Source organism: Chaetodon trifascialis, chromosome 18 (assembly GCF_039877785.1).
Source record: "Chaetodon trifascialis isolate fChaTrf1 chromosome 18, fChaTrf1.hap1, whole genome shotgun sequence".
In the NCBI taxonomy this organism is placed as follows: Eukaryota; Metazoa; Chordata; class Actinopteri; order Chaetodontiformes; family Chaetodontidae; genus Chaetodon; species Chaetodon trifascialis.
This window is the reverse complement of record NC_092073.1, coordinates 19,915,203-20,041,891: the sequence shown is the minus strand read 5'-3', so window position 1 is coordinate 20,041,891 and position 126,689 is coordinate 19,915,203. Positions and strand designations below refer to the sequence as shown.

The following is a 126,689-nucleotide window of genomic DNA, read 5'->3' as shown; positions in this document are numbered from 1 at the left end:
TCGTCAGCGCATTAGCTCCTGAAATGGAAGCCAGATTAGGGATGTTTAAAATCTGCCAAAAGTGACTGATAAATGGGGCAATTTATGGTAAAATAATAACTTTAAAAACAAATCACAAAAGGTTTTACACATCAAACTGGGTGTATATGACAGAGAGAGAAAGGGAGCCAATGAGTGAGATGTTAAACGAAGAGTCGGACAAAAAGCTCTAATCGTTGAGGGAAATCTCTTTTGTAACAGCGAACCAATTCGATTGATTCCAGCATGTGAGAGTGAGTCATGAATCAAACGGCTTTGTAAGAAATGGCGTCATATTGCTCACAGGTAGTGGCGGTGGCAGCATGAGCGTAGGATAGCTCCATAATTCAATGCAGATAGTAAAGTGGATTGTATAATGTTTCTTTTTTAAAAGAAGAACAACCTCTGTTGGCCATCAATCGACCATCTGTAGTTTCTACTTGTACCGATAAAGCTGCACTGCACCAATTAGACCCCCCACCCCAAATTTAAATAATAGAGATCTGTAGACAAGATGGTGTCATCAGCATAAAGGAGGCTGGAATTCACTGTGTCTGTGGCATAAATGGATGGAACTGGTCGGGCCTCAAAATCCATCTGTTTTGTGTGAAATGTTCAAAACAGTGCTCTGGAGAATAACCACTGCTCATCAAAGGCAATGAACGAACAGACTTTAGCCTTGCTCTGCTGTTTACTCTGTCACTGTGATGAGCAGAGTCCAGTCAACTTCATCAAGAATGTTATGTACCAGGTGTCAGATAATGCTTGACCAAATTTGTATTCTCTACAGCGATCAGAAGGATTAAAATGTCTATTAACACAATTGCTTCGCTTGCCATGTGGGACATTATCCAGCAGGAACAGGAGCATTCAAGACGCAGGAGAGCAAGACAGAAGAGCTCAATCCTGTTTTTAGTAGTCCCACAAATCTAATCCTTTAATATTAATCTAACACATCACAAACACAGCAAACACATTGGTGGCTGCAGGTTGTCTAATCAGACATCATGGCATTTTGCCAAACATAGCTCCAGTGCGTGCGCAAGCCTGGACACAAAAAGTGGAATATCTCAGCCGGCCCGATGAAAGAAAGCAGACATCGTATCCTCAGAACATCATGTGTTCCAGGTAAGTCAGACAAATGTCATTCCATAAATAAAAGAAGCGTGGGAAGACTGACTGCTGTGCACTTTGAGGATCAGGAAGACCTCATGGCTGACTACCAGCTGGTGCGACAGTCCATGGGGTCTACTGATTGGCACACTGCTTGTCAAACAGTGTGGCGTCTCAGCCTTCATGTTCCTGCAGACTACAGTCTGCAGACAAGTGAACACTGGAGTGGAAATGATCTCAGCCCTCTGCAAGGAGGTCATCAGACCGCCTGCTGCTTAAGTCCTGGATGACGTTGGCCAAGTATTTACAGAGCTGTCCAACAGCACACACTTCTCCAGGTATGTGAGCTCCATCGATGGCTGCCATGTCCACATCAAGACCCCCCAGGACCAGACCAGGATTACCTCAGCAGAAAGCTCTTCTCTCAGTGTGTGATGGAAACATGATGGAGTCCTGAATATCAGCAGCAGGCCCTGTATCCTCCCTCAAGTGAGACTTAAGTAACTTCCTGATCCATCACTATTCGCCAGTAACTACAAATGATTGATTATTGGTTTCCCACTGTCTGCACAGTTTATTGTGGGTCATGCTGGCTACCCCTGCATTGAAATACCTGTTGCCATCATCATGGGAGGTTGCAGAGCTGCTTCTACCACCATCGTGCTAAGGCCTGTTCCATTAAAGAGCGGGACATGTCTTTGGCATGTTGGAGGTCGCTGTTCTTCAGGGTTCTTGAGGTCGACCACACCTTTGCATCTTCAGCCAGCACCACCTGTGCATTGCTGCACATCACCCGTATCACCACAGCGGGACATCCTTGAGACCTTCAATGATTCAGGGGAAATTGGTGTAGTTCCAGCACGTCCAGTGAGGTGCTATCAAAGCGGACATGGCTGCGAGATCGACTGGCAGGGCTGCTCTCAGCTCTCGGCTATCGGCTCCACATGCACACCCTGTTGAGCTGCAGGAGCATGATTATTTATAGACCTTGTTGACATGAAAGCCTGGGAGACAGGACACCACACTTTATGATAAACTGTGCGCCTTGAAGTCCTTTTTGTTTTATTGATGTGTATTCATAAACTGTCTTTACATTTGATTTGTGTTACTCTGGAAAGGAAGAGACATTTGTTAAGTAAGTGGCTGAAATCACTGAAGCCTATTCAAATGTACTCTGTTTGCACTGCTCAGCTGCCTGAAAATGTCCTGCACACATAATGGAGAAGACAACACCCAACGCTAAATGCAGCAGGGCACAAAGGTTAAAACACAATGTAATCTGAATTTTAATAGAATTTCAGTAACAGATTGGACTGTTTCCCAATTTCCAACTTAACAGTTCAGTCAGGAGTAAGTAATAATGATGATAAATAAGTTATGAAATCATGCTTTCTAAGTAATTCTTGAAACAAATCCAAATAACATTCAGTGTTTCCTTTCCCAGCTTGGAAGCATCGGTCCTCCTTTTCCACTTCCTTCTTTAAAAAGGCAATTAAAGCCCCCCTGGAGGTATGTTGTCTCTTGGTGAGAGGTGGGTGGCTCATCATCCACCGGTGTGCTTGTGCTTGTGCCAAGCTGTGCAGAGACTCCTATTCCTCCAGCTCCCAGAAATGATGAGCCACAAGCACCAGAGGCCATGTCAGTCATGTCCTACATGAGTCCATCAGGACTGTGGACGCTTGTCTCATGCATCAGAGAAAACCTGTCCCCCATCTGTCCCCACCCTGTCGGTGGATTACTGAGCTCCTGGTGGATATCAAATGAGGGATTTATCAGTGAGGAGTAGACACACTCACACAATAAATGCACTCATAAAAACACAAAACCTTATATTTCATGTTCTCGTGACTTCTCTGCAGAGCATCATCATCATCCCTGCTATGATGCAGGCTTTATTCTCACATACACCATTTGACTCATGAGGGTGTCACACACAAACTGAGGGGCAAAGCCAAAGTGTGATCGCTTACAATAAGCGAGATACATACTAATTACAGCAAACGCTATATTTAGGATGCGGTGGACAATGGCCATAGCACGACGTTGCATTGATTATCACACAGAGTAGGTGCTTGCGCTGGTGAGCAAAACAGAATCAGACGTAAAACAGTGAACTCACCACCCTGTAACCTATCAGCCTCACTGTGTATTCATCTTTCCATATTAAATAAACATTTTTCAGACCTGTCAGTGAAGGGCAACCACACAAGCCATGAAGCACATTTAACTCCAATAACATGCAGAATGATCAGCCAGTGTGTGGTTTCCATCAGTGACTTCTTGAAATGGGCAGCTAACATGTGGCAGCCCGGACAGCTAATGTTTCCAACACAAGATAAAGAACAGAATTGAGCAAGAGCTATAATTATGCAATATTTTCTCCAAGCATGGCACAAAGAACAAAATAAAGACAAAGTACAAACAGGGTCAAGTGAGCACGATGTGTTCTTTTCATCAAATATGTTGCACATGTTGGGAGGGTGCAGACTTGTGTTATAACAAAACAGATTGTAGATGAAATAAACTTAACCGAATTGTTTGGGATCCTGATTTTCTTGCATTAAATATCATTTAATGAGTATGAGTATAAGTCCTCCAGGAGGGCTACTCTCGTATCCTCTGGGAGCTTTGGGACGACCTGCAAGATGGCCGACCAGAACAACTTTCGGTTTGAGGCTTGCGTCGCGAGGAAATATCAGATAAGAGATGTGGATGTACCCCGTGGATGTGGAGCGGGAGTATCCACTTCACTAACTCAAGTAACTCAATTTCCTTCTCTTCTTCAGCTGGCTGGTGGCAGTGTGCTGGGGAAAACACTTCATTTGGAGACTAGGTGCGTTAAGTGCACATGGGCGGCAGCTTTGAAAAAGATGCATTTAAACTGCTGTTTGGATCTGCTTACTCCACTCATTAGCATACAACTTTAAAACAACAAAACCTGCGCTGTGACGCATCACCACCTGGGCGAAGCTCTTGAGGGAACTGGCTTAATTGGTCAAATTACTCTTCCCACTGACTCTCTCCAGTGAGTCTACAACAACCTTTTCTCTGCAGCCTCCTGTTTTATTCCATACAAACACACCTGAGCAGCTGAACTTTTACTCATAAATGTTCTTCTTTTTACTTCATGCCCTGCTTTAGAAGCATTAAACCTGCATTACACTCGCAACGGTGTTTGCATGAAAAACTGGTGCAAATGATGTCCTGCTGACTCGCTTTAATGTCTATTTTTCTCTCATTTGAACAGGAAGTTGACCAACAGTCTTCCAAAATGCCCGACAGCCCAACACCTCCTGCAGCTGCTCCCAGCATGCAACAGGAGAGGAGCTAGTGAGGCACAAGTCTGCTGTGTTTTACCTCCCTCACCTCATATAACTCAGTGTTAGCGCTCACTGTTTATTCCTCGCCTCCCCGTGTGATCATTAGCAAATAGCACGCCTCATTGCTTCCTTTGCTTTTACCCACTCTTCCTCCTTTTCTGATAAGTATTCCCGCTGCCTCACATCCCCCCTTCTTTTATGCTCTCACTCTGTCCTGCTGCTAAGGCAATGTCCACCTGATAATGGCATTCATGTTTGTAAAACAACCTACGTTTTCAGGCTGTTTTCATAAAGACTTTTGTACACTTCAGAGCATCCAAACAATTGGAAAATGGCCGGAGTACAGTTAAAACGAATCAGCTGAACAGCGAGTGGACTGCCCTTGTCCAAAGGCACAAGGCGGCCGAAATCCCTGCCCTGATTAAGAGGGAGAAGGCGTCATTATTCAAACAGGTATTACAGCCAACACTGAGGAATTTGTTTTGTTCTGGGAGTTTGTTGTGTGACAGATGAAAAATTTAAATCATGCCTGCGTTCTCACCTGTGCACACCTGGACAGCCACTGTGCGAAGCGGCCCTGCTTGTCAGATTGTCAGTTTCAGGAATACACGGAGCTCTTGGGGTTTCATGTTTTTTGACACCTCATTTGAAGCACACTCACACACTGAATCTTGTTTTCTCCCTCTTATGGTCCACAAACAAGCCCGGGCTCCACAGCCAACATCAGGTGGGACAGAATGAGGCCTTCACACCTGTTTGGATATTTTGCAAAATGAATATTTTCCCCTGTGTTTGCATGCAAACTGCAAACGCCCTCTAAAGTGTAGATTTTCCAAACTCTGGTTTCTGTGTATGTATGTGACCATGAAAAACAGATCAATGTGTGTCAGCCCTGACAGGCTGTGTGCCACCGAGGTGTTAGATAAATAAATAATTAGCTACTATTGTCTGTGTGTAATAGTGCCAAAACATCTGGTTGATGTGGACTTTATCACTTCATATTTTGTAAAATGAAGGTTGTGTGGATAGAAACAGTTTTTTAACTGAGTGGGAAAATATCCATTGAAGAAAATATCTGTATACTTGAGGTCAAGGCCTGAGTCTCAGCTGGTTCAATCTCTGCACATCACCCTGTGTTTTAGTAAAGCCAAACTCCTGCTTTATTCATTCTCAATGACAAATGTTTCTAAGAGAAAACTGACAGTGCAAAGCAAGGATTTGACTGCAGCTCATAAACATTATCTGTTAACTATGCACAAATTAATTTATACGCTGCACTAAGATGTTGATCGAATCAAAGGTTAATGGCAAATTGGTATTGGAAATGGGTGAAAGCTCTGAGGTTGACTGACCGTCCCACCGTGTCACAATGTTTGTCAGACTACAACACCAATCTGATGCCAGTTGTAATCAAATGTGGCACTTGCTGAATGTCGTATTCTCTTTGCTTGGTTTGTGGGTTGTAGCTGCAGTCACATTGTGACAATCTGGACCTAAATTTTTCACTCTGTCAGAGTTTTGAAGCAGCGAAATCTCTAAACCACCATTTCTGTTTGTCTTGTCAGCTTCAGCGAGTTGCCTTCAGTGAGCATCACATTCGTCCTTCATACTGTCACTGCGTCTTTAACGCTGATGGGACTAAAAGCTGGTAAACATGTTATTTTTCTCTTACTGGCCTCTCATGCCTCTTTGTTGTCCTGGCTATGAGCCGCTCATCTGTAAACCCAGCTGTGAGCTAATATGGTTTTGCTATTAACAAGACTTTGAACTCACACACACACGCATATGCATATGACTGCACATTCATGCACTCATTATTAGGTTTGACTTTTTCTTCTTCGCTCTGAAAGAGTTCCCAAAGGAAATGTCAAAGGGCATGTTGTGTAATGAGAATATTCATCACAGCAAGTTACAGTTACAAACACACACACTCTGATCTCCACCTGAGCGCGTACAGGCACATGCAACAGCCATGTGAGACTTGTTTTCGTCCCGCCACGCGCTTCCATACATCATCTCTCACCTTTGTCCTCGCCTCCATTCTGCGGCTGATCACGACGATAAAGACAAACGCTGCAGCTCATCCTCGCCTCGTAAAAACATCCTCGCCGCCGTCCTTGACCTCTCTGGGTCCCGCCTGAATGGGGGCCGTTGCCTCTCTCTTCGCCCTTTGCTCTTCCTCTCTTTCTCTTGTTCCCTTGTGTAAGAGTGGCTGCACACAGCGTGGCCTGTAGATGGGAACATTGGAAACAAAAGATGGGCAAAATATAATGGGAAAGAGGCAATAAGGCTTCCAGGAAAACAAATATGTAAAGGAACAGAAATCAAAAGGGTCAGCACTGCTGCAAAATATGATGAAAAATAGGCAGGAAAGCTTCCAGCAGTGTGCGTTTTGTATGTTTGTGACTCATGTTGTTTACATTTTCATATAATTTAGGGCCACTGACGGAGCCTCTGCATAAAACTCTCACCGTATGGAAAACAGAATAATTGAGAGTGAGTTTATTGCTTGTTAGGTTCTTACCAACTGTGAACATCTTGGCAAACAACAACAATGAACAAGACAAGGCAAGCCGAGCTCAGCTGGACTGTGATGGATCCTGTGGGGAAAATTGTCAGAGACTAATTGTGCCTCTTCTCACAGCGGTTGTAGAAGATTCTTCCTCACCTCTCAAAGCTGGTGAAGAAAAGTTTTTGGCTTTGTCTTCTGCTGCAAAACAGCTGCTGTTCTTGTTGCTTGGCGTCTGGATTGGAGGGTTATCTCTATGGATGGCTTTGTGCAATCACGTCCACTGTGAAAATACTTGTAAACAAAAGCAGTTACCTGCTGCCAACTGTCAAAAAATAGTTTCCCATCAATTGCTGCAACACAATGATAGGGTAGGGAATGAGTCCTTGCCCCAAGTGAAGGAGTTCAAGTACCTCGGGGTCTTGTTCACGAGTGAGGGGACAATGGAACGTGAGATTGGTCGGAGAATCGGAGCAGTGGGGGCAGTATTGCGTTCGCTCTACCGCACCATTGTGACAAAAAGAGAGTTGAGCCAGAGGGCAAAGCTCTGGATCTACCGGTAAACCTTCGTTCCGACTCTCACCTGTGGTCATGAGGGTTGGATCATGACCGAAAGAAGTACAGTAGATTGTGGGTACAAGTGGCTGAAATGGGTTTCCTCAGGAGGGTGGCTGGCGTCTCTCTTAGAGATAGGGTGAGAAGCTCAGTCATCTGTGAGGGACTCGGAGTAGAGCCGCTGCTCCTTTGCATTGAAAGGAGCCAGTTGAGGTGGTTCGGGCATCTGGTAAGGATGACCCCTGGGCGCCTCCCCAGGGAGGTGTTCCAGGCACGTCCAGCTGGGAGGAGACCACGGGGAAGACCCAGGACTAGGTGGAGAGATTATATCTCCACACTGACCTGGGAACACCTCGGGATCCCCCAGTCAGAGCTGGTTGATGTGGTCCAGGAAAGGGAAGTTTGGGGTCCCCTGCTGAAGCTGTTGTCCCCGTGACCCAACCCTGGATAAGCAGTTGAAGATGAGATGAGAGAACAGTTGAAGAACAGTGTTTTTTACTGGAAAAGTGGAAATACATGAGCTTACAGGTCAGGGTAGCAAGTCCAAGTCAAGAATCTGCATGGGGATTGGGATTAGGGTGAGGTTTGATTTGGAGTTCCTGATGGGGTTTTGTTGCACTGACCTACAGATAAGGTTGCCAGATAAACCCCTAAAGGGGTTTGGCTAAAAAAGAGAGAGTCGGCGGGGGACTAAAACACGAATGCTTAAAAACAGTAAAATACTGTGGGTTGGTGTATATGTTGGGGCTTCCCACAATAGTCCTCCAAGACTGACTGACAGCCCATCTGTTTGTTTCTTATTTGGGCCTAAATCAGTTAAGTTAATAATAATAATGATAAATGAAAGGATAATAAGAAATAACTTTTCAATTCATATTGGATATAATGCTAAATACACTTCACACTCAAGCTAAAAAAGCAAAAGTGCTGCAGACCATCGGGCAGAACTCCAGATGTGACAAAGCCAGAGATCTAACAGCATCAATCATGACAGAAGATGCAGAACATTTCCCGTCATGGAGACAATGTTATCAGTGAGATCAAGCCAAAACAGTAAGTTATCTAATTTAATCATACATCTATGAGACATGGTAATAGATGGCCAGTAATTCGGGATAAAAATGTTTCATTACGGCCTTAAACATTGCTCAGTTTGCAGCCTCTTTAATGCCATTAGGAAGCCTTTTCCAGTCCAGGACAGCAGACTACCAGAGAGAACTTTTATCCATCTGGCTGCTGATTCTTAGCAGCTCTGCCTCTCTGACCTGCGGGAAGAAAGTTAAAAAGTAATTTGTGGCTGCACCACTTACAATTTGTGAACCTGACAGTTTTAACTGTGTCACTCTGGACTCCACAGGGAGCCACTTTAGCTGCCTGGACCAGGTCCTCCCTGTGTGCTCTCCTGGACGGAGACCTAACAGCACTCTGATCCATTTAGTTTTATCCAGCCTTTGTCGTTCCCGGCAAACTAGCTTCTCTGTTTCCCATTCAACTCACGACTTCTGCTGCTTCTCAATCAGCCACTTCCACTCAAGCTTCTCTGTCTGCGAGTTCAGCCGCAGTTGTTCCAAGATGGCTAATCCTCCTGTCCGACGCTTCCCCTCCTCAGACGGGAGATGTTTGGAAACACTGCGATTCTTTGTTAGAGTCGGTCATTCAAATGCTCAGAAAGATGACGAAATCCAGTCTGAGCACACCAAGCCAACTATTTACTGCTGAAACAAAGACAGCCAACTTATCCAAGCAAGTTTCTGCTGTGGATTTAAGTTGCTCGTCCAGGACGATGTTGTTTGTTGTCATCAACATGTCCGCCAGCTAAGACTGTGTCATTGCCGTCCTCCGACGCTGAGTAGGCTCATGACACCTGATTTGCTGAGTGGCTGCTTCCCCTCGTACAGTCTCTTTTTCTGAGCGGTCTTTAATATCGATTTTTTTGCTTTGCTTCGAGTCTGAACCTTTTGTCTTGTCGGGTGGGGAGTCAGTCATGTTGTTGTAAACAACAGCTCCCCTTGATTATCTTGTCCTTGGCTTAGGGGAACAGCAGCTCTCTAATCTCTGCCAAACCAGTTTCCAAAAACCTCCTCTTCAGTCAAACCTGCTTCACTTTCTTAATGTTCTGGGTCAAGACTTTTGTCAGTCCAGGTTTGTCCCTGAAGTGTTACAGAGACGTTACTCGGGTCCAACTTTTAAAGGCTGCTGTCCTGACTGTTGCATAAATTTACTCGGGGATCATGTGTACTTAAGTGAATTTCAGATTTCCTCTGCAGTGATGGGAGACAACCATCTCTGTGGCACATCTGAGTAAATGGGTATGACAGCTCATGAGAGGTTTCCCACAGGGCACTTAGAAGACAGTGATTGAGAAGCTTTAATGTCATGAGCGCCCAATCTACAGTATATGTGACAAAACCCTTGTCTTTCTGCAGCCGTGACTGGCACTTATGCTCAGCTGGAGCTACAATCTACATTTCAGCAACCTGAAGCACAGTGCCAAAGCTAGGCCGACTTAGGGCCGAGCCAGGCCTTAAGCCTCGTTGAAAACATTGTGAGGGACGTGGAAATAACTCGTGTCCCATCTGATGTGAGCAGAGCTTGAGAGAATCTGCATGAAGGAAAGCAGAAACTGCCAATATCTGCGGTAGATGATGATGAGTGATGATCGTACAGAGCAATGAATAAAGGCTCTGTCCTCTCATGTATGGAGACATTTGAGTTGTTGGTAAATTTGCAAATGAAAAAAAATGTTTGATTCCGGCTCAATATATCAGGATGATTCAATTCAATATTCTCCTCAGTTTGCACAAGAGAAAAATGGTGCAACCCTTTCAACTGTGGAGAGATGAGACATGAGACAGGCGCAGTTAGCGACTAGCATCTGCAGAGCCAGATGTTTCCCTCGTGAGCTGCTGGAGACCATGAACAGAATAAATACATAAATAAAAACCCTCCTCTCCACCACTGGATTGTCATGTAAAGCTGTCCTTGACTGTTGTTTCTATGCATTTAAGAATAAAACCTAATTACATTCACTGAGCTGCCTGAGTCAGACCATTACTTTGTGCATTGACATGAAATAGGGAGGCACCTGAAGCTTGGTGACGCGGTGCCGGCTTGTGAATGTGTCATTGCTATCGTTGGTTGTGGTCAGTTTTGTTGTTTGATGACGGGAATTCTTCTTCCTGAGGGGTGCTTAAACAAATCTGGATGTAAAACACTGGTCACATGAGTTTTTTATTGTTTTATTGGGGTGTGACCAAGCTTCAAAATGTGATTATTTTTATTAGCATAGAGGATCTTATAAAGTGAATCAAATCAACCTGAATTAAGCTGAAATCAAACAAAATTGAGGCCCGAAGGCTGTTTTCCCAGAAAAGATGAAATTATTGATAAGAAATAAAATAAAAATGCTGAACAAATTAAACAGTGAGGGACTTATTGTCCCTCTTACGTAAGGGTTTAAATAATAGGTTTGGTTTTTTTTGGTGATGATCTCCACTTTCTCCCTCCATCAACGGTTAAATGTGAAGGGCCTCAGGAGAAAGGAGGGGGAGGAGGAGGAGGAGGAGGAGCCATCTGTTGCCTTTAAACAGCTGCTGTTCAGATGTGCACACACACGCACGCACACACACAACCGAGGTTGATCCAGGTGGCACATGTTTCATCAAACAGTAAAGTTTGGAGAGTGTGCACACTAACATAATTCAGAGACACACACACTTACGTGTTCAGACAAATTTTTATTAGAATGGACTCTGTCACGCCGGGCAAATGGCTGCTCCACTTTCACGGGCCTTCACATTTAATTTTCAGAGTGCTCCATTACTTTGCTTTAATTAAATATGGGAGAGACACACAGAGGGAAGCGGAGCAAATGCTGCTCCTGTCCAGGACGAGACGGAAGCCTGTTTGGACAACAGTTATTCCCAATGTGGACTTGCACGATAACAAACACACACGCTTTTGTTTTGAACACACACACCTGGCAGTGTTTTAAAAGGTGATTAATATTTAATCAGACGTGCTGTTAGTGAGGGATGTGCCCCCTTTGAGCGGCGGTATGATGAATGAGCGCTCACGGCGAAGGATAGCAAGATAAACACCGGGGCATCGCCAAGACGACAGCGGGAGGCGGGGACATCTATCACACCAAGGTTGCCACGACAACCTGTCGCCGGTTTGTCGCCAAGCGACCGCTGCGCGCCGCTCGCCTCGGTGAGCCGCCCGCGGCCCTCGAGAAACACACGACGCAGGATCCAAGTAATCAGCAAGTTACACGACGACAAGAGGAGGAAACAAAAAAGGGAAACTTTTGAATGGGGACAAACACACACTCTGAAGGCCAGATGTCACACACACACACACACACACACACACACACACACACACACACACACACACACACACACACACACACTCTGCTCTCAAGCACTCTTTCTTGGTTTGTTTTTCAAGTCTCAACAACCAGATGATCCATCGCCTCACACGGGGAGCAGAAACAAATTTTCATTTGCATAATAATGTCTGCACGCGGATCGTATAATTGTTTCCAACATACCTAATATCTCCCAGTAATTAATAGTAATTTTCATGTAAATTTGGTATGAAATTAGTTCATGGTTTTTTGTCTCTGAGCGACCCTGTTTCACAACGATAAGACAACACCCCACCCCACGTCTCTTTCCGTCTCTCTGCAGTTTCCTCTTCCTTGTCCTTGTTAACAGTTTCTCTGTTTCCTCGGGGGAACAAGAGGAATGAGCTAGAAAGAGACAAGATCCTGTCTTCAGCAGGAAAAGCCCGCTCTGCAAAAAAAAGTTCTGTAATGTAGAGAAATGTGACATTATATTAAAAAGAATTGTAAAATAAGGAGACATAAGTGCAGTCAGCATGGGGTGTTTAGTTGCTGTTTGATGGGTTTCCAGGCCGGTGTGACTTTGCTGTCCTTTCTTTAATCCACTACTGTGAGGCCAGAACAGAGAGGAGCTTTCACACGGTCCTTTGGTGTGACGAGATGGCCAACGGACCAGAGGCGGCTACCTCAAAGTGAGAGCGGCACGTTAGCAGCACCCCCAGCTCTCCATCTGTGTCCACACATGATGTGTTCAGGCACAGTATTTGAGTGTACGTCGCTGTGTTTTGACAGTGCTTGCAGACCAATACTAAGTCTTACTTAAGATTGCATGGCGCAAGTGGAGCCATTACGAGGCCCGTGCAGACAGCTGACATGAGGTAAATAGAGGAGTTTGATTTGCATCAAACATGCATGAGATGATTAAGAAAAACACATGGCTGAAATGAAGATTATGCAGCATAAGGCCCGCAGCATGGTTCTCCTGCCTCAGAAATTATGCACAGTAATTGCAGCTGGTGCATGGACGGGTTGCTTCAAAGTTTAAAACATTGCGGTCCACACTGTGCAGCTCCTTGTAGATTGGCTCGTTTGTCTCTTGGACCCTCGAGCCACTCGTCTCCTGCCTCCTCAGGAATGCAGCAACAAGCAAAAACACTGACTGTCATTTAAACATTTTAGCAAAATTATGTCACATGCAGCTTTTCTTGCTTTAATTTCAAGAGTGGCCATTGTTTGTAATTCCCTTTGATTCCTCCACAGTGTCCCTCACAGTGTCAACAGCAACTTAATCGACCAGGCATGCACAGCCACAAAGGAAATGGACACTGGCCGGCTTGATGAGCCCTCCAGGTCTGACCACGGCTTGCCCTGCAGGCCGCAGTAGCACCAGAGTTTTGAATTGGATTCAAGCTGCAACAGGAGTCCAGCGTAGTGAACAGAGGAGTGCAGAGATGCAGGAAAACTTGGGCAACAGCACTGCGAACGAGCTGCAGAGGTCTGGTGGTGGAGTACACCAAGAGCTTTTCACTCATTTTGCTTTAACCCTAACCTTCGGCCTAAATAAGAGTATAGATACTGAAAATGTGAGTACAGATGACCTAAATATAAACTGCTCGAAGATGAACATGTTTATTGAGATAAAAATATAAACATTTAAAATATTCACTTTCTTTGATACTGTTATCCATATTTTTTTTTTTTAACTTTGACCAGGGTAAGGCTTCATACTGTGGCCCCATTGTGTTTTCCAGCAAATAAGGCCCAGATACAGTGGTCTATTTGCCAAAAAATATTCACAGGGAAATAGAAATCTTCTACTTCAGTTCGTTGAAACTTCTATGACTCAACAGCAGTAGCGTTTAAAGTGATTATGGGGATAAAACCAGGCATGTGATCCAAATGGTTCAAGAACAGCAATTTACTTCTGCCATGCCTTTGTTAGGCGTTTTAGGCTCATTTTACTGGAACGGTAAGACTTTAAAGAGACAGGCAGTGTTTAGACAGAGAGTGAATAGAGGTGCTGCAGCAGTGGACGGGATGAGAAAAATAAAGTTTAAAACATTTACACATTAGATGCCCAAATAAAGCCTGAAAATGAGCATAAGATGCACCAGTCAGCCTCTGTTTCCAAGGTCAAGATTGCAGGAAATTGCAGGAGAGATTGAAATGACTGACAGATTGAGGATTTCTTGCTGCTGACATCACCACAGTACTGTAAATGCTGGTGCACAGGCCTTGTAATGCAGATGTCCCTCCCCCTGAAGGAGCTCAGTCTGCCTGAAGTTGAAATTTAGTTGGTATGTCACTAATAGGTGGAGCATGCATCACTAAAGGCTATAAGCATGTTTTCTATAAAAATCAGATCACTGTGAAACACTATCTGGCTTTAGAAACTTCATACAAGCAATGAAACCTCAGACATTTTAAACCATTTTTTATTCATCAGATTTTAGGAGTTAAAAGTGCACCCACGGCCCTCGCAGAGGCAGCAGGAGGCAGAGCGTCCTGTGACAACCATGCAATCCACATAAAGATTAAATCTCTGAGATAAGGAAAACTATTAGTCTCCCTAAAATTGCGATGGCAGGAGCTTACATGCAGCTAAACTTCGGCGATGTCAACAGTTTCACTGCAACTAGTCCAAAGTATAAAAAAAGTGCTTGACTGCTGTCTCTGAAGTCTTTGACCAAGAGCAAAAGTGAAGTCATGCAGCAGGAAAGCTGACGAGTTGGGGGACAAGAAACGAAGAATACTGAATCCTATAAAAGTTTCCCTCAGATCCCCTCATATTAATATTGTGGACTCTTCCTCAGTCTAATCCTGGAGATATAGAGCCGATGTAAATGTGCCTGTGGAAAGCGCTGACTCTGAGCTCCTCTGACCTCCGTTTCTCTGACTGTGAGTCTACGTACAGTGATGATGCATGAGCCTCTCACATATCCATGAATGTTAAAGTAATACGCCAACACAACCAACAACACCATTACTAACTTTAGTCTTCTTTCTTTAGATATTGGACTTTTTTTTGTCTCATTCATCAAAGTGTCAAAGCAAAAAAGTATACAAGTGCGTATAAGAATAACATTAAAATGATTAAATAAACCCCTTTGGTCCCAGTGAAGTTTTTCTTGTTCCTCGAAACTTTCTTGAATTGAGTCTCAGAGGCACCAAAAACTTGACTCTAAAATTAAAATTTCAATAATGCTTTAGATCATAGCTCACATCATTGTGTAAATAATTTGTACCCAGGACGAATGATATTTCCAGCCATTCTCTAAAAAAAAAGGTCATTTAATACATATTTATCTACATAAATATCTTTATTTACATTAATGAAAATCAATCTGTATTTATATTTACAAGTAGCTGTTTCTTCATTTTGGCTATTTATCTTTATATTGAGGCCATTTACTTTATTTTTCACGTCAAATGGTGCTCAATATCCCCATTAGCACTGAAATCCTTGATTTTGAGGTGCCGGAGCTTGAAATAAGTCCCTGAAGTAGTCATATTGCCATTTTCAGCATTTCATTGGCTATTCTAAACGTCAGTCATCTATAAACGCAGCTTTGATTGGGTCAGCCTGATAAGAAACGGGAGAAGGAGGACTTCTGTACAACTCTTCTGATTTTTACTGGCTCTCATTTTGCTAGACTTCATGTGATTGGTCAAACTTGATTAGTCTACAGAGCGACCAGAGGCAGGACGGTGCCCGGAAGTAACGTAAACACAGAAAACAATTTGAGGCCAGCGCGGGGTTTGCTAATATGAAAGAAGAAAACATCTTTCTGTGGATTATTTTCATGTTTTTAGACTAAATATTTTACTACAGTGGACGTTTGGACCTTTGTGGATGTTACCAGACCGTTTTTTGTCGGAGTATTATCGATCCGTGGATCACTGAGAGACGAAATCGGTGAGTTGCCCGAATGTTGACCCAGTTTTAAAAATGTTTGTCAGCTGTCGGTGTTTACTGTGCCTCCTGTTGTGATTGTATCTTGAGACGTTTTGCATGGATGGAGAATCTCAGCTGTCTCACGGCGCATAATATGAGTAGAAAATGCAGCGTTTGTGTGAGTATGCGGGAAGAAAATTAAACGCTCTTTACTGTTCAAACGGTCCGTCCATGGGGTGAAGGAGTGTTTCCCAACAAATCTTTTAAATGAAGGACAAATTTAAACCAGTGGCCTCAACAGAAATGGCTTCATGTCCAAGGCCTGGTCTAGAAAACCAAAAACTTTATGAAAATGACCAAATTGGCAGAAAAGAGTTCAGTCTCATCTGCCTACACATTGTTCATCTAAGTCTTCATATCACTGCAATGATGATAAAGTTAACATAAACCTTTATGGATCCCCAGTGGAGAAGTTCAGCTGAGAATCTGATGCAAACATCTGTTCATTAACAGAATATTCTCTAATATAGTAAATTACGATATAGTATGGGATACGACATGTAGTATAAGGTGAAAGGTTATATAGTATTTAGTATAGTTTAGCTATATAGCACAGAATAGAATAAAATGTCAGATATGATATGGAATAGTATTGGTCTAGTATAACATAGTACAATGTAGATAATAAGATTTGGACAGTCATTGTTGTTATGAGACCAGTCCAGTTTTTTTGTTGATCTGGACCCAGAGGTACCCGTATGAGTCCACTGTCTGCAGTACTGCAATATACTACAATATATGTAGCACCTTTCATACACAAAATTATGTCTTATTTAAGTCTGATCAAAATGTGTAGGACTTAATTTTATTCATTTCTATTAATATATTTAATTTATTTATTTAGTCTGATCATTTTTCTGTGTTTGTGTGGTTGTAATACTCAATTCGGCCACAAGAGGCTGCGGTGCACCACTACCCCATCTTCTGAATGGGTCTGAAGGCGTTCATGTTTTCTTCCAGGCAGCTTGACGTTTCTTCCTGCGCTCTGAACTCGGGGTACAGATATTGTGTGAATTTCTTCTCCCACTTGTTTCTCAGGGCTTTCACAAAACAAGATGCAATGGCTTTTTTTTTTTTTTTTAATGAAAGTGACTGCAGGAAGTTAAAGTAAGATAATGAAAGATTTGACGACAGACTAACGAGAAACTGTCTTTGCTTAGCAGGAGGTCAAAGGGCATTTAGTCAAGTGTGACCTTTGTTGACCTTCCTCTGCTGATCAGAACAAGCTCATGGAACATCACTTCCTCTCTGACACGCAGATGATGCAGTGCAGCATCTGTACAACACATTCATTCATTCACATTCATGCCCACAGCTCGCCACGTATGGATGTGTGGTCACGACCCCGCGGTGTCACTTCTGAAGGCACTCGGTGCTCCTTTAGCGTCATTATTCAACATGCAGGGCTCTGCGGTCAAGTTAGCAATGCTAAATATGTGATGTCCAGTTAGGCTTTCAAAGTAAAACTCACTGAGATCAGTAACAAACATGGTTGATGTTGTGAAACGGCCGCATATTGATCAGGTTTAAAAAGCTATCGGTGAGGCTTAGTCCATCATCTGATGCAGTGAGAGTGAGAGCAGTCTGTCAGACGATGGTGACGTCCTCGGCTCCTGACCAAGCGTCCATATGTGACGATCTGGGTGAATGTGTTGCTCTGTGTGACATCTCTCTGACTCACAGAAGACCGAGAGGAGGGAGCGATGGTTCGATACCCGACCACTTATCCTTCACACCATGACGTCTTATAATCAGTGACGTGCGCTGGAATATTTCTGTACATCAAGACGCTGCCAAATCAGGCTTTTAACAGACGCCTGCTGCGCGCCTCTGTTTCTCACCGGTCTCCTCATCATCAGTCGCCCACTCACACTCGTCTTTTTTGTCTTTTTACCTCCTTTCCGCCACTGTCTCCTCTTTCACCTCTGTAAGATCACTTATTGGAGGAAGAGGAAAGGTGCCTGAACACAAGGTGACAGAAGTAACACCTTCTTACTTCAGGCGGTGCATCACGCCGACATCGCATCAAGGCTGGTTTCTCGCTGTCCATCTTGTGCAGCATCCAGTTTTTCTCAGATTTTAACACATGAAACTAAACTCTCATCCTACTTGAGTTCATCTATCTGAACTATGTCAAATCCGAGCAGGCCAAAGACCAACAAGCATCTACAGTTCACTTGTTTAGGATTGGCAGCTGGTGAGCTACAGACTTGAAAACATAAAAGAAGTGAGATGACAACAGAAGACATTTTGACAGGTCACAGTGGGAGACAAGTGGGAGACGCATAGCAGTAAATAATGAACTGAGTGATGGCTGCTTCAGTTTGAAGACCCTGGTACTGTAAATGCTGGCTTAGTAAAGTTTGCCAGAAACTTCTAACCATTTTTTATCTTTTTAAGTATTTCATCCTTCTTTCTAACCATGTGCCTTCATCTCTTTATGGGATACGAAACATACAGTGTCGCCTCTCTGATCGGCTGCGCTCGCTCTCTGTTTGTTTTCTGGTTGTCTTTTTGTTGTAATAACGTCTGAAGGAAGGAAACGTCCGGACAAGTTACGAGCCGGGGTTGGTCCAGGGGAGAGCGGAGCAACATAAACGATATGAAGAATATGGAGAGTCGATTTGTTTCGCATTTCAGGCTTTTATTGCCAAATATGGAAGCTTGAATGTAACATCAGGGACTATAATTTAATTCACTTCGTTTGAGAGCTTAACCTGTCACCAACATCCAGAGGAGCTGTGGCCCTGAACACATCGCTCGCAACACAGAGCACGCCCAGATAGACCCTGATTGGCTGCAGGTCAATGGCACGGGGTGGGGGAGGAACTAGGGCTGAGGAGCAACGCATATTAATACTTCTCACCTGTTACGTAGTTGACTTTTTTTCTCTAGGATGCTGAAGGAAAGGCTCACCACGCTCTGATTGACTGGCGAGTAGTTGTAGCCTTCGCTGGTTGTTTTGGTTAAGTTAAGGCACGGGGAGTGGTGGTTGGTTAGGGTTAGGTAAGAATATCAAGACAAGCCAATTAGAGGCAGAGTAGGGTTGGCTATTCCTTCGCCATCCTAGGAAAAAAATCTCTACACATTTACTATGGGGGAATGTGACACACCATCTACTGAGCTCATAGAAATGCGAAGGCTTTGATTCGTGTTTTATTGCATTTGAAATCGTTTTGTTTCCTTCACGTTGTTGCTGTCTGACCGAGATAAAGAGCAGCAGCCTCTCGACTCTGTGGACTGCAGATCAGTAGGCTGTGTGATGAGGAGTCAGAATCTGATAACCAGTAGCTTCGCTGTGCACTGGAGTTGTTGAAGAGCTGCCATAATTTGCACTCCTGCACATGTTTGCATGTGAATACTGCTTCACCTACAGTTCAAAAACAGTGCTGTGGGATGCATGTAAATGGCAATTTTTGTATATTTTTTAGCTGTTTTAATAAACAAGCTGTGAGCTTTACTACAGCCTCATGTGACTTTACACATGATATCAACAATAAGAAGTAATATTCAAGAAATGGGCTCTGGTGTCAGAAGCAATAAAAAAAGAGAAGCTTTAAATGGCATGACTGCATTTTTGTTATGTTGGAGAAATATACATACAGTCCATACAATATATAAATATGCTGCATTGAAAACAGGTACACATGTTACTAAAATATGACAAAATGCGCTTAGAAAAAGGCCTGATGGTTGTCATTTTCAAGTAAAAGCTTGTTTCTGTGTGCAGCTGAGGGAAATTAAGGCCACTGTTTTCAAATGTAAGGGAGGATTACACGTCCTGAGTGTAAGAAGTGCGTTTGTTTAACAGCTAATGACAGGACAGAGGTGTTAAGGATGTACAGTAATTAGCCGACAGTGTGATCTGTTGTCAGTCTTTGGCAAATAATCAGCTTTGACAGCGGTGACTGACGTCTGCCTCGTCCTCTCTTTAAACGTGCAGCCACAAGAGGGAGTGCTGCCTGACTCTGTGTGTGTGTGTGTGTGTGTGTGTGTGTGTGTGTGTGTGTGTGTGTGTGTGTGTGTGTCGGTAGGGGAGTATGACTTTGTCAGCAGCTGCAGGCAGACTGACTCGGATATATTTAGGAGTGGCCGTCTCTTTCCCTGTCACACAAACAGATGAGACTCACGCCGTCGTTCGCTCGCATGCGGTTCGTCCCAGGCCGCCGTCCCTCTCATGAGTTTGTCTTTCTTGTCTTTTGCCCTGCAGGAGTCCACAAACACAGAGGTACAGATGGAGGACCGCGATCTCTCTGTAAATCATGTATTTTATCTTTATTTTTTTAACTTATGCTCCACAAGCCCTGCTCTCTTTAATCCACTGACTACCATCAGAGCCACACACTTAATGTTTATATTGTACTTTATATGTCCAGAGGGAGTCACACAGTCTGCTGTAATTGGCTGTCTGATCTCCTCTGAGTGGGACTCTATGCTGCCCCTCAGTGTTTGACAGCAGACACAAGATGTAATATCAGGGTGTTTAAGGGTTCACAGGAAAACACCTTCCTCATTCGTCTGCCTGGTTTTTGCATTCAGAGATTAGATTGGCACTTTAATTTTGTTTTTGTTTGATTAAGTAATTACAAGTTTCATTTAGGGTCTTTTCGTTTTGCTGTTGTCCAGCCTTAAGCAAACATTGAACAAATATCTGAGCAACAGACGCTTTCATGGTTGAAATTTGTTGTTTGCCGTCTCTTCTCACTCGTTTAGCTTTGCTTATCTTACCGTGTTGGTTTTGAGGTTTCGACGTTTTATTCTGACTCAGTACGAGTGGAGTCAAAAGCCCGATGTTGAGGAGTAGAAGCAGGAAGTGGCATGAAACAGCGCAGCATCAGCACCGCCGTGGTTTCCTCATTCGTCATCAGTGTGAATGATTTTGTCTCCGTCCAGGAAGTAAAGTGTCTTCATTGTGTGTCGTTGCCGCACGGCTGCGCTCCTCCACACAAAGTGAGAGGATTAGCAACGCTCTGCGCGATGAGATGACGAACAAGGGATCGAGTACATCCGAGCAACACTGATTAAATTACACATGTGGGAAGTTTTAGTTACAGAAACAAAACCACAGAAATTACCGCTGAGCAGAAACACTACCTCTGACAGTCTCAGAAACAAAACCCCTTTGTCTTTTATTGTAATCTTATTTCTTTTCTGCGCTCTCAGTTAAGTCGTACCATCTTGTCAGCTGAAACCTCGACAGCATGTCTCTCCTGATCTCCTCATACTATTACTAAAAGCTCCTCAGTAGAGGTTTTTACTGATTTTACTCAGTTTCAGCAGCTCTCAAAGTGCATGTCGGTTCAATTTTGTAAAGACACTGAAGAAAAGTTGGAGCTATTTTCCAACTTTTTATCTTGGGCTGTTTTCGAAGGTCAGACTTGACATTTTTAAATGTCTATAACGGCCTCAAAGATTGGGCTGGCATTTCCAAAACTGTACAACCTCCATCTCAGATAATGAAATAGAAAGTTTACTTTCTAAAAATGTGTTTTTCTTCCTCCTCTTACTCGTCTTCATGTTTGTTTGTTTGTTTTTTTATCTCTGCAGTCTAGACTCAGCTTTTTTTTAACCCTTTTGCAGCAGCTTTGATTCATGATTTAGAGTAAATAAGAGGTTTAATGAACCGGCAGCGCCTTCATCCTGCGACAACACGTGCGATATGTTTATTAATTCTTGTCACTTATTTACCTTTTCATACTTCTCATGAATTATTCTAAAGTACTTGAAATCATGTTTGTCATACATAATTACATCTCGCATCTTTTGTATTCTTTTTTACGTGGTCACCCCTTGACATTCACCTTTTTTTTGTATCCATTTTTTCAAAGCTGTGTGTTATTTATTTATTTTTCTTTCTCTCCGTCCACTATAATATCATTCAGTTACATAAGACCCATCGGGGGCCGTCCTCCTCCTCGTCCCTGCCAGCTGGAGCTCCATTCAGGGCGCTCCTCTCTGAACAGGAGGCATGGGGAAGGAAGGCTGGGTCAACTTTTTCCTCTTTTTAACCAGGACCTCATTTAAATAAACTGTCAGTCCTGAGTACAGTGGCCTCCTCTGAGGGTCTGGGGGCAGTTTTTTTAAGGGATCAAGCCCACAATGGGCCCCCTCCATAAAGGTTCTGGGGGTGAGGGGAAGCTGGAGCAATCGTTCAAAGTAAAAATTAATGAAATAAATATTGAGAAAGTTCCAAAATAGTAACAGAAATTTGAGCAGAATAGTTTTTTCTTTCCTCTCCCATCGATCATCTCACGACCCCTCAGATTTATTTTGAGACCAATTTTATTTCGTGATTTTAAATCCCATAACAAGTACTTTTACTTTTGCCACTATAACATTTTAATTATAATACTTCTTTACTTTTACTTAAGATTTGAAATGAATGACTTTTACTTGTTAATGGAATACCTATACATGACATGAAATTCTTTTAAAGCATGAAGTTTTCTGTAGCTTTCGGAGCACTGCAGGAGCGTCCCCCCGGGACTTCTGAATGGCTGCTGCTGTTAATGTGTCTGAGAGGCTCTGGATCAATAAGTCAAGCCTCCCGTCCCTGCTGTGTGTATTTGTGTTTGGAGAGAGCCCGCACAGCATAAGATGAAGTCAGAGGAGGGTAAAGTGAGAGGGGTAGACAAACCTCCCATCCTGCTTCCAGTGTGGTTTGACTTTGCTGACAAGTCAACCTGAAAACCAGCTTGTTTCAGACGTCACCATATGAGGGCTTCAGTACTTTGTGTTTAAAGGTTCCTTACAGGATGAGTGTTAACTTTCTTCCCCTTTGTAATTCATGAATTGTCTAACTTTTTCAACAGACTTTTGGAAAGTTAGTCTTCGCTAATGAGTGAGAAGTTTTATTAAGGTGCTGCTCCACCCAAAAAGTGTCCTGGTGTATGAAAAACTCACCTCTGGAGGGCAGTTCTGCTGCAGTTGCAGCTTTGATTTTGACCTTTTTCCGTCGGCATAGCTCTAGGGATGGTAGTGTCGGTCCGTCCACCACTTTGGTCCAGACTGATGTATCTCGACAACTGTTGCATGGATCGCCATAACATTTTGTACACATTTATGCCCCCCCTTAAGATAAACTGTGGTCACTATGGTTGTCCATTAACATCTAGCACCATCATCAGGTCAAATTTCTCATCAGCCTCAAGTGTATGTTGTTTGCTGCTAATTAGCAAACATTAGCATGCTAACAAGCTAAGCTAAGATGATGATCACAGTAAATGTGAGCCGCTAGCTTGGCTACATACTCTTAGTTGTACTCTTATTGTACTCTTAGTACAATATGGAAGCGTAGAATCAAAGTACAACATTTAAAGAGTGGTGAGCCAACATCAATCTACATGTCAGAAAAAAAACATCCAAAACATATTTTTGCTTTGTCAGTTAATATGTTGACCTGTTATAATTGAGTCAAGTCAATCAAGTTGAGTTAAATGTCGAGATTCATCACATGAAATGCAAAAACAGCTTTCTAGAGCTTTTATTAGAACATTCAAAATGAAAAAAAAAATCTTTACATAATCCATCACTGACAAAAAGCAACAAATAAAAAAAGGTGAGATGCAAAGATACAGAAGCAAAGCTGAGCATTGAGAAGTCATTACACATTCGAGTGGTTTAAGGAGCTGGAAACTGGAAAGCAACAGGCCAGAGCAACAGGTCTAAAGCAGCGAAAGAGATGAAAACTGGAGCACCCTCTGCTTTCTGAACATGCTCCTGCAGTTGGAAGCTCTGTGCGGATGTACGTGCATGTACTCGCTCACTGGGTCCATGGATTTCTCTCGAGTCCCATATCGGGTCCACGTCGGACTTACTGTGCACTGTCTGAGGCAGTCAAGGGCTAAGCTAAAAGAAGGCACGGGAGTGTGTATTCATGTCCATCTGCATGCATGTGTGTGTTGGCATGATTATTTCTTGCGATAGTCATCTGCGTAGGCTCTGTGATCATCCTGCTCCGGGTACTGGTCTCCGTAGCGCCTCAGTATGTCCTGGAGGCTGGGCATACCCTGTGAGAATGGCTGGTAGGACATGTGAGGCTCCTCCTGGCCGCTCTGGTAGGGCTCTGCCTCATACTGGTCTTGTTCCTCCTGTTCCGGCTGTGGCTCACGCTCTGCTGCCCCCTGGTTGAGGTCCTCCTCAGCGTAATGCTCAGGCTGGGCTGCGGTGTGGGTCTGCTCAGGCTCATAGCGACGCAGACGGCAGTCAGGGTCGTGTTCAGGGTCACAGTGTGGGTTCGCAGGCTCCAGGACCCCATTTCGGGTGCCGTCAGGGTTCAGGTGGGGCTCGTAGGCTTCGGCAGGATAGGGGATGTGGCGGTGAATTCCAGAGCGTGGCTCACTGGGCTTCACAGGGTAGCATTCACGATCATAGCCAATGAAGCAGTCATAACCCTCCTTGGTTTTACCTGGGGGCCCTAGAGGATGACGCTCCTCCCGTGGAGGCTCTTCATAATTGGGAATGGAGAAGGGGAACTGCTGCCTGGGAGCGGGACGGCCATGGCGTTGCATGGCGGCCGCTTCCTCACGGATTGCAGAGAAAGGATCATTGGGGTTAGACTCTGGAGCCTCCATGCGTGGAGCATACGGGTCATTAACTTGAGCTTGGGCCATGAATCGGCGCACGATGGCAAATGGGTCACTAGCTGGAGGAGAAGCCGGGGCACTAGCCTGGTGATACATAGCATAGGGATCAATAACTCTGTTAGCATAAGCATCTCTAAACATGGCATATGGATTGTTCTGCTGAGCAGAAGGGGGGGCAGCACGAATAGCAGCAGCCTCTTCTTTTTCCTCATTGTTGTATGCCTCGGGGGGAGAAGCAAATCTGGTGGCGGTAAGAGGGTTGCAGCCTTCCTCAAAAAGAGGGTTGCAAGATCCAGGACCAGCAGGGGCAGGGGGGCTGGGGGCACGGGGCGCCTGGAGGAACACATAAGGGTAGAAACACCATAAGTCATGATAATCAAGGTGTAGATGCAAATGAAAACGTTAAAAATGAAGCAGCAGTTACACTGAATTTTAAAAAATCTATCACAATAATCGAACGTACCACAAGGGAGGCAGCATAGGCACAGAGGGGATCCCGGAGTGGATCACAGTTGGGGTATTGCATGTAGAGACCAGAGGGGGCTTTCTGCACCAGTTTGGGTTTGCAGGTGGGATCTTTCTTGGGATCACAGCCGAGGTGAGCATAGGAAGGCAGAGGTCCAGCAGAGGGTACGTGCCCGTATGCTGCTCTCAGGTGGTACTGCAGACACTCCACATCATCAGAGGAGCAGATACGCAGCAGCTCGGCCTTCTGCTCCTGAAGCACGTGAAACAGGCAGACATTGGACCGTGATCGCATGAAGTCTAGAGAAACTACTGTATCTTACAGTTTGAAGACACTTGTGGGCAGAATTTTATGTTTTTAACGCATTCTGGTAGTCCAAGTTTTGGATTTATGTCTTAAAAATCCATGAATCCACGTAAAAATGAGTGCAGTTAGGTGTTGTTTTTAGCCTTCATTCTCAGTACTCCCAAACTGGATCCATTGGATGAGGGACACTTGCAGTGTCTTCTTGGAAATTACCACAAGGGGGCACAAAAGAGCAATCCCATCCTACACATTGTGGATTTTACGTAAGACTCACGGCAGGTACAGATACGACACTCTGCAACAGCGTGAGGTTAGGTAAATTGTTGAACCTCAATGTACTAACTAGTTAATATACCAAAACACTGAAAATGTATACCTTAATATAAAGAGTAGTGTTTTGGTACATTGCATGCAAAGAACTATAAACATTTCATCATATCCTTCCAAAACAAGTGTGTTGTATAAAAGGTAAAAGATTAGATTGTAGTATAATATAAATGCTGTCTGTGAACATACCTTGGAAAGGAAAGGTACTGCAGATGGAGCGTAGTAGTAATACCCTGACTGCGGGTCCTTGGCTGGAGCAGCAGAGCGGACGTAAAGAGGGGCTGGGGCTTTCACTGGTGCCGGGGCGGGAGTGGCAGCCGGGAGCACCAGGGGAAGGTAGGGGTTCTTGCCCTGGACCAAAGCAGCATACAAGCAGTAGGGGTCCTTGGTGGGGTCACAGGTTTTCACAGGTGCAGGTTTGGGGGGTTCTGGTTTAGGTTTGGGCCTGCTGGTGGCGGAAGCCACACAGTTGGGGTCATCAGAATCGGCACAGGATTTGTAGATGTCCCCTAGGTGTCGCAAGTAGGCCTTGTAGGAACGACGTCCTTCAGCACGGTTCTTGTTCTGGAGGTAGGCCAGGTAGATTTTGTCCATCTCATGAACCTAAGAGGGGAGGAGGAGATTATTGGTGAGCTCATCAGAGTTCGGAAACAAACGCAAGTGCAAAGACTCTGAAGCGAATCCCTAATGAGACCCTATCCAAACAATACTCACTGGGGGTAACAGGAGATAAGCTGAGCCGAGCAGCTGTAGTCAGCAATATTGTAGTGAGTTGTAACTAATTCAAGTTAGGTTTTAGCAGCTGAAAGCAACAGCAGATGATAACTGAGAATACAGATGGACAGTGGAGAGGTGGATTTTTCTGCAGGGGTCGAGCAGACTTTAAATCTGCATTAATTGTTGTTTTTTTGCCACTTGGGGGCAGCACAGCAAGCTATAAACATATCATCTACATATTATCACGTTACAAAGTTGATATTGGTAGCATGTTAGCAAACAGTTTACAGATTCTGCAGACATGGAGCAACATTATTATTCATTCGGAGTCGAGTTTCTGTCCACCTCAACAATGCCTGGACAGTGTTTTAGCTCTGTTTTCGTCTCCACCAAGTCCATGATTTCGACTGGAAAGATCTGAGTTGATTAGCTGGCAGGAACAAGCGGTGCACTGAAATGACAGACGTTGTGGATTTCGCCTGTCAGGCTGCTTACAGGCTGCCCTGCCTTATTGGTGGAGGTGGTTGGGCCGTATGCAGTCTACAGACACTACTCAGGGTTGTGGAAAGAAGCAGTTGCTGTTTAAAGCTGAGCAGCTAGCATACAGTGGCTTTATCACCAAAAAACAGCTGTCTGATGGGTCTGGAAACGACACCAGTGAGAGCGATGAGGAAAAACAGTAAAGCTGTGGGCTGTAAAAACCTTGACAATTAGCTTAAAAATGCTAAAAGACTCTTGCAAGTTGAGTGATAATTCAGTGTGAGCTCTGTCATATCATAAATAATTATCTGACCCACTAATACAAAAACTTATGAAGTCTAATTACTGGAGGAAGCCACCAGCTCTAACTGCCACCTTTTGACAGAGAGTTTCTGTTTCACTCTTAAAAGACAGACTTCAGACTCTCACTGGATGAAATAGCAAACATAGTGAAAAGATTCACTTACTGCCTCCTGGTTACCGTTGTCAGTGAAGAACTTGTACCAGCTCCAGAAGTCAGAGTGCTGTTTGTACCAGCTGATGTTCCTGCGGTTGCGGATCAGCCTCCTGTGTAACTCTGCAGCAGTCGACCTCTCCTGGATGCTTTCCCCCGCTGAGGCCAGAAAAGAAGAGCGAAAAGAGGCTTCTGTGCTCAGTTGGGCATCAAATTCAAGGACTTTCTAATGACTTTTAAAGTTTATAATAAGATATTCAAGGCCTCAAACTTGTTATACGTGTGGGTTGGACATCATTAAGCTCTAATTGTTTTTAGTTGTCGAGGAAATTGCGGTTGTATCACATTAGATATCGATCATGGGGTTCAGTGTTGATGCTGCATTGAAGCGAGGTGACGTGCAGTGATGAATTTGTTGCTGTTTAATCAGAAAGTGCTTTCATGGACTCGTTTTTCAGCGCCTTTCATGGTCTCTCACCTCTGGCAAATTGGTGTTTGTTTCTAGAAAGCAGACAGTAGCAAAGTGTAAGTGTACGCTACGCTGAAAAATCACATATTTACCATCTCCTTTGGCCTTTTGCACAATCGGTCCAGCAGACAAGAATGCTAGAAAACAGAGAAAACACAAAACAGATGTAAAATCCAGAAGTTGCTGAGGTTAAGATTACGTCCTGGAAATCGCTTACTCTTCCTTTTCTGACTTTTTAATGTGTCTGTAATACATGAGTGATAATTTACGGCATTAAACCTCAAACACTTACAGGCAGATATTATTCGTTAAATGGGACAGGGGTAATTGGCTGTGCCTGAAGCGCTGGCGACTGCAGCTCTTTGTAGATTTTATAGTTGAGCCTGTAACATCAAACCCCTGCTGTGCTTTAAAAGAGCTGTGTGTGCACTTGTGCGTGTGTCTGTGTTTCATATGTGTGCGTATGTGCACTGTTTGACCCCATGCAGCTGAGGGAAACGGCGGATTCAGCTCTGCCCCTCGTTTCTTTCATCTCCACAGGGAAAAGGTGTTAATGCCTTACAGGAGGAGAGGAAGAGGAGGAGGAAGAGCGAACGAGAAGGGAACAGACTGCAGGTTTAAAAGAGAGATCCAGTGGGGATAATTCAGGGTTATGCGACGCGTGTCGGATGTGGAAAAGCATCAATCTCCTGATTAAGAAAAGAGTTTTGATAAGCTTTGATGGAGTAATCAGGAAGATGTGCGCCGCAGCGTGCAAGGTCACAGATGAACAAGCAAAGGCACGAATTTGAAGAGAAATCAAAGAAAGATGAAGCTGAAGGTGACCCAAGGTGATGAGGAGGAGGAGGAGGAGGAAGAGGAGGGTGGGCTAAATGATGCTGCCTCAGTGTATCCGCCGTATTGTTTTTTACAAGCCTGTAAAAAACTGGCTGGCACATCTGGAAACAGCAGAGCTTTAGGAGAGCAGAGGAGGAGGTGATGCTGACAGGTACTAATTTTTTACAGGAGCAGAAATGATGAAAGAACCTCCTCCTCCTCCTCCTCCTCCTCCTCCTCCTCCTCCTCCTCCTCCTCCTCCTCCTCTCTTTTCCCCTTTAACCATCTCACGGTGCAATTTCCAAAACCATTTTTAGGGGAAAGACGAGACCTTGCTCCTTTGTAAATATGCCAATCAGGTGGAGAGCGAGCAGGAAACAGGTGGCGGAGGAGCAGCCCCTCCTCGCGTCAAAGCCGAAAAGATGATGTATGAACGCCGCCGGCCACGTTATGATGAACATGAAGCACAGTTTGAGGTACAACCGCTCAATCGTGGCTTAAGTTTGTGTCATTGAAGTGCTGAAGGAAAGAAACCTTCAACTTTTTGCTATTTTACATGCAAACTAATATGATCCACTTATTCAGTATAAAATACTTGAACATAAACAGTCATAATAATAATATATATATAGTACTTTTACCGCTGATACTGTGAGTAAATTTTTTTTCCAATACGTTTGTACTTTATCTGCTGTGAGAGGCTTGCGGCTTTGAAACGGAGACAGAAGTTTGATTATGAGATGCGTTCTGTGGCATGAATGGCTCAATCAACATCATTCAAAATAACAACCGGTTCGCGATGATCACGGTACGTTTTCCTCCAGTATTTTGGGCTTGTACGTATGGATCTGAACGCAGCCTCTTATTCAGAAATCATTACGTGAGCTCACCGTTCAATGCCGACAAGATTACCTGAATTGTCCTGAAGCAAAAGCTCTAAATTAAAAGCACGAAGCTGACGTTTCTCTTCAGCGCGTCCCTGCATCATCAGCGCTTGAATGGTGCATACTTGACTCGTAGTACAGTGCGACAGTGCTAATTACTCACTTAACGGTTCATTTTCTGTCTGTCCAGTCAGCATTAAGAAGCCTTAAAGATGCTTTTCTGGTTTCTTCTGTTTTTGCTGATTTTGGAGGCAGGAAGTGTCAGAAACAAGCTGGCCATTTCTGTTCAGTGTGACCATCAGCCGTGATGACCAGCCCGGGAAATACATTTACTCAAAGGCTGTACTTCTCTACAAATTTGGGGTACTTGTACTTGAGTCTTTTCTTTTCATGCATATAAAATAGTTTTAATTGTTATAAATCAAAACTGAAAGAATGAGTCGAGTAATCATTTTTTGTATGATAATAAACTTAACTTGAACTCGGGTGGTAATTTTATAAATTAAATGATTAATTTAGAGCTGTTTCTTTTTCTTTTTTCCATTAACTGATTAAACAACCTAACAAATTAGCTCCATCTCTACAACAGAGACACTCCCATGGGCCTTTTTTCTGCATTATACTTTTACTTTTGAGGTCAATTTTGCTGATAATATTTATAAGCTTTAAACCCTAATGGAGTATTTACACCCTGTATTGCTACTTTTACTTGAGTGAAGGACCTGAGTACTTCTTCCCCTGCTGACACAGTTAATCATGAAAGCCGTGTGCACAGTAACTGTCTGGAGACGCGCTGTGTACTCACCAGGCAGCAGCGTCACCGCCAGCAGAGCTGCGATGAACACACCGGAGAAACTGCTTCTCCTCCCTCCAGCCATGACTTCGCCTCCTCCTCTCCTGCCAATGCCAAACACAGCGACATTCAGAGTGATGCTTTGCTCCCGTAACTCCATCACTAGCACATTTTTAGCTTGACATGAGCTTTTTGCTTCTCAGACCGAGAGCTCCAAGATGCACGAGTGGCCAGTAGTTACTTACAAACCCGGGGGAAGGTGTTGAGTTTCCACTCCAATCGCAGCCTGAGACTGCAGACCTGTGCTAGTTTTGACCCGGCGAGGCCGCTGAAGTGACCCCCACTGCTTGGATTTGGAGGCTTTATACTAACATGTTGCCACAAAGCCCCCCTGGCTGGGCGGAAGCTTCTGGTTTGTCATCGTAAAAACAGAACCAGGTGTTGCTCTGATGTCAAACTTGACTTCAGCCTGAACTTGGATCCCTGGTAAACACACAGAAGTGCAGAGTCACCTCAGAGTCTCTTACCTGTCGTTATCTTATCGTGGCTGTCCGCAGATCCAGATGTGGACTCGAGTGAAGCCTCGCGGCCCGGATGACTCAGTCCACCTGGGCTCAAACACTAAGTGTGTGTGTGTGTGTGGGTGTGATGGCGGTTCCTGGTGCACCCTGTCCCTGCAGCCCCTCTGACAGACTGCCCTGAAGAAGAGATCGGCCAAGGTTTTAAACCGAACACGCACGCAACAAGCGTTCATTAACGCTCACACAGAAAAACGCATGCATGGACCACCTGAGGGGGTCAAGGGCCACCTCAACAAGACGCCTGATTGGCTGAAAGTTGCTGAGAGATCGGACCAATCGGTGGCACCGTAATTAAAGGCAGGAAAGGAGAGGCGGTGGGAGGGCTTGAAGCAGAGATGGAGACGTTTTCTCGAGGTGTGTTTTTTTTAATTTAACCAAATTAACAGTCCTATGAGTCACATTTAAAGTTCGACATCAGCCTCTGGATGTTTGTTTCTGGGACGCAACGATCACTCCTGGTGAGGAAGAACAGAGGACAGAAAGGTACAGAGAGAAAACATCAGGAAATAATGAAGGGGGGGCTGAGGTGCCACATAAGCAACTTCTTAAAGACCCTCAATGAGGGCCAAACCACAGCTTCTGTTTGAACCTGAACACACACACACACACACGTAGGGACAGCTGGTCTACACATGAGGAATTTGATAATCTACAGTTTCCTCCTCAGTTTAACTGTGTTCAGGCATGCCAGCCTTTAGTGGCTCTGAAAAGCCCATGTAGCTGCAGAGTGTGATGCAACATCAGCACATGTGAGTGGAAACGCCCTCAGAGACCCTCAGCAGTTCCTCTCAGGAGGCGTTATTAGCTTATGAAGTTAGGGATAGTGCTTTTTTTTCCACACCAAAAGTGATTTAACCTCAAAATAAATCCTGGTTGATGAGGACAAAAGTAGAGTCCACAGCCACCATGCGAACCAAACTTCTTTATTTCCCTGTTTCATGCACACACAGGCACATTATTACAGTACAGTCAATGTGCTTTGTGTAACATTAGGACTGTTTTTTAAATTATATAGTTTGTCCCTTACTTTCAATTAAGGGAAATCTTAAAGCCTCTGAAAACTTAATGAGATGCTTGATGAGAAAATCTCATTGAACATTAAATATTTATGACTAAATAAGCAACAAAGTTATATACAGTATGAAAAGTTTAATGCTTGATACTGTACGGCCATCTGTCGTCACGTTTGATTCAAATGTTGGCTGATTCTGATTGGTGCATGGAAGCATGTGATATTACCAACTCAAAACCACTCAGAACAGAAATCTGAGGTGAAATAACCAAAATCTCTAAATCTCTATCAGCTAAAATCTCATTTTAGCTGATATTTCTGTGTTCATGCAGGAATCTGTCAGTTGAAAAAATGTCTTCAGGCCCTTTAAGTTCTGTGAGTACTACAGTATACAAATATATTTATTTATTCTGTCTGTTTAATCTGTAACACTACGTCAGAATTTATCTGCAGTTTCAGATTATTAATACAAAATACTAACAACAAACTGATTAATTAAAGGTGGCAAATAAATATAGAATAAAATATAGATACAGTAAAGTACAAGTACCTCAGAACTGTACTTGAGTAAATGTACTTTGAACTTGACTGAGCTCTGAGCTGTGTAAGTGTAATGTTGGGGCGTCCACATACTTTTGGCCATGACTATAACTTCTTTAAAGTGTCATCGCCTGTCCCGAGCAGCCGTCCTTCAGTCTCTGTGGTAAATCCTGAAGTATGTATACAGACCTGAGATCAGTTAATGCAGCTGTTCTCGACCTCAGCTCAGGGCAGAACCATGTATTATGGTCTTCTTTTTAAACCTACAAATGTAATTTTCCTAAAGGCCGACCTGGTGTGATCACTGCGGGCGGAGTCATCGTTGAGGAACTGGGAAGTCCCGGATGTTTTCGGGACATTTAGCCACCATCCAGATGAAGTACAGAACAGCACGTTCCCACAGTCCTCTGGCTTGAGCGGTCTGTGAGCTTCATGTTGAAAACATACACGTGAACGCGCAAATGAGCTGACGTTCTGGGTGAAATACACCTGAGACCAAATATTGTCCCAGTCAAGTTCAAGGCCCAGTGCCTCGAGGTCACACTTCCAGGAATCAATCAGCCGAGGAGGTTTGACATTTTTACAGATTAACTCATTAGAAATGGTGGACGCTAACCCGGCTGAGGATGCTCCGGGGTTAACCCACGAGAGGCCAAAGCTGACCCTCATGGGGGACTCCATGGCCACTGATTGATGATCTCAACTGCAGGTGCAGGAACCAGGAAAACCCAGAAAGAGAAGAACACTGGAGTCTATCATACAGAGCCCCCCAGAGGCTCAACTGTCCCTGAAATATGGACCCGAGTCCTGGAGTGATCTATGATTAAACCAAACTGGACAACAGTCACAGAGTTTTTGGATATTGGACCACATTTACACAGAAGTACACACTGATCTGGGTTTTACCCTGCACAACAGTGCATCACAGTATTGCCGTTTTGGTTTTTATTTGCCTTTTATTTGTTTGTAAAGCACTTTTCATGAAAAATGCTGTTTATTTATTCTAATTGTGATGCGCATGCATGGTGAAAGTGAGTTTCAAAAATCTAATACTTTCCTACTGATATGTTTTTAAGGCTACATGTGCAGTTTATGTGAATATGCCTCATCTCAAGGAAAATCATCAATGAATACGTTAAAATTTAAGCTGAGGCACATTAGAAGTGATTCTGACCTGAAAGTAAAGTCTCAGGGAAAAAGATGAAGCTGACAACATTTTACTGAACGAGAGCGCTTCATCTGCTCCGGATTTTTCAGCATTTCCACATTTTTGTGCAGCCCCTCTCCTGTCCCATCATGCCCCAACCGAACATTTAGCCGCCATGTTAACACTGTATCTCGTATATAATTAACGTTTGCCAACAGGTGTTTCTCGGAGCCTGCAAACCTACAATCCAGCCGGGAGCAGATTGAAACACGACGACGGCAAAACCATACTCATAATTTTCTCTACAGCTGGAATGTGAGGGATCCTCAGAATTCACAGACACCTGGTTCACCAAGACAGCTTTTTTTTTGTAAAAACAAAAAGACTTTATTTCAGTATGGCGGTGAGTGACACGTAGGAGGAGGGGGGCTGTACAAATAAGACAGAACTTGTCATCAGAATAAGCCCATTTTCATTTTCTTGTGTACACTATATTGCCAAAAGTATTGGCTCACCTGCCTTGACTCGCATATGTGGTGGAAAGTCTTGTGAGCTGAAGGAAGTTCACCAGGACACTTCAGATGTCTTATGCAGAAGCATTTATTACAAGTTTGATGCATCAAGGAGAAGTTGATGAGCAACACAATGTCCGCACGTGAACCAAGGTAGTGCCACACCAAACTCTGATGGGGTGTATTAATACCCTCAATGTCACATTTCTCCTTTCTACTCCCTATTACGGATATTCTAGACCTACCTTCTACATTAGTGGTACTCTATTGGATAGTCAAAACCAAACAACAGCTCCTACCACACTTACGTATACCCTGACCTCCAACCCTCTAACTGAGGACACTTTGAACTAATTCTTTAATGTGAACTCGAGCAATCCTCCTAGAGTTGGTCCGTTGTACATCTGTACAGTTTATCAAGAAGACCTTAGCTACCTCCGTAGTAAGAACAGGGAGAGACTTCCTATCTGCTGTCTGCTAGAATGGTCTCGAAATATTATGTTAACGTGTCTGTCTGAGGTCTCTGTCGTCCAACCCTGAGACCTTTGGGCTCCTAACTGTGCAGAAGGCCTGCGATAAAAAATTCCCTCACAGCATATGAACTTAAGTGACATGCCATTCTTAATCCATAGGGTTTAATATGATGTCGGTCCGCTCTCTTCTGGGAAGGCTTTCCACAAGGTTTAGGAGTGTGTTTATGGGAATTTTGGACCATCCTTCCAGAAGCGCATGTATGAGGTCACACGCTGATGTTGGACGAGAAGGCCTGGCTCTCCGTCTTCACTCTAATTCATTCCAAAGGTGTTTATCGGGTTGAGGTCAGGACTCTGTGCAGGCCAGTCAAGTTGATCCACACCAGACTCTTTCATCCTTGTCTTTATGGACCTTGCTTTGTGCACTGGTGCACAGTCGTGTTGGAACAGGAAGGGGCCATCCCCAAACTGTTCCCACACAGTTGGGAGCATGGAATTGTCCAAAATCTCTTGGTATCCTGAAGCATTCGGAGTTCCTTTCACTGGAACTAAGGGGCCAAGCCCAGCTCCTGAAAAACAACCCCACAGCAAAATCCCCCCTCAAAACTAAACTTAACACTTGGCACAATGCAATCAGACACTGGCAACTGCCAAACCCAGACTCGTCCATCAGATTGCCAGATGGTGAAGCGCGATTCGTTACTCCAGAGAAAGCATCTTCACTGCTCTAGAGTCCAGTGGCGGCGTGCTTCACACCGCTGCATCTGACGTTTTGCATTGCACTTGGTGACATAGGGCTTGGATGCAGCTGCTCGGCCATGGAAACCCATTACATGAAGCTCTCTACGCACTTTTCCTGAGCTAATCTGAAGGCCACCCGAAGTTTGGAGGTCTGTAGCGATTGACTCTGCAGAAAGTTGGTGACCTCCGTCATTTTATGAGGCCTACCGGAGCAAGGAAGTTTCACGACTGGACTTGTTGGACAGGTGCCATCCAATCACAGTACTACGCTGGAATTCACTGAGCTCCTGAGAGCGACCCATTCTGCGTCACTGGAGGTCATCGTCGTCAAACAGATCCTCAAATTCTGCAGGCGGAACAGGACGGAAAGAGACAAAACATGTGAAGAGGTTAGAATTAGTAGAGCTCCTGCACTCACAGTAATTTCTTTATTCCAGATTCAGTGTTGACTTACAGCTCTGTTATCAGCAAACAGACTGACCACAGAGCATTTCTGTATTCACCAAACCTGAGGACTCCAGCTGAACAATCACAAGCTCTGCTGATCGGAGCTGACATTTTACGGATTAATCAATCAATGGAGAAAATAATCAGTAAATAATCATGAAAATAATTGTTAGTTGCAGCCTCACTTATTGATTCCCAGTTCCAATGGTAAAAATCGAAGGTCACATATTTAGTTGTTAATTATGTTGTTACCTTTGCCTCTTTAGGACTCTGATGAATAACTATTTCCGGCCTCATTTTATGGCTTCAGAATGAGCTAAAAGTGGTTTCTGAGGGCTTCATTCATACATACTGTACCTACATAAATCTATATGCTGACAGTGACCCTGAGAAACTTTGTCTGTCCTGTCTCTGTGGTTTCCAGGAACAGGACATTCCTGTTTTGCCTAATAAGGGACAGAGTACGAGCCCTTTGGCTACCCATAACCTCCTGCAACTTTGAGCACAGCACGCAGCCCACTCCAGCATCAGGGAAGTCTTCTTACACGTACCTTATTTTCACCACGTGGTCTAAAAACAATTGCCCACGTGTCGCACTGTCCAGGTGACCTTTTAGCACGGCTTAACATCACATTGTCATGTCCACGTCAGGGCCAGAGGACGCCTCAGCCGCAGCTTACAGCTTCCTGAGCCACATTAAAGGGCAAAGGCTCTCTGACATCTAACTAAAATGATCACTTCAGCACACGACATGCGCATATGTGAACAGATGAGTGTTGAAAGCGTCAGAGTCCCATTAGCGCCACTGAATATTACATCACAAACCATTAAGCTGCTTCACTTTGGATGCACACTCTGTGTCACTCTAATTGTGTGTACAAGCTGCGTCTGCTTCAGGCATCGCAACACTTAGAGTGAATTCATGATTAGCATAAAGGGTCCTTACAAGAGTCAAATCCTCATTAGTGCCACGAGCTGGGACACGCCATACATGAGAATTCACAGAACTGTGTGTGTGTGTGTGTGTGCGTGTGTGTGTGTGTGTGTGTGTGCGTGTGTGTGTGTGTGTGTGTGTGTGTGTGTGTGTGTGTGTGTGTGTGTGTGTGTGTGTGTGTGTGTGTGTGTGTGTGTGTGTGTGTGTGTGTGTGTGTGTGTGCGTGCACGTGCGTGTGTGTGTGTGTGTGAGAAGCAGCTGACTGGCGAGGTGTCCTGCTGAGTTTCAGTCTGACAGCAGCTGTAAACTCACTTTACCATCCTCCTCTTCTCCTCTCTCTCTTTTTTTTCTTTTTAACAATCAGCTCTTTTCTTTCTAGGTCATGTGCTGCTGAGCCAAAATTGTTTTTGCCTGCAGCCAACGCTGCAAGACGGAAAACAGATTAGGTTAGTGTTTTAGGGCGTCCTCTGCGCGCCCGCTCGCACATAAACTGATGTTTACAGGAGAGCAACAGCATTTCTGAGCGATGCTTTGACAGGACGGAGTGGTTAAGGCAAAAAAGAAAGAAAGATTTGAAGTGCATTTGGGTTAATATGTTCCATAAAACACTTTCCCACTGATATGATGCTGCTGAGCTTTTGACTTTACTGTTTACATCTGTTTGAACAGTTCAGTCATGTGTTTCCGCTTAGCGTCGTTCAGTTTGACTTTAAAAGAAAGCTTAACATGGCCCAGTGATCAGGTTTCTCTAAGAGAAATGTGTGTGTTTGTATGTGAACCAGCTTTCTGTTGATCATTAAAGGGAACTCAGTTTTTACAGCCCTGATTCCAAGAAAGTTGGGACTCTGCGTAAAACATGAGCTCATGTATTAATATCCTTTATCCAATCATGTGTTCACAAAGAGATGAACCTCGCTCCATCCTTACTGAGCCTTTCCAGGATGCCCCTTTCATACCCAAACATGATACTCTCACCTGTTACCAATCAACTTGTTTACCTGTCAAATGTTCCAAACAGGTGTTTTTGGAGCGTTCCTCACCTTTCCCAGTCTTTTGTTGCTCCTGTGCCAACATTACCACCAAACCAGGAACATTCAGATAACTTAAATAAACGTGAACACAGCCGGTCTAAAATGTCTAAAATCCTGACTCTCTGCTGACAAATGAGGGTAATAAAGCAGCTTGTGACGAAGCACTACAAAGGTTTTACGTCTTCACCTCACACTTCTGTCAGATGTGACCTTTGAAAGAGACAAATGAGTATTTTGCAGCTTCTGTTGTTGCGTGCAGTTTTGATCGTTTCAGCTCCAGTTGTGACACAGAGCTTATCGCTGCGACAGGTTGTCATACTGGATAAAAGTGATAAAACATGATTATCAGTTTTGTGTGCAGCACTGCTGACATATTCGGCTACGACATTAAAAGAACAAATGACTTAAATGGTTCACATGTTCTGTAAAAGGACTGTGGCTTACCATTAAAGAAATCAGAGTGCACTGCTTTTTCATTGGCTGCCAGGTCCATTAGCAAACCGCTGCTGCCCCCTGCCTGTCAACACACAGCAGTGCAACCCGTGTTAACGCATTGGCAGATCTCACACACACACACACACACACACACACACACACACACACACACACACACAGTATATTAATGAAAACAGGCATAGAGAAGCCACTACCACCGTTGAATAATACAGCAGAGGAGTAGATACCCTTCAATCACACAGTTTTCTCTACATCAGACCACTGAAGGCCAGCTCAGCACGTAGAAACAAAACGTTTGATTTAAAATACAAAAAGTTCAGGATCGGATGAGGATTTCTGCAGAATATCTTTCTTATTTTTAGGTGTATATTTGTGGGGTTTGTGCACGGATCTGCAGGGCTAATGTTTCACACACAGACGTGTTGCACTGTTAAAAATCTGACATGCAGATCGCTTTAGGTACACTTTGATGCTAAAAACGTTTGTTCCTCAATAAAACTTTGGAGCAGAGTATTTCTACACTCTGCTGCAACTTTTACTAAAGTAAATGAGCTGACTACTACTTCAACTACCGAAAAGCAGTGGCGTAAATACGAGTTTAATATTAATAAGCAAACCTAATAGCATCATGATAACGCTGTTTAAAATGTCTAATGAAGGAAAACACGCTAACTGAATACTGAATAATTAATTAACTGTTTTACAATAAACATAGTGTATGAATAGATTTCAGACTATTCCACCTGAGTATTAATCTATTTTTTTTAAACCTCGCACAACTGTCACCGGAAGGCTGCACGTCCACTCTTTCATTTAGAGCATTAATGTTACTCTAACGTTACTGAGCTAGCTAGCATTAGCCAGCTAGCCAGTTTCTTTCAGCCATTGTTCGTATTTTCGCTTTAACTTGCCTCGTCCAGATCCACGTACGGTCCAGCTCCTTCGGGAAACATCTCATCCACCGCGGGCTTCATTGTGTTTTCAGTTTAGCAGCGCTGCTGTAGTTTAAAAGATGTTGTCTGTAGCTAGCCCGACCAGTTTGTTAGCACACAGAAACGAAACAAACTTGTGCAACACGGAAATGTGTCCGGCTTTCTCCTCGAGCTTTTTTATTTGGTCCGCTTTTTTACTTAAAACTGACATTTTAGTCATATTAGCCATGGAAATGTTGGAATTGGTCCTTTTACTCAAGTAAAATTACCAATAACGTTGTAACAATATAAAAATACTTAAAACTCCTACATTTAAACCCTTACTTAAGTAAAAGTGCAGTAAAATAAAGCCAGAATATCAGAATATCAAAAGTAAAAGTACTCATCCTGCAGTAAAACGTCCTCTGACTGATTTATTATTTTTCATGACATTATTAGACTGTTAATACCGATGCATCAGTGTGGAATTTTAACAGAATATTGTGTATTTCCTTTCAAACTACAAGGGTTCCTTCAAAGAAAGAGGACATCATTACGTATTTGGAAAATGTTTTATTCATGGCACATTACATGAAGGTGTTATTCAGTCCTACAAAAGGGCTACATGCTCTGCTTTCGTATTCTATATTAATGGCTACACTACAAACAGTGATATACTTGCTATGCTACGCCTTTTCTTCAGCTCATTTTACTTCTATAATAACTTCCTCATAATCTTTCTGTCAGAATAAAAAACGCATTGCTTTTTATTTCCGTAGGCTAACTCCTCAGCTCCCTCCTGGCTCCATCCAGCTCGCCTTTCAGTGTTCGTGCCCCGCGTTGGTCTCATATCCCAGGGTGTCTCCGAGGTGCTGGTGGGCGAAGAAGGCCCGGGCCATCTCGTTGATGTGGTTGTAGGCGCCGATGGATCTGAAGTATTCGATGTAGTTCCAGAAGTCAGAGGTGGAGTAAGGCCAGTAGGGAACAGCTGGTGGTTCATCGTACGGCACTAACGACACACAGCAGGTCAGAGATCAGCAGGAGACAACTTAAGACTGCCAACATGTTAGAAGGCAAAGAGAAAGCTGATTCATATTTGGATTTCATGTTGAATTAAACAGAAGAGGAAGTGCGACAGATAGAAAACTGTGATATCTGAGGTATTTGGTGTTGGTTGCAAAATATGAAGGCATCTAAAAGGAGAGAAGGAGCGTTATTTATATACAGTACCTCCTTCTGGGATGACTCTGGCCTCTGTGAGGAGGAGAGAGAGGAGGAGAAATTAACATTCCCAGGCATTCCTGGGCTTCCCAAGTACAAAGACGGGATTCAAGGGTGGAAAAGTGAGCTTTCTCCCAGAGGGCTGCAGGATACCTGCTCCCTCCTCAAATATTATTACTGAGCTTCTCACACACACACACACACACACACACAAATACACACAGACACACACACACACAAATACACACAGACACACAGCCGCCTTTGTTCACATGCAGTCACCAAAAACACATATTCTGTAGATGCAGCACCTTCACGTGTGGGAGAATCACTCATGATTGATATTTAATAAGAATTAGCGCATGCATGCATCAAACTGGCTTTCAGTACTTCACCGGTACACGTTTTTACTGCACAAACAGACCAAACTTCTGGTTCAGCATGCCAACTGTTCCCTGAAGCTGAAGCATAATTTACAGAGTGAAAACAGAGACTCACCGCTGAGCTGAGAGGCAACAAGGCAGAAGAGAACACTGAGCCAGACCAGCAGCTTCATCTTGCCCTCCTAAAAATAGAAATGCTCCAGGTTTTAACCCAATGCTCAGTCTATCATGCATCAAATATTGCAGAAACCTGGACACTTCACTCATTCCTAAAAACGCCACTCTTTCTCCTTGAAGTTCATCGTAACATTGAGAGTAAATCGATATCGAGGCGGCTGAGATGGAGGCAGATGTTTACCTGTAAGTGGCTTGTGAAGGCGTGCAGAGAGGTGCTGCTGTTCATCTGCTGGTCCACTGTGGTCTGTGGTGTGAGGGGCTCAGCAGAGGAAGAGTGGACCTCCACACACACACACACACACACACACACACACACAGACACACACACACACACACACACACACACACACACACACACACACACACACACAGCCAAGCCATGCCCAGATTAGACTGCGCTTACACAGAAGTCCTTCCTTGATATTTCCAGGTGGAATAAATCTCTGTTCACACATGCTGGCCCTCTCACTGCTGCTGTTAGCTGGATTAGCATTTAGCTGACAGTCATTTGTTAGTTTGTCAGTATCACATCACACGTCTTGATTTCAGAGGAAAGTTTCAGACAAACCCATTTTAATTCAGCTCCCTAACTTAGGGGTCCGGCCCTCCAAAGGGTCACAAAATAAATCTTCAGGGTTGTGATTTTATAAGCTCTTTGTTTTTTTGTGCAAAAATCTTCATTTGTAAAGTATTTCGTAACTAAAAACTGTCAAATAATTGTAGTAAAAATACATTTCCTTCTGAAACGTAGTGGAGTATTACTGTAGCACAAAGTAGCATGAAAAGAAAAGTCCAAAGCTCTGCAGATAAATGACCAAACAACAGTTTAATGAATACAGCTTTAATAAACAAACAACTCACCCTCATGGTTTTTTTTTTTTTTTGCCATCACCACAAATATACTTGTTAACATCACGTAAGACGTCCTAGAATGACGAATCCAACACATTCATAATGAAGAGTAGGTAAGTTCATTGAGCTTTGGTGTTGATGTAATGCAGGTACTGAGCAGTTACTACAGAATTAAAATATAAAAATATATTTTAAAAAGACCTTCAAGTGTTTTCTGTTGCACAGCAGATTGAACTACAACAACATCAGGATGGTGTTTGAATTAAATTCCACTAATAATTGAATAAGTGCATTTATTTTTTCTTCTACATTTATTTTTCAGCATCTTTAAAATGCAAAAAAAAGAAAAGGCAGCAACAGTGAGATGCAGAGTGGGTGGAAGTCACCACGAATCCCTAGTTATCCTTGCAGCCCGTCTGATCCGTCGGCTTCATCCTGAACAGGTCGATTCCTTCGCTGATCAGCAGCTCTTTGGCGTACCGCACGGTCTCTGGAGGCAGGAAGCGCGACCGGCCGAGGATCCAGGCATAGTCGATGTGGAACAAGCGCAGGATGTCCGTGCAAGAGTACACGACGGACAGGCTGGTGTAGTCCGTGGTCAGAATCCAGTAGGGGCTGTAGGGAGTAACTGGGAGCAAAAGCCAGAAAGACCAGAACAGATGATTCACAGACGGACAGACGGGCTCGTTGTCATTGACGTTACAAATCCAGTGAGGCCCCTGCATCATGTGTCAGCTGATGTAGCGTCATGCACAAAGTATTTGTCCTCAGATAAGCTCAGTGATGAGTGGAAAGTCTGCGAATGATGCGGTTACGTCTCCACAGCTTTAGAAGGAATCACATCATGATTTTACTAAGACGATTCGTTCAAAGACGCTTGACTTCCTCTCAGAGTAAATCAACGCTTTCAAAGATGGCAGAGGAGGAAGAGGATGGCAAAGATGACAAAAAGTAAGAAGAGCGTAAGGATGAAGAGTACTTACAATACGAGAAGCTGACTCCGAGTTTGGCAGGTTCTCTCGGGTCCTGAATCACCGCTGTCCCTTCGGCTATCCTCACCTTATCTTTACTGAGAAAGAAACAATCACGTTTTTACTTTATTAAGCTCATATGAAGGATGCGCCAAAGCAGAGCTACATGCTAAATATTCAAATGAGGAAGATAAGTGGAAAATGACCCGACCTCACCAGAAAACAAGGCGTAAGGTCGTCTGTGCATGTAGCTCATTATGATCCATGTTTATGGTTTTTGTTAGGTGGTGACCTCTAGTGGCTGTAAGAAGTCAGGTGATGTGGTATAAAGAGCAAGAAAGTCCACATGGAGAAGGTGGAGAGGATGGGTGGATCAAACAAACTGAGCCAGGAAACTGCAGTTTGTGTACTGTGTGAAAACAAAAGTCAACGATGATCCACTTTAAAGCACTTTAACTCAAACCGTGATATAAACCTACGAGTGGTTTTGGTGCCTGCGACCGTTTCATGCATTAACCACGTAAACGGTTAATGAGTGAGCTTTGAAGGTGCTGGTAGGCCGAGTTTGTTACCTTCAAACAGAGCCATGCTAGCCGTTTCCCCTTACTTTCCCCTGTTCTTTATGCTAAGCTAAGCTAACTGGCCTTAGCTTCGCATTTACTCACAGGCATCGACAGTACTCACTAGAACTGAGAGTTGAGCACCTGGATGGTGCCGTCTCCCCTCACGGCGTAGTTGGCCTCGATGCACTTTCCTCTCGCGAAGGAAGCCGGGAGCTTCTCGATCTCATACCACCTGCCCAGGTACTGTGAACAGACGGGCTCCGTCAGTTCTGCGTGGGTCAGGTGTGTTTGAATCAACGTTTTTATGTGTGTTTACCTGCTGCAGGTTGAAGTTGGGCTGCACCACCGGAGTAGGACAGGGACCCCAGTGATAGGTCTGTGCCGACACCAGAGGGAGCAGCAGGAGGACGAGGTAGACGGCAGGCATTGTTCCTTCAGGGGAGGAGGGAAGATTAAAGGAGCCGGACTTATAGAGGAGCTCACGTTCAGGAGCTGAGGAGCACCGCTTCTCAGAGGAGGAGGCGCTCAGAGCTTTTAGTGAGTACAGGTGGCAACATCAGGATGTATTAACACTCTCAACAAGTAAAAGTCCTGCATTTAAAACAGCATTAGCAACAAAATATACTTCATGTACTGGAAGTAAAAGTACACATTATGCAGAATGCTCCATTTCAGCCTGGTGAATTATTGATGCGTTCACGTGTACATATTTTACTTTATATGTTGCTGGGTAGATGAATTTCCCCCAAGGATCAATAAAGTTTTATTGATATAATATTGTCATTTATTGCAGCCTCATCTGTGTTTGAGGCCAGCAGCTCGAAGCTACATTAGCTGCTGTTAGCACAAAACGCATATCTTGAACTGAACTGTCAATGGTCAGGTTGCATTGTGGGAAATGTAGGCACCGAGTGTTGACAAGTGAGAAGAATGCATGGAACGAAAAAAGGTATCTCTGGTTCTGCTGCACTGATTTGGTTTGCAGTCCTGAATCCAGTCCAGCACCTTACTAAGACACACATGTTGGTTTTCACCTTAAATTTGTCCCTCATCAGCTGTTATGTCCAAAATAAGGGACAAGCGTAATGCAGTTCTGAATAAAGTCAGACGTAGGCCTGAATAGTGGAGAGACTGAATGTTTTATGCCAAAGCTTTAGACTAATTCCCCTGAAAGGTTCTAGAGAACAGAGCAGTCTGGAGGCGTTGTCTTGACCTTTCACACCTGAAAGTATTTAGATTTTTAGCTCCTGTTGTTCTCCAGACGAGTGAAACTCTGAAATAAGATCAGAGTGAGAAACACACTAGAAAACGTCTCTCATTGGACAGCTGAGATTATCAGCTTGTCTTTTGTCTCTTCTCTTTTGTCTCTTTGACATACGTTCACATGTCGCCACACCTGTTCTTCTGGTTTCACGTAAGAGCTTCATAACTGGCCAATAGGCTGCTTCGTTCAGCAGGTGAAACGACTTCATAACAATAACAAAATGCTTATTGTACATATATTTTATACATATTTAATAGTTTCTCATTTAATTTCAGTCTGAAGTTAAAGATGCAGCTGTGAAATATCACAGAAAAACACTAATTTAGGACCACAGAGGGTAAAAGTAAAACAAACTGCGGATGATAATCCGTTTCGATGGAGCGTTCATTGAAAACTGCTCATGTCGGGATAATTCCGCCGCGCATTGAACGTCTCTTACCTCAGGTGTGGAGGTGGCAGGTGGAGGTCAGACGCTGCAGCTGCTGCCGATGATGGTGATGAGGGTAAAGTGTCTCGAGCTCTCCGGACAGACCGTGTTTTCACCTTCACGTTACGTCACTCCGTCAGCACGAGGCTGCTCGTTAGGCGAAATTGTCATCACGCGCACATTCCCACGATGAGACAATGCGGACGCTGTGAGGCGGGAAATATTTCACTTCCCACAGTTTTTTTTATTTATTTATTTACTTCATCATCATTGCGGAGTTTCATCTGATCAAAGTTTTATCAGTTATGTCCCCCCCCCCCCCAAAGTTACTAAATTTGGGATTTTATAAATAATTCGCTGAAATTCAAGTTTATGTCTTTCTCTCGGTGATCTGACACGTAAAACTTTTCCACTCCAACGTTTTCCACTGTGCACAGCCCCACTTTTTCTTCTATTCTACTTTATCTTAATTTTACCTTTATTCTTTTATTCTCCGTACTTTTATTTGCTGGACTTTATATAATTGTTTTCATTTAGTTTTTCTATTGTAAAGCGGATATTTTGGATGTGATATAAATTAATTTTTGTTTTTTTTCTTGTAGTGAATTGCTGTACACCGGTCTTCTTCTTGACACCAGCAGATGGCGCCAAAGTAAGAAAAACACTTCTTCACCAACAATAGTAGCTTTAGATTATTGATATGTTTATTTATGTTTTACTTTTTATTCAAGTCTGCGCTGACTTAATCTGTCACTGGGCAAACAGCCTCTTAGAAATGATATTATATATATTTTTTCTCATCTTTAGCTGATCAGTCATGTTTTCTGTGAATGTCATCTCCCAGCAGGATGAGCTGTAATTTAACCTCTCTGTAGATAATTCAAGTCAGCGTCAGAAGCAGCTTCCAGTGTAAATCTCAGCGCCGCTCTCACACGGAGGCTTCAAATCAAACATCCATCTGCTCTCGTTTAGCTTCGTCCCTCTGATGTCGACCTCAGTTGACTTTTCTTCTCTTGGAGGTGCAAAATCCTGTCAGCAGACTATGAACCAGATATAAAACCTGGTTACAATCGAGCCATTTTAGCCTCACGCTGATTAGAAACAGCATCTCGGATCTCCTGGAAGGTAAACACACAGGTGTTTACTCAAACTAACTCTCCATGAGTCCCTTATTTTACGTTACTTATGTGGGAAAATGTTATTCTATATAGCGGTAATTTATTCATTTTTAAGAAATCACACCAAAATTTGCCAAATGTATGATCCTTTATATCATTTACCTGGAATTCTGCATTATTTATTGCCCCAAAACCTTCAAAATAGACACAGATTGGATGGATTTGCTGTTTTTCAAAGGGATCGATGCCACAAAGTGTTACTCAAGTAGCCATGACACAATTAAATTACTTCACCTTAAAACGTGTATTATACTACACTAAAAGCACTATTTACATAAGCACATCATGCTGCACTCAACAGGCTCCTTTCACTAAATCAATGTGAGAGTTTCAGCAAACATAGAAAGCATAAACATAAATACGAAGGCAATTTGGCAAAGATCAAGACGTCTTTTTATTCTTTCCAAATGTTTGGGGGGTATAAAGCAAGGACACCAAACAGACACGAGGATCTAATAAAGATTATTTATTTCCAGTGTTTGTTGAGGGAGGGCATTGACCCATGATCTGCTGCACACAGGCGAGATGTTCACTGTCCAGAAAACATTGTCTCATGCAGTTTTAAAGTGTGTTTTTTTTTCTTACTCCCAGGTTTCAGGCGCCCATGCGTTTTACTGCACATGAAAAATTCAGGGGGATGAAATGACATGAATGCTCTGATGTCGCCGTGAGTTTAACTAAAAACAGGAAAGACCACGAAACAAAAAACTCTGGAATGCCTGTGAGGTTATTCTCTCCAAAAAACGCTTTTAAAATTTATTTTGTCTTGACAACTGTTGGTAAAAACAGTTTTTAAAAAAAGGGAAAAGAAAAGAGGCACTTTTTCGCACATATGTAAAAACTTACTTTTTGGACTATAACTGGACAAAGTTTGGAAATAAAAACTACTGTACCAAGCATTACATACTATAGTATCAGCATTTCATCACGGTTTCTTTTCAGTCTTTATTTGATAAAACTATAATAATCCTCCAGTCCCTCAAGCTAATATCTGGCTGTTGTGTCTGTGAAAAACAAACTTCCCACAGCACTCAGCTCAGAACGCAGCCCTCAGTTACATCCACTTACTTCAAGTACAGGCAACGAAAAACACACATACATGTTTTGAAGATGACAATATTGTCACAAGCAACTAGTGTTAGTCCATAGGAGTAATACATTCTTCATACCGCTTATAACAGGAAGAACCGCACCGGTTCCTCCAGTCCAGTCCATGTCTGTCCCTTAAACGCCACACGCCGACAGCAGAGTCACATTCTCGCATGAAGCTGGCTTCAAGTCCGAGTTTTCTCCACGTCTCTTCCAGTATGGCCGACAAGTCAGTGGAATTACACATAAACATCTCTTCAGCATTATTCCAGTAACGATCACGTAAGCCTATACACAGTATGTACAGTAGATTACATAAAGTATACTTTGTAGAAAAAATATTGTGCAGTAACCTCAGCTAAAATACCCACATTCGCACATTTACGCATTCATTCTGTTTTTTGTTTTTCACCAGACGAAGCCTCTCTTGCTGTTTCACAGATACTGGTAGAACCGTGAGCGGACCACCTGCGCTCCAGACAGTTTGTGCGGGTGGGCGTCGGCCCCGAGACTGCCTTTGTTTTTGCCTTGCAGCCCGCTACCGTTAACGTGCTCCCCCGGCGGCGGCTGCACGCTCGGGGACTCAGATGGAGGAGGTCTTTCGGGAGTTGCGTCCTGGACGTCTGGGCGGTCGTCCTCAGGGACGGCTTTGGGCGCGACCTCCACGCTGGAATCGGAGCCTCTGCTGCGCTCTCTGGCGATCCAGTCCCGGATGGAGAAGTCCTGAGAGGAGCATCTGGGCTTGAGGCGGTCCAGAGCCGAGAGCTCGGCCGCCTGGTCCACGCCGCCCTGCTCCCTCCAGTCGTTGATGACCGCCAGCTCCGCGAAGTCCCTCTGCCCGCCCATGGTGTGCCTCCGGCGGATGTTCTTCTTCTTCCCGCGGGCGTCTGGGGTTCGGTTCTTCTGGGTGAACATGTCATCGGCAGACGTGCGTAACCTGAATTTGAGCCGCTCTGTGATCTTAAGGTGCCAGGCCGGTTCGGGCCGCTCCGACTCGCTGCGTGAGGACGAGCTGAGGCTGCTCGTGGACCGCCCTTTCTTCATCACCTCCAGGACTCGAGAGAGCCGCGTGGAAGACTCCGCTCTGCCCTCACTGCGCTCCCCGCTCCCAGCTACACCCTCCACCGATGATTCACTGTCCGTTTTCTGTCTCAGAGACCACCGTCTGGACAGGGTGTCGCACTCAATCATCCTGTGCGACGCGAAAAGGCGCCGTGCTTCCAGTTTTGGTGTGGTGTTCCCTTCCGCCGCTCCACCTCGTCTTGGTTCACTCTTTTCCAGACTCTGCTCTGGGCAGGGTGTAGACTGGCTGCTGCCCCCGCCCGGGGCGAAAACAGGGAAGTCGCTTTCGCTGTCCGTCTCCATGGGCCGTCCCTCGCTGATGAGCTCACTGCGTTCGTCGTCCGCCTCCTCGCCGCCCTGCAGCTCTGGACTGAGGGCGCTGGACTCCGCTCCTGTCAGGAATGTGATGGAGGAAGTGGTGGAGTAGTCTGAGGTGATGGAGCTCACCTCTGCACCGGCGGACGCCCCGGGACCTGCAACCAGTCCCACCAACGCTCCCGCGGGAAGATCAGCGGACGTTCCTGAAATCCACTTTTTCGGTCTCGACCGCGGCACCGACGCTCCGGAGCTCATGGTCCCGAGGTCTGAGGTGTTTTCATCCAGCTGGGACGGAGGATCCGACAGGGACGATTTCCCCTGAGGGGCTGCTTGGTAGCCAGAGATGTTTGGGGAAGGGGAGGGTGAGGGTTGTCTGGGTGGAGTCTTCTCCTTCAGGAATAAAGAGTTTCTATGCTCCCTCTTGGCTTTAGGCGTGAGCTCCACACTTCTCCCGTTCTCCTTCCTCTCCTCTGCTCGTGCTGGCTGCTTTGCGTTGGGTTTCACGTTGGGGCTTGGGCGAGCCTCGCTCTGCACCTCAGTCTGGAGGCCGTGGTGGTTCGGCTTCTGGCCAGAGATCTCCTTCTTGGGGAACACGGCATCCAGATCGTCGTCTGAGCTGCTAGGCTGCGGCTTCTCCTTTGACTTCTTTCTTTTGCGACTGGCTGCAGCAAAGATGGAGGAGACCAGGAGCTCTCGGCTGCACTGGTCCTTCCCTGAGCCCCAGGAACCCTGCAGACGATGGGGGAGGAAGAGAGAGCAGGAGGACACCAAAATGAGTATTTCTGATGCTGAGAAACACAAGGAGGGAACAAAAAGCCTTCACCCCTGCCTGGAAGCTTAAACCTGTACTCCACCTGCTCCCGTGATGCACCACAAAACCAGAGAAGTGGACAGAGAGAGGAACATTAACAGGCGTCATAGACAGGAGCACAATGTTGTTTCCATGCCGGGCTTAAAGCAGAAGCAGGACAGACAGCAGCGCAGCGTGAGCCGAAGCATCCCTGCACAAGCTCTGCATGACGGGAAGCAGCCACATCGCAGCAGCAGCGATGGAAAGCATCTGCGTCTGCTGACATCTCATAAGAAGCGACTGCGTGATCTACGTCATGAAGCAGAAATCCCACAAAAAGAGGTTCTAGCTCGCTGGATGTACAGTCTGCTCAGACCTGACAGACGACTCACTGCTCGAACTTAAAGGGTCGGTTCACCCAAATCACAAAAAAGCACGTTTTCTTTCTTAAGTCTGGTGGAATCGCTCATGCAGATGCTGTGGATCGTAGCTGCTTTCGCTTTGTGAGAATCTGCTCATCAACTTGGATGATTAGCCAATCGATGGATTTGGATTTTTACCACGTTTATCTCCCGACTGTCATCCTGAGATGCTGCTGCTGGACTTCTTAAAGGTTCTGTATGTGACATTCACTGCCTCTGGATGTTGTTTGATGTTGTCAGCCACACCTCCATCCTAACCTAACCGTCCTCTCAAAGCCACCATTAACAAAAACTCTAATTTTAACTCACAGCTCGTCGGACAGCACGCTTCATCCAACAATCACCAGCTCTGAAACTCTTAGAGTCAGAGCATGAGTAACATATTCAGCTCTTTAACGAGCCTTTTCCTCCATCTGCCAAGTTACCTAAATCAAAATTGCTAGCCATCCTGCTATGCTAGCGACCTAAAACATTAACTAAAATATGCTGAAAATGTTTGATGGTTTACGACATTAATGTTCAAAATTTGATATATAGAACCTTTAAATGTTTAAATCTTTTTTTCTATTTTATCGTATTGAGGTGGATGCAGAAAAGGTGCACACATGAAGCAAAGACACAAATACCACCAGAGGTGAGTAAGAAACGCTGTTTTCTGGTGATCTGGGTGAAACAACATTTCAGTGTAGGTTGCTTTAAGTTTATCTGATGCTGGTTTTGGCTGCAGGTGGAGGCGAATCTCTCCCGCTCATCACCTACCTCCACTCATCCTACACTACCACTGGCCTGAGAGCGTTAACGCTGGACACACACACTCACCTTTGATTTAGCTGAGTCACTAGTCGGTGAATCTGCGGGGAAGAGAGAGAAGAGAGGGAGAAGTTAGATGATTTTACAACAGCGCGGCGAGGAGGTGCAACGTGGGAAAATGAATCGGGGAGGAAAAAAAAGGAGAGAACCGTGTTGATGAGAAGGAGAGTGAAAAACACCGAAGAGACAAGACTGATGAGGAGTGAGCACAGGCATGAGACGACAGGCCATGCTTCACACAGCGACACACGAGCTCTACGTTACACTCAGATCCACGTCTACACGGCGGGCGGCGCTCTGTCCGCGACTCTGAGGCGCAGCCGGACGTCGAGTCCGAGCCGGGAGCGTTCAGCGCTGATCTTTTCTTAGTGATACTGAGTGCAACTTCAGCGATGGACATGTGACAGCAGCAGGACAGCGAGGCAGACGTGTGCCATGCAACACGAGGATGCTGATGTTGAGTTCAATGGGACATCCAGGTATGCAGACGTGAACCCTGTCGTGACATCTGTCGACTAGCACAAATTGATGAAGCTTGTTTTAACAATGCTTTCTTATTTTTTTTGTCAAGCCTTACTTTGAAACTTTTCTTCTTGTGACAAAAGAAGCCACATTTCTCAGATGTTAATGTGGAATAAACCAGTGGATCCAAACATTTTTGGCTTTCAGAAACCTCATCTCTCATCCTGTCATCGCTGTCCTATGAAAACCATCTGCGAGCTCTTCCCCAGCTGCTAAAAACAACTTCACATTTGTGACAATGCATTTTTCAGATCCCCCAGACGGCTTTTAAAAGGTTTACTGAGGTTAAGATGAGGAGATTCTGCTTAGCACTAAATCCTCACACACTAAACACTTGGTTGTGTGTTTGGTTTTGTTGACTGCACCAAGTCCTTTCAATCAAAGAGCGACGTTCCCCTCTCATATTGTTTTATTTGAATACTTGTAGAGGCACGAAGGTAAAACTCTGCAGTGTTTTATAAGAAAAAGATCACAGAGAGAACAAAAAAGAACATTTTACTGTCAAACATTTGCCACTAAAATGGAGATTTTCTACAACGATTTTTCAAAATGGCCTTTGTGTCTTTGTGTGTTCACGTAAAACAGAGACGTCGTCATCTCAGTTTGAGATTGTCCATTGTTGCTCTGTGTCTGAAACAACAGCAACGGTGGACTGCTGGTTAGTTTATGTTTGGTTAGTCTAGACTCTGTCGCCACCTACTGGTCCAGCATGCTCACTGGGGTGTTTGGACTCGTTTTTGCGTCCTCGTGCACACAAAAAAATGTCTGTATTTGTGTTGTCAAAGCATAAAAGTAAACATAAATTCGAGTGGATGAAAGATATTTTTCCTTGTTTTCTACCCTGATTATTGTGATAAAACCCTTTTGAGTCCTCTATTTGCCGCCAGATCGGGAACCACTGGTTTAAACACAAGCAGCCTGAAGAAAATAGTCTAAAATTGACAGAATTTTGATGCAGGTCAGGAAGTATCTGATGGAAAATGAGCTTCTCATCCGTCGGTCGTCTGTGCTGCAGACAGGTTTGATACTCGACCTTGTAAACTTCTTGCTTTTGATGCTGCTTTTAGCTGAACGTGAGGTGACAACAGTGACACGGTGATGACAAAGACAGCTATGGAAGAAACCAAAAAATAAAGGAGAAGTGACGGGGGGGTCACAGAGGGGCTAGCTATATGAGAAGAGAGGACACTACATGAGAAAGAGAGTGTCAGCAAGGAAAACCTACAATCAGTCCTCACCTGCTCTGTAATCACATCTACTCTCATCATCCTTCGTCTCTGGCTAAAATTTGATTTGGTTTGTTTGTGTGACATAGCCAAGCCCCCCTATACACCCCTCACAGTACAGATGATGGCACGATATGCAAGTGCACACTGACTGGTGACGTAGGAACCATACCATGCTATCTCTCCTGTTGGCAAGCTTGCAGACAGTGAGGAGAGACAGCGGAGAGCCTTTCAGACAGTAGCACCGGCCTGCGTTAGGTAAATCTGATTGAAAACCTACAACACCGGACGCTGCACAGTACCGTGTAGCCGCGTCGCTTCCCCTTTTCCTCACGGTTCCTTTGCTTTTATGCTTTTGTTTCTCTTCTTGCGCTTAAAAGAACTGCGGGTTCCTGCAGACTAGGCAGCTACACTGGGGGCAACAATCCTCCTTCTTCCTACAGTTCCAGCTGTCCATCACGGACATTATAGAGTCCATCAGTGTCATCATGGTGTGATAGACTCCTCCCACTTGGCCTGTGTCAAGATCAGTATGTGTGAATGCTGGGAAAGCCTTTAGGACACCCGACAGAGCCTCACTAGAGACAGAGGAATCAGAGGTCGCCTTTCACTGTAAAAACATCTATTTCTGACGTGGGAACAGTATTAGTGCAACAGTAGGCAGGATAAAGGATGGGGAGAAAACACAGCCCAGGTGTGGATTCAACAAAACGAGGTGTTAAAAAAGGAAAAGGACATCTAAATCTGTTAAATATACTGGGGGGGGGGATTAATCTCTTAAAGCAAATGAAGAAGAAGCGTAACAATTTATTGCATCTGTTCAACTTCCAGAGATGCAAGTAAACTGTACACTGCACCCACACAGGCACTGGACTCAAGGTTAGCCATAGACATTTCTATCTAGTGGCAACAGCCAAAGAAGCAAAGGGGAAGCTTGGCCTACAGGAAGAAGCAGCATCATCATCAACATTCGTTCGCGGCCGGTCCCCCTTGGACCGCGGCACAGAAAGGGTAGAGAAAGGTTAACCCACCAAAGAGCCGGTCTGCCAGCGTTACCTGATACTTCACCCTGCGACGTGCCCGTGCGGCCGATGTTGGTGAGCAGGTGGTCGATGTTGGGGACGGGCTGAGACTCCACGGCGCTCTCCTCCTGGGACACAGTCTGAAGGGAGCAAAGGGGGCACAGTTAGGACCAGGTCCACGGGGACGGTTCAGGGAAATCTGCATCCTGAAAGCTAAAAGACACCACGGTCGCTCCTCCTTCTACAGCTTTTTTTAAAAAACCCTTTAATAATAAAAACCTCGACCCTATCCCTAACCCTATCCTCAAGTTGTCCTTAAGGACACTTAAGTATACTTGAAGTGTAAACGGTTGCAAAATTAGCACAACTTTTTCCAAACTCTGAGTGTACTGAAGTCCACCAGTGGAAAGAGGTTCATGAGCATTCAAAACACACGTGCAGTACAATTGTATTATATCACCAATATGTTGGAAATATACTTAAATGTACTGTAAAATATATACTTGTGAAAAGTACAAAAAGTCCTTTGTAATACACTATTTACAAGTATTAAATATATTTATAAATATACTTTATTACTTTTACAAGTATTTGTAAATTACTACACTTTGGCTAAACTGTACTTACACTTAAGTAAAATCTGTAATACATTTACAATAAAGTACACTTTAAGTATTGCACAGTTAGTAGATGTACACGGTTAATACATTGACATCTATTTAGACATACAGTACACTTTTTAAAAGTATAAGTCAAATACACTGAAATTAAGTACAAAAAGTAAAAGTGTACTTCTAATGTCTTTTCTGTACTTCAATTTACACTAAAGGGTACTACTTGGAGGGCTAATCCTCCACTGCATTGCACTGAAATGTGTATTGTATTTTGCAAAATGACTTAAAAATTGCCCCTTTTTGGGCTGAATTGAATCGAGCTGAATGACGGAGGGCAGAGCTGGAAGAAGCTAATTTAATGGCAGTGCTGCCTGTACCCACCACTGGATCCCCGTTTCCCTCTTCAGTGAAAAACCAGTCATACTAGAGGAAAGAAAAAAGCATAAAAATGATGCTTTGTTTCGGTTTACATTTGAAATGTGGTTTGATGTCTCTAACAGCGGTTTAAGATCTGGTGCTCACATTTTGAATGAGGGTCTCCACTATCCTGTACTGGTCTGGCATGTGTGTCACCATGTGGGTCATGTTGTCCTCGGTGGTGCGCACCAACGTGGGACCAAACACGATGGCCAGGTTCCTCGGCTCCATCTGACAAACAGGAAAACAGGCTTTTGTTGTACATTTGCAATCCTCTGATCGAAACCGGAAATTCGGACATTTCTAAAGCTGCAAACCTTATTCTTCTCCGAGTTTTCAGCCACAGTTTTGAGATGAGCGGAGAGGAACTTCAGAGTCTCGTAATGATGATCCGGCAACTCGTGAAGCTGCAAGTAAGCAGACTTTCATCAGGATGCAGAGCTCCAATATGTGATGCGAACAGGTTGTACATAAGAAAACACACTTAGAAAAAAGTAAATAAATGAATAACTTCATAACGTTTCTAAGAAAAAGAGGATAATAAATAATGCAAAAAAGGGCTGAATTGACTCACAAGCCTCTTGAGCACTTTGAGTCTCTCCACTGGGTCCTCTGTTCTGTTGGCCTCGATAAAATCTGTGTACTTATCTGCAGGAAGGAATGAGAAATCAGGCAAAGGCTGGACGTAAGACACCTTCAATGGTTTAACTGGGCTGTAGTTCTCCTTTCCTACCACTAGATGGCAGGCACAGCCTTTGAAAAAGCAGCCTACCATTGGTGAACAACGGCTCGGGAAGTTTTCTGAAGAAGGACTTGAGCAAACTGCTGATCACATTGAGGTCCCTCCATTTCTGTGAGAGATGAGATTAGGGTATGATGGGTAATTATGTCCATTCAACATGCACGATGCACAACAAAGCATCACATCCACCCTCGAGGTGCTGTAGCTTTCACTGCTGCAACGTGAGACTTGAAGGAGAGTTTAATTAAAGCAACGGCGGTCGATGAAGTGACTCACATCGTCCTGGATATCGATGTCGTTCATGCCCTTGTTATTGAGCTCCTCCTGCATGTTGGAGATGGCAGCGTTGTTTCCTGGGACTCTGTAGATGCCTGTGTACTCCAGCCCCCTCTCCTCCACCAGCTTACAACAGACCTCCACAATCAGAGGCACAAACTACAGAGCAGAGAAAAGTGATGAATACAGACGCAAACAAGCAACCAGGAGTTTCTCATTTTCCTCCACAATTCATTCTTTCTGCTGTTTCAAGTCCATTGAAATCCGTTCACACCTTGTTGTTCTGTGCAGGAGGACAGTCGTCCAGTCTCACTCCAAACGTCACTCCAGGAGACGGCTTCTTCTCGAAAGGTTTCCTCATCAGCCCGGGGATGCCCTTCCTCCACGTCCCTTTATCCTTCGGAGGGCTGGTGTCATCTGCACGCGGCGTTTATGAGAATGAATGCATGAATATGACCCATCATGAGCTTAAAATAGAACAACTGGTTGGTTTTTCCTTGCAAAAGACAGGATGAGGAGGATTGTTTCCATCCTTACCTTTGTGCATGTTCTTCCTCTCCTGCTCAGGTTTGGGTGAGTGTGGACTTGTTGCTTTGGTCTCTCCTTTACCTCCCAGCAGCGTGTGCCTGATACTTAGCGACTGGCGTGAGGGTTTGGGCGACGCCTCCGTCTTGCTGCCTGTCGGACTGAGCGAGATGCGTAAAATGCGGTCAGAGCCGACTTATCCAGCACTGCGTGTGAAGCTCTCCCTCCTCTGCGTCCCCTCCCCCTTGCCCCCCTTTCCCTTACCTCATCAAGGTGTTGTACTCCTTGATCTTCCTGCTGATGAGGTCATGGCTGGTGAAGACCGCGTTCTAAAAAAAGACAGAAGATGTAGGAAGGAAGGGAAGGGGCACAATGGGACACAATAGGTGATGGTTAGGGCATCAGGTGCACCAGTTCCCTTCACGCCCCCCCTCCCCGACAGGCCATAATGGATCTTTATATAACCTGCTGCTATCAGGTGACACAGGTAAGGCCACTGGAATGTCATAGTATGGACAGAGAGGTTATGTCCTAAAAAGAGGGGAAAGATGGGCTTAAATTTCTATTGAGGAGACTCCTTCAAGACACAAAGGAGTAAACACAGAGCAGGAAATCAACAATATATATTCCTGTTACATCATCAATAATGTTGTTGTGAATGTAAACTATTTGTACATCTCTCATTTATGAGGCTCACCTGTTCGAGATCAGGTGTGATAATTCGTTTGGCTGCAACTAACGATTATTTTTATTATCGAACAATCTGCAAATTACTGTCACGACTCGTCTTTTAATCATTAAATGTCAGAAAATTACGAAAAACGCTGAGCAGAATTTCGCAAAGCCCATGTTGACTCATTCCAGCCCAGAGCCCAGAGCCCATATAGATATACGTCATAAAAGACAACCAGCAAATGTTCACATTTGAAAAGCCGATCGATCGCTGGAGCTCGATTGCTGCAAAAGGCGACCTGTTCCGCTCAGTTTGAAGGCAGGTTTATTCACAAAAAATACGAATTTCGCACCCTGCAGCTTCAGGCCCCGCTGACAGAAATCAGCAGATGATCAGATAACAGATTTATCAAACAAATCTGCAGCATCAGTCGCAGAAGAGGACGCTCACCTGGACAGCGACCTGAAGCTTAATAACTGATCACTGCCTCGACAGTCTGGATGCATGACTCTCACCTCCTCATCCAGGTTGCTGTTCTCCTGTATGACTCTGATCCAGGCCAGCATGTCCTCTCGGTCCTCGGCCTGGAACAGGTACTCGCAGTCCGAGGTGGTCAGCCGCAGCACGTTCTTTCGCTTTGTGTCGCTGTACGAGATGTCGATGAGACAGGCCTTGATGCTGATCGGCAGGGGCTCGTCCACTGCTTGGCAGTTGGCGTGAGCGTGCCCCTCCTTTTTGTCTTTATACAGGCAGAGGTAGTGGCCTCTCAGCACGGCGTACATCTGTTTCCACGGGCGCATACCCCCACCGACACGCTGCGGAAATAGGTCATGAGAAAGAGACGCGTTTTACTAGGCTAAATGGAGGGAATTAAACTGTAATCTTTCTCTAAATGTTCCTATTGTTGGCGCATAATCACTGCCCTGAGGACAATATGAGACCTCACACAAGGAGGTCAAAGGCAGCTGTGAGTTCACACTGGTGGAACAGGTGAAACATACCTGTGCAGTAAGAAAGTGAGACAAACGAGGGCAGCTCTGCTACTGTTAACAAACCAAGTCAAACAGCGGGTCACGCAATGCTTGAAGATGAGCGCCGTGAGTTATACAATGCCATGGTTACGCATCTAGAGTCAGTCCACACCTTGCCCTTCTCTGCGCTGAGCTGCTTGAAATGCAGCAGACCCTCTTTGGTGGCGTCACAGAAGACGTCTGATGAAGAGTCTCTCCTGGAGCCCGAATCTTCGGACGACCTGTCCACAGCCTGCGACAGATAAGAAAAATACCGTAACGCTGACGTCATTATTATTGGTTCCAATGTCCAGCTGTCAGACCAGCACCAGGACATAAAGTTAGCACAGAAACACACTCAATTATTTACCAGATAAGCCTGATGTTGCTTTTACTGACGTCCCTACTTTTCATAGTAGATTCATGTTTTATCTCCTGGGTGTGAACTAATGAGCTGATAAACCTTTAAATAGGAAATGCAGATAAACCAGTCGTGCGGCAGGTGAGCACAGCTGGCACCGAGCACACCTTTGATACGAGTGTGGACTCACCTTCCTAAGACTTTTCAGCCCAGGTATTAAAGACCGCCTGGATGACAGAGAAAAAGTGTTACGATAGAGAAAGAGTGAGCGAGAGAAGCTGCAGGATCACAAAAACGTTTGAAATACAGGTTTTGTTCTGGAAAAGAGATTCATTAAAACAAATATTTAAAACCACAGATATTATAATTACTCATTACTTTTTCCAATTTCCCCCATCAATCCTTAATAGGTTGTTTGCAGATGACGTCACGTGACTCTGACTGCAGTGGAGGGCAGGAAGTGATTTTTTTTTGCATGGGAGGCTCTATGACACACACTCAAAACACACTGTTTTGCATTGTTTACAGTTGCTCAAATCAAAAAAAGGAGCTTTTATGCAGTACCAAAAGTAAAATGGCTTGTTAGCTGTCTGGAGGAGCTGAGTCTGATAATGGTTGAAATTGTGTAATATTAGCCATTATTTTAAAGATATGGTGATAGATTTAAAGTAATAGCTACAAACAACAGAATGAACACTTGTTAAACAGTTTCACAGACAGGTGAACGTAAATAAAACACCTTGTCATGTTTCATGATGATCCACGTCTTTAGTGGCGTTTCGCTGGACCTTTGCAGGTGGTTAACCTTGAAAACACCCATAAGGTAAACATCAACGTTCAGGACTGTGGCGCTGAATGTTTGTTGCTAGGTTACACCACAGGAAAATAACAGCTACGCACCCTGACGAAACAACAGTCATCCCGGAGCACTTTGGTACCGAGGTCGTGGACCAACCACTGACAAGTCATGAAAGCTTGAAGATTTGTTCTATCTGCTGTCTCAATAGCAGCAAAGCTTTAGTTCTCGTCCATTGTGGTTTTCACTTCCTGCCCTCAATCTGAATTTAACGTCACGTGACTTCAAACAACCTGTTCCTGTTTGCTCCTGTGTGGCATGTTGTGGGCATAACTCACCCTCTGCTCTCTTCCCGGTAGTTATCCAGGCCTTCGTCGTACGACTTGGACCGCTCCGTTTTAGTACCAGAATCTGACTCAATAATTGTAAGACGGAGAGAATCTATTAAGAGAGGGTTAAACAATTATTTGCAGCTGTTCAGAACAGTGGCAGTTATTAATTCGCTGCTGTAACGTGACAATACCTTGGTCGTGTGACAGCTGGCGTCGAATGAGAGGGGACGGAGAAGTGGGGCTGGGCGGGATGGTGGTGATGATGGGCGCTCCAGATATGACAGCAGAGGCAGGAATGTGTGTGCTGTCCTGGTCGGTACTGGGACTAGATGGTTCATCTGAGGACGCAAACAAGAGGACTTCAGTCGCAGGGAAAGAAAACACTGAGCATTAGAACGGACGCTTAGCTAAACTCCTCTGCCGAACAGCGTTTGCTGAGCCGGAGTAACATTAACAGCTCCGGCTAAACTCCTACACAAGCTAAAAGTTCAGCTGTACTAGGTAATATAACATTGTATATCAAATGATGCAAAAACAATGTCAATTTCACCTCTGCTATCTCGGCCTGAGTAAACGTTTCAGCAGACGGCAATAAAACGCTGTGATGAGGGCTTTATGTCACCCAGCAGACAGGTGTTTCGATAACCTGGTGCACACCTTTCCTTTTAAACACACATAAGCAGGGCAGTCAGCTAACGTTACATCACCTCTGACAGGACTGTGTCATAATGTCTGATATACAGTATCAGCAAGACGGCGAGCCCTAAAAGCAAATGAAGAGACGCGTATGACGAACAAACACGTCCAGAAGTGAATCATATCTGTGACTGTGGTGATGCAGGTGCAACCAAATGAAGGCTGAACTTTTCAAATTATAATAGTCATAAATTAATCTCACGAAATGCAACTGTTAGTTAAACCGCACGGAGAGCCCACAGTGCATTCACACAGCCGTCAAAGCAGATCTGAATGATTAAATTCCTCCCAATGCATGGAAGCAACTCTTTGACTTTCAATGGCACCGCTTAATATGAAACATCTGATCTGCTGCGTGCAGACCGCTGCTGTGAAATCTCTCTCCTCAAACCTCGAAAACATCTCCCATGACACTACAAACCTCATTTCTGCCAAGCCAGGCAGATGCCCATTTCATTTAATCACTTGTTTACAGACCTGCAATCCTGTTTCTGGGAAGACGGCGGCAGTCACTGATGGCTGACACGTAAAATTACGATTTGTTTTTCAGGGGATGTCAGTTGTAGACATCAAGATCGACTTAGCTTTGAGCAGAAGATGCAGATCTCTACAGACAGATACATGTTTTTGGGAAATTGCTTGTTTGCTTTTTTCCTTTAGCGTAAAGACTGGAAACAGCTGGCCTGGTTCAGCCCAAAGGTAACAAAATCCAAACTATGCGCTGGACTATTTCTTAGATGACTTTCTGGCATTCGTTAGTTAGTGTGTCGGCGCCAGGCAGCCAGCGGTGACAAAAAGTCAATGTGCCACGAAAGAGCGCGGTATATAAATGCACAACGTCTCACTTTCACACTTACACTCTCACATTTTTTGCTTGGTATGTTAATTGGTGAGCTTCAGCCTGCATTTTAACCAAACACTGCATATAGTACTCCTGAAACCCATATGTACCCCATACCTGCATGCACCTGCATGCACAGATCTGGTCACGTATCCACCGCAGACAGATACATTAAATGCAGGCGGGGCTGTTACTGGGGCTTCGGGGCAGACCCCCTTCTTGGTCTGGAGAAGCTGCAGCATTTGATGAGGTGACACACTTTAATCTCTACTGTAGATCTACTCCAGATTGACAGCATGCTGCTAGACGGTCTCACTCGCCGTCACGTCAAAGTATTGAGCTACGCTACTTTTACAAGTTCAGTGACCGTTTATTACGAGGGATGGAAAGGAGTGGTTTTATTGGCACCATCCACAACAAGTCTTTATAATGCGCAAAGCAGCTGAACTGAATGAGGCTGCTTGGTGGAAACGTGGCTTCAGATGTGCTGTTAGGTGGATTTTTCTACCTGTGGACAGAGCGAGGCTAGCTATTTCCTCTTGGTTCCAGTCTACATGCCATGCTAAGCTACCCTGCTAATGACGGTTACTCTATATTTAGCATACAGACATGAGAGTGATATCCTCTCATCTCTGCAATACAGGTATTTCCAAAAATCTCAATCTAATCTAGATCTAAATGCAGTGAACTAAAAAGGGAGCAAACAGTGAGAAATGGTGCGGGAACAGGATGTGATTAACCCCTGCAGGTTCTGGGGCACCAAGAAGCACAAGAGCTGCTCCCATTGGTCAGTGATGAGTCACCAATGACAACACAACCGAGGATGCAAGGTCAAGTTCGAGCTTGTGAAGTTATGTCAACTGATAAGTTGGCAGAGTTGTGAAAGGACACACAAAATAAAATTTGTAACGACTTCAACGCAGACCTCAGTTTCACTGTGACACGAGTCTTTTCAGAGAAGCAGCGAGGATTTCTCCTCACGATAAACAAGGGGGGACGTGACATTTTGCATGTATTTCAGCAGCACCAGCTGCGCTCTGTTCGCAGTGCAAAATGTTTGGCAGACGCCTAATGCACAGCAGTCGTTCCACTTATTGTTTGGAGCTGGACTATGAAATCTAAATGAAGCAGATTGCTGCAGGAATGCTCTTATTTCTCTGTTATGTCACAGTCCATTAGGACGACATTCTTGGGTTTCTCTTGCTGTACAACACTGGGGGAAATATGAGACATTTCAGGGAGTGGGTGGGGGGTGTACTGATGTGTGTGTGTGTGTGTGTGTGTGTGTGCGCACCTAAAGACTATATACTCTTATGCTGCCCTACTCAGATGCCAAAGGGTGGTGTGAGTACTGTACGTCATGGTCGCCTGCAGTACAGTGTCGCTCTGTCACATAATCACACAACCGACTATGTCATCCTGACCTCCAAATGCCACAAGAAACCAATTTCTTCTAGCATTTAACTACCTACATAACACAATCTGCTGTGACTGTAACTTGAGTAATGTACAGTGCACTTTAAATGACTCTGCCTACATGAACTGGGACACGTGGTTTCACTGGCAGCACACTGAATTAAACAGGTTTGTTGTTTTTTTTACTATTCTAACAAGCAACAAAACTCCCAGGGTGCAGTATTTCCTGTTAGAGATAACCCTCCCACTGCTTCTGATGGTTCACAGTATATTCATAATGACATGTGGACACAGTCGACTTCCTTTGAGGGCGATGAATAGGGCAACAATGGACAGGCTTACACTTGATTTGCGATGCATTTTTATGGCTCAATCCTCAACTCCTGACATAGAAGGCAGCTTCTGATTTTCTATTTTTAAAATCCGGCTCCCATCGAGATTTTGTAAAGTAACAGTGAGATATTGAAAATATGTCCCCACATGGCTAATATTGGACAGAAATACTGCAGAGGCCACATTAAAACATGGATGCAACTCAGAGTATACACTACCCTGTGTACACAAAATCCCACCAGTTCAACCATGCATGAAGAAAATAGCATATTAAAGGTACCCTAACTGCCTCCAACATGCTGTGTATATACAGTGTAAGGACACACGCCCTCTCCTTTGCAACTGCTGCTGAGTTATTCTCTCATGAATGTTTGAGGTATCAGAGAATGTAAAACCCCAGATAGACCTTCACAATGGAAATATTATCTCGCCTATGAAAACGTCTTGATGCAGTGTCCTATTGTCAAACACGGGCTTTCCCGAAGTAAAACACAGTCTAAAATTTCCTGATTCCTGAGAGTGATCACGGTTCAAAGCCCGGCCCTGACTGGGTATGCCAGAACATTCAGTATTTAGCATCGTAGGCTAAATCTCCATTAAAAACATGGTGTGAATTTAGTACAAATTGTCTGAGTCTGCCATACTTTCATGCATAAACATACTTTTCCACTCACAAACACATGCTGTGTCATTTTTTTCACAGGACTAAACTGTCGCTGCTGTTGCTATAGAAACAAGACGAGTTCAGAAGGAAGGTGGTACAGAGATGAGTGCTGTCTTACCTATGAAGGGGATTGAATCCAGGGAGTCGTCCAAGTTGTTGGAGCCAGACTTTTGCCGTGTGTCTCCAAGCCGTCTTAGATGCATGTCCCTACAGCTGTCATTAGACCTCCAGCACATAGCTCCATCTGCAGAGCCTGCCTTCACCAATGGCGGCGACTTATTAGTCACTCCTCTCTGGTTGTCATTAACAGCTAGTACATACGACGGAGGGCGAATGTGGGGAGGTGCAGAGTTTTTGTCCCTTCTTAGAACAACAACTGTTGCATCCGGTCCTTCTACGCCCTCTGCAAGACCGCCATTAGTCCTTACGGGGGCGTTGGCTTTTGGCTTTTGAGTCACAGCTCCATTTGTGATGGAGGAACCAGGAGAAGAGGCAGCAGCTACACTTTGCAGCTGTCTCTGCACGGGCAGTTTAGAGGAAGGACCAGAGCAAGAGGAGGACCTGGCTGCCAACCCAGCCTCTGACCTGCTCTCCATTTTCAGACTGTCGGCCCTGCCTCTGAGCTGCAGGTGCAGAGGGGTGGGGTAGCCCAGGTGGTTGCCCATGATGTTAGCTCTTTGGTCTTTAAGAGTATCTGTGGTTTTAATGGAGGATAAGGCAGGTGAAGGGTCCAAGATGGAGTTTTTGACAGGCAGACGTGATGGTCTCATAATGACACCGTCTGTCCTTGATGTTAATACAGAATCCGACGTACCTTTAGTAAACACGGGAGCAGCTAAAGGCGAGCTGAATAATCCACCACCCCGCCCTTCTTCCTGCTGTCCAGTGAGACTCCTGTTCAGATGAGGTAAAGCTCTGAGGCCTGCTCCCTGCCTGCTAGCTCTGGCTTCCTCTCCCCGGGACAGCAGCAGCCTGTCCTCCAACCCTGCCCTGTCTCCAAAGACAGCCCCACCTGGCTCTCCAGACTGCTGCCCCAGATAGTCACAAGATCGTGCCCTGGGTTTGGTGACTCCTGTGGGGGTGGAAAAAGGCAGAGCATCCTCAGAAGCACTCCGAGGCCAATTCCGGACTGGTATTGTCCTCTCTGCTCCACCTCCAAGCCTCTCCTGGGAGACGCTACGTAATGGAGTCACTGCAGTACCCTGGCTACTTGCGTCTACTCCGCGGTCATTGGAGGTGCTTCTCCGTCTGATCTGGGAGCTCAGTGCCCCTCTTTGACTGGTGCTAGGAGGAGGTGGTGTGCGTTGCTGGGCATAAGCAGAGCTGGAATTGGCCGCCGCACGCAAGCTGTCCAAGCGCTCCTGGATGGTGCGGCAGCCATATGTGTGCAGCCTCTTGGCGTCAATATAGTCCTTATAGGTGGTGTAGTTCTTCCAGTCAATGTTCTGGTGTGGAGAGGTGGAGGGGGCTGTGGGAGAGGGTGAGTAGTGGTTGGCGCTGGGCGAGATGGCAGTGGAGAACGTGTCTGGTGAGGCAGAGCTGAGAGGGGCCCGTACGGGTGGAGATAACGTGTCAGGATAGGTGGGGCCAGGTCTAGAACTTGAGGAAGGGGAGTAAACCGGGGTTTCTGTGGGATGGGAAGAGGGGTACTGCAACTGTGCACCCCCAGGTACTGAGGAAATAAGGGGTCTGGGTCTGGCTGAGCCGGAATCCGCTGAAGGACTGTACCGGTTTTCCTCTGTCCTGTGGCTGGGTCCAGCCCGAGCCAGTCGGGACCCCCTGTCAACTGGATCGAGAGGCATGGCCACGGTCCTCACATTCTCATTACAGACACACACCACCGTCTGAGACTTCGACGTCTGCTGGGATGGAGGAGATGGCGGAACAGGGATTTCCACCCGGTAGCTCTTTTCTGTGGCCCCTCCTCGTCTTCCGGGTCCCTGAGCCGGCCCTCGGGGGGTCTCGCTGACCGTGGCAGGCTCTGATGTCTGAGCCATGCCCACAGCTTTAACCTCTATCCGAGGGTAGCAGATGGGAGGGGGCTCAGGGATGTTCTGGGCATTTCCGCTGTACGCCTCATTTCCTTTGAGGTATGCATCCTGGGAATACGCCTGCAAGAGATTATAGGACATTATGTCACTTTGGTTGCTGAGAGGTTGGAGTGCTAAAATAGATCACATTAAACCCCAGGAGAGCAGGATACATTAGACTGTCCTTAAAAAGAGATCAGATCAGGGAGCACTTCAGACCTGCCTGCGGAAATACTACTGACTTTTGTGGCAACCTCTTCTATCACTAGGTGACAACATTACTGCCATATCACACCTATGACCTTCATCCTCCTCTGCCGCTAGAGCTACAGCATCAGTCTTCAGCACGACAAACTTTACTTTTACTATTACTGCATTCCCTCAGAGGACTGTAAATGATTGATAGACAGCTGGATTCAGCCTGTCTATAACAACAAAACAACAGCATGATGCTAAAAGTAGACATAGCGCTCCAGTACTATTTCACCAAACCAAACACAACTATCACTTTGTTGGCAGCTTCTCAATCATTTCCTAAAGACTGCAAACAAATGTTACAGCGTGCCACGATAGAAATCAACTACACAGAGATGCAATGGACGCGGAAGAGTGGGAAACGAGGGATAGCCAGAGAGGCAAATGAGTGGAGAAAGAAGGCTGGAAAGTCCAGAATAACACCACAGAGCCAGGAGTGAGGATTAAGCTGGCAGGGGCTTACCCACCTTTGGTACTGGCGAGTGTGCCCTCAGGCATGAAGAGAGGGCGAAAGGGGGACGCCTCTGTCTGCTGTTGCCAGCTAATGCTACTTCTGTCAGCATGGCTCCACAACTGTACTGTCATTGTAGCAACTAAGGTACCCTCTTTGATAAAACCTGAAGAAAAACACTCAAATCTGGCTACCGATAAGCCTGAGCACTCTCCAGTGAACGACCACCACGCACGGCTTAGGAGAAAAAAGCTCCTGGTTGCATATCGAACCGATTATATTCCCTTTTCCCTTCAGTCCACAAGCTCTTGAGAAAATGAAAAGAGGAGAGCTGTGGTGTTGGACTTTATATCGATATGACTCTACCTGAGGTGTCAGGTTACAATTGCACAAACCACAGCTGCAGTGGGCCAGCTGCTTGGCGCCTCCCTCTGGATTTGCATAACTCATACAGTTAAACAGAAACCAATTTCCTGAATAAGGAAAGTACAGAGCAAAATGTTTGAAGTCTGCTGACATATAAACACAGAGCACTGTTTTTCCAAAGGAGGGGAGGTATATTAAGGGTTTTAGGTGCTTACCAGATTCTACATGTGCAAATGCAAGCTTTAAAGGTGGTGTCAAAAGAGCTGCGAATCATCAGGAAAGACAGCTTAAAGGACAGTTATTAGTTAGATTAGTTTCCCTTCTTACCAGAGCAGTGATATCCCTGGAAAACTGCAGTCCACAGGTTAGAGAAGGGCAAGCAGAGAGGAAAAAAGAGAAGTAAACAGGTGAGCACAGAGAAACGAGAGGCAACGATGGAGGTGAGGCGGGCGGCTTGTCTGACTTCAGCAAAGGCTAAAAATACATTCCGCTGTGGGGACGCTGAGCTGAGGCATCACAGTCGGAGAGGAACAAGAAGAAAGAAGGAGAAGAGAGGTGAAGTTCAGCTGTGTTGGTCTCCTTAGACCTGAGTATCTTCTGAGGTGCTGTTCATCCCCATTATTTCCCCCTCTTACCCACAACACAGCTGCTGTTAAAATACACTGACAAACATATTCTGCTGCCTCTCTCTCCGTCTCCCAACATGCTCAGCATTGCTTTCCTTTGCTCTGTCACTCTCACCTGCTCGCTGTGGTACCTCCCCTCCCCCTCTCTGGCTTCTCAAGCATTTCAGCCTATCTCTCTCTACTAGCCTCCTTCTTCTTCTCCTCCTCTGACAGCCTCGCGCTCATCTGTTCAGACGCCGCTCTGTCATATGTTCACTTCTGGGTGAGCATAACAGAACGCTTGCCCGATCTGCACTCGCTTCCTCCCTCACTCGCTGCTGTAAACAGTGAGCTGAGAGGAGTCAGCTGACTGCAGCTGCACTCCCTCCGGTAGTGAGTGGGCTCGATGTCTCCCAAAACACCAAACAGACAAACATGAACACATTTACAAACAGGCATAGATTCATCTGCAGACGGCGCCATGTGCCTCCGACGTTCACCACCATCAAAACAACACGGACGGATTCTCTCATTCTGAAAAATCATAATAAATACTGAAATAATGCCACGTTGCAGACGGCTGATGTATTCTTAGTATGCATTTTTTCAAGAGCAGTAGCACTAAAACTGTCCAAAATCGTTCCTCTTGTATACACATCAAATCCTACACAGACATTTAAATTGCTATCCTTAACTGCACTTCGATGCAGAGGTGCTGATCTGTCTACAGCAGGTAGATTTTTAAGAGACATGACTTTAATTTGGACTCGTGTTTTCCTCCACGGGGAGAAACAGCTAATTGCTTCATTTGAATCCCTCAGCCTTGTGAGCGTTCAGACTCATTCCAAAATGCCAAAAGCAAGTTTCTGTGGCTTTTGGTGAGCTGCGGCCAAGTTAGCAAGCTATGTGTGGAATTTAGCGACGCGGTGGGATCTGACTCAGTTCTCCGCTCCGAGACAGAGTTTCCCAAATGGAGGTGAATAACGTGTGGCGGCTGGTTTGACGTGGACTGGTGCCGTTTTATCATCTGTGGGGTTCTGGAGCCTGAACGATGCAGGCTGCTCGCATCACTGACACAAGACAGTCACTGTTGCTACAATGGCAGGATGAGCAGGCGGTTGGACAGACTAACCTTGAATCCACTCGGGTCTGATCATGTGACTCTAAATATCAGGCCGCGCTGTGACCACGTTAGCTAAAATACTGTCTGGACAGTTTGTCGATGCTTTCTCTCAAGTGTCACGAGTTTCACATTTTGGGAAATATCCTCACTCACTCAGTCAGGATGTGTTTATCTTAACTTAGCTTAGCTTAGCATAAAGGAGGTACGTCAGGAGCCAAGAACACGGTGCCCGAGAACATGTGGAGCTTGTTCATCGGTGCACCGTTCACACCTGCATTTTGCTTTGTTTCACATCATGTTACTGCTGTTAAAGAATGACAGTTAGGTTCAGGCCCAACACCTACTTAAGGGTAAAGGTTAGGAAAAGGTTTGTTTCCTGTGTGAAGTTATTTTAATTCAAACCATGATTTCTTCCTCTTTTCCATCATTCTTAAGTATCCAGCAACTGTCACAGGAAATGGAAACAAGAACGCACCATGTGTAAAAGTAAGTTCAACCATAGTTTGCATAAAGCCTGGAAACATGAGGAAAACAGCTAACCTGCCTCAGAAAGCTAATCCATTTAAAACACTGGACAGTATATTGTTTGTTGCTCACAAAAAAGAAATGCAAACGTGACGATTTGTGGTTTTCGGGGGCGTAAGATGCTGGAGCTATTCCTTGGTGAACACCGGCGTGCTGCAGCACGCCCTCAGCCTGGTTTCCACTGCATGGTGCAGCTCTGCTCGGCTCACCTTCGGTTCCTGGTACTTTTCCAGGTACTACAAACTTTCCACAACAGGAGACCAAAAGAGATTCTCACAGAAAAGTAGCTTCACCATTTACTCTCCATAAAACCAGAAACTGAATTTTAAAATTTCCAGGGCACGCAGGGGTCAAAGAAAGACAACACAGCCAAGATTAAGACTACACTTGGTTCTGGTACTCTGGAAATCATCACAAATCTTCTACGCATCAATGGCCACTATATCAACAACAAAAAAAAGTCAATTTTCAAGCACGCTTGTGATATTTACTGATGAATGAATGCTTACCAGCTGCAAAATGTCCTCATCCTTTGGCATCACACAGAGTTCCAGTGAGGCATCGCTGAGGGAAGCGAGGGCGAGGGGGACGAGAGAGGACGAGGGTGGATGTGAGAGAAAGAGAGGCTGTTACAACACGGGCCTCGGACTGTGTAAACGTGGCACATCTCAAGAGAACAAGCGTTACTCGTGAAGTCTAACCTTTCAGAGCTGCACTTTAATGAAGTGTGAATGAGTGCTGCACGTGTGCTTGTCAGCGATAAGGAAATTCTCTGGAAATGCTTTTCCTCAAAGGTTTCCCAATGACTCTGTCTCAGTCTCAGGCAGAAACTGCTCTGAGGGTCGTTCACTCTAAGTGTTTCCCTTAAAATGAAGCGTAAAATGAGTTCACAGCGGTCTCACCTGTTCTGGATCAAGGCTATGACTTGCGAGTAGGTCTTCCCAATGATGCTCTCTCCATTCACCTTCACTATCCGGTCCCCTGGACAGAGTAAGACAACAGATCACAAACCTGCTGTTTACAGCAAACAGCAACATGACAGATAAACTCTGCACTCAGCTGCTCAGAAAACTGATCAGCCAATACGGTCATTGACCAAGAAAAACCAGCTCCTTCCAGCACAAACACCCGCGTTTAGATCAAAAGGAGAATACCAATGGCTGTTTATTTGAAGGGCCTCTTGTCAGGATCCATCCCCATTCAGGTTTTCTGAAGATCTTACAGGAAGAGAGCTCAGGAGAGAAACTGGATAATTGTGGGAAAACACTGCACTCCCCCGTCCCAGGAGAGGAGAGCCAGTAGATAAAAGCAGACAGATTCGAAGTCCTGTCCAGGCAACTTAACATTTCCTGTACGCCGACTTGGCGATAATGCTGACGGCACATGGAGCGGAGCTTCAGCCGTCGCCTCCGTTTCAGGGAAACTGGAAAGAGCGGCTTCGCTTTTTCACCACAGAGGAGTTTGTTAAAGTATTTTTATCCTCGCTGCTTAAAATTAGAAACGATCGGGCCATTAATGGGAGAAAAAAGAAAGCGACAGAGAACGAAGGGAAGGCTGGAATAACAGTGTGCACATTACACTTTGTTCAACCTCCCACAAAGGAGCCATCTGTTATTTTGTAACTGGGATCTGTTTTGCCTGGCGGGTTACGAGGAAGTGGAATACAGCGCAAACGTGAAGAAATCTTGGCATCAAATGGCGCTTTGAGGTCAGATGTGAGACAGGCAGAGTTAATCATGAGATCTGCCGCTTATCAGAGGCAGCGCTGTGATTTCCTCAGACCGCGTGTGTGTGTGTGTGTGTGTGTGTGCGCGTGTTAGGTGTGTGTTTGTGTGTGTACCTGTACAGAGTCCAGCTCCGTGGGCGGGGCCTCCCTCCTTCACTTGCTTGACGAAAATGGTGTCCATTGGCTCCAGACGGTTCCTCTGTCTCCCTGGCAACGAGAGAGAGAGCACAAGCGCCGAGGCGATTGGTCACACGGCGGCGAAGAGCAGCAGCGGGAGCAGAATGAGGCCACATTGCACTGGATCTGGAAACTCAGCGGCAGCAACACCGTGACATCGATGCACACGTCGTCTGCAGTCCTGCAGGCTTTTTCCACTTTTTGAATTATGACCTTAGTGTCCCAGGACGCAGATTTCCCTCCATCACTCAAACAATGCAAATGCAGCAGGTTTTCTGGCTGTTAAGTCAAATAAATGGCCGACCGTCGCCGAAATATGACGTCATTTTTTACCTTTCATCTACAGGAAACAGAAATGATTAATAAGTTCATTGAATAATCAACAGGAAAGTAATGTGCTGGTATTTTGGTCAGTGGTTTGTTTTTAATTCATTTCTGTATTTTTCAGAGCTGAGAGGATTTGCTGCTTTTCTTTGTCTTACATAATAACTCCATAATAGCTGAATTTGATATCTAACGCCATTATTTTGGGACATTTTTCGGAATTTGCTGACACTTTTGAGCAAAACGTGAAATGATTAACGGTCAGCAGATTAATTGATAACAAAAAGACTGCAAGAGACTAATGAGGACTTGGAACAATGCCTCTCTGTATTGAGCCTTTATTGACGTTTTGACCATTTCGAGATAGCTGAAAGGAAACATACAGGATCAGACCTTTATGTGTCTTCTTCCTCCACATTGTGCCTGAGTTTGACAGCACCTGACTCAGCTAACAGTTACACTTACCACCAATTAATCTGTCAACTATTAATGTTTGGACTATAAAGAAAAACTTATCCACTCATGTCTGACCTCATGGACCTACACACTCAGGCTGAACTTCACACTTACACTTAATGGCATCTCCATTAAAATGATATTCAACTAACTGTACAAGGAGAAAAAGAAAGCAAATCCTCACAAGGGAGAAGCTAGAAATGTTTTAAATTGATTAATCAATAATCAAAATAGCTGCCTTTTAATTGTCTGTCATCCCTCTCCTTGGATGCTGGATTTCTAAGCTAATTCGTCGCTAATTTGAGGGAAGATTTTATGAAACAACAAACAGGGAAACTCATTCCTCCTCGTTTCCTCGTGCACTGTCCCTCAGCTCACCCGTCCATCGACTCCACTCAGCTGTCAGACGTGTCCTGAGCTGCGGGAACGGGACAGCGTGGAGAGGTCAGTGTATGCTGACGAGGCCGCATGCGAACGAGCCACGAGGGAGTTTGGTTTCACATGGCGGAGGACGGGGCAGCACGCCATGTCGTGTGATAAGCGCGGGGCAAGCCGGTGGGGGAAGTCAAGCCAATTAAGACCAAGTCACTAACAACTTATTTAAAATGCATGTATGAGATGTGTTGCTGTGCAGTTGTTGTGCAGTCTTTCTCGGAGCCTCAGTCTCAGCTGGCCTCAGCTGCCTCTCTGAGCCCACAGGCTGTGAGGAAGTGCAACATCGGAGCGTCGCGCTGCTCCTTCCTCGGGGACCGCCGACTGAGTGTTCACGCTCTTTTCACGAGCGCCCCACTTCATATGTACGCTCTGCAGAGCCCTGAACAGCTGGACTGAAGCAGATGTGGGTTTAAAGTGTTGCTCAGGAGCAGCTTCAAAGGTGAGGAGGGGGTAGAGTTTCTTTAATCATCAGCTCGATCAAGCTGGAAACCCGGGATAACGTCAACTTGCATCTGTATTCTGGGACAAGAAAGCGATTCCAGTACGAGCTGTCGTCATGTAAGAACGTCACCTCAGATGTCCTTTTTCCTTTTGTGATGACAGTAATGCATCTGCCTGTACGCTCTGCTGCCTCCCTCCTGTGGCTGAAAATGGTACTGCAAATGATGTCAAACAATTTTCTGATTGACACACGACAGCATCTAAGATCAACAACATAACCAGAGCACGTTACAGAGACGTAATCACCAAAACGTTTGCTAGAGAGATATTTCTACAAACAAAAAACACAGGTTTGATACCAGCTGTAGCCAATAAGTCCTTTTCAAGTGTATTTCCAACCTGCTCATTCACAAAGTGTTCTCCTTCATCCAATCATGTGCTCACAAAGTGGTGAACCTCGCTCCATCCTCGCTTGTGAACGGCTGAGCCTTTCCAGGATGCTCCTTTCATTCCCAATCATGATGCTATCACCTGTTACCAATGAGCCCGTTTACCTGTTAAATGTCCCAAACAGGTGTTTTTGGAGCGTTCCACAACTGGTTGGTCCTGTCCCAACTCAATTCAGAATAAGCAGATATTTCCAAAAATCAATGAAGCCGATGAGCTCAAACATTAAATATATTGTCTTTGTACTGTTTCCACGTGCATATATTATCAAATTCCACGTGCAAAATTATCAAATTGTCCCATTTTGTTTGCATTATTCATGTTTTACACAGTGTTACAGCCTTTTTAGAATCAGGGTTGTGCTCTACAAATTTTGACTGGGATGCTGCCAACAGCTGTAGGCTTGTTTTCGGTCCAGCAGAAGGCAGTGCAGCACCTAAAATCACTCCAGTTTCTCAGTGAGGAACAGAGTATAATCATTAGAGGCAACACTTGGCATCTGACTGGATGACAAAAACTTAACATATGACAGATTTCCGCTGCAGCACGGTGAGCGTGATGACAGAAGCGCGCTGATGCATCAATGTGTAACATCACTGACACAATGTAGGACACGGCTGACCCGAGGTGGAGGTACAGACGTCAACAAACGCTCCTCTGCCTCGCCCCCCTCCGCCCCCTCTCTCTGTGCACGAGGCAAATTCCCAATCCCGGGCTCCAACTCTGCAGCACAAATTGGATTCTGGAAGTTTCCATGCCCCACAGCTGGATGAACAGGATTAAATGTGGAAATCTAAAGCTTTGGATATTTTTAATGCTCCCAACTGTCTTACCGAAGCATAAACTACCGTGTGGATTAATGAAACACATCAGCCTGCCTCAAACCGACTTTGGCTGGTCCACAGCACAGAGGAGAGTTGAGTAACCTCAGCTACTCTTTTGAGATCAGGAAAATGCCTCCATGTGAACCACATTCCCATTATATATGAAGCAAGAAATATGGCCTTTACTTCCCTTACTTCAGGCTTAATGCATCTGGTCCATGAACGGTCTATGGCCGTCCACTGGCTGGGCGTCAGAGCTGCTCTCTGGCCTCAGCGAGCTCTGGTTTTGGCTGCGGTCCCCGGCTGCACAGCTGGGCCCGGTTGTGTCGGCCAGCTCCCCGCTCCCCCGTTGTTTTGGGTTAGATAATGTTATTCTTCAGAGGGCTGGGCCCGCTGCCCGCTCACTGCATTAACCCTGGTGTAATACCTCTCCACCAACACGCTGTTCTTTGCATCTGGACCATGTGTCATTCTCACATGTACAAACACCAAAACACAGATGCACGAGTGTACAAAATACACAGAAACCAATGCAGTCTGCTGCTTCGCTTCGCTCTGAAGAGGTGTTTTTCTTTCCGAACACTTCAAACACAGAGGAGGAGGAGGACCGTGTATGTGTTTAGATGGTTATCTATGTCAGCAGAGAAATATGAAAATGGGAGGCACATAATCCTGGCATAGTGTATTCCCCCATAGTGTAGGAAGGTCAAAGCACAAGCACACTTCACATAAATACATAAACTCCGACTTCCTTCAAAAGCACAGCGTGCTTCATTCTCAAACCTCGGCTCAAAGAAGCGCGGCTGCTCAAAGACAGCAGATGAAGCCATCGTGAAAATAAATACTGTAATTCTGCCTTTGTTGCTCCCATTCCCACGAAGAAAAACGCTCTGTTCGGTTCACACACAAACTAGTCCAAACACAACTCCGCTTTGAAAGTTTAAACTCTGCTGAGACACCTGTGCGGCCCAGTCCTGACCTCCGCGGGATACTTAACGAACGCACATCCTCACAAAGTGCGTCAACAGAGCTTGTCGGAGGAGAAACGCTCTGAAGGTGCCAGTCTCAGATGGACAGGTCCCCCGTCACCACCGATGCTGGCCGCCAAACACACGCCGACTATATGTGCGTTCAGGTAAGACGGACTCAAAGTGTGCAACCCACAACAGCTTGAAACACACTCCTGGAGGTCGGCCATCTTTTCAAATAAGTCACTTCCTCGACTGCAACATTCCTAATGTGGGAGAAACGGGCCGACCCAGACACACACATCTGTCTGTTCATCACAGCTTCACACACACACACACACACACACACACACACACACACACACACACACACACACACACACACACACACACACACACACACACACACACACACACACACACACCTGGTGTTTTTTCCACCACACACAGGAAGGTGGTGGCGTATTTTCCATCACTTTTTCTTCTAGGAATTCCAAATACCGAAATCCACCCAGGGGAAAGAGGATATGTACTGACATCGCTCTGACCACAGCGAGAGAGAAAAAAAAAGTTGATTCAGTGTTTTGTTTTCGTTTTGTAAAACAAGCCAAACTATTTACCGAGGGAGTTTAAGTTCAACTGAGGGAACAAGTGACAAACATCTGGAAACAGATGGGGTGATTTTTTTGCCTAAAATACTGTCTCTCGCTTCAAGAAATGTGTCAAACGAGCCAGCTGGCGAGAACAGAGTGTGGAGGGTGGTGTCTGTTTTTTCTAGCCTTTCCAAAAACCCGAAACACAACAGCAAAAAGGAGAAGAACGGATTCAACTGGGTGTTTGTCTGCTCCGTCAGCTGCATTCGTTAGCATGTTCGGCTAATTACCAGCACATCTTTAACAATAGCAACGTCAGTCTGTGGGGCTGCAGGTTAAGACGCCTCGTTCACAGCAGCACACTCGCTCTGCCGTGTTTCTCTGCTGTGTGGGGGGCCGTCCTGGATGCTACGCTATCAGAGTTTAGGCAAAGGTTAGCAGATTTGTGCAAGTCGCGCTCCAGCAACCGCAGCAAATTTCACCAGAGAGTTTTGGGATTGGAGCTAAAGTTAGCTTAATTAGCATGAGAGCTACAACAGATTTCAGCAAAATTTGCCAACCAGAAATAAGGAGCCTGCTTTTGTGTCTGTCTGACCTTTCATTTATAAAATTACTGAGAGTTTTGAAGCAGTAAATTTGCCCCAGTCATCACTCTAAGATGTGCCATGCGAGGCGGGGGTCAACTGCAGTTGGATATTTGCCTGAAAAAGCATTTCAGACTTCAGTTCTGATGTTAATGTTAGCGGGTGTATCTCATAACAAAGACGCTGTCAGTGTTAGAATTACTCTGTGTACAAAACACTGCTCTGGAAATCGACTTGCAGTGATCCGCACTTAAATTAATCTAGATTTGCAGAGTTTATCTTGAGGCCCGATGGTGACAAAACAGGGGAAGATGCAAACAGACGGGACGAAGGGCAGAATTAGCAGCACAGAGAGGGAGAAGAGAGGAGAAGGACGAAGCTTTGGATGCAGCTTTGTTAAAGAAGGTGGAGCGTTAAAAAGCTCGCTGGAGGATAAAGGGGAATTCTGTTTGCTCGAGCTGCAGGACGTCCCCTCTGCAGACTCTGTGGGAACGGACCAAAATCTGACAGAAAGAGCGAAATAACGCCGGCATCTGCGGAGAAAAGTGCTTCGCGATGAACGAAAAAAACAAATATTTGAACAGATGGTGAATTTTTCTCGCGCTGCTTCTCTTACGGCGGCTTCATAAGCGCAGCACGAAACGCCTCATTCGGATTTTACCCCTCAGAAACTTGCTCAAATACACAGCCGAGGAGAGGCGGAGATACAGGAAAGGGTGAAGCACAGGCAGAGGAGGGAGGGAAGAGGAGAGGAAGTGAGATAGAGAGGAAGATTTGGGATAACAGCCGCTTGGTATGCAGACAACTGCTGTGAGAGGAAATAAACAGATCCATACGTGACACACACACACGCACAAACACACACATCATTCCTCTGGGTCCATGTTTCCACTATGCGCCTCCATACTGTATGTCAGTGTTTGCATTTGTTTATCTGTGTATCTCCGTCAGTGTGTGTGTGTGTGTGTGTGTGTGTGTGTGTTTTCTGGAGGTCTGAAGTGTTTCCAGCGGCAACACCCAGCTAGTCAACATGCGGTCAGAGCCCCCCCACTCCAAACACCAACAGCCTCATCACACACTGGCCCGGAGTCAAGCAAATAAACTGCAGCGCGGCGCGCCGGGGAGGCCGCGAGGCTGCAGCGAACATCACAGCCTCGACGGCAGAACGCCGCTTTTTAAGAACTATCAAAACGACCACGCGCTCGGGCTGTTATTATCTGTCTGGGTCTGCGTGAGACCCTGCGCGTTCGCATGGCTCTTCCATGATGCTTCAGGGCGTATGCCGGCAGTGTGCTCGGCTGTCACATTGCAGCAATTTGTAGAGGCGTGAGTAAGAAATGACAAATGTCTAAAAGTGAAAACACACGTCGAGCCTCTTTCTTTTTATCGCGCTGGTTGGCGGTTCTCTCAGGCTCAGGCGACATGCTGCTTCACGACGCAGAGGAGGTCAAGGACAAACTTTCAATCTCATGTCTTTGAGCCGACATGGACAACCCTCAAATCCACGACACCTCCACCTGCAGAGTTTGTAGTTGTGTTGCAGGTTGTAATCCACGGCTTTTCAGTTGAGGAATACATTACTAGTTTGCACATTATACTGACATTTTTATTCTACTGTATAGCCTCCACAAAGTTGGGATTTATTGCAGGACTATTGCATTAGACTGCATTAGGTGTAGCTAATAAACGAGTGTTTAAAAACAGTTAATCAAGTTAAGCATCAGACTGGGAGTGCTGTGGATAAGAGGCAGTCATTGAATTACATTTGGACACGATGTACAATATTTGTCTTTGCACATCAGGAGCAGTTTGGACACTTTGACCTTTAGGCAGGAGCTGGTGATTGAAAAGAAAAGCCTTAATCAATGGCCAACCTGCTCTAACGCCGGAGCTCCAGCTGGCTTTGTCGGATCTGTCTCTATCTCAGATCTGTGTGTGACTTCATGAAAAGCTACAACTACACTTTAAAAAATCTGAGTGTTTCATCGTCCTCAAATCCAGCTCTGTATTCAGGTACTGTAGGTCTCTTTTCATGAGAAAAACTGCCATTTTCATCTTTAAGCAGTGTATTTTTTTAGACAATACAGCTGATTTCTAAAGGTTTAAGATGTAAAACACCTCTCCCAAACACTTATTGTTTACATTAACGGTATCATCTGATTCTTATTCCTATTTAAAATGTTCATTCTGGATTAATTTTGCTGCCGTCAGCTGCGGCCTTGCAGAGAAATTCCTGCCGTCCCTGATGTGACACCCTATTACCTGTCAGTAACGGGGGGGGCATTATTCATCATCTACTGAGCTTAGCGATGAATGGCTGTCATGCACTTAGCGCATACTACTTAATGGCACAGAGTCACACAAAGGAATTCAGGTTCATAAAAGTGTAAGAATGTGCAGATTCCCTGCGGGGTGTCCTCTCGCCACAGCGGGGTCCCGTGTGCGTGTGTTGTTTAATGTTTTCAGGCCTGTGTTGAATGAGGCGGGCGAACGCGGAGGGGTTAAAACGGGTGAGGGAGGGGGCCGCACAAGGAATCTGACACCGAGGGCCAAGGCGGATGATGAGGGACACTTCCAGGAATCTCCCAATTTCCCGTCGAGAGCCGTTTAAGAGTGAGAATCATCACAAAGTGCTGCGCTCGGCCTCCTCTTCACTTTCACTGCACACTAAGGCCATAACAATTCTCTGACTCACACCTGGTAGAGCTCTGGGTTCATTACAAGCCAAACAAACAGCGTATGATGATTATATTCCCCCTGTTTATTACAGGCAGAAAAAAAAACAAAAAAAAAAAACGCGGTTCTTCTGCCAGAAATGTTATGAGTTTGTTTTTAAAAAGTAAATCTACCAAAGGCTGAGCTTAGACACATAAACTGGGGTATATGGAACATCCATTTTGCGTTACATCACTTGAAAACACACGAGTGGATTTAAATAAAAAAGCAGTGGATTATTTCTTCAGGACCGCACTGCTGCTGCTCGCTCCTCAGGCATGTTTTTTTGAGCCACGCGCTTTGTGCTTCAGACATGAGACGCAGGCTGCCTGAGAAGGTTTCTGATGAGGCGCAGCCCAGAAAGCCTCCTGCATTCATGCTGGGCTGCAGACGTGAGCTGAATACTGAGGGACTGGAAGGACGAGCTGGATGCTGGGAGGAATGCTGAGGCGTTGCCAAGCGAGCAGCGCAGCCCTGACTGCCGCTCTGAAGAGGAAGGACTGAAGCTTTAAACAGTGTCTGCTGACAGCCTGCAGGAAGGACCGCCTCACCTGCAACATGTTGTTTACTCTGACTTCAGCACCATTCCTGAGCCCAATCAGTGCTTTCCTGAAGCTATTAAAGGGGCTGGGTTGCTAAAAAGTGAGCATACATTAGAGTAATGGACTGTCAATCTTAATTTGCTCCCTGCTCTGGGGTGTTACTGAACAATAGCTGAGAGTAAATGGTTTCCCTTTTGTTCTTATTGCAGCAGCTGAGGTCCCAGATCACAGCGCGCATCTCTAAAGACGACGTAATGCTCAAATAAAAAGCTCATTTAAAACACTTACCTCGGCTGCCATTCTCTTCATCCTAGAAGAAACGACACAAAGAAAACGTCAGATGAGGAATTATTTATTGTATATTCAGGCAGATGCATCAAAGTTAACTTGAATACCACGTAAATACATGCTGAAAGACTGTTTTACTGTATATCAGGTGGTAAATAAAAACAAATAAAATACATCACATTAAATGTCTTCGTGGGCTCTGGGAACGTGAAACTTTTAATTACTTTTCTTCTTTATTTGTTTCATGAAAACAAACAAAAACACTCCAAACCGAGTTACAAGCAATAAGAAAAAAGCAAATAAATAAAGAATAAGTGGAAATATGAGCTGCCAAACTCAGGCCAATTTCAACACACATCACTCCAGCAACGTAGTAAATATAATGGCTGCAGCAACTATTATTATTATGATTATTATGAGCGCTACAATGACAGCATGTAATCAATAAGCTATATTCAAATGTGAAAAGTGAAAGCGCATCGCTCATCGTTTATCTGTCCGTCCCACAACTTTCCTGTTCTGGTTCTTTCTCCACAGTTAGCGATCATAGTGGAGCATAAACGGACAGATTTGCTCTTCATGAGTGGGTGGAGACCAAAACCAGAGTTAAAAGATGGCGAATATTCGACTCAAAAACACAAAAAATGAACGATAATGTCACAGAGAAGTTTGTGGGTTTAAAGGTGCTGACGACGCGTCGGTGTTGTGTTTACAGATAATCTTCGTTGCCCCCGAGTGGCAAAAACAATGAACCGATTCATCAGAACAATTAAGAGATTAACCGTTCATCAAAGTAATGGCTGGTTACAGCCCTGGAGGGACGTGACGATCCACAGAGAGACGGAGGAGCGTTCATTATCATCTAACACAGCAACATAATTAAAACAGGGACGGGACGAAGAAAGCCACTTCAGGGCCGTGTTTGTGTTTTTTCCGTTTCCTCAACACATAAAACCTTCATTTCCCTCCGAGCTTCAGTTAAAATCCACACACTGCTGCTTTAATCCACCTCCATCAGTGACACATATGTTCTCCATGTAGCCTTTAAGACTCCCTGCTCTCCCGAAGGCTTTCCTTAAGACGGTCTGACCCTCTTCGAGCTAACCCCAATATCCTCAAACTGCGCTTAATCAAGAGCCCTAAAAGTAATTACAATGAAATGTGATGAATGTACGAGGATGAGGATTTCTTTTTTGCCCTCCCCCTCCTCGCTCTGGGTTACGTAATGGGAGAACTGGTTGGGGTTTACAGTGAGTGCGACCTGATGGATTGAAATTGAAGGTTTCAGTTTGAATCAACACATGTCTCGGTCTGAGTCACGTGAATCTATAAATCAACGTCGAGGACTTCATTACAGAAATAAGCGACAATGCTGCCAACTTCTTTTGCAGGAGACTAAAGGCTGAATCGGCTTTGTGTTGTGTTTTAAGACGAATTTGCTGCCTTCATTTTGCACGCCATGCGTCTTTTAAGAGGACAAACTTGCTAATCTAAGTTGAACTGAAGTCCACACAACCTTCTTATTTGTCTATTAAGCTATAGCAACACCACAGAAGCACATAGTGGCCAAAACAACACTGTGAATCCTAAGAAAACCTCTGGGACAACCTGCCTATCTCTTTTGGTTACACAAATGTCCAAAAATCCTAACTGTCGCGCCACAGTTTCTCTTTCAACACGCGCAGCCGCAGCCAAAAGCTATAAACAGAAAGCACTATGCTAACTTTGTCGGAAATCCTTCTGTGCTAACTGAGGAGGTTGTCAAAATACACTTCAGAGAAAAGTAAACCCAACTTATCCTGAATTATCATTTACAAAAACTAATAGTCAGGAGGCCGCGATAAGCTTTGAGAGAGCTGACTCCAAACACCGGCACATTTTCCCATTAAAGGAGCCCTGTGGTATTTACCCAAAGCCCTTCACTCTGCGTTAGCCTGTGCCCATTAGGAGCCGGATGTGCTGTAACGTCAGGATTAATACCAAAGGGCAGATTGGTACTGATGTTATCCAGGGGACGGCTGGCCGACTTCCCAGGTGGGATGAAACAAGTCTCTCGCTGCTTTACTGATGCTACATGTGCATATTAATGCTAACAGCTCGACTGCAACGTCACTGCTCTTTGGTCAGAGGTGGCGACTCAACAGTTCAATAACATCTTGAACAGACTGAATATCGATCATACTGCCACGTTAAATAGCCTCCACACTACAAACAGCTCTAATTCCAGCAGGTTATAGAGTATGTTCACACTGATGAAGCATAATATGCTGTTTATGGACATTATTTTGTTCTAAAACACCAGAAAAACCCACTGATATTCACTTTATTATGAGATAAGATGAAAAAGCAGCAAATTCCCACAATTTAGAAGTTGGAACGAGAGAAATTTGGGCTTTTTTTGCTTGAAATACAATTTAAAACCATTAATCAATTAACAAAGTTGGTGCCTAGTCTCCTGACTAACGGTCATTGTTGCTGCCATCCCACAGTGAACAGAGATTTGAAGCGGGAGCAGATATTTTGGGCTCGGCTGTGTCTGGAAGTGAAAGTCCCATTCATTTTGTGTGCAGACTGTTAATGACTCACAGTTGGATCAGCATGAAACTGCACTAAGCTACGGTGTGGAAGTGTGGAATATGACTCCCAAAGTGCATTTTGGTGAGAAACATCCAATGAGGGGGCTTAAATCTCAGTTAGCGTGTGCTGCTAATGGTGGGCAGAAGCTACTGAAAACACAACCTGCTTCACTTTGTGAATTCTGGGTCAATTTTGGATGAATTCAGCAACTGTGGTGCCGTGTTTTGTTCCCAGCTGCGACAAAGAAAGCCTCTTCGACGACCGAGACTGAACACAAACTGCATTATTTAGGAGAGACCCTTGTTTCTGTGTTAACTAACATCAAGGGTATAAAAGACAAAATGAGGATTCAGAACGGGGGAAAACACCGAGTCTGAGCTCTTCACAGCTGGAAAAAATTATGACTCGTGGTGAAACAGCTTCAGGAAGATCTCAGCAAAAACAGCATGCTATGATAATAACTACATACTGTAAGCTCAGGGCTCAGTCGTATGGACCCATAACGCCCCAACAGCACAAATACTTGGCGTTTGATAATCACTGCAGACACTAAAAAGCCAAATAACACATTTTATGAAAACACTGACCAGTAGTTGTAATTTTCACTCTCTTGGCAGCGAGGCCGGAGGGATTCAAAGGAAATTGAGTTGTTATGACATTTTTAAACACCTCATACACTTTCTAATATCGTTTGGTTGCAGCGTGCACAGCACTTATTATAGTACAGCTGCTACAGAGGATTTTTCCTCAAACTATACGTCAAAATAAAGTTTTATTTCCTTAAACAGCTGAAAAGCTGCCTGTTGTGTGAGATTATTTCACCTGTTTCTGATATAATGTCTCAGTCAGATCATCCTGCTGGCCTGAGGCTTTGTAAATGTCGGCTTATTTTCTTTATCCAGCTGTCAGATTTTCTTGTGTATTTTAAAAATGATTCGGCTCCAAATTGCATCAGATGGCGTGAAGGTTGTTTTGTTTTGTCATATTTAGGCCTTAGTGTCGTCAGAGGGGTAATGTGCTGTCACCTTCAGAGAGTTGTGGACGGCAGACTCCGGCGGGTAGACGATGAAGTGTCTCAGTGTGAAGCCGAAGCCCTGGGAGGTTCGGCGCAGGTGAAGCGTCTTGGGCCCCGGCCAGGAAAAAGGCTCCTCCTCTGGCCCGGGAGAGGCCGCGGCCGACGCCTCGCTCTGATCGCGCCCATCCTTCTGCTTGGCCTGAAGGGGGGACAAAAAAACAGGAACGTTAGGGTTGATCTCCAGAACACGGGCAGTGTGAAAACGTGCTTATTGCAGCTTTGCATAGCATAGCTTAGCATGAAGACAGAAAAACAGGGGAGAGGAGCCAGAGCTGGGCTAGCTGTGTCCCCTTGTTTCCAGCCTTTAAGCTAAGCTAACCAGCTGCGAGCTGTCGCTTCGTATTGGGTGCACAGACATGAGTGTGGTGTTCATCGTCTAACTCTTAACCAATGTTAGCCATTCAAGCATCTTTCTTTCTAATATTTTCTTAATGTAAATGATTTTTTACAACATTATCACCTGAAAGTATTCTCTATTTAACAAAAAACATTAATAAAAGTTAAAAAAAAAAACAAAGATTTTCTTGAGGAGCAGAAAAAAAAAAATAAATCATTGCCTCCCTCAAAATCTATCTTGGGACCCTGAAGGTCTTGACAAACCAGGTTGAGAACCACTGCTGTAGATGATGCTCCCCAGTAAAGAGATCAAATGTGGAGGTGAAAACAGTAAAACAGTCACTTCCACGTGTCGACAGCTGAGAACACCTCTGCTTATTGTGTAAGAAAAGCGGTTTTGCTTAAACAAAGAAAAGTGTGTTTCCACAGATGAAAACAGCCCACGGCCGAGCAAAGATCGTATTAATCAACTTCATCTAAAAACACAGAAGAAATCCCCTGCTGGTGATTCATCAGCGCTGTCAGGCTGGGTCATGTTGTTTCTACTAACAAGGTGTCGTTCTGTCAAGGTTTACACTTTTGGGAATCATAAGTCAGTAAGACAAACAAGATGGTTTGTTGTTTAAAGGCTGCTTCTGTGTAATAAGTCATAACGGGTAATTTCACATTTACATATTGATTTAAGAAATCTATCTGCTGTCTGTCATAACAAACACGATGACGGATTGATGCGACCACAGGGGACGATTTCATAGCTAAATGTCAGAAATGTGGGGATTACAGGTTGTCGGTGTTACAGGTTCACTTATCACGCTGATGGAAAAGATGGTGGCGGGCCAAAAGCGTCCACTTTGGCTGCATTTGGGGAACCTGATGGCATTAATGCAAAGTTTGTCTGATGAAGGTGGCAGCACCTGAAGGCAACACATCTAACGTACACAAACACACACAGGCTGGCAAAACGGGCCCACGGGTGAGAACGACCTGTCTGAAAGCACACGACCAACATATAAAACTATTCCCCCACACGGTTCGTCATTATGGGATCAATCTACTGATCAGCTGTGCTGTTTGTAATGCACAAGAAGTCATTTCACTGCGCACACTCGCATCATCCCTCGATGAAACCTGTCAAAATGTTGGTGACAGGGGTCAAAAACAACAGCCAAGTAATTCTGTTGCTAAGTTGTGGTTCATGTCAGCGATCACAATATCTGTCAGCGTAATCAGGGCCGTCATTTGTTCTGGCCTGGGCTCCGCACACCCATACATATGGCTTCAGTTACTGCACGTTTGGGGCTTTGCAGGGCTATTTGGCGTGTTTACATGATGACAGACTTATCTTCAGCATTCTTACTGTGACTAACACGGGATAAAAACAGCCCTTAATGCTGGCAGCTCTCGGCTTGTGTAACTTTACGTTCGTGCCCATGTAGCGCAACACAGCTGCAAATGGCTGATTTTAAATGATCTGTAACAAAGACGCGTTCATGAGGAGACCAGCATCAGACTAGCGAGTCACTCTAGCGTACGTTCATGACCCTCGTTTCCCGACGATGACGCTCTGAGACCTGAGAAAACACACAGAAATGCATGCACGCAAACAGAGTACGGGTGGGCACGTGTTCGATCTTATCTCAGAGGCCGGACTGTGATGAAAGGCTGCAGAGCGACCTTCGTTACTGATCCATGGAGGAAATACTCTAAACAATGTCTGAAGAATAGTAAGAAATATCATCACTGCTTCCCAGGGGCACATGTGATAATCTTCAGATGTTGTGTTTTGTCTAAAAAATCAAATATATCCAGTTTATTATCAAAGAAAACAGCAAGTTTTCACATTTGGAAGCAGAGCAGAAGCTGCTGCCAGTGAATATTTTTGCTATTTTTACTTAAAAAATCCCCCCGAAACTAAAATAGTTAGTGATTAATTCTGCTGATTGACTAACAGATGAACTGACTGTTCACTCGTTGCCCATTTTAGGCACAAAAACACCAAAACAAAACATTGTTCTGGAGCTTTCTGGCTTCTCAAGTTCAAGGATTTGTGGCTTTTCCTTCCTGTAATTTAGTGCAACCTAAATTTCTATGAGTTTTGATTGTTGGTTTGACAAATCAAATCGATTTTATTTGGTCACAACGGACTCTGGGAAAGTCTGATGGGCATTTATTTTATTATTTTGTGACAGTTTAGAGATCAAATGTTAAAGGAAATGATTGATGGCTGCTTTCTGCAAGTGTTGCAATAGTCCAAACACACGAGAAAACAACACTGCTCTCAGAGTACATTATCCAGGACTTCAGCTCTGTTAAACTCTTCTTTCCAACCCAGATTTTTCATTTCCATAAACCAGGGATTACTAATGAGTCCAAACCTTATCAAAACTGCAGTATGGCCAAGTGTAACATCAAAATCTCAGGAGCTGCATTTTATTGAAGGTAAAATGTGTCACAACACATCATTTTAGATGAAGAATTATGGCGCTAAAGATGCCCCTGCCTCCAAATCACACTCTCCAGATGTGCTTGTTTGGTACAAACTCCTGCAAAAAATCACATCGTCGTCATTTTTTAGACATTCTTTCTCAGCGAAAATGAAACGCGAAAATGACCGATCCCACTAAAATCTGTCAAAATAATCCCGATGGGAATGTTTTGGCACGTCATCCAGCCCTGCCACAAACCCCGAGCAGGAAATATTCTATAACTCTTAATCACGCCGGCTCCGTCTTGCGCCATCGCTGAGAAACACTCTGACCTCTCCTCCCGCTGTGAGCCGTCTGAGCAGTAAGACTTCTGTCACATCGATCATCAAAGTAACGACGGAGCTGAACCGCTGCACCACAGGGCGCGCGTTAGCGGTTATTGCTAACACTACCATACTGACTCCGGGCTACGAGGGCCTGCCAAGAGTTTCAGCCTCGACCCAGATCTCTCCACAGGCTCTTCTCCTACCAAAATACATCTTAGGTGTGGATCCAAAACAAAGACGTTCTCCCCGCTCGGCCCTCTGGCTTCTCTATCCGCACCTCTCCTCCGCCTGTCTGGGAGCAGCAGATGTAGGGGCCTCTGGAGAGCGGGATGGGTGTGGGCCTTGACTGGTGAAATCACCACCAATACCCGAGTGGAGCGGAGCTGGAAGCGAGCCACAGTCCACAGCGCGGCGGAGAGAGGAGAGCTGACGCTGTTTGTTTTGATTTCATGCTTAAAATTTGCTGTTGTATTATGCAACAGCTGAGCCACTCGCTTCAAATGCTCCACGGCTGAGGCGCGCACACATTTTCCATCTCTCTCTCTATATATAACATGTTGAATTATAGAGGAAGAGGAGCTGCAGCAGGGAAACCACAGCTGCTGAAGGTAAAACAGAGTCAAAAAGCAGAAAACTGTAACTCAGACAGTCACCTGATAAACACGACTCAATTATGCATGCAATCTGTTCAGCAGAGCCGTCACCGTCATGTGCACGCTGAGGGTTTGATCTGGGCGCCGCCATATGGCGCCGTGGCCTGCGGGATGCTGCATTTGCATGCCCGCCCCTGCTTCTTTATGTATATGAGATGAGGAATTTGCATGGCATTACATGTGGACTCAGCTTTTTTTTTCTTTAAGTCTGTGAGTCACCCCTGAGTCTTCTTACCTCATGGATCTACCGCTCTCACTCCACGCCTTTTTCTTTCCCTCTCCGACCACAGACTTTAACATTAGTCACCCTTTTTCACAACACTGCTGGAAAATATGCCTTCAAGTAGCTAATTTGGTCCATCGCTGAACAATGACTTCATTCAATCAACCGTCTGTCCGTAAGGAGTAATAAGAAATGGCTGTTTTTGGACATTTTTATCATATGCGCGCAGCTGGAAAATAAACAACAAACGTCTTCTTTTGACGGCAAAGTGTCCCCTGACGGCACAGAGGGACCATCAATAAACGAAACCTGAAACCAAAACACGCAGATGCACTCCGATTACAAAAGATACTGGTCAATGAAACAGGACTAGCCTGCCGCTGGAGAGCAGGATGACGCACACAAAATTCCTCAGACAGCACAACAAAGTGTAGCTGCCCCTAACCTCTCCCCCCTCTCAGATTCTTCCTATGTAAACCTATACGTCTCTGCCAGAGACTGATATCGCCTAAATGCATATTTCAGCCACGCAGGTTTTTCCTAAAACACTCTCACAACTGTGACACAACTTGCCGAACGTCCTCATTTCACGAGGATGCTCTCCATCTTTCTCATGCATGAGGGCCCTTACCCGAGATCGGACGCAGTTCTTCCTGGAGGCTTCCCTGAGCCGAGCCCAGGACACGCTGCGGTTGGGGCTGGTGAGCCCCAGCTCCACCTCGCCCCAGTAGGCTCGGGCCAAAAGCTGGAACCAGAGACAGTACGGCTCTGACAGGCAGCCGTCCACCCCGGCCAGCCGAGCCCAGGGACAGCCTCCAGATGACGGGGAAGGAGAGAGGGAGCAGCAGCCTTCGGCGTTCACGTCCACATCCCGCAGGTCTGGGTGATCCTTCAGAGGGACTGGCTTACAGCCCGGAGGTAGCCCGTTCCTCTGGGCCAGCATGGCATAGCCAGATCTGACGAGAATCCACAAAAATGTTCCGGTTTCTGCCTTTCTTGTTACTCTTTTCTCCTCCAAAGCCTACTCCGAGTTTCTACTTGAGTCCCCGCTGCACCATCCTCCCGCCTCAGTCCGCCTTTAACGGTCTATTCTGGTCTCAGTCTGGAGAAACGGGGCTGTTTCTCTGGGCGTCCCACAGACACATGATGTTTCCACTCAGCCCAGAGGAGAGCACAGCGGCTGAGTGCACTGCAGAGAGCCCGGGCCGACTGACTGACGCACCCACCCACTCACCACACAAAACTCCCTCTGAAGTATGCACACACACACTCACTCACACACACACACACACACACACACACACACACACACACACACACCAGGCAGCCAGAAGTGAATTCTCTTCCCTTCCTCTCTCCTCCATCTCTAACTCACCTCTCCCGCTGCCAGCCTTTAAAACGTCCAGCTCGCCGGCACGCTAACAGGCTCACGTGTCGAGGCTGATCAATAAATCATGGGAACAAATGAAAGGAGGAGGAAACGCGCGCGCAAGCCAAAGGTAAGCCGAACACGAGGAACACTCCGAAAGTTTTTCCAGGAGGAAGCACAGGATGTACAAAGCTGCTATCTGCCAGGAGACGCGAACAACTTGGATTGTTTTCACAGCCAGTGGAGGAAGTCAAGTGGGGCTAATACAGATAAGGAAACATATGGGTTCAGTAAAAACTATAAAGGCATAAAAACGTAGAGCCGACCCACCCACCTGCAAGCCTGCAGCTCATCTGGCATTTACAAAGAGCTAATGCCTGGGCGGCAGACTTGGTGGTCTGAAGCTGCATATATCTACATATTTGTTTATGCAACGAGGATCATACAGATAAACACTGTATGTAAGGATAAGGAACAGGGATTACTTCAGTCTAAAGCAGGTTGCTGTGTGCTGATGAACTATGCAGTCAGATGACAGGGATTTGAAGCCAGTAAAGAGTTTGCTCCTTTATAAGCGGGAATGTGTGCGAGTAGGTACACTGGAAGCACTGTTGGACACAAAAAATAGTTTCTCTTGTCCACACTGGCTGCAAATAGATCTCTCTCTAAAGCAATTTCAGTGTAACTGATGGGGGTGAAAAACACAGTCTTCATTCTGTTCAGCTGAAGCTAATGGGAGTAAGTGCTCCTTAATTGATTAGATTCAATCATTACCTTAGCAAAGAAACAGACATATTAATGGGATTTTTCAACCAAATTTGCAGAAATTGTCCATCTGAATCGTATGAACCCCCAGCTTATCAATTCCTGTAATCGATGCTGGCGTGGTTTTCTGACTCACTGAGAAACTCTGAATCTATGATGGACAGGAAGAGGGGGTGCGAAACGTGACTTCATGTCATGAAGACGGGCTCGAACTGTAATGTCTGCAAAATGATCATTTCAAGTAGGCGTGAAAACACTTTTCCACTCAACATGAGTCCACCGTCACCGAGGGTAAATATGCTAAGCTATAATATTATCACCACGCAGGCAGGATTAGCAGATTTTTTATTGGAATAAGAAAACCCAGCTGAAAACGAAGGCTGTTAAAAAATGATCTCGTCATCCCTTTTATGATGACAGACAGACAGTCGCTGCAGCCAGCTCCTCTAAAACTGATCAGGAATCAATGAGGGATTTGATAAAGCATCAGACTGATGAGCAGAATCAGTAATGACATTGGTATTCATTCCCATGCCTAATCATATGAAAAAACATACTGCCATTTAACATGAAATAGCACCTATACTGCTCACACCTACGCCTAAAACACCAGCAGTCCACCCACAGCGTGTCCAGCTCCCCCACCTGTTTTATGCATCTGTCAGTGTGAGACGATGATGAGACGCCGTCATCATCGTCTCATAGAGTTTAACTGACATTACTTGACTTGAGGCCTAATCAGTGGCTGAAAACACCTGTTCAGGTGTACGTGGCCTTTCACCGCAGCAAAATAACAAACTTCAGACCAAATTCACCTCCTTTAAGCTCAGTTACAAACCGGCTCTGGCACCTCTTAAAATGTCGACTGTGTGCTGATGCCAACAGGAACAATGGGGATAAATCTGTCAAAGAAACAGTCCCATCGTGGCTCAACCCAGGAGAAAATGCTCTACACTAGACGCTAAGCGGACATGTGAATCTAAACTCCACCACCTGCTACCACCGATTCTCCCTCCACACTCGCCTCGTACTATTACGTAAGAGGTCAGCCACGCCGCCAGGGAATACCTCCTCAATGCTTCGAGGTAAACGAACCCCGCGGAGGCATGGCAGCTGCCTTTATTTTAGGTGCGGCGAGATGCTCGGTAGCAGGGTGGACTCAGCCCTGATACCTTTTAGTAACCCTCTCCAGTGGAGACCAAAACATCAGTTTAATATTTAATCACATTTTCATCTCAGGTCTCTGCAGAGCTTCCGTGCTGCTCCATCAGCACCATCAGGACTGTGCCAGGACGTGGCCTGTTGAACAAGACTGTGTAATGTGTAAATGAGCGTCCGTCAGCGGCCGGCGAGGTTTGTGAAGTCGCTCCGGATGAGAGCGTCTGCTGAACGGCGAAAGCGTAAATACCAGTCTATTCTGACTCTGAGGAGTATTTGCCATCCGAGACAGCGGCGAGCGTGAAAACAACATCAGGAACCCAGTCGTGGAATGTTCCCTCTCAGCGTTTTGTTATGAGCATCTTGTTACCACATTCGCTCGGCTCGATATAGTGTGTGGTATTCTGTACGGAAAAGACGGCAGAAATAGATGTGGCCAAACACGGCCGGCTGAGACACTTGACTTGAGGAAGCCAAAACAAGGATCGGGTCTCACCGGAGCGGGTATATAGAGTGAACTCTCAGCAAAGCAAAACTTCTCACCTCAGCTACTACGTTTCAGAGCGCGATGGGGTTTTTCAACCACATCACATACAGTCTCTAAATTCCTCTAAATCTAAAACACATGATAAGGGAGGAAAGAAAAGATCCCTGAATGGAATTCCTGTTGGCCAGGAAGCGGATTCGGTGCCATGCAGACACAAAAACTAGACATGCCGCCCAGAAATATTATGCAGTTGTCGAGGCAACACACCAGACCACAACAATGTCGACCACTGGACCGGGCGGCTCTCTGTGGGCGCTCGTGGGATTTCATGCTTTGTGCGTGTCTGTGTGCATAGATCAGTGCATCTCAGGGTGCCGAGGAGGTGATTTCCCCCCGTGTCAATCCTGCGGGTTTGTCGCACGTTTATAGAGCTAAAGCTAAAGGAAGGACACGCCGCGGCTCCGTGTGCGAACACAGAGCGAGGAAGGATTTACGCGTTTGTTCTGGATTTAGCGCTTTAATGTCTGGGCAGAGTTGAGCTTTAAGGATGATTCGGGTCGTCTCAGGTATCAGCAGCTGCAGGGTGAAGTAAGCGATTAAGGAATTGCTGTAAATAATGCAAAGGTTTTGTTTACAGAGACGTGTCGTGGGAATATTCATTACCTGAACACAACAGAATGATCGGAAAAATGCTGAAAATGACTAACAAGGACTCTGTACACACTGTATATGATGGCTTTCACCCATGCTGTACAACAACTATGACTTTATCATCTCATATGTAGTCTGTAGTCTCCAGTGAGCGTGTATGGAGAGTCTTATAATCCAGTCACTGAAGAGACTTTTCTCTGTCTCAAGCGAAATCAGCCGCAGTAATTTCAACACATACGGCCATAAAGAAGTATTTATCGGAGTCATTCTTCCTCTCTTCTTTTTAGCAGTTACCGAACAGCTCGAGGTGCATTATCACCTCTCTCTGGACTGAAGGAGGGCCGACCCTGATCCAACTAAGACGAACTGCTGTCAGATTTGTGATCTGGCCAACCGAGACGCATGTGAGGAAATAAGCGGAAGCAAAGGTCTGAATACAATGTGTGATGTGACATCCTCACATTGCTTGTTCTGGCTGTCCAGCAGCGCAAAACCCAAATGCATTCAGTTTACTTTGATATGAAAGAGAGACAAGCAGCAGCAGCAGCAGGTTAGTGGGATGACGGCCGTGTTCAAACACACAATAAACCGGCCGCAGCTCTTTAACGCCAGCTAGGAAAATGCTTTGAAGAAATTTATGAGATCACACGGAGGTGTAAATTGTACGAAACGCTGTCCATCCCAGAAAAGCAGCAATAACAACTAGCAGGACCAACTGATAGGATCAACTCGAGCATGGCCTGTGAAATTCTACCTGCAGGTGTGGAGGGCGGCGCGCTGGACGACTGAGGCGGGCAGAGGGTTTACTGATGTGTGTGCTGTAACATGCAGAGCTTTTGGTCGCTGTCTCTGCACCGTCACCACTCGCGGCTGGACCCAACACAGCGCAGTTTGGTCTCGGAGTCCCCCTGCTGATAATTCAGCAAATGGCCTTGTGGCTTCACACAACACCACATGCACGGCCAAAGACAACATCCAGACTGCGGCTGCGGTGAAGTGAAGGCGAGGATGGAGAGATCGACAAGCGACTAAGCCAAGCCTTTAAGATGAAATTACATTAGCGGTGGTGCTGAACAGCAGCGCGGACGAGCCCAGCCGAGGAAAAGCTGCCGTTCTGCCGCCGCAGAAAAATCCTCAAAATCCGAACGCTAACAGCCAAAGTTGTGAAACTCATTTCAGATGTTTACGTTTCTGGAGAACACGACACAATGAAAACCAGGTTGTTTCATGATGCCGTTTCATTTTAATCCACTCAAACCTCGGAGTCTAGGTTTTATTAGATGATTATCTGTGGCTCTGATTTGTGTAACAAAGGAAAAAAAGGGCCCGTGGTCTGTAAGCAGCTGACAGGATCTCTGGATGGGGATTAAAGACACAAGGCACCGACGGGGCTCTAAAGACTACAATAAGTAATGCTGAAGTCTCCACTCGGTGCTTGTGTGTGACCAACTTTATGTATCTGTGGCTGTGTGTGTGTGGTAGAAGAAAAGAGAAAGTCTTTCAGGAGGATTAGGCTCCATTCGGGGTGGCTTTTCAGGACTCCTGGCGGGTGTAAGATCTAATCTGGACATGCTGCATCTGGGCTCCGCGAGGTATGGCTTACTGTAACAAAGGGCTGGCTAATGAGGGCCAGGGAACAGACTGCTCCCACTATGCACCCACACCACTGCACGCCCATAAAGCCCTTCTTCACATGGCCCTCGGGGGGCACCGAGGGGTATGAGCCCCACCATCAACAACCCTGGGGAGAGCTGATCAGGCAGATACAGGAGCAGATTGATCTTGTTTCAGGCTCAGATAAGTGCCTCAATCTGAGTGTAGGAGGCAATAATGGAGTCAGGTACTGCATATGAGGGCCTGTAATATAATTTTACTGCATTCTCGTCTGCCAATACACCAGAAGCAAGGGTGGGCGTTCGGGGTGGACGCAAACAAAGCCAGACTTTCTTTCCTGAGGGGAGGGAAGAAACCGAGACAGTAAATGAGGGAAAAGAGAGCGAGCGAGAGACGCTGTTTGCATTTGGGAATATCATAAACACAAGTCCGCTAAAATCTGCTTCGAGCAAAGAGAGGAAAACGAAATCTGGAGAGGCTGCATGCCAAGCTTTTCCCGTGGGACGATTTAAGGAGAAAGTAAAATTGTAGCAGCAACACAAAGTTTCATGCAGTTTTCATGTTTTAGGCAGCAAGGAAACATCACCACAGTTCATTAATCAATTAGTGCTGTGACAGAACAGTAAAGTGTCCACAAACAACATTTTTATTATAAGAATATACCAAATGTGACACTGAGGAGGCTCATTTTGATGAACCTGCAGAGATGCATCACCTGAACCTGCAGCTCCCCTCAGCTTTGCAGTTTCAGCTCATCTGCATTTTTAACCGCTTAACACAGATAAAAAGAAGTAATCTGGGGGAGTCACCCTAAACTGCAATTTTTCACTATTTTCTGGCATTTTGTGGACTAAATGATCAATCGAGACAATAATGAGCAGATCAGTGGATCACAAAACAAATTCCTAATCGCTTTGTTGCAGCTGCAGTTTCCTCTTCAATACACTGGAGGACTGTTACAGAGAAAGTGTTATAGCTGCCACTGTCTGCCAACTGCCAACTATCCTGCTTCCAAGGTGCTGCACTGCAGAAAATGTTCCCCCTTTTCCCAGATTGCAATATTAGTTAATTGATGATTCAGTATAGCAAGGACAGAGAGCTCAGAATGGCAATGACAAAACTGTATTAATATGCAATTTGAGGGAGGAGAGAAAGTTTTCCTCATATTCTAATCCTACAACAACACAATGACTGCCGTTTCTCATGCATGCCTTTGTTGTGAGGAGGAAGTTGGCACCAGCTTTCCTTTCATTTTAAGAAGCATCCAACTCAAACATAAGTCATGACGCAACAGCTCCGAAAAGCTCCCAGTTTAACTCGCTGTGAGTCATGCCCACGACATATTTATGAGCCAGGGTATCGCTTCTCTTCCATTGGCAAAAACAACCATCAAAATTCACAGTTTGCTATGGAGACCGTCTGTGCGGGGCGGAGGAGAAACACACGACAGCAACAAGCTTCCAGGAGACAAAAAACAGGGGATTTCCTTCGAGATGGAGCTGTGGCTGCGGCGAGGAGAGGTTGTTGTTGGACGCTCACCCAAAACCTAACGAGCGAGACAAAAGCCCCGAGCCCAGAGGAGGAGGAGGGGGAGGAGGAGGGGGAGGAGGAGGGGGAGGAGGGGGTCGCCCAGTGAAGGAGCACTGCTTGATCTGGACGATTGTCTCCAGAGGTCCCTTGACACTTTCAGACAAATGCCTCTGCCAATCAAACGCTCAGTAGCCTGCTCATTCAGCCCTCAGCAGCTGCTCTCAGACAGCGAGAAAAGGAGCAAATAGGTTTCTGATGATAGCCGTACCCCGACCCATCCCAAACACCTCCTGAATGAAAAAAAAAAACCTCTCTCTGACAATGTTTAATTATTGCATCCCTCCTCATCACTCAGACGGCTTCCCTCGGGGACATGACACGAGGTGAGACGAGACAGAGCCTCAGATGATCAGAAAGCGCTAATGAAGACGCAGTTATTCTCCTGTCAGACTGCCGGTCATGTCAGATAAGCCCTGTGTGTGAGGTCAATACCAGCGGGTCAGCGTGCAGCATCCAGCCTGCCTTCGACACCCTGTTTCCGTAACATCGCCCGGCTTAAGGGTGAAGGATATGATCATTACACTATTTTGAGTTTAAGCACTGCAGCGACCACTTTTAATAAACGGTTGCAGCAAATATTCAGTGCCTATACTGGGCCCGGTTTAGCAGGCGTTGCATGAGCGACCAGAGATGAACCCCTGAAAGCTGGTTCTATGAATGGGTCAGACAGTGATGCTAGAGGCTGTAAAAACCCTGAATAAAGCAGGATTCACCCGACATAAGACACCACTATTCCACCCAGAACCCACCCAACGCCATAAACCGCCCGCGTCTGGAAAGTCCACAGACATCATCAATCAGACACTGGGACAAACGGCTGATTCAAGACGCCGGGCCACTAAAATGCCAGAGCGGGACATATAGACTAACCTGTCCACCCTGAATGTAAACGTAGTCCCTCAGGCTTTCCAGCCGTCTGAAAGGCTCCTTTAAGAAACCGTGACACTGCTGTTCACCAACGTGTGCTCCATAAAGAGCCCATATAGCAGCAGTGTAAGCTGATCTCAGAATCCCCATGGTTGAGGTTTGAGACCGGACCGCTGTAGACTCGGGGGAAGGCTAAAGGGCGGAGGGTCCGACAATTCCAGACGCATACTTGACGGGCGCATAATTATAGGTAATGGGTGGCAACACGCATGGCGGGAGAACAGCGCTCATTCAGGTGTGTTTAGCTCTGTGGTGCTCTGCATAACGACACCTTATGCATCAAAACGGGGATGAAATAGTCGCACGTTCACCCGCAGGTATTTATCTGGAAACACGCCGCAGTCTTCTGCCTGTTTAAGCACCTTTTTAAGTAACTACTCTGGCATTTGTGAATCAAAACAAGATTCTTGTGTGAAATGATGTTTTTCACCCATCCCTGTTACCTAACATTGACGCAAGTACCTGACCACATAGAGTATGTGCTGCTGAAAGGATCAGAGGACTGATGAAGCAGACTGACTCCAGCCCGTTGGCTGCTCCAACGCTCTCTCCGGCGATGACTGTCAGCGAAGGCGGCTAAAGCATTTCTGAACCAGATGGCGGTTCAGGCTCCTCTGCGGTCCACGGTGATTGACTCTTCGGCTGACAGCGCTGTCAGCAGCCCAGCAGGAGAGACGCTCCGTGGTGTGCTGGGACTTCATACCGAAGCCTGAACAGCAGGACGAGCGTGTTTACTTTCTCTGACTGTGTGGAAATCTCGTGTTTTCACATCGCAGATGACGAAGAAAAGGCATTAAAATGTGCTTTTCATGAGTAAAACGTGGGCTGATGTAGGAGTTAGATTTATTATGAACTGTTCCAGTTGTTTATTCACTTCCACGTTTGTTTTAATTGACTTGAACAGAAATACATGTGTGCTGCCATATTGTAGCTCAGCATTATATGTCAGCCATTCAAACAGGCCACATTTCAGACCTCCCATCATATGCATTTATCTCGAAAACATATTTCATGACATTGCATTTGACTGTTCAGGTGGTCAACAGTGAATCATAATTAATAATCCTCATCAGACCAACATACATGCAAAAGCTACAGCGAAATGTGCAAACACCTTCGACAGCATCCACCCGCGACGTTCTCAGCATTTCTTGCATCCAGCCCGGCTATTCTGGTCGACTGGTGAAATATTCACAACTGCCATTTAAAATTCATAAACGACTGAAGAGATGCTCCCAAACTCTAAAAATACTCCTTACCGCGCGTAATGGAATATGAAATATTCATCTTGATATGAACTCTTTTTCCATGTCTGGCCATCTCGTGTTTACCTCCCTCACGTGCAGCGGCTGTAGCATGTGTTAACGTATGCTGCTGAGCGCCGCAGCCAAAACAGCAGCTGCTGTTCTCCTGAAGGTAATTACTGGCGTAGAAACTCATCCCACACGATGGAGGGTTGACACACAGCTCTGCAGAGGGAGGAAGGGTCTGCAGACAGCAGCCTCACCGCTGACTTTTCATGTTTTCTCCAGTGCTACAAGTTGAGAGAGATTTGAGGATTTGCTGCATTTCTCTGCTCTGTGTCATTATTAATCGAATATATTTTGGTTTACGACTGTTGGTCAGACACACAAGCAACTGGAAGGCATCACTTTTGGTTCTGGGGGAATCGTGATGGGCATTTTTACTGTTTTCTGACCTTCCACTTCTCTTTAAAGGACCACAGGGGTTGGGTTCTCTGGCTTTTATGGATATGCTGCATATACTCAGTTCTGGTCCACTTAAAAAAACACAGCATTTTAATCAGCGACGCTAACGCCGTTGCATTTTTGCAAAGGCATTCAGTGGACTGTAACAGATTTGGTATGGGACAGATCTGGTATTGGTTATGAAGAGAGGCGCTCTGCACCGGAGCCAACACTGATGAGGGCTGTGGGACACACCCTTCAAACAACACACACACATACACACAGCCCCGGGCTGACCAAGAGCTGTAAATTACACTGCGATTATGATCCAGCCAGAGAGGGAGCGTGAGCGAGAATGGGGTGAGAGAGAAAATGGGAGAAACAGGCAGAAAAAGTAAGAGGACGAGCCGGAGAAAATGCGCACAGAGTCATTGAGGATGCCCGTCGCGTCTGACAGAGGAATGATGGTCCTTGGAAAACACCACGGTGCTTTCCTCTGTGTACAGGGACTGAGCTGGAGCACACAGAGTACTGCAGACCTGCCCTCCCCTCCTCCGGTCTCCACTTCCTTTCATCCCTCACTTTCCTGACAATGGGTGTGTCCTCTGAACTCCCCCCCTTTTGCAGGCTGCACTTCATCAGACCTCCGAGTTTAACCGCAGCAGCTTCGTCAATTAAGACGTGGACGTGCATGCCCAGAAACTCACTCAGGGACATCGTGCTGAGGAGCAGAGTGCTGTTTGGACGTAAAGACGGTGCAGCAAAGCCACGGCCTTTAAGTCCAAGGGATCTACATGTTAAGATCCAGTCCAGCAGATAAGCTGAAGTGTCTCTTAGAAAACAAAAAAAACAGCTAATCAGCAACAATTCTGATAATCAAGTAATTTTCAAGCAAAAATTATGAAGAAAACACAATTTATGCGTCCTCTACAGTGTGAAGCTTTGTGGTTTTCTCTATTTTCTAATGTTGTCGACCAAATATCTTGGTTTTGGACAGTTGGTTGGGCAAAAAAAGACATTTAAAGACATCAAATTGGACCGTGGGAAACTTGGAGGGACAATATTTTTTGTCACTTTCTGACATTTCACAGACTAAACCGTAAACTGAAAAAATAACCAGCAGATTAAATGATATTGGAAATAGTCGTGTTGTGCCGTGGCAAGCGAGAAACTAAACCATCAACAACATTCCCGAGACAGGACCGCAGTTTTGTTTCGGCTTCATGGAAGAAGATGTATCGACATGTCAGGAGGGTGCTTTCGTGCTGCTGCGGGGAAAGGCGTTCCTTCTGAGTTCATTTGGCAGCACCTCGGAAAGGATTCAGGTCTGATTTACGGCCAAAGTAATTCTGCGGATCAGCACGACTGTAATCAGAATTTCTTTTTACATCTTGTCTGAGCTGCTGTCCAACGTCTGCTGGTGCTCCTCGGTGAAGTCAGAGCAGGGTCTGGGGCCAGGGCACGGGGTCACAGGCAGGACTGGGCTTGCGGGTGGGAACAAAGATGGGGACAAGACCTTGACATAAGACGCTGGGAATGAAGAAATACAGAAAAGAGGACGCTAATGTCCATAGAAGAAAAGGGCTGCCAGGAGAAGTCGTGAGATAACGGCGCATTCAGGGCGAAATAAGGGAGTGCTGATAAATCTGAGAGCCCCGAGAGAAGATGGACTCAGCTGAAAAAATGGTTTGGACGGCGCGTAGCTGTTGCGAACGTCAGCCAGGACTGCCGTTCAGGGTGGGGTTCAAGAGAGTTCATGTGACCTGCTGCAGACATACCGACAGACGTGGGATTTATACAGGGCGGGGCAGGTGTGACCGAACAGTAACGTCCTGTCTTGGCCGAGGGGAGAAGAATGTCGTCTTTCAGCAGAACGCTAACGTCACTTAGCGGAGAATAGCTGTGGAGCTACGCCATGTTTGATGTCTGCCTGCCTGTGAACAAGTAGCCGGACACACGTGATGTATTGACAGACGGTCGTCCTGTTTCGTTTAAAAAAACTCATCACACAAATATCCAATTGGATCAAAGCATTCTTCCAGCGGCGACTGTTTACCCAGACAGCATCTCCTTTTAACGGCTGACATCAGAGGCTCTTTACAACCACAACAGTCCCTGCTTTTCTTAAGCCTGTTCTCCGTGTGTCTGTCCAACAAAACCCGGTTATGTAATGAGGACCTGGGCCAGATGAGCTGAAGAAAAGACTACTTAGCTCTCTCCCCGCAGCGTGGAGCAGCTCAGCCATTATTCGCTGGAATGTCTCCCTCCCATGTTTGTCCAGGGGGGCCGAGACCCCAAAGCCGCAGGGCTGACGAATCAGTGCTCTGAGTGAGTGTGTTTGTCCGTCTGGATTTTCTTAATCTGGAGTCCGAGTTGACTGATGAGTAACCCTTTATAGGAATTAATAAGAGGAGTCCGTGGTCCTTACTGATGAATTTTCCCGTCACACACACCATTCAGCTTAGTGGTAAGGGGTCAAAAAAACATCAGTGTTGCATCAAGGTCTTGTCTTGCTTGTCATGATACGACAATCAAGACTGTGCATCAATTTTGAAGAAAAAAGCACACGAACATGGCTGTTTATCATCACACATGCTGCGAAAAAAGTTCATAAATTGCCATACGTCCTTAAATATGACACTCAGCTTTTACTTATTATGTCACTGTGAGTCATTTTGGATTAACTGTGACGGATTTAACATTTCATTATGAGCTCTCCACCTGCTATCTCCCAGAACTACTGCAAAATGAATGAGCAAGTCTCCCTTTGTATGTTGTTGCATGCTAGCTTTGTCACCCTCAGACTTGAGGGTAACGTGCACCATGTTCACCTCCACCTGTTTTCCTGTCAACATGAACACTGACACGTCCTCTCACATGGATATGTGTCACACTGATCAAACCTTTCTGTCTAGTTTGGGACGTTTGGGGTTTGATATTTTGTTCACACGGCAAACGCGGAGGAAAAACAACACAGCAAACAGCTCTGGCATTTAAAGGGAACGGGAGGACAAGATAAACACTTCCTGCTCACACGAGACACTATCGGAGAAGCTTTACGCCTCTGATCTATTTCGAGGCGACAGATAAAGATAAATACAGAAGCTGAGATCGGCTGTACTTGTAGTTGTTTTTTAACGCTGTTATCTGAGGATCGTGAGCTAATTATTTCTGCTATCTCGCGAAAATGAGCTTTGTTATCTCGAGATGATGAGATAATCAGCTGGTTATGATGGGAAAACAAAAGGTCATTTCCTCTTGTTTCTAATAATGTTCATCGGGGATCTGGAGCGCCATGCCAGCGTGCACGGACAGAAGCATCCATTTCTGAGCAATGCATCAGACGCCATTCAAGCCGAACGCTCGTCCCTTACGATAGTTAGTCATAATGAAGATACCCTCACATCAAAAACATCCTCAGAACAAAGAGCAGAAGTTCATGAGAAGTTAAAATGGCTTGCTTTGAAACTCCCACACCGACCCCACAGAGCAGTGTGTAAGTCACAGTCCACTCTTGAATCTTCCGGAGTTGTTTTCTTGTGGTAAATTGTCTCATTATCTGAAGAAAGCGGCCTTTGGTTTTCTCGAGATAACAAGATAAATCAGCCAGTTACCATGAGAAAACGAGCTTTAAATGGCATTAAAAAACATTCAGGGCTTCCGTAGATAAATGCCACAGCAGGAAAAAACGTGCACTCACTGTGAATTTGGTTTTCTCCAGGTCCAAACTAGATCAGCCTGCAAACTACTTTGCAGTTGCTCTCTAAGTTAAGTTGGAGGGCAGCACTAAACAAGCACAAGACAGTCCTCATGACTGTGGTGCATCTATAAGACCACCAGCTAAAGCCCATCACATGCTCTGCTGCACAGCTGCATCCAAAGAGAGATCCAGATAGCATTTATTGTCAGATCTCAGCAGTGCTGGAAACAACATTTCTTAAATCAATATCCTAAATATTTTAAACCACTGCAGGCACTTCTTGTCCATGGAGGGAAACTCGCCATGCAGCAGTCATTAAATATAAAACCCGTACGCAGAACAAACATATAATGTATAATAATCACAAACAAACTGAAAACCCACAGGCCAAAACGTTAAATAACCCTTGACCAGAATCTGAAATATCTACTTCTAACAATGCAGAGTTATCGCATGCACTAGATGAACAAAAGGTCTCCAACACTGTGACTCAGCGGCGATTGTTTACGCTGGGATGTGACACACATGTGAGCTTAAGTGTTACTGTAAGAGGGAAGGAGAGAGGGCTACGGGTGGTACTGCGAGCCCAGATTGAGGGCCAGATGGCCTCACCAGCAAACTCAACTGACTGCCACTTGCTCATGAGGGTGGGAGGAGGGGCAGGAGTGTGTGCATATGTGTGTGTGTGTGTGTGTGTGCGTGTGCGTGTGCGTGTGTGTGCATGCCATGTAGAGAAGAAGTCGGTGATGGTGGGGGGGGGGCTGAGCTAGAGCAACTGATGAAACATTAAATCTGTTTCTAATCTGTTAGCGGGAGAGTGGCTGATTTTTAATGGGGACGGACACACTCATGCATGGACACCCACAGAAAACAGAGGTGGAGAACACACACACGCGCACACGCACGCACACACACATAAACACACAGAGAGCTTTCACTGGCAAGTAAAATGGATTTAGGTTTCAAGGTTAGGGCTAAAGGTGAAGGGTTACGTGTGAGTAACCCCAGACAAGACTTTGCCTTAATGGAGACTTGCACAGATGAAGCTGCTGCCTCTTTATGTAACGCTGCACCGACTCAGACCAGGTGGGTGGGTGTGTGCCAGTCTGCAGGCTCAGCAAACACACCTTTTATTTCGGAAACCTGCAGTATTTCTGCTGCTTCTCGGGCGACGTTGCAAAAAAAAGAAATACCGCAGGTCATAAATCTGCAACAGCCTCGAACCACAAATGTGTTCTTTTATATTATGAACACGTCTGGCTTTGTCTTTCAAGACTCATCAGATCTATCCTGGACGTCAAGCGAGGGCGGTTTTTTTTTCCGCCTGGCTATAAATGTATCCCCCCCCATAAAAAGTACTATTACATCACAGTAAAGAGCTTCCTGCCTTTAACCTGTTTGACTCCTCAGCCAAGGAAAAGGCGATGAGAGCCGAGAAGCAGCTGGAGGAGTCAAACAAGCTGTTCATATCCTATCAAGAGCACAATGATGGTTTGTGAGGTGGCCATCGCCTGCCAAGTGACACCAGTAAGAGGGCTGGGGACTGTTGACACGGCAGCAAGTCATGATTAAATGGCTAGCAAGGAGGAAAGTGAAAGGAGACACAGGGAGAGTAGAGGGGGTTAGCTAAATCCAGAGCCAGTCTAAATAAAAAAATCAAGCATGTGGGCAAGAGTGCAGGTGAGAGGAAGACGGCTTGGCAGCCTTTAAGCCACAGGAGCAGCCGTCAAGGGATGCCCAGTGTCTACCTTATAGGTGCAACCGCTCTAATCCGTTTAGCAGAGCTGAGATCAGCTGCTAAACTGAGCAAACCTCACTCAGTCAATCCCATTGACAGGAATGTTCCACCATGCAGTCAGGAATAGTGGCAGAGGTCACTCTATATCCCTGCTGTGCTGCATGACGACTTGGCTGCACCGAACCCGACTGCAATTAAAAGACCAAACAGGGTACAAGTCCTGCAAATTAAACAAAAAAACACCCCGTCTGTACCCTTTGGAAGGACATGCTGCAGGAGAGCATCAGCAGGACGTCATTTGCCTGCAACATGCAAAACTTTACAAATGACGGCTGAAAACGAACAATGTGGCAAAGCTAAGATGAGGGTTTGGTTAAGTTTAACTTGGTTATGTTGAGGGAAAGAGAACAATTTGGGTTAAAATAAGCACTTTGTTAAGGTTAAGGAAACACTAGTTTTGGGTTAAAATGACTACTTTGTGAATGTGGGGGGGACTTTCATCATCACGGTAACAATAATACACATGCTATACAGTAAGGCGTCCAAACGTTGGCCCGAGGTTGGAAACGTGACACAAACAGTCTCACTATTTTTGGGAGAACAGTCTAGAAAAAGCGTACTCATAATGACTTTAGATCTGGCTGAAGTCCCTTACTCGTTCTTGTATCCATGCCTTTCTTTCGGCTTGTTCTGCCTGCCAATGGAGCGTCACGGGGCTGCTGGCCGCGCCACATTTATTTCACAAAACCACATTCTCAGGATGGAGACAGGAACCTCTCTGCTGAGGATGAGCTTTGAGGAACAACTATGTCAGACCCACACTCAAAACATGCGAGGCCATCCCAGACGTTTCCTGCAGCGCGGATGCGTGGTGACCTTCACCCAGGGTGTGCGCCCTGTGAGTACTAACCCAGCAGGCCGGCGCTGAGAAACGAGGCGACGTCAGCCCCTGTAACGCGAGACCTCAGCGGCCGGTGGGAGAGGTGACAAGGGGAGAGAGGAAAGGGGAGATTAGTCCAACGGTATCCAGGTAACGGTCGTAAACACTGTCAAAGCAAGCCTGAACATGGAGCGAATCGAAGCACGAGACTTTATAATGACATGCTGACAAAAAACAGCGATTGTGGTAGTTAAACAACCAAAGAGATGAAATTACTCGTGTGTGTGTTGTTTTGGCTGCAATGTAAGAAAGATTATTGATTATTACACCTGCCAAAAAGACTCCTGCCATCATGATCAAGCTTTTGGACCAGTTGCACTTTCACATTCAGGACTCCTTTAGTATCTCCTTCTTCCCCAACCTCCTCCACTTTCCAAATGTTAACTATTCAGGACATGTGGGACCAAAAATGATCCCGGTACATCCACGAGGTCTTATTCCAAGTGTGATTAGGCTGACACATACCGAGATTCCATGTACATTCTGCACATAGTTCATCTTATGGCCCACATGTCCAAGAGCAAGACACTCTGTACTCAGTGAACTCAGCATTACAGACATCTGAGGAAAAGAAATACTAAATCGCACACCTACATCTTTCCTCAGACTGTAAAAAGCACATCCTGCGGTGACGCTCTCCAAAAGCACACAGTGCTCCTTTCAAAACACTCGGAGCATGCAGTCGGACGATGGAAAATGTTAGCTAGTAAAACGCTGGAAAAGTGAGAGCCTTAGAAAAATGCGTGCGCTGAACACGGCAGCGCCAGCGTAGCTCGAGCCGTCCAGCACAGGTCTCCGAGGAGGGTGACGCAATATAGGACGGGAGGGAATGCTGAGGATAGAGGAGAGGGGGCACAAGTATGTTGACTATTACGAGCTCGAGCGCCCCTCCCTCTCCACCACGTCCGCGGCAGTCCCACCCAACGCTGAGGCCCATCTGGAGTGCCTCGTGACCCAACTGATTAAAAGCAGTTGGGGCCTTCAGTGAGATACGGCCAGAGGAATGTTGAGACTGTGGAAAGGCCCAGAATAAGTGTGTCTGAGAGGTGTGTGAATTTCCACAATGTGTACGGGATAGTCTGCACGCCGATGTGTGCACGCGGCCATTTGTGGGTATTGTATCACATGTGCGCATGCAGCCACATATCCATTAAGTCATTCGCAATCAATCAAATCAGAGAAGAAAAAGGCCCTGGAGCTCAACTGATGGATGCCCCCGCTGGGACTGATGGGGCTGGTTGGATCTCTGCACAGAATCACAGCTTTATACTCTACTGTTTCTTGACCCCATTAGCCTCTAGACAAACACACACAAAGGTCAACACAGATATAGAGCTCAGTTATAGCCCCCAACCTCTACAGTAACCACAAATAGCAGAAACTAAAGATATCCTCCGCTTAGTCTAAAATGTCTTTTTCTGGCCTTCTCCCCATCCATCTCCAGCTCTAGCAACCTTTCTCTCTGCAGTCTTTCACCCTCCAAACCAGAAGGTATTTACTAGGTGCACCCGTCGTGCAGCATCAACCTTGTCCACTGGAGGTCCAAATGGAAACCAGGCTGAGAGTCTCATCGCTGCTGATGGAGCACGGTGCAAGAGCCCACGGTTGATCTTAACTGCTCTCGTCCCAACAGGGGATCCTCCGTGCGGTTAATGTTAGACTTAACATGTGCTTTACTGCTTAATTGAATAATGAAGCGATGAGAGAAGAGGAAAAACCACACGGCCGAGGACTGCGCCGAAAGGCTGCCAGAGGAGGATCGTGCGGTGAGGGCCGAATACTTTGGTTTTAAAACAGCCTTTTTATAAGCGCCGAGGCTACATGTCTGTCAGTGACGCTTACATTATCTTCATACATGCCAAAACTAAACCAGGCAAGGAGCAAAAAAGCTGACCCTTTTTTGTCGCACCCCATCCATCAATGTGATCACAAAAGCAACTGCTTTAAGTGTAGCATCATGTTATGTAATTAAATCCATGCTTTATAATTCAGTTTGGCTAATAAAAGCCAATTCAAGCCATGTTAACTGGCGTTTTCACCATGGAGCCTTTTCAAAGTCCATCTGGCTGCCTGTTTTCTTCCCGTAACTGTTTGGATGTTTGACTGTTCTGGATGTCTTTGCTGCTTTTTCCATCCCAATTGCACGCTGTGTTGAATTAAATTAAAAAATGTGGCACAACACAATAACAGCGAATGTCTCCAGACAAATTAATGTTGGAGTATTGATTAATTCGCATGTCATGTGACGCTCTCATGTGCGAAGTGCTTAAAACTTATTGCCAATTTGTCTCCCAGTCTTACAAAGAGAAGACACTGATGACAATGTGGACACACGCCAACCTAGACAGGAAGTGCTGACTCAGTTAGACCCCATGCCGCTACCTCAGCTGACTCTCAACAGAAAATAAAAAAGAAACTGTCGGTAGTCACAGCAAACAATAAAAACATGAAGCGTCCAATTCGATTTACAGCCTGGAGACACATATTCCACTTGCTGGGTTTCCTACTATTTCAGCAGACCATCCTGTGACTGAAACGTCACCGGTTCGATTCCCGCAGCAGCCCAGCGCTGCCCAGAAACCCCTAAAATGTAAATATTTCACTGTGAAATAATAATAGCATCACACAGCAGTGCAATTAAATCATCGTTAGGCCAAACACGTGCAGGACCATATGCTGGAACAAAACAACACGGAGAAGCCGTTTGGCAGACGGGCCAGAGACTGTGAAGGAGGACTCTGAGCAGAACTGAACACAGCAGGTCTCCAGGCCACGATGACCACACCCAGAACCAGCTGGAAACACTAAAATCCTCATACTCCTCATCTCTTCCTCCTTCCCTCCATCTCCTGTCCTTTATGGCTGACCCCTCTCGCTGCACCTCACAGCACTTTAAACCCTCAGCTTCAGGATCTCAACCTCTAAGCCTCTTCCACCTTCTCTCTTTCCCTTTGTTCGCCTTCATCGGATGGTTTTCTAATCATCCCCGGGACCCACACAACAGAGAGGGAGTGTCCGCCGCATTCTCCATCACCACAGTAAACACTCAACTCAACTGGTGAGCCATTCTCTCTGGCATGCACGCACAGGCCCCTTTAAAAAATAAAAGCCAAAGGAAAACAGCGAGGGAGAAACAGATGGATGTCATTTGTGTTATAAAGACAGACAATGGCAGCGGAATAGATTTCTGAGGGCGGGCGGCGAGGTATGCAGTTTCACAAAAACCGGCAAATATGGCACCGTCTTCCTCTGGTGACCTCTCTTGCGACACTGTCGGATCTGTTTTGCTTCCAATTCATCACCTTTGATTAGTAAATCAGGGCTCGGAGTGCCCATCAGAGGACCGTAGGTGTCGGAGGTGCTCTGAATGCTAACGTGGTGTCACCTCATCAGCATCACATGGAGGCAGAGCGCACACGCTGACAGATGACGGAGGGCATCACTGTCTGAACCGCTCTGAAGCCTGCGCTGCTCAGCCAATCGGGCGCTCTGGCACTGAACAGGCAGCCAATTACAGACACGTTCACTGGGGTGTCTCAGGGCTGTGTGAGGAAAAATATGCTAGGCTCACCGTTTTATGAAGCAGCTGGAAGCACACGAGGAGGATTTTTAAAATCCAAAGCGAGCAGGCTATTCTCCTAAAGTTATTGATCCATTCATCTGAGCTAAATGAGACTGCTGAGGACAAGCTGTGATGGCAGCAGTAGAGAGGGTTAGAGTATAGAGAGGGTGACCGACACACACCAGTGATCAATGGATTCTCTGTCAGGGCTCTGCAGAGGGATTATGCATTGCCCCAGCTCCACCCTCTGACTGTCTTGCATGACGTAACTGCTCTTAGTAGGTTGATGGAGTTTAGATGAACCACAGCGGAGGTTTTCAAACAAACACATGCAAAAAAAATTTTAAAAAATCACCATATCAACCCTCCTCTTCCTGCATGTCAGTCATATTCACAACCTCACCTCGAGAGAGAGAGAGCCTGGGTGGGAGGGGGGAGGTTGGGCAAAATGTGTAAACACTTATAGATGAAAACAAAACACCTTCTAACAAACCCAGTCACACACTCACATGCACACACAGCTCCACCCACCGCCGAGGCTCCTCCCAGCCCTGTCTGCATTGCACCAAAGAGAGCTGCATCTTCTCCAAGCCAGTTTTTCACCATCCGGGCCAAGGAGACTCAGCAGCATCCAGCTACTTCTTATTCACATCCTCCGCTGTCTTCTCTCTCGCTCCCTCCTTTTCTTGCATCCGGCTTCGAGAGAACAGCGTACTTGAAATATTGTGGGAGAAAGGCGTCTTTATGCTTTTCTGTGTCAGCGAGGGTGTGCCGCAAGGACAAGGTGTTTCTTGGTTTTGCTGAGGCTGAAATTCTGCCATATACAGACCAACCTTTACACACAGCATCACTGCATGCTTTCTGCAGCTTGTGCACATATGTCATAGGGATTATGTGCATGCACTCTAGGGGAGGGGGGGAGTGAGGGGTTACTGTGGCAGCGTGAGGTGAATCAGCATTCTGCTCACGTCGCCTTTCACTACAAACTCAGCCAAACTGCTGAGGACTACAGTTCGGCTCATCTTCACAACCACAGGCGGACGAGCCCTCAGCCTCCGGCCATACCCCTGCAGTCTGCAGCTGTATGGTGTGACAATGACACAGCAGTAGTAGCCACAGGAGGGATATCTTACACTGCTTGGGGCTGGTGGATCAAATGTGACCTATTTTTGAAGCAGAGTAAAAACTACAAGCTGATTCATCAAAAGGTGCTCAGCACAATATCTGGTATCCAAATATTTTAGTTGTTTTCCTGCTCCAGACTTTACATTAATTTAGATTTCTTCTGGATCGACGTGTTTACGTAACGCATCATCTGCTTGAAGTCATTGTGAAATATAAATGAACCAAATCAAAAGCTGTGCCTCCAGCGACAGCTGATTGCTGCTTGTAGATGGATCCTGTCAAAATGCTTAGAGGTGCAGGTCAGAGGTTTAGCTATCTCAAGATAAATCTGCCCTCTGTGTGCAAACATTAACATGTCTCAGTGGGAGGTATTACTTCATAGTTTCATGCCTCAGTACATCCTAACTCACTGACACAACACGTGCTTCACGGTCTGTCCGACAGCGAGCTGCACTCACTTCAAAAAGCAGCTTTTCCTCTCTGTTCTGGTGGATAAAGGCTTGAAAATAGCACTGCTTCAAATGCATGAATCAGTACTTTTAAATTGTGTGCTCTGCTATAATAAAATACAGCACTCGTCATGCAGAGTCTGAGGACAGAAGAGAGGTTTAAACTGCTGAGATGCAGCAGAAAAACCAGGTCAGCCTCACTTTTTACCAAACGACACCAAAAATGACCTGAAAAAACTTTTATGGATATGTAATTTACAAAGAATTTTCAGATTCGTCCACCTCACACGTGTTTAGATAGCCTCACCCCACAAGATCTCAAGAGAGCAAATGCTTTAGATTGATTGATTTTGTGCCTGAGAGCAGAGTATCAGGAGCAGCAACATCACCGTCAAAGCGTGTACATCTTGGGCTGAAGACTAGAGCGTCACTGCCCAGGGCTGACGAGATAAGCTTGTCAGTTAGCAGTGACAAGCTGAAACTGTGAGACAGAACAGTCCAACACAGAATAAAGTCTTTCTGCATTAAGGTATAAAGGACCTCCTTAAGGGAAATAGGTGCCACATTAGCAGAAGTGCCAGCATGAGGCTGATTAAAGTTCGGATGTCTGCTCGGGACTGATTTAGAAGTTTTATGACTCCCCTTCCCTCCCTTTTTCCCGCCTCGCTCGCTGCCCCTCGGCTGCTTTCATATGCTAATGGACGGGCGATTGTGTGGGCCAACAGCCTGGAATTCCTCTCCACAAAGGAGAAATGGAGATGGAAGGAGAGAGGGGAGAAAGGGACAGACAGACAGAGAGAAACCAGACAAAAGTGGGCCGATGCACATCAGAGGCCCAAATCACCGTCCAAAGAAGGGTTTGCTACAAGAGCACAAAGAGCCCGAGGGTGGCTTTCTACTCCAGTGTGTTTCCAGTGCATGTCAGTGTGCTATGCTAGTTTAGTTTTGCTGAGGGAAGCAATAAGCAATTATTTTAGATGTGTAGTAACTAGAAGCTTACTTTCTCCAATAATGGATTAATATTCAGTCTATATAATATAGAAAAAACTTCTCAGAACCCAAAAGAAGGCAAATCTCACTCCAAAACTGAAAGATATTACTTGTACTACCACCCTCAATAAAGGCGGGATTCTTGGCTAATCGTCATAGCAACGCTGTATGACATTGCCGTGACATCATCTTCAACATGCCACAAACGCGGGAACAATGGAGGATATCGAAGGGATGGCTGTCTGTCAAGGAGACGCACTTTGCTTCAGAAAAAGGCTGAAGGCAGCAAGTTTGGGAAATCCTTCATCAGAGCGAAGACATCGAGAGATTATTGATTGATTGTTTCAGCTTCAGAAACATGCAATAGATTAGTCAAAGAAATACTCTACAAATTAAATAATAAAAAAAAACACTGCATACAACCAACAAATTGTATCTTAGATCAAAAAAGCCTTGCAGGGCACATGCGAACCCTTCCCGCTGTGTTGGGTGTGGTCCTTCAGCTGACATCCCTGTAGTGGCGACCGATGCACCCGTGAGGAGGCCATCCCCCCGCCTCAAAAGCTCAGAGCCAGAGGCGTCGAAACAAAGAGGACACACACACACAACACCCTCACATCCAGCCAGCCACCTCAGCCCGACAACCCTTCAGAGACAGAGAGCAGGTGGGCCAATTAGAGTCCCCAGGGTCCCCCCACCCAGATGCGAGAGAAGCCCTGTATAATTGGTTTCCTCATCTATGAATTATTAATCCTGGTTGCTCTTTGAGGTTTTTGACAGAGTGGGGTCGTGACAGTGCATCCTCTGACACCCCGAGTCTCCTGTTTAACCCCCCAGCGCCGTGTCAGAACTACTCAGAACAAAGTGGGGACACTCAGACATATCCACGAACACACACAACAACCAGGGCTGGACTGACCCCGGCTATGATTGTTTTAGCTATAAAGAACGTCCTCCACAAGAGGAACTATGAAATGGTGTTGCTTGATTATGCTGCCCTTGTAAACTCTTATACTGATCATAGTTTCTGCTAAAATAGAGGCATAGTTTTGTGACCAAGGAATGAATCAGTCAAAAACCTGGATGATACGACCTCTGTTTCCTGGGGAGTTCTAGTTTTTGGGCTCCAACTAACGATTATTATCATTTAATCTGATGTGACAAAACGGTGAAAAAACGAAAACATTTCCAAGGCCAAAAGGTCTTACAAAAGTCTAAAGATATTCATTTTACAAAGATGTCAACAAGATGAGCAGCAGATCCTCTCATTGAAGAAGTTTTCACTATTTTTTGCTTAAAAACCAACAGAAACAAGTAATTAATTATGAAAGCAGCTGACAATCAGCATTCTGCTGATGGACTAATCCATTAATCAACTAATCGTTTCAGCTCTAAATACTTTAGTGACTGTCTTCCATTCGTTGTTCCACTGAGACTTATAAAGCTCAAACGATAACAAACCAAACATTTTGGTCGTGGCAGCACGTTAACAGAGCCGTGGCCTGGCTGTTATTGGTGGCAGTATTGTTGATTCCCTGGCTCCTCTCTCTCCGTCTCACACCAGGTGTTGGCCTGTAAATATTTCATGAGGCCTCTGTGCTGTGCTACTGGCGCACAAAGGCCGTTTTCAGCGCCTCGAACAGCAGAGGCTCTCTGGAAACAGAGGCCTATCAGTTCGGCCTGAGACGCAAACAATTTTCAGCACTGCTAAAATTAAATTAGGGGAAGGGGCATACCAGAGAGCAGCTCCACCGCAATGCTTGACACGGCAAGACTTCTTTACTCCTCACATCAGGCATTCCATGGCAAAACGAAAAAGGGGAGAGGGGAAAAAATGCACGAAACAATGAGCTGTCTGTGCGAGTTTCCAGGGAGAACGCCAAAAAGGCATGTCAGAGATATGAAGCGTTAGTACGGGTGCCAAGTTGACTTCTGTGCATATAGAGACAAATGGATACATACAAGAACGAACCACAAAGAGCGCTGTATGACCGAGAGAACGTCCACATTCATGGCTCAGATTCACAGGCGCGTACGCCATTTTCTGAACATAGACAGGCTGTGACCTTTGCACCCTTGCGCTTAACATCCTGTCACATTAACAAGGAACATCCTCCACAAGATTTTACCAGCCAGCCTTTGATCCAAAAGTAGCAGCTTTCCAAACTGCCAGCGGCGTGAATAGTTTCGACAGTTTTTCAACGCATTTTCAACGCACAGATGTTTAAATGAAGTCATTTAATACAACAAAGTCGATCTGAACTGGAGCCAAAAGACAGAGAGAGCTCATACTGAGGATCGTCCGTTAAATAACCCGATGAGACCGATTTTCTAAAATCAAGTTTGGTCTCGGGCCACCTGAGGCTGCATGAGGCACTCTGTCTGCAAGAGGAGGGACACTCAGAGGTCAGCATGCCTCGCACTCCAGAGTCTCCAGTTCCACACTGCACTACTGAATGAATGCTGGCTATTAATACACGAGATGTCAGGGATGCCTTTCCTGGAGATCTCCGCAGAGAAACAGGGGACGGGGAGGAAGCTCATAAAAAGGGTGAGGAGGGGTCACTAAAATCTAAAAGGTAGAAAAGAGTAGAAAAACCTGTTGCACATCCAGCTGCAGAAGCTTTACTGGTGGGTAGCCTGGTGTTTGGAGAGGCTGTCCTGCAGCCAGGAGGTTATTATTCTGACGCCCTTATAGTTGCCAGTTGGCCATACTGTATGATGCAGAGGCCTAATGGTTAGGATGTATATTGCAACGTCTGCAGCTGATTTCAGAAAGGAACCTATGTTGCAGACTTAACAGTCACCGTTAATAAAAGGCTAAAGATGACAAAACAATATTAAAAAACCAAGTAATCCCCTAATTGTCCAGTCAGTCCTTTGATAAAATGCTTAAAAAGCAAAGAGAAAACTGACCTGATTGTTCCAGGCGCAGTACAGATCACAGATCAGACTCCAGTTGTTGTTGATCATACAGTCGAGGACTTTAAGATGAGCCATTTTTTACTCTTCACTGAAGAAATCCAAGCCGGCCAAGCACCTGCCCGTCAGCTGTGTGTACCAAACCCCGCTGTGCCCGGCGGCGCCCTGCTGGCGGCGACGCTCCTCGATGCCACCTTGACGGAGAGGAGGGTGCAAGGAGGCGAGAGGGAACCGTCAGCAGAAGGCAAAGGGTGCATCTCCGTGCCCATCTGCGAGCCCAGCGGGCGTCCTATCTGCCGTGGCCATCGCCCCAGCCGCGCCTCATTAGCAGTATGTTAATGATTGGTGCAGCGCAAAAACTCAGGGGATTATCTTAGCACGAAAAAAAAAATCAGCCTCCTGCTTGAGAGAGTGATCCAGGAGAGGCGTCACTACGCTTACGCAGCAGACTGCAGGCTGACCGGAGGAGGAGAAGATTAAAAGACGATGCACTTTTCTTGTCATCTGCCGTTGCGTTTTGGTAACGCTGCCTCTCTTTGATTCCCTCTGCGTGTCTTCCTGTGACGGTGCCTCTTCCCAGCTGGCTGTGCCTGCCGGCGCTCGTCTCTGCGGCGGTACCAGGCTGAGGCAGCCTGAGAGTCGGAGCTGCAGAGGCTCACTCTAAATCATCACGCATCAGGCCGCAATGCAGGACAGACGATGAAGAGCGGACTTCCCTCTCCTCTGTCTGACTCTGCTGCACACAGCCGGGGGAAAGGCAAAGGTCTCTCATTAAAGTGAAAATGCACCTGAGGCTTCGGACGCCTCAAGAGGTTTTAAGTCATCTCTGTGATCCTGAGAAAATGTGCAGAGGGCTGTGCGAGCTCTCTGCCTCTCACCCCAAACCTTCACTTTGCCGGCAATGCGGGACTCTATCCCGTCGGAGTTATTTATTTCATTACTCTGCAAAAAAAAAAGCGTCACCCTTCTTTGCAGGGGGAAGACTCCCCGACTGAAGGCAAGAGGTGTGCCGCAGCCCCCCCACCACCACCATTGCAAAGCAAAGACTCAAGCTGGCTCTCTTTCAGTAAGTAAATGCACATCAAGTTAAAGACTTCCTCTCCCCGTGGGATGTCAAAGAAATCAAGCTTTTGAGGGAGGAAAATATGCCGGAAATGCACGAAGGGAGAATTAGGAAACTACTGGATGCCAGTAAATAGTTGTCTGGGATTGTTTATGTTCCTTCCACCCTTTGATGCTGTATGATGTCCAGATGGTTGTGATTGTGGCATTAGCTGTAAGGCGGCATCATCAGTGAGATGCTCAGAGCTCACTTCAAATGAGAAACGCCACTACCACTTCGGAGCAAAGACACGCCTGAAGTGGCGCTAAAGATATCCATGCATTTTTAATAATCCTTTAGTGAATTGTGTCACTCCAGCCTTTTTTCTGTTTCTCCAAACACAGGGATCAATAGACCACAAAAGCTCAATATACACTGTGGATAAGGTCATCTAAAATCACTGTGACAAGGCTGGTAATTACATTCAGCAACGTGTAGCTGCAAGCTTTCATTCAGCAGCGGTCGTACTGTCATGCAAAGTATTCCCGTGCACTAAATCGTGTGTAAAACTGCAAATATATATATCAAATAAAGATATATCACAAGAAGATAAGCAAAGACAACTTGAGTGATAATTGAGACACCAGACTCTGTGTTAGGTCGGGAGGCTACGCACACAGTCTGGTCAGAAAGGTCAGCCATGTCCCACAGGCCATACTGAGTGACCAGACATGGCAACCCTGGGCCCCACAGCACACTATCAACAGACCAGATGGGGTGGGGACTCTCCTCTGCTTAACCCACCTAGTGTTTCCCCGTGATCAACACACCTCTGTGCTTCCTTTAACTTCGGCCTCTGTGCGAATGATTCACTGGAAATTGTGATTGTTCTCATACTGAAGTTAAGAAGCACGTCTTGGCTGTTGTCAGACAGCCTCAGCAGGACAAATCAAAAACCTTGTTTTTGCATTCATCACACAGAGGGAAAAACATATAAGACATGACCAAGACAAACTGACAAAGACCCAAGATGCTTACAGCGTGACGTCAGTCCAAACCGCCCAGCTGTCTGCAAAGCGCCAGATTTCTCTTGGCAAAATGAAGCACATCAAGTCCCCATTTTGCTATCTTACGCTCACAAAACCTCAGAAATGCTTAAGAAGTCAAACGGATTAATACAAGCAAATCTACCGAGATCTGCTCCAGCAACACAAAACATGTACCAGGCAAATCCAACAAATCGGCTAAAGCATGGCGACGTTCCAATATCGTAAACTACTTTTTTAATGAGATGAAAAAGCATCAAAACATTATTATTGAATCTATAAAACACCCATGATGCAGTGTGTAAAAGAGGACTTGCTTTGTCTTCATAAAACCGATTTACTTGCAAATTTTCACTTTAGTCCAAATGACCTCGTGCTGGAGATACATGAAAACCTAATAAGATACAAGTGTCTGTGAACAACATCCATACAATAAACCTCTGTGACATCATGCAGCAACATGTGCACAAGCCGCGGCTGCAAACACCCCCCATCACAAACCAAGTAAAAGCATGTGCCCTACCCCCACGCTGAAGCCAATATAATCCAATCAATTCTGAGTTATGGATCTCGTGGTCAGCCAGTCCCCCAGCATTCAAAACAACAGAGAGCGCATGCATGCTTTAAAGATGTTCGAGGTTACATCATTTCACTGACGTCAGGCTCACAAATGTAACTCCATGACAGTCATGTGGGGACCTGGAGCTTATTGAGGGGGGGGTGACAGAGGAGCTGGGTTATTAAATCCAGTCAACAGCTTAATCCACAGCAGTGCAGCCCAGTTCATTCAGGCTGCAGGTGGGAGTTAAGTCTCCATCAGGGGTTGGTGGGATTCAATCTGCGATTTTTAGAGCTTGAGCTCAAGATTATCATCATTTTTGATGAATCTGTTGCCGGAAAATGGTGAAAAAGCCCATCACAGGCTCCCAGAACCCAACATTATCTCTTCAACTCGCTTGTTCTATGAACATCTATCCAAAATGTAAACATTTCCAATAATAGAAAACTGAGAAAAGCAGCTGTTGAAACTCTTGGTTTCAGAACTAGCGATCTTCCCATTAGCGCTGAGGGACTCAAAAACTTGTTGCTGGCGTTTCCCTTTCCACACTCCTACCTGTCGGATACTCTTTAGACTGTCTCGAGAGCTCTGAAAATAATCAAAGTTTACATTTCTGAGACTCCAAATCTGTGTACAATTATATTTTAGCATTCTTGGATCCAAATAACCCAAGATTTGAGTGTTTTAACTGACAGCATGTTGGCGTTTTCTAAGACGACATAAACCCAGCGGTTTTTCTAGCAATAACTGCCGGTCTACAATAAAGCAGTTGTGGTCAATTTGGGGGAATTATATTTACTGTCATAAATGACTCACTTTAAGTCTTGAACTCGAGAGGCTTCCACCGCTAATCGGAGAAGACGGGAGCTCCAAAAACAGAGCGGCCCTGCCATTCCGTGGCTTCTCTGCCATCCATTCATGAAATCGTTCCTTCATCAGGGTGCCCTTGTTCGTTTCCACTGCTGACGCTGACAGGAAATAATGCGGTTTCCTGCCAAGACCTCAAAGCCCACACTAACATCGCGGGGCTGAGATATGTCCTGATAACACCCTGTTATATAAGGGTGGATGAAAAACAAATGCCGCTCGTCCACACGTGGTTTTGTGCAGTTTAACGTACAGAGTAAAAAAGTAACAGGAGTCACAGGAAAACACCGGAGGGACAGGCTGAAAGATGGTGAATCATGTGAAACGTACGGTGACACTGCACACTGTATTTATTATCTGCCAGTCAATACACAGCGCGTTACTTCATTTGTGAAGGATGATAAATACCACCTTAAGAAATTAGGTTTGGAGATAAACTGGGTGCTTTATGGTAACACACACCCACACACACACACACACACACACACACACACACACACACACACACACACACACACACACACACACACACACACACACACACACACACACACACACACACACACTCATGGCTGTTGTCTGTCATGTCTCGGAGCCAAAGATAGAGGCCGATAGCTGGCGAGTGTTTTGACGGATACGCCGTGGGCATGTGTAATGGATAGCGTCTCAGCCTCACTGAGCATTAGACTGGTTCTGTTCTGCCTGTCTGACCCCTCCCCACCCCACCCCCCACCCCCACACTCTCACCATCTTCCTCTGCCCTCCCCTTATTTATTGGAGGGATGGGGGCATCCAGGCAGAAGAGGCTGGAACACTGAGCCAATTGGCAAAAGAGGGAACTAAAAAAAGACGGGGAGCGAAAGAAAAAAGGCATTTTTTCCAGTGGTTTAACTCTGATCTGCATCGACACCCCTGCCCTCTTCCTGCGAGCATCCATCCATCAATCATCCACCCATGCCTGTGGCCAGTGGAATAATGGCATCTAGTGTGACTGCGGCCAATCTGGGTGTTTTAGACGACTAAAGGGTGACACGAGGAGCCATGCCGAGCGCGAGCGTCACCTCTCCACAAGAGGAAAGAGATAAGGGGGCCGCCCGACGCACAAATGCACACGCAGTTTCGGGTGACCTTGAGCCTGATGTGGCGAACGTACAGATTTCCCTTTTTGTCTTTTCCAGGAAAAAATAGCCACAATAGCTGGGAAGTTTGATTGCGATAACAGATGCCAAAACACGCACTCCGGTTTCAGTTTGACGATAACTGTCGGGCCAATCTGGCGTTTCCAAACCGGGGAAACCCTTCTTCACATAGCATGCTGCCTGTTATTCCCGAAACGCTTTGGCTCTGTGGGTGCGTGTGCTAAAACAGAATCCAGGTCACGTCCAGGTCAGCGTCTTGTTTGCTGAATGGGAAAGAGCCCCGATGTGCTGCACGACACACATTTGCTTTTCAAATGTATGCAAATGAAAATGGTTTTGTCGCCGCTCTGATTGATGAACTGCCACGGCTCTAAACGCTGATAAACGTGGAGGTCATTTCCTTTTGGAGACACTGTAATCTCTCCTGCGGCGGTTTTTTGTTTCCTCACAAGGACTAAAATAAATCGTCAGACTGTAAAAAGTGAGATCATGGTGAGATTAATGAGGGCTGGGATGTGACGCTGGAAATGTTAGCAGCTTTTTGACAGCAGCTGGGTTTACTGTATGTGGAGGTTTTCTAGTTTCCACAGAAAAAACAAGTCTCAAACGGGACAAACTGACCACCGTCGCATTCCCCGGCCCTTAAAATGACACCGTCCCGACCGACGCTCACATGCTCACTGCTTGTAACAGCAGAAAATGCACGCCGATTCCAGTACAGTGATTCCATTTTTCCCTCTCCGACACACACAGCATTCATCTTTCCACGGGTTAAATATAGCACCGCTAAAAACACGCGGGAATAGAGGACGGGTGAAAGACAAGCATGTGGACGGGGGAGGAAAAAAAAAAAGAGCAGGGGTTTATGGAGTTGGGAGGGGCTATATTTAGAGCCAAGCACAGAGCATCACCAGCACTCACAGCACCACCAATGGTCTCATCCGCCCCAACGTGAGCGAGGGATGTGATCAATAAATGCTGTTTTTCTTTACAGCTCCCCTTCCCTTTATCCACTGTTTTTCTTTTCTATGTGCCCTGACAACACAAGTTTATATTAGAGGTTTTTTTGCTGATTGAAACTGAGAACCTAAAACTGAGTGAAGAAGAGATGGAGGGAGCATATGACTCTACTACTGACCAAAATCCAAAGATAGTCAGTTTCTAATGACATAAAACTACTGAGAAAAGCTGCAACTCCTCACACTGGAGAAGCTGGAAATTGGGGAATTTGGGGCATTTTTACTCAATTTATACGATGAAATCACAGAGGCGAGATCTCAGTCAAGGTGCAACTGCAGCTATAGAGCCAGCCACTCTACTTATGTTTTTCAATCAAAAAAGGCCCAAAATTCATCAGTTTCAGCTTCAGATGTTGCACAAATGTCCCCTATTTTTCCACATTTAATGGCAGATGAATTGATAATGAAAACAAAGTGGCTGCAGCGAGAAAGTCACTTTGTTCATCAATCTTTTTTTCAATTGTCTTCCTCTACAATGCGTAGATCTGAGCCTCAGCTGCATCCTAACTGCTAGCATCAGTGTGACAGCAGGTCAAGCGAGGTAGAGAATGTGAATGAGGCAGAGAGAGAGAGAGAGAGAGAGAGAGAGAGAGAGAGAGAGAGAGAGAGAGGCAGACGCTGTACACGTGGGGTGTTTTTCTCTTAATGACGGGGGCAGCTGTGCCTAAATTACCCCAGCGCTGCTGCCATCGCTTTGGCGGTAGCAGGGCGTGGTTGGTTGTCTGTATGTTGTCTGTATGTGTAAGTCTGTAAGGGGGATGGGGGTGGTCTCAGAGAAGACACCCCTCGCAATCTCCCTCATTAGCGAGCCGAGATGATGCAGAGGAGTGGGGAGCCTCGTCCCGCCCGGGGTCTCATCTCACATCAGACCCCAGGGGGGCGGGGAGAGCAGTTCATAAGCAGTGAAGCTTGAAAGTTGGGGCGAGATTTGTGTTTGCGTTGCAGGAGGCATCAGGCAGATAAAGACCTGCCTCGCTCCTGTGCCAAACCCAGAGCTGCAAACAATCAGCGCTGACTCACAGGTGACTCACAGCTGCAGACACGGTGCCAAAACTGATCTGCTCTTCAGGTCATTAACAAACCGATGGATGCAAATTTCACTTTCTATCAAGGCATCCTGGTGATTCGGTGTGCAACCATGCACCTGCAAAGTGTTTTATTTTTATTCTGCAGTCCTTCTGCACATCTTCCTTGTGCCTATTTTCAACCAACAGAGCTGAAAAAATCCTTAAAAATCAGACGCTGTCTGTGGGTTTGGCTGACTCGACGCTAACCAAAGCTCGAGAGCATCAGACTCGAAGAAGTGAGCGGAGAAGCAGCTCGTGTTGGGAAGTAATTGATGTATTTTTGATGCTTCTGCTCAACAGCTGGGAGCCTGGTAGGCTGTGGTGGCTGCAGTTTTGCTCAGCGATGGAGAGTTAAGTGATGTTACGGGAAACATTAATTAGATTGCAGAGATGGATGTGAGGAAAACCACATTGCAGTTGCACTTTAAGCAGCCTGACAAGAAGACAGAAAACTGCTCAGTCCTGTCTCTTCATCTCAGAGACTCTGCCTGACTTCGTCGGCTTTCTTGATCTAACGGTGCCACGACCAAACTGCCTGAAACGGCTCTTGTCTCTGACGAACATTAATCCTGCTCAAGCTTCTCCTGAAGACCTTTTCAAACAAACATCCACGTCCTGTGCTCCGTCAGCTGTTTCAGAAACTCCGACACCGTTCGGATGCTGCTTTACCTCTGTCCCAAAGATTCATGTCGTCCATCCTCAGCTAGTTCTGACATTGTAAGAGGATTACAGACACACACACACAGATTTGTGTGTTGCCATTTTCTGATGACGGATTAATCCAAAACATGCCACCGCTGCAATGCTGTTATGACATGCATCAAGCCTAGCTGGACTCTGATGATGATTATGATGATGTAACCACTGAAGCTACCCTAAGAGGAAAAGGATGAGCTTTACAATGTGCCATTTATGAGAGGTTGGCATGCAGACCCACGAAAGACCCAGTAAGATTAGCGCAGCAAGTATAAAACTCTCTTTGTGCACTTTAACAGTTGTCAGAGTGGGGAAGAAATGAACTTAGTCACCCCGAGCGCTGGCAGATGCGATGTGCTGCGCAACACTTAGCTCACACTCACTCTGTTTCCCTCTGAGTGCTCGACACACTTTGCAACTTCTGCAGCACGTCGCGAGTTTCCTGAAAGTGACAACACCTTTGAAACAGCACTGATGAAGTTACAGTCGCTAATTAGTCCGGTGGTTTTCATCGATGAGTCAGATGTTTCCAGGTGAAGGTTACAACTAATGAATTACAGGCAAGCGTTTTCCACTCAAGTCAAGTAGCACAAGGCTTGCATTGTGTCGAAAATAGACGCTCCATAAGGAATCCAGCAAAAGTGCACACCAATTTAGGATTATTACTACTGTCTGCACAACTGTCAAAGGTCACACAATCTACTTATCTGATATGTCAGCAGATGCACGCTACACAACCATGCACGCTTGCAAAAAGCACAGACTGCACAGCGAACCCCAATATTCTGGGATTCAGACACGTCTCCATCCGAAGTCCTACCTCACAAGACGGAGTCACGGCTCTGCGTTTGCTCTCTTCATCGTCCTGTGGTGAATCACTCCAACGTGCTGCCATCATTTCATTTCAAACAGCAGAGGAGGAAGAAGTCCTTTAGAGACCACATGGAGGTGAGGAGGACGAAGCCAAAAAAAATTTAAAAAAAAAAAGAAAAAGGAAAAGGAAAAAGATCCTAATCCACACCGTCCTCCTTCTTCATGTCCATCAGAGGCGGAAATCTAAACACAAAGTGCACAAGTTAGTGAAATAAATGCAGTCCAAAAGAGGAAAGAAACACTCTGTCCCTGCAGGTCCGAGGGACAAATATCACAGACTTGTACCCAGGATGTAAGCTGGACGTCCAAGTGCAGCCAAATATCAGCACCATGAGCAAAAACAGCCACAGGACAACACATGAAATGCATTTTAGGGAAGATACTATAGCCATTAAAAGTCACATCGAAGCTCCAAGTCCATGAATTTATGATGAGCCTGGTCAACCAAGGACAGCCCAGCGTCTCCTGACTCTGAATGAGGGATACTATTCACAAATTACAGCCAAATTATAACTATCTGGAGATCACTATAAACCCTGAGAGCATGACAAATATTAAGGATGGAGCCTTAAAAATAAAGTACACTGAGATCAATAAACCAACAGGAATATTATACTGATTTTCCAGTTAATGTTTACGGTTCATCTAATATTTGTTTTCAATTAAGGGAGAGTGCATTTGGCCAGAGGTGGGCACAGTCGAGGCTTTGTGTTAATTATTTTTCCACCCTGGATCACAAATTTAAATAAAATGCCTGACAGGAGACGTTTCTGTAATATTATTCACGCATAAGGAGGAAAAAACGAGACGTGCGTGTCGAGTAAAAGCGGGATTCGTGGCTCTCTGTGAGGGGAAAGTGCACAAGACATCCAGGTTTGCGCTGTAATAAAAGCGCACCAGCCATCATCAATTAACCCATAAGCTAAATATAAACAGCCAGGATAAGATGCTAAACACTCTGTTTCTTAAGACATGACACAAATACAGCAAAACGACCAATCTGCTTTAATTCTCCGGCCGTTTTAAGGGAGAAAACCCCCCCTTGGCGCTGATACTACGGGCAGCTGTTGACAAATACTAGCTAACCAGGCGGACGACAGGTTGTTGCTGGGGCTGTAAATGTGAACAACACCGAAACCTACCTGTTAAAAAATCAGAAATTACTCCGAAATGACACAACAAACACGCTGTCCATGTTTCTGGGAAGAGCCGGGTGTTCGTTAAAAGCCTCCGTCCGTCCAAATATGGGTTAAAAGGGCTGTCAAGAGATTACAAAGCGGGATATTCAGTCTCCTTTTAGCGCTACGCTGGCTGACCGCTGAGGCTCACTACCTGTTAGGAAAAACACACTGGAAAAAACACGGTAAACGCCCTTCAGTGTGCATTTCTTCATCAGGCAGACCCCGCCAAAAATAAACCTCTGGTGTTCATTCATTTCCCATCATTTCCGAGCTTCAATTCGACGCTAAAACAGTCAAAATACAAACAAAAAAGTAACGTACTCCTATGTGGTCCCGGTTGGCGGCGCGACAATCTGTAGGTAGATGGACGAATCTCCCGACTCAGTCGAAACCCCGCCCCCTCCACTTCCCCCTTTCGAGGCGTCGTCCAATCGGAGGGCCAGTTTAAATTTGGAATTTTTAAGCGGGCCAATTGGAGGTGTTGTTACATAACAATTCTAATAAAGTGTGGAAGCTGGTCCTGTCTGGTAACTGGCTGAAAATCACTACAGTGTTCCTACATGGTCCCTTTGGTCTTTACTGCAGTGGTGGAAAGTAACGAAGTACATTTACTCGTGTACTGTGGTCAAGCACAATTTTGAGGCGCTTGTTCTTTATTTGAGTTTTTCTATTATTTACTACTCAGGCAGAAATATCCAACATATATTTAACAGGAATATTTTTCACATTTTTCATACAAAGCAAAGCACCACATTTTATTGAATATGGTGCTTTGTGTCGGATAAAAATACCCATCACTAAATAAAGTAATTAAAATTTGCAACATTAAAATGATGCTATTGTAATATCTGTGACAATATAAACCTCTGAAATGGAGCATTCTGCAATTTGAATACTTTTCCTTTTAATATTTTATTTTTTTCTCAAGCAGAAATTTCATCATAGGACTTCTTAAAATAGTCACAGAGCCAGTTTTACTTTAGTAAAACATCTTTTATTTTATACTCCAATAGATTTGAGAGGGAAATATTGTACTTTTCATTTTTCTATATAATAATATGAAACTATATAAAGGACAGTTTATCTATTTATTATGCATAATGAGTACTTTTACTTGCAAAACATGCACTATTAAGATTTTTAATATTTTTGTACTTTTGCTTCAGTAAGATTTTGACTGTGTGAATACATCTTATACCACTAATGGAACATGACTGGTGTTAATGACGTTCACAGAGACGCACTCACACACAATAATCAGCTCGCCATGAGCTGGTAAACACGTTATTCCCACACTCTGTCATTAGGTCTTTCAGACCTCTACAGTGAGCAAATGAGGGACACCACTGAGGGACGCGAGGAAAAGCCCTCAGGCCCACACATAGGCTGAACTCTCCAATTTCCCAGCATTCAACTGGTGAAACATATTTGCCTATCCATTATCAACTGTAACTGCAGTGTCCTTAACTTTATTATGGTGACATCTAGGGCATGGCAGCCACATGGGACTCCTCAGAGCATGAAAAAAAGGGCTGCACAGCTGATCCAGACAAAGACAAAGGCTGACAGTGTTCTGTTTGCAGGCTACTCCAGCAGGACAATAGAAGATAGGACAATAGGACTCCTTTGACCCATACTGTGGTGAGGTTTCCCTGGTTTCAGAGAGGAGCTATTGTCTAAAGAGCTGGTGCACCCTCATCCAGACAATGGAGAACTTAAACTGATGTAAGTGGGACTCTGCATTATGTGATAACATGAGGTTCATATTCACTTAATGCAATTTGTTTATCAAACCCACACCACATTATTAATGCAGCAGCTTGTTGATTTGACATAAAGAGCAACTGTGCATCTGAAACAAAACTCGTTATGACGACTTCAGTTTTCCCAGCGAAGCATTTAACATATGGAGACTTGCTGTTTTCCCACAAAAACAACTCACAAATCTGTATCTTTCTGGATTACATGTGTGTATAAAAATTCACAAGCAAACTATAAAAGTGTTTTACTGGTTCAACCAATTTAGGAGCCAACAGTGATTGTGTTTCTGTGGTACTTTCCCAAAAAAGCATTTGGCCCACTTGAGTCAGTGCACCCGTCCACCCTCCTCTGTGCAGCTTGAGACACACATGCAGCACACTGTTGTTTTTATGAATGGCAAACTGAGGATTTCAGATCAATGAACAAGGCTCACTGAGGAGTTGTTGTAGGTCTGTAATCTGCTTTAATGACCGAATGCATGTCTTCTGCACGGTCTAAGGTGCTGATGTGTCGCCTCTGTGTGTGCTGTTGCTCTCTGATGCATGTTTGTAACTTTATTTCATTATTTTTCATCCAGATTTTCTGCCATTCAGTTTTAGTGAAGCACTTGCATGAACATTCACTGCTAATTCCTTGCCAGAGTGACTCAGACATTCAACAGGAGAGAGATTACGAACTCTCTCGTGGCAGCATGTTTGGCTGGATTAGGACATCACATGAAGCCCAAGTTCAAAGCCCAGCAGCGTTCGGATTAGGACAGGTGGAAATGACTCTGCAGCACGGCATGCTCGCTATGTGAAGCAGCCTTTCAACACTCCTCCATGCAAAACCCCCATCAGACAATACAAAGATACATATTTCAGTCACAGTTTTTTTTTTTAAAGCTGTAGTTGAAAGTTTAAGAGGATGAGGATCAATCTCCACTCCAGGTTGTATAAGTGGATCTGGCACTGAGTTTGATGACTGGATGAAACCCAACAGCATGCAGTCAATCTATCACGCCCTCTGGCCGGCTAGTCTCTAATTGGAACACAATGAACGCTGGAGAGGATGTTCTTTCTATTTGTGTACATCAGTGAAGTCAGTGAAGCACTTTTTATTAAGTTCCAGCCCGGGAATACAGACTGCAGTTTTAAATTCTGCTCAAATACATGCCCTCAGTTTTAAGAAGTCTAATCTTAAAGGAATAGTTCAGCATTTTGGGAAATTTGCTTATTTGCTTTCTTGCTGAGAGTCACACCAAGATTGATGTCTGCCCATTTATTAAAGTGATAGCCAGGAGACGGTTATCTTAGCCTAATAAATCTGCCAACTGGCACCTCTAAATCCAAAGTGCAGGAATCCAGGAAGTCCCCCCACCCAGCCAAGAAATAGACTGGCACATAACCGCCTGTAAAACCACAACTTATAAATTCTACACTTTAGCTTTTGGACTGATTAAACAAACAGGGGCCGGAACACTTTTGTTAACTTTGCACAGAGCCAGGCTACCTATTTCTTTTTGTGCAAAGCTAAGCTAACTGGCTTCTGGTACCAGCCTCATGACCTATTCATCATACAGACATTACGGTGGTATTGACCTCGTCAACTAATGATAACTCTAAGCGAGTGTATTTCCCAAAATGTCAAGCTATTTCTTTATATGTGAACAGCCAGAGGACTATTAGCCTAGCTTAGCCTAGCATAAAGACTGGAAGCAGGGAAGCTAGCAAGTCATTGCGCCAGGCTAGCTGTTACCACATTCTCCCAATGTTTATGCTAAGCTAAGATATCCATCTACCAGCTGTAGCTTCATATTTAACAGATTTAAGAATCAGTATCAAAGCAAATTAGCACATTTCCTAAAATATAAGACTGTTCCTTTAAAGGCAGAATGATAAAAAATTGGTTTCGGGCGTAAACAGTCTGTCTGTTATGCCAGTGATGTGACATGAGATCCCGCTGCTCTGTCTCTAACCACAGGCTTCATATGTCAAATGCATGGATGTTTGGCCATTCAAATGTACAATTCCCGTTTTGTTCCCTTTGTTCTGAGCGCAGTTTACCTGTAGCCTACTTTCTGCGGTCGGCCCCGTCCTCTGTTCGCTGATGAAGCACTACAAAGCCGCAGCATGTGAAACCCTCAAGGCTTTTTGTCCCATCTCGCTTTCACCAAACTCTGCGTCAAGGTGAAGCACAATGGCCTCCGGGTTCCCAGGGCAGCGTGGGGGGCATTAGCGCTGGGGTAAGTTAACCACCACCTCCAAGTGCTGATGTTTTATGATAAGCACACACAGGGTAGCAGCTGGAGGTACAATGGGGGTCTTTGTGGCAGAGGCTGCACAGATAGCATCTGACCAAAAAGCTGTGTAATTTGTCGAGTTTCTTCCCTCTTGCTTATCTCTCTCCTCTGCACCTTAGCGCTCATGGACAAGCAATAAAGCCTGACTGAATTGCGGGTTTCTCTAAATGTATTAGTGAAGGTGTTGTTTACCACCACAGACGTGAAACCTGAGAGCGCTTTGAAAGCACGACATGGAAACTGAGCGCTCCAAAAACCTCCCAGAACTCTCTTTTGTTTGCAGTCACTCATATCATCCAAATAGCCACCCATTAATCAGGTCATTTAACTTGGAGAGGCCTTGTAGCTGGAGCTGGATCATTACCTTTGGTTTACAAACGTCCTTGTGAAAAAGTGAGGAAAACATACAGTTAGTATAATTTGATATTTGAATTACACAAAAGTTACTGGAGCATAAGGATAACAATTTATTTTAACTTCAGACATTAGTCACTACAGACTTTGGCGGTCTGCACATGGACCTGTGAAGGGTCTCGGGGCTAAGAGACGAACACTTCGACTCTATTTGCTGCAACGTCTTTCATGTGGGATGTTCTATCCAATCGCAGCGACAGAACATCTGAAATCTTTACACTCTGATTAATGCCTATATGTGCGCATGCATTCCTGTCATGTGATGTGACGGCTGTTTGGAGTTTCAGGTGATTAAGAATCAAGAGCGCGTAGCCGCATGATAACACTCCCCCCCTGCAAGTGAAGCGTGCTCTCGTCTGTTTGTCGACATGCACAATTGACTCTCTTAGTCACCCCAACAATGGCAACAGAACATACAAAATACTTGCACGTGTGCGCGCGTGTGTGAGTTGCACATATGTGTGTAGCTCGGAGTGTGATTGCAGCACCATAAACCCTGTAAAAACACAACAGCCCGTGTGTTTGTTTATGTGTGAATAAGTGGAATCAAGAGATTTTCCTTTTAGGAATTGTAATGAAGAAGAATGGGTTTTAAATAAATTTTGGCATCCAAGAAGTTTTGTTTCCTTTCATTTCACACTGGCTGGAGCAACTTGTGTTGTGTCAGGCAGTGAAAATTTGAACA

At 45.4% G+C, this 126,689-nt stretch overlaps 5 protein-coding genes across 9 annotated transcripts; all 5 read right to left on the bottom strand.

Annotated features, from left to right (window-relative positions):
* Positions 1 to 23,728: 23,728 nt before the first annotated feature.
* On the bottom strand, positions 23,729 to 30,275 carry and1 (actinodin1). The gene is made up of 6 exons (XM_070985750.1): positions 30,128 to 30,275; positions 27,167 to 27,312; positions 25,692 to 26,105; positions 24,867 to 25,121; positions 24,527 to 24,736; positions 23,729 to 24,340 (listed from the first exon to the last, which is right to left on the bottom strand). Exons 1-6 carry the CDS (start codon positions 30,273 to 30,275, stop codon positions 23,729 to 23,731), a joined length of 1,785 nt encoding a protein of 594 aa, XP_070841851.1.
* Positions 30,276 to 33,978: 3,703 nt separating this feature from the next.
* Positions 33,979 to 39,061, bottom strand: cops9 (COP9 signalosome subunit 9). Of its 2 annotated transcripts, none has more exons than XM_070986326.1 (3): positions 38,901 to 39,061; positions 37,978 to 38,050; positions 33,979 to 35,467 (listed from the first exon to the last, which is right to left on the bottom strand). In XM_070986326.1, the coding sequence occupies exons 1-3, from the start codon at positions 38,961 to 38,963 to the stop codon at positions 35,430 to 35,432; spliced, it is 174 nt and encodes a 57-aa protein (XP_070842427.1). In that variant the 5' UTR covers positions 38,964 to 39,061; the 3' UTR covers positions 33,979 to 35,429. The 2 variants fall into 2 exon arrangements, 1 of the variants encoding a protein (XP_070842427.1); XR_011603291.1 differs by having other exon boundaries at positions 35,427 to 35,467; positions 37,978 to 38,046; positions 38,897 to 39,013.
* A 428-nt stretch (positions 39,062 to 39,489) lies between these two features.
* otos (otospiralin) lies at positions 39,490 to 40,955 on the bottom strand. The gene is made up of 4 exons (XM_070986449.1): positions 40,863 to 40,955; positions 40,620 to 40,686; positions 40,131 to 40,154; positions 39,490 to 39,909 (listed from the first exon to the last, which is right to left on the bottom strand). Exons 1-4 carry the CDS (start codon positions 40,905 to 40,907, stop codon positions 39,722 to 39,724), a joined length of 324 nt encoding a protein of 107 aa, XP_070842550.1. The 5' UTR covers positions 40,908 to 40,955; the 3' UTR covers positions 39,490 to 39,721.
* An 881-nt stretch (positions 40,956 to 41,836) lies between these two features.
* Positions 41,837 to 44,879, bottom strand: apodb (apolipoprotein Db). Its single transcript, XM_070986017.1, has 5 exons — positions 44,771 to 44,879; positions 43,384 to 43,499; positions 43,189 to 43,310; positions 42,517 to 42,602; positions 41,837 to 42,161 (listed from the first exon to the last, which is right to left on the bottom strand). Exons 2-5 carry the CDS (start codon positions 43,492 to 43,494, stop codon positions 41,929 to 41,931), a joined length of 552 nt encoding a protein of 183 aa, XP_070842118.1. The 5' UTR covers positions 43,495 to 43,499; positions 44,771 to 44,879; the 3' UTR covers positions 41,837 to 41,928.
* A 1,508-nt stretch (positions 44,880 to 46,387) lies between these two features.
* Positions 46,388 to 121,903, bottom strand: arhgap21a (Rho GTPase activating protein 21a). Of its 4 annotated transcripts, XM_070986578.1 has the most exons (26): positions 121,510 to 121,903; positions 120,315 to 120,550; positions 82,371 to 82,559; positions 78,769 to 78,790; positions 70,089 to 70,181; positions 69,151 to 69,229; positions 68,758 to 68,812; positions 66,323 to 66,346; positions 63,012 to 65,004; positions 59,135 to 59,281; positions 58,950 to 59,052; positions 58,006 to 58,042; positions 57,588 to 57,707; positions 56,960 to 57,259; positions 56,036 to 56,100; positions 55,784 to 55,932; positions 55,521 to 55,663; positions 55,247 to 55,405; positions 55,001 to 55,079; positions 54,803 to 54,876; positions 54,546 to 54,635; positions 54,334 to 54,459; positions 54,193 to 54,234; positions 53,232 to 53,337; positions 50,437 to 50,468; positions 46,388 to 49,134 (listed from the first exon to the last, which is right to left on the bottom strand). In XM_070986578.1, the coding sequence occupies exons 2-26, from the start codon at positions 120,390 to 120,392 to the stop codon at positions 47,461 to 47,463; spliced, it is 5,979 nt and encodes a 1,992-aa protein (XP_070842679.1). In that variant the 5' UTR covers positions 120,393 to 120,550; positions 121,510 to 121,903; the 3' UTR covers positions 46,388 to 47,460. The 4 variants fall into 4 exon arrangements, with proteins under 4 accessions (XP_070842679.1, XP_070842678.1, XP_070842677.1 ...); XM_070986577.1 differs by lacking the exons at positions 120,315 to 120,550; positions 121,510 to 121,903 and adding an exon at positions 112,054 to 112,195; XM_070986576.1 differs by lacking the exons at positions 120,315 to 120,550; positions 121,510 to 121,903 and adding an exon at positions 87,016 to 87,384 and having other exon boundaries at positions 58,950 to 59,022.
* Between the last annotated feature and the right edge of the window lie 4,786 nt (positions 121,904 to 126,689).

Excerpts from the sequence above, each read along its gene's own strand:
- otos (XM_070986449.1), bottom strand. The coding sequence starts at position 40,907 with ATGAACAGCAGCACCTCTCTGCACGCCTTCACAAGCCACTTACAG. Across the intron at positions 40,687-40,862 it reads CCTTCACAAGCCACTTACAG|GAGGGCAAGATGAAGCTGCT; the intron begins GTAAACATCTGC and ends TTCTATTTTTAG. Across the intron at positions 39,910-40,130 it reads CAGAGTCATCCCAGAAGGAG|TGCCGTACGATGAACCACCA; the intron begins GTACTGTATATA and ends GTGTGTCGTTAG.
- apodb (XM_070986017.1), bottom strand. The coding sequence starts at position 43,494 with ATGCCTGCCGTCTACCTCGTCCTCCTGCTGCTCCCTCTGGTGTCGGCA. Across the intron at positions 43,311-43,383 it reads CCAACTTCAACCTGCAGCAG|TACCTGGGCAGGTGGTATGA; the intron begins GTAAACACACAT and ends GTCTGTTCACAG. Across the intron at positions 42,162-42,516 it reads CGGAGTCAGCTTCTCGTATT|TTACTCCCTACAGCCCCTAC; the intron begins GTAAGTACTCTT and ends TTTTGCTCCCAG.
- cops9 (XM_070986326.1), bottom strand. The coding sequence starts at position 38,963 with ATGAAGCCCGCGGTGGATGAGATGTTTCCCGAAGGAGCTGGACCGTAC. Across the intron at positions 38,051-38,900 it reads CGTACGTGGATCTGGACGAG|GCAGGGGGCAGCAGCGGTTT; the intron begins GCAAGTTAAAGC and ends GTGTGTTGACAG. Across the intron at positions 35,468-37,977 it reads GCACTCTGATTTCTTTAATG|AATTTGAGGATCTGTTTGAC; the intron begins GTAAGCCACAGT and ends TTCCGCCTGCAG.
- arhgap21a (XM_070986579.1), bottom strand. The coding sequence starts at position 87,327 with ATGCTGGCCCAGAGGAACGGGCTACCTCCGGGCTGTAAGCCAGTCCCT. Across the intron at positions 55,664-55,783 it reads GAGGAAGAACATGCACAAAG|ATGACACCAGCCCTCCGAAG; the intron begins GTAAGGATGGAA and ends CGCCGCGTGCAG. Across the intron at positions 54,235-54,333 it reads TGGAGACCCTCATTCAAAAT|TATGACTGGTTTTTCACTGA; the intron begins GTGAGCACCAGA and ends TCTTTCCTCTAG.
- and1 (XM_070985750.1), bottom strand. The coding sequence starts at position 30,275 with ATGGAGTTACGGGAGCAAAGCATCACTCTGAATGTCGCTGTGTTTGGC. Across the intron at positions 25,122-25,691 it reads CAGTACCTTTCCTTTCCAAG|GAGCAGAAGGCCGAGCTGCT; the intron begins GTATGTTCACAG and ends CACGTGCTTCAG. Across the intron at positions 24,341-24,526 it reads CCATGTTTAGAGATGCTTAT|GAAGCGGCCGCCATGCAACG; the intron begins GCTAACAGAGTT and ends GCAATCCGTGAG.